Source organism: Haliotis rufescens, unplaced genomic scaffold (genome assembly GCF_023055435.1).
Source record: "Haliotis rufescens isolate VD_foot unplaced genomic scaffold, xgHalRufe1.0.p SCAF_15, whole genome shotgun sequence".
Classification (NCBI taxonomy): Eukaryota; Metazoa; Mollusca; class Gastropoda; order Lepetellida; family Haliotidae; genus Haliotis; species Haliotis rufescens.
Window position 1 is genome coordinate 28,105,804 of NW_025963835.1, and position 103,217 is coordinate 28,209,020.

The following is a 103,217-nucleotide window of genomic DNA, read 5'->3' on the forward strand; positions in this document are numbered from 1 at the left end:
CAGATAAAATTCCTCAAAAGTCTTGTCAAAATTGCTTTCAAATTTGACATTTGGATTTAATAAAGACTTGAAATAATTATGCCAAATGTCTACATTAGAGGACATTATCAGCAAACTTTTCCATACCACATCGATTTTAGCAGTGTCATGTGCTTTCTTCTTTTGTTTAATAACTGCCTGAAAATACTGTTTAATATCTCTATTTAAAAACTTATAGTTTTCACGCTTTAATTATTGGCCTTCACTTTCGAACCACATAGGACTCTTTTTTAGTTTAGAATTTCTAACACATACATCTTTCTCGTTCTTAAAATTTTACTCGTTGAGTGAAGAAATATTTGTTGAAATACGAGACCCATTTGTTAACATCACTGTAAGTTTGTTCAAAATAATGCTCACATGATACGGAGTTGTTTTCCAAGTATAAAGGCACGCTTTTAGTCGAGTGTGACCTGTGAAGATCCGGGGTAGAATAGATCTTCAGCAACCCCAGCTTGCCGTAAAAGGCGACTATGCTTGGCGTGAAACGCGACTAACGGGATTGGGTGATCAGAATTGCTGACTTGGTTTATGCATGTCCCCCACAGAAACAATTACGAGCGTTGGTCGGAATCTGTGCTGCACGTGCTGTAGTCTGCGTGTCGATTTCAGTTGGCCCTGATAACACTGTTTTGACCGGCATTTGGTCTAGGAACACTTCAGGATAAACATGAAATGACCCGATCATTATAGTGGAATACTTCTGCTGATAACATGCAATAATTTGAATTCACCAGTATTATCACAGTCCGATCTTCCGTTAGTTTCGCGTATAACAAGTTTTGAACATAAATCGTGATTGTCTGCCATCGTTATTGAAAACTGAATCTATTCATGTCCGATCAATGCAAAATGAATCCACACTGTAACAGTTTTCCTCGACTGGTACATATTTATCACTGTCATGTATGATATAACCTTATAGCGGTCCAAATCTAGAATTAAAATCACATTTCAAAATGAAGGTACAGTTATTATGTTCATAAAAATCGGATGTAACATATACACAAAACCAAGCATGGCAAACGGATATTTAAAAAAATTCGTAATGTTGAAAAAAACACAATCACAATTTTCGTGTACCCTCTCAGTTATTCCGCCGCTTTATTTTCCTCAGTAGTAAATTTATATAGACAATGGGAGTTCTGCCGCAAAGGTGAGAACACCACGTCTGGTACATGCTTTTGCCCAAATCTAAGCTTCTATCAGGTTCTTTTGGGTGTTAAGTGTAAGTGAATTATGTGACGACTATCCGATGATCTTCATGCGACTAAGCGAATTGTAATGAAAATGGGTTCTGGCTCACCACCACCTTGGATCAGTCCTAGACACTATCAATGCTTCTACAGAGGTCTTTCTTATGTGAATTATGCGATGCGATCCAATGATCGTCAAGCTAAATTATAATGAAAATAGTCTCTATTAATTTTTACTCATACGCATATCATTATTAGTATTAAAGAAACATAAATATTAATTGATAATGAAAAGTTTTTACTATAGCCCATGAGGATAATGGAAAGGTATAGGGTCAATACAAAAACTAGCGGCAGCGGCTAAGGTATCTAAAGATGTTGCCAAGGATTGGTTAAAGAAACAAGCAATATGGCAAATATACTTACCAGCCCCGCATTATATACTGAGGACAAAGTTTGATATTTTCACAACGAATGAAGTTCATCAGGCTGACCTCTTGTTTCTTCCCCATGATGAAGTAGAACGCAAAACATATAAATTGGCTTTAACCGTAAATGAAGCCAGTGATTACAAGGAAGCTGAGCCACTAACCTCGAAAGATTCAACAGAAATAGCAAATGCACCGAGCCGCATATATAAACGCGGACCATTAAAATGGCCCAAGATATTTCAAGTAGATACTCGTCGTGAGTTTATGAGATCAGTAACTAAACTATTAGCAAAGGACGATGTCGCAATCAGGCGTGGTGAAAAAGAGGCCCACCGTAGCCAAGCTATTGTTGAAAGATTAAACTGGACGTTAGCAGACGTTTGTTTGGATATCAGTTTGGATTGAAATAAAATCAGATCGTTTAAGATCAAAGGAATAGATGCCATGATTATCAGCTGTTGTATCAGCGCTGAATAATGAAGTGACAAGATTAATTGGGAAGAAACCATCCGATGCTGTTAATATGTAATCAGTGACTTCCGAATCTTCATTACCACGGAAAGGCAAAGAACAAAATCTTCCGGATAGAGTAAGCGTAAGATATTTATACAAGCCCGGTGAACTCAAAGGATGCCAATTTGTCCGATTTGGTCTCTTAAGATCTTAGTTGATTGGTTATGAAAGAAGGTGAGCATTTTCTATATGATCTTAAAGATGGACTGGGCAGAGGATTTGTACGAGAAGAGTTGCTTATAGTCCCCAGCAATACAGTATTACCTCCCTAAGTAACCATAAGCATAGGTAGTTACACCATCCTGATCAATCCATCTCTTTTTATCTAAGGGGGATAATGATGTCTTGTTGATTCTTAATCCATATAACCTGTGATTGTCACTTCTTAAAGTATTCATCTCATGTTTGAATGTTCTACCATTGAATAATGCTTCTTTATACTGTTCATGTTTGATATGCTTTTTTACCACATTCTTCTTGACGCCTTTAGTTTTTCTCATCTCCTCGTTATCAGACTTCTTTATAGAATACATCTTAGGTTTTAATCCAACATACTCAGCAATAGGAGTTCCAGCACATTCATCCTTCATCTTACCTAATATCTTTTTATTTACTGCGCTGTGCAGTGGATTAACTTTTGGGTAATCGCTCGTATCGTACATATATCTATTTTTCTGCCATATCTTTATACACATCCTCGGTTTGTATTTCCATTACGAAAGAATCAGTATCAGTATATGACACCTCGCATCTATCACCCTATTGCTTCTTAAGTTCATTGTAATAAAAGTCATGCATTAAGTGTTTTGACAAATCAAGAATACTCATACCAATGTACACTGGTCTGTTGAATTTTTATATTACTCTTCTGCATATGTAATCCCGCACAGTCATTATCAAATATCTTACTTCTATTAAAAGTTGGACTAGCTATAAGTTTCCTTTGTCTTTATTCCTCATTCGATCAGACCAAATTAACATCAACATGCTTCCTTAGATTCTCCATAGTTTACCAAATACTGTGTTATTCATGAGCTTATATAGGTTCTTTTCAAAATCGCTAAAAGCCATCTTTCTTAAATCTGTATATAGACCTCCATTCAAGGTTTTTGCTCAAACTTAAGAACTAGTTTCATGCCTTATGATATATATAACTGGAGATTTTTAAAGTGGACTACAGTCAAGTCAAATGATTATGTCAGATTAACAAATATGTCGGATAAACGAAATTTGGTAGTACCAACGTTCGTGATCGAAAATCGGACAACTACACGACAGATAACGATTCAAACACGTTGTAATAAAAAGAAAAGAGGAAAAGTCAATATTCATATTGTTATGCTACATTCTTAGCGGAATATGTTTTTCTAATCATGCAACCTCTAAAGTTTAACACAATGTATGACTGATTCAAAATACTTTTTAAAGCAAAGTCTGGAATGGAAGTAGCCAATTTGAAACTAGTGCCGCACTGCTTAAGAAAGCTGCTTTCTTAGTGGCTAATGTTGACTTCCCGTTAGTAATTCCTTGGTCTGTCAAAGTTCACGAAAGGTCGTTTTGATGTGACCTGTAATGGGATGTCCTCAGGGGTAGCGAGGACTTGTATCTGAGGTAATCGAGGCATGTGATTAATCCTGGTTTTTTTTATTTAAAGCAGTAATTGTTTATTGTTAAGCAAGTTTATCACTGCCCCCATTTAAAATATGCAGCTACTCGACGACTCGTCTCGCATCAAAACACGGGGCTGTGTACTCACGGACAGATGACCACGGAGTATGCTGATCACTGTGTCGGATATGAGACTGATTAATGAGTGATTTCGGTAATTCGTTGCAAATTAAATGTGTCAGGGCACTAAATAGCACTAATTTAATCGGTTCCCATCATTAGTGTCGGATAAAGCCGATTGTCGGATTAATGAGACTTGACTGTATATATTTTGTGTTATCCATCACATTTGGTACAAGTTTATCTACGTTAGCTAACCTAGCCATCTTAACATCCCTCGTCATACACATGGGTTTCTTATGCCATACTTTTTACCTGATTATTCTCTCTTCATTTTGTAAAGATTCTAGGAACATTTCCGCTGCATCAGGACCTCTGTTAATCGCAGGTGCATTTGGTATCCCATCATACCTTACAACTATACATCCAAACACACAAGGAGTATGTTCATTGAGTTTTGTATGTAAAACTATATTCAGTACTGTGTTCGGTATTTTCTATCCGTTTTATAAGTACTTCGAAAGTCAGCGTAAATTATGTATGGTACTAGCATTTGATTAGAAAATAATGCCCAAATTTTAATATATTTTTATCATCTTTAAGCTTATCAATCGTTATAGCAGTCTGCCCAACACCTCTGCAGTCTTCTTTATGCTGAAACCGGTTGCAAAATCTGGTTGCGCATGAATATTGATATATGCCCAAATATGGGCATTGTTGACATTTCTATGCATACGCATTTACAATCTGCGCCTGCAGTTGTGTTTGCAAACAAAACAGCACCGACGCTCAAGATCTTTTTGGAAGAAATTCTTCATCTAATGGTAATTCAAGCTCCATGTTGTTAGTACGAAGGACACCAATATGAAAATTTGAAAAGTCTCATTAGCGCTGCGTTTTGAATATCCGACGAACAATCGGTCACTCACACTGCCGGTGTCCCGTCTGTGCAATCGAATTGGTTCGGTTTCCTTGACCTATCAGCTGAATTTATATCATGTTCGTACCATTTTGGAAGAGGGAAATCAGAGTGTTCGCAAAAGACATTCATGTTAACTGTACCCCCCTATACCTATGCGTGTGACTATTTGTTTTGGTTTAATAATGTGTTTGTAAATATCTCTCGTTCTCATTAATTTCTTCAGTTCTGCCTTGAAGTTGTAAAATGAATGACGTCTCGCGATTTTTTATGAATGAAAAAGAGTAGTCCTGATGTGATAGAGGTCACGGTTATCCAATCAAAACGAATAAAACAAGGTCAACCTTGTACGACACACCTGTGATGTACGGATTTAGTGTCTTACCACCTGTATCTTCACCACGTGGGTAATAAATGGTTGCTAGTGTTCAATTTACCGCATTTTGCTATATTTTGCTAAAATATGCTTAGCAGTTGCTAAAAAATGCTAAGCAGTTGCTAAAGTTTGCTAAGCAGTTGGTGAAAGCTGCTAATATTTGCTAAGCAGTTGCTAAGGCTTGCTAAGCAGTTGCTAAAGTTTGCTAAGCAGTTGCTAAAATTTGCTAAGCAGTTGCTAATGTTTTGCTAATCATTTGCATAAGCAGCTGGTTGGTCAGTTTTCAGTATTAGTTTAGAGTGCTTAGTTTCCGCTAACAATTTTCTGACTTTATCTCGCTCGAGTTTGGTAGAAATAACATTATTTTCGCACAGGCATTCCTCAAATGAATCTCGGTCCTTGCAATGAAACAGGGCAACCCATCTTGTCTGCTCTCTGAGTTCTTTCAGGACAGTTGTATTTTTGAGTAAGTACCCAAACACTATGCTCCATACGTCCTCTGGAGAATGCTAAATATGAAAGCCTATCTTTCTTTTTGGTAAATTCTTAACTCGCACTGCAGTCGTCTATTATGAAAGGTTTGATTCTCCTTTGTATTTTTCGTGGCATACTTGTAAACAGTCTTGTAAACGTTCACCAGGATCAATTTTGTGCACCCCAGCATCCTTCATGACCCAATCTCTTAGAAGGTATGTTTTATTAACGTTTATAGTCGGGTCACAGAATAATAATATGGGTGAAAACATTGTGATAATGGCTTTGTAAAGCATCTAGAATAAAAGCTGTTTTTCCGCAACCTGTTTGCCTGCAGATGATACCACAGTGCAGTTCTTTAGGTAAAAGATTATTAACAGATCCCTTGCATGAATCTTCCATTTTGTATATTAAGTTGCGCGTCCAAAATCACGTACAAATATAAGTTTAATTTACCAGCCGTTTCAGCCTTCTTTGTCATCTGTATAGAAACGCCCTCACTAGCATTTTCTATTCTCCGCCCACTACCATGTAGTTGGTTATCATCTGTGGTTCGCATGTCAAGCAATAGCGCATACTTCAAGGTAAGGAATTCAACCAGTGATACATCCCCAAAAGTCAGATCTTTTGCCACCGTGTTAACTTCTGAGTTTTTTAATCTCATCCCACTGTTGATATGCTCGCATGCCTTGACTATATAGTTGATTATATAGAACAACATTAAAATATCATTCAATGATCTAGCTGGAATGTTTAGAATGATATTCCACATTGTATCACTTTTGACCCTTGAAATCTTTCAGTGTCAAAGAACGTGATCGTACAAAATGGATAAACTTCCTGTATACTGGTTACGAATTGGTCTGGCTAATTAAGGATCTGTTATGATATCATACTCCAGTGAGATATTGTTTCTTACCAATACCTTGATACTGTAAGTTTTCCCGTTCTTTTGCTGTTCTCCAGAGATTCATGTAACAGAAAGATACATCGCTGTCGTCAATACTCAAGACCTCATTACCGCTAATTTTAATGATGATTTTCTTTACAATTGCACGACCTATGTTCTGAACAATCTCCCTGTTAACGTCAGTCAAAGTCAAACTAACTTGAAATGATAGTCTGGCAGTTCCAAGAGCACCGTGATTTGGAAAGTGAACCAGAAGTGTTTGATTCTGATCAATGGTGCTAGGGTTATTAGTTATAGTTACAGTCTGGCGAATTGACTCCTAATGGATCCAGAAGTCTACATTGTTGGTTTAACTTGCGCCTGTATTGCGAAGTATTGTTAATATTGAAATTATGTTTCCTTATGTTTAATGCAAAAAATGGATGATATTAATCTAGATAACCTAACTGATACTACTACAGCCGAAGGGGGGCCTGATGAAACCAGCTTTATGAATCTTAATGGGGAACTTTTGCAATCAGCTGTTAAGGATTATTAGGATGTCTTAAAAGAAGACAAAAAATATGTTGCTCCTATTGACCGTGACTATTCCAAGTTTACAATAGATAGTAAAGAAATATTGCGACGGCGTAGCTCTCCAGATATTGATCTTAAAAATATTCGAACTCGGAAACCCCTAGCTTTGTCTACAATAGCTGGGTGTCGTGGCAGCATCAACATCATTCGTAATGAATTAGGTCGTAAGGAAATAGATAGACTATGACAACTCACCAGCTAAACTTTATGCAAAGACTACTAAGGTTCTTCAGACTGTGTAGACTGAACTTGGTGCAACAGTGGCAGCCATAGATAAAGATAATTTGGAAGACATACCACAACACCCAAAGGAAGCCTCAGATGGTCTCGAAGAAATCTTATCAACCTTTGAAGATTCTACATTACAGGCACCATCTTTGGAGTACAGTATTAGAGAATTACGATGTCTTGACAAGGCAAAGCAAACAATGTGGGGATCACTCAACAATAATATAACCAAGCTGGATGAACTCTACAAGCATATAACTCACACAGGCAGATGATGAATTCAGTAGACATTGCGTTGCAGAAAGATTGCGTAACTTAGAAGATGAAATATCAGCCTGCTTGAAAGCGGCTTCCACTAATAGAGAAGCACTTCATTCACAAATCGGTCGAATTCAAGAAACTATTGATCAAGTCCTCAATGATGACACTATACTGGCCGAATGAATTAAAAAATTGTTCAGAGAACAGGGGATAACCATTACCAGTATTTTAAAATTTATTGGGATTGATTATATCAACTTTGGCTCTTGCGTTAACTGGAGATGGTTGTATAGGTGGTGGCACACCTTCTAGTGATGAGGTAGGTGTAAAAGAGTGGATAAAAAAGCATTTAAAGGCATTAGGAGAAGCACTAGGAAAGCTCGCTTGGAACGTCGCATCTGCACTTCCTGGTATAATAGGGAGTATTGTGTCCTGACTCGTGAATTTATTAGCCAAGACCACCACTTGGCTTAGTCAAATTTGTGGGCAGTGAAAGTAGCAATTGCTGGGGTGTTGTATGCAGCTGCTAAAGACTATTTATCCAAATCATGAGTAAACACACTGTGACACCACCTACTATAATCGCTGAATTTTCATCAATATGTTGTTGATTTTGACACACAACATGTGGCTGTTGCACTTCTGTTTTTGGTTTAATTACAGAAGATGGCTGTGGCTTGACTATTCCTGTTTTGCCCCTTTGGTTGCATAATTACTACAGTGTTAAGATCTGAATTGAAACCAATTGTTTGGTGATCGGTAGCAACTACAATTTTATTATTATAACCTACCACTTAAACAATTTTAAGTTGCATGTTACTCAGTGACATGTACAAACCTATTCCAAAAACATAGTCTACTTTAGTTTCCACATACTGTAGTACATCTTGGTATCGCCTGATGGCCAAAGGTAGGTCGACAGGTGATGAAATAGCAACCTCTACATTCCCAGTAAACTGCTTTTGCGCATCAAAAGCTGTTTGAGCATGTTTGTGACTGAGCTCCAAGGAGAGCCCATACATAAGTTCTGATTGAATCATTAATTCTTTCAACGCCAGGGTGAGTAAAACCTTCTGATTTATTTCAAATGAATTTTTTCAAAACATTTTCAGCATTTTGTGGCTGCTCAACCTTTTGGACGGTGAAAACAACACCACCCTTAAAGTTCATACGGTCGTCTTTCCAATCTTTAATCGAGAGCAAAGTTTTGAAGATGTCGACCTCTTTTCAGGAAATCATCACTAACTTCTTAAAAACAGTTAACGCCACCGTACGGAATACCTAGACGATGGTTAACATGCAGACACCAATCTTTACTCATAGAAATAGCAAAGTCCCCACAAATACGTTCATATGCCTGACGGTAGTATGGATTATTTCATGCATTCCATGCTTGATCCTTCGGTAATAGTGCACTTATTTCTGTAATGCTGCGTCTAGTCTGAAGAAAACAGGCTTACTTAGTGTGTCGCGATGATCACTAAAAGATACTCCACAACCTGTTGTGGCACACCATATAGCAAAGTTTAGCTGGTTTTGCCAGAACTGCATTTGATTGGAGAACCAATCATGTACTGTTTTAATGTTCGTTGCTGTGAACCTGTAATTTCTATAGATAATACCTCTGTAGAAGCATTGATAGGGTCTAAGCCTGGTCCAAGGTGGTGGTGAGCCTGAACCCCCTTTCGTTACAATTTAGCTAAGTTGGATAGTCATCACATAATTCACACAAACTTAACACCCAAATGAACCTGATAAAAGCCTAGATTTGGGCAAAAGCATGCTCCAGTTGTGGTGTTCTCAACTTTGCGACAGAACCCCCATTGCCTACACTACTTCCTCTGTATGTTGTCTTGCCCCACACACACTGGAAACACCTGTAACCAAGAGGAGAACACATTATCTACCATCTGGAAAGCGTTAATAGGACCTCGATTCATCCGAAAACATGGTGTATATGTCGTTTTTGACGATCTCCCAACTGCTGTGTCCACTGTGTCTGAGGTGTTTGTATGCATCGCATTCCTCTGGAAGGGTGTCTTGATCTCAGGTCTGTTTCATATCGTTGACGTCAAAAGTCGGATTCCTGTGGCAGCCCCGAAGTTGTCCCTCAGAAATGAATCTGTTTCTCAATGCAATAGTGCGTACTTGTCGATCCTGCCCAGGAGAAGTCTTTCTGGGCCTTCCTCTATTCACCCTAACTTCAAATCAACCTGTTTGCCGATATCGTTCCATCAGTCGGGATTTCACACTTTTAGATTTACCAAAGAGTCGGGCGACTGCATTCTGTGATTGGCCAGCTTCAATCATGCATATTGCAGAAATGTCTTCATTTGCTATCATACACATATAATGCCAGTAACTACCATGTGTCACCGTGTATTGCATGCTGCACATGTTCCATGTGCAAAGTTTGAGCCAGTTTACTATACGCACTCACTAACTGTGTCTCGTGCAACAAGATGGTTATTAGTGAAATAACAGGGGTTCACTTAACTATTGTTCCTAGTTTAGTTTAGCAATGCAACAACTGTCATTGTTTTTTATATTTCCATGTAAAACACTTGTTACATCCTGCTCACGACTCATGGTCATATGGTAAGCCAGCTCTTTTCTATATGTGAGATGTTGCCAGGATTTTATCGCACCAGGATCCGCATATCATGTGTTCGAATTACAGATCTGCCTTGATTGTAATCTGTGGTTTTAACTGTACCATACCTGTGTTAGTAATTTCCAGTGACATAAATGAGATACTTTTGAAAGTGGCGGTAAGACCAACTGACACATTCTCTCACTCCCACCCACTCTACAGATGGTATTAACCATTACAAGATTTTGTTCCTCCACAGAAAACCATCATGTTACACAGTAAGCCTCGGTGATCCCACAGCTGAAACGTTTGGCGTCATCAAACTAATTGGCAACAATAAACTCCGGAAGAGGCTCTTGGGATTCTTGACTGTTATCTCTTGGGGAGCTGCAGTCATCTATGACCGCTGTGCCACACACAACACGGAAGAAAATGTACGTGGCTTCTTCCTGAATCGTCTGACGACTGGCATTGTCTATGCCGACAGAAAGGGTTACTTAAATAGGCATGCTCTGTTCCAAAATACAAGAACAAATAGCACAAATCGACAGCTATTTCGATATTGTGCTCACGATAATGTGAGACCCATGTTTCAACAGAAGGTAAGACCCGTTTTACCCGGAAATCCACAAACGTCAACACACCTGCAGTCACTTAAACAGGTATACAACAGACTCCCACCTGTATTCCTCCCTGACCACGTGTACACAGACTTAGATGACGTTCCCACTATATACCATGTGGCAGGGTTCTGGTCCATGGGGATGTTGTTCCTGCCGTCTAGCCTGGGGGTGGGGCAGGTTTTGTCACAGAGGCTGCTGTGGGAGGTTGGAGGAGCTGTAGGACTTATACCAAAATGGGACAACCACCAACACCTGTATCAGACAAGGAACACATCCCGAGTTATGAAATCACTGTTGAAAGATGTAATGGATCCATGGGACTGCGAGATGGACAGCACATTCTTCCAATGTGTGAGAGAGCTGACTTGGTACCTTCTGGACCAGAATATGATGACGTCTGATGACAAAGACCTGCTCCAAGCCTGGCTGTCGGATCTGGAAGCCACTGGGTACAGAGAACCGAAAAGGGTGAATCTTGAATTACATTGTCCGAGGACATTGACCGCTACCTCTGGGCTGATGAGACCACCTTTGCTTTCAACAAGACTGTCTGACACCTCCAACATATCTGCCACGATGACCTCTCTGTGCCCGCAACTCAAGTATTCATCATCACCAACATCAGTCATCACAGACATTGCTCTCATCATCACTTTCAACTCTGACAAATTCTATCACAATCTTCCTCTTCTAGAAGCAATTCACAGACGATACTTTGCTTACGTCATCTACTGCGGCCCAAGACAGGACCGATTCAAGGCCAAGCTCATCGAATCCATCGCCTCATCGAATATTCTCTATATAGATGGCATTAAAGAAGGTTGGTATCATATGTGGGAGTGTCTGACCTTGACCTCCAAGTTTAATCTTGACGTTAGAGGTTACCTACAGATCGCGGACGACACTCTCTTGAACTCGTGGAATATCGCGGACCTACCGCGTGACAGGATATGGATGACATCTCACGGGCATTTAGACAGACGGGATGCGGAGAAGGTACAAGGTGGATGGGTTTGGTGGAAGCATAAATTCGGTCAGAAGGCTGTTAATCGTGCTATGGACACGGTGGTCAGGATACACAACAACGAACCGGGAAATAATCACGTGAGCAAATTCGTGAAAACGTATACTATCAACTCTGGGGATATGAGTCATGTGTATCAAAGGTCATGTGACGTGATGTATATTCCGTCCAAGATGGCCGACCAGTTCCGGTATTTGGCAGCCATTTTCCGAAAGGAGAGAGTAAATGTGGAGCTGACATTTCCAACTCTAGCGCATGGTCTTGCACACAATGCTGACATCTATATGATTAAGTGGTCAATACTCTGGGGTAAACATCGACAAAAGTATATTGACTTTTATGATGAATATTTGCACTCGCTTCATCCATTTAAACTATCACAAGAAGTTTACTCGACAGAGGGCCGAAAATTTCTGTGTGGAGTCTATATGCCTTTGCAGGAGAAACACCTAGCGTTACGAAGTGACCAGACCAACAACAGGAAATAATTTGTTCTAGAATATACTGTAAAAATGTTTTCGCCTCAGCTTATACATCAACAATGTGAGGAAAAAAATGTTTTGTGAAAACAATGTACAGTTCTATTGAAACTCCTGAAATCTATGTATCCTCTCAATGTTGTCATCAAAGTTGAAATAAAAGCGACAAAATAAAAGGCAAACATGTTGGTTGCATCGTGTACAACCATTGTAGGGACGTATCTGTACCACTGTCCAGAACCTAGTAGTAGCCACATATTGACTTCCTTCTTAAGGCTTTGGTGAGCCAATTATTGACTTCCTCCTTGAGGCTTTGGTTCACCTACATGAAGATCCGGGGTAGGATGGGTCTTCAGCAACCGATGCTTGCTGTAAAAGGCGACTATGCTTGTCATAAGAGGCGACTAACGGGACCAGGTGGTCAGGCCCGCTGACTTGGTTGATGCATGTCATGGTTTCCCAATTGTGTGGATCGATGCTTGTGATGTCAATCACTGGACTCAGCCGGCCATCATATAGCTGTAATACTGCTGAGTGCTGCGTCAAACAAACAAACAAACAGTAACAAGGGTCCTAGTGAATAAAGAGGGTCATGACACAGAATAATCAGTATTGATTATCCGCCCAAAAGCATTCCATGAGGCCTAAAAGGCCAAACAGTGTTTAAAAATTGTATGAATGGATCGCTAAAAATCAGTAAAGACAATGAGGTGTTCGCCAAAAAGGTAAGCACGCCACTCACACTATTTAAAAAAGAGAGCATGTTTTCTTAATTGCCAAGCGCAACACAGCAGTACTCCTGTCATGTAAATGCTAAAGACGTGGCGCGTTGTCCGTTGGTCATTTATCTGGCCGTTCATGTTCGAACATGTTGATGAGCCAATACATCTGAAGGATGTGAAACGCCAGACACATCGTTTAATCAATCAATATGTTTACATTTAAAAAAATGTAAAATGAGTGTGCAATTGCAAGATCGTAGAAACCGAAAGACCGAGTGAGCTGACGACAACCATGACCTAATACTAAAGTTGTATAACGTATGTTGCTTTGTAAAGACAATGATAGCATCAGTACACATCAAGAATATTTGCTGCTCAACGACAACAATTCAATGAGACCAACAGTGAATGATTGATTGAGTGAGTGCGAGTGTATTTGATCGAAACCTGGCAAATCTATCAGGAACATACTGAAGTGGTGCCTTTTGATATTTTGGAATTTTTCTAATTTTATATTTTAAAATTTTTATGGAATGAAGTTGCACATAGATTCAATTTGGGATGGGGTTCGTTTCCGGGGCAGAATTCGAAAACCATTCAGTGTATTTGATCGAAACCTGGCAAATCTATCAGGCACATACTGAAGTGGTGCCTTTTGATATTTTGGCATTTTTCGAATTTTTATTTTTTTAAAAATTTTATGGAATGAAGTTGGAAATAGACTCAATTGGGGATGGGGTTCGTTTCCGGGGCAGAATTCGAAAACCATTCAGTGTATTTGATCGAAACATTGCAAATCTACCAGGCACATACTGAAGTGGTGCCTTTTGATATTTTGGGATTTTTCGAATTTTTATTTTTTTAAATTTTATGGAATGAAGTTGGACATAGACTCAATTGGGGATGGGGTTCGTTTCCGGGGCAGAAATCGAAAACCATTCAGTGTATTTGATCGAAACTTGGCAAATCTATCAGGCACATACTGAAGTGGTGCCTTTTGATATTTTGGGATTTTTCTAATTTCATATTTTAAAATTTTTATGGTATGAAGTTGGACATAGACTCAATTGGGGATGGGGTTCGTTTCCGGGGCAGAATTCGAAAACCATTTAGTGTATTTGTCGAAACCTGGCAAATCTATCAGGCACATACTGAAGTGGTGCATTTTGATATTTTGGGATTTTTCTAATTTTATGTTTTTTTTAAATTTTTATGGAATGAAGTTGGACATAGACTCAATTGGAGATGGGGTTCGTTTCCGGGGCAGAATTCGAAAACCATTCAGTGTATTTGATTGAAACTTGGCAAATCTATCAGGCACATACTGAAGTGGTGCCTTTTGATATTTTGGGATTTTTCTAATTTTATATTTTAAAATTTTTATGGTATGAAGTTGGACATAGACTCAATTGGGGATGGGGTTCGTTTCCGGGGCAGAATTCGAAAACCATTTAGTGTATTTGTCGAAACCTGGCAAATCTATCAGGCACATACTGAAGTGGTGCATTTTGATATTTTGGAATTTTTCTAATTTTATGTTTTTTTAAAATTTTTATGGAATGAAGTAGACTCAATTGGGGATGGGGTTCGTTTCCGGGGCAGAATTCGAAAACCATTCAGTGTATTTGATCGAAACATGGCAAATCTATCAGGCACATACTGAAGTGGTGCCTTTTGATATATATGTTTTTAATGTATTTTTTTATTTTTTTACAATTTTTATGGAAAGAAGTTGGACCTAGACTCCATTGGGGAACGGGTTCGTTTCCGGGCCAGAATTCGAAAACCATTCAGTGGGTAAACAATGTATGCTTCCTAAAGAACATTCAACTGTTGCCTCATTACATACAGAATTGCACATTTACTAGTGGTTACTTTACAGACAGCTGCCGGGGGGATATGTCATCTTTCTGATGACTCTTGTTTTCAGTTATATCCCAACCTGTCACCTTGAGATTGCCGTAATGTGATGCAGATTGTCGTCATTGTATCATCTTGGTGAAACACACAATGACTGGTTGGGAACATACAAACATATAAATATAATGAGGAACTTCGAGCATTCGACACAAAGAATATAGAGAGTGAGTATCGCATGCAGCGCCTGGGACAATTTGGCTCTCCAAAAGAACGAGTAGGTGGAGACCACAGTATGAGTTGATGAGTTTGGGTTTTAATGTCGTTTTGAACAGTATTCCAGCGTGTCAGCTTCATGTGAGAGATAAGCCCGAAGTTATGCAGGTCTTAGACGATTACTGCTTTGGTAAAACCCACGAACACGGCGATGATGCTGACAAACCTAAACATGTATGGTGTCGAACCGCGATTCAAACCCACGATCGTAGGTTTATAGCGTGCCAAAAGGACTCACCTCTGCGCAGCGAACTGCGGTGCCTCAGATGACTGTATGAGGAGAATGCAGATTATAGACTAAGAACAGACCTCTTGAGTAAAAAAAGAAGATATATGCCTACATTCATACCACACATACAGGACATACGTCTGGTACGTTTGTACTGGTTAACTCGTTCTGTGTAATGGACACACATCAAAGGAAAGCAACGAAGTATGATCATGGCTGACACCCATAAGATATGTGAAGAGGCCAAAACAGTTCCGTGAGGGGATTCGAACCAAGAACACTCTGATCCGAGGTCGAACGCCTTGTCAAAAGAGGCTAACTCAGTCAGCAAGCTGACAAGGTAAGGATGCAATTTGTGGGATGACATACATCTGCATAATTAATGAAATTAAGAAAACTATTTATAATTGTCATGAGGATTTCAGAGGGTGTCTTTCTTTCTTATAAGGTCAGTAGAGCTGATAATACCAGTACAGTGTACATGACGGCGATCTGTACATAATCGAGTCTGTCGATAAAAGATAACGCTTGTAAAAATTGTGTTGATACCACAAAACAACTTCGTCTTAAAATGATACGTTGGGTTCTAGTTAAGTTTCACTGTATATTTATATGCACACACAGAGTTGCGGCTAACTGAAGTACACAATAAACAAAAAGTGTTTGTTTGTTTGTTTGTTTGTTGTTTAACGCCACACAGCTTGTTTTAAAGCTCTATGATGGCGGTCTGTAAATAATCAAGTCTGGACCAGACAATCCAGTGATTGACATCATCAGCATCGATCTACGCAATTGGGATACGATGACATGCATCAACCAAGTCAGCGAGCCTGACCATCCGATCCCGTAAGTCGCCTCTTACGACAAGCAAAGTCGCCTTTTACGGCAAGCATGGGATGCTGAAGACCTATTCTAACCCGGATCTTCATGGGTCCTCAAGTGAGTGAGTTGGGTTTAACGCCGCTTGAACAATATTTCTGTAATAACACAGCATGCGTGTCTAAAGTGTGAATGTCCCAAGTGGCACATGCATCATGTTGATCGAGTAAGAATCTTTATCAGAACGAATCGGGGCTGCAAACCTACGAACAGCGGATCTTGCCACGACTAAAGGTGGCTTCTCTGCACAGCGACTTGCAAAGGACAGACCTCTGGACGGACACGAGGCAGTTCCTTGAAAGGCAATGTATTATCCTATCCTCTATATCAACAATTTATTTATTAACATCACAAATTCGATTTTTATGATATGACTAAAAGATTATTGATCAAATAATATTTAGATTAATATCCCAAATTCGATTTTTTTAGATTCGATGAATACATGTTAAGAATATAAAATAGAATGTCTAATATCTCATTTTCAGAAGTATTTTAAGATGTCACAAATTCGATTTAGTGATGTCAATAAGACAAATTAAATCTTAAAATAATGGTGAATTTAGATATTAATAGATCGAATTTCGTGATATTTTTAATTTTCAGATGCTCCTAAACTGTTCCCTAGCGCGTTGGGTGGGTAGCGAATGGGACTTCTCCAGGAAGCGCTGCCTTGTCGAATCCAACGGAAACATTTGGGAGAATATGAAGACTTCCCAACACTGCAGCCTTCTGCATTACCCAGAGTCTCATAAGGGTTGTTTTCATGGCAGCAAACCCGGGAACTCTCCTAATGTCCGTGAACAGATTTTGAGGTACAATACCTGAGGCACCGAGAACAATTGGGAATCGGACAACTTGGTACTCGTTATTCAAGTGTGACATTTCGTAAACGAGGTCTGCATATTTGCCATGTTTTTCCTGAATCTTGTCAATAACATTAGTGTCAGAGAAATCAATGACATGAATAATATTTGAGTAGTAGCTGCGGTTTCACTTCATTATTTTAATTACTAATACAAAACAAAAAGGGAATATATAGGGACTACTGCCCAGTCTTATTCGAAGCCACTACTGCCCCATCCACGTGCGTCGTCCAAGAAAACTGGTCACCTGACTCTGACAGTTATATACAGAACAATTTCCTGACGTTCCATCATACACTGCCATCAAGCAGTCGCGGGTAATCTCACAGAGCCAGACACATGCTGTTTCCGTAGTGACCGGAAATGACGTAAGAGCTGTTCCGGTAGGCGTGACGTCTTCCATTTTATTGTAAAGGTTATCCCTGGCTGCGGGCGCTGCAACAAAACAACACCATCAATAATATACACGGTACACTGGAAATCTTACTTCATCTTGAGAAACACATCCCGGAATCTCGAATGTCGGGAGAAGCGTATGTAAGAGTGAGCGGATGATGGTATTCCGGTTACATAACGATGGACGCCGGGAAAGAACATCACACGTGGTTACCCTGTCAGAATCGAACCCGGGTCTTTAGCAACAACTAGCGAACGGTCTACCTGATGTGCTACTCACATGTCTGTGAATAAGAATCTGAGTCCAATCCCGACGAAACTCCTCGCAGTGTTGAGTGAGTGAGTGAGTTTGGTTTTACGCCGCTTTTAGCAATATTCCAGCAATATCACGGCGGGGGACACCAGAAATGGGCTTCACACATTGTATCCATGTCGGGATTCGAACCCGGGTCTTCAGCGTGACGAGCGAACGCTTTAACCACTAGGCTACCCGACCGCCCCCTTCGCAGTGTTGGCAGTTGTGGACGAAAATTTATTTCTCCAAGACACTTTTCTTGATTCGCATGTCCATGACTTGCTTTTATAAGATTTTACATTTTTGATTCATGATGACATATTTTTCCATTTCTAATTATATCTATGTTTCCTGACTGTATATTAATATAATGAATATTAATTGCACGTTTGTCTTCTTAAAATATGTAGAATAAAAACATCAATAAAAATGTTTTTTGTTTTGTTTGTTGTGTCATAGCGACTGATTTACGACAACCTTTGTCTGAAGAACATTTGATTTAAAAGGCTAATTACCCTGTAGCCATGGCATGTGTATGTCTCCATAACTTAATTGTCATTATGTATTAGGCGCTAATCCCCGTTGTTAATCCTCACCACCATTTCATTGTATATTGACTGTCAGCCAACCTGGGCTACCATATCACTTCCCCTTAATTACTGTTATTTATAGTATGTCATTTATTGCCTTAACTGTTCATTCCCTGATCTGTGTCGGTTCATCACCCCCAGAAGTCCCATGTCTAGAGCAACGTCATTGTCTGTCCATTGTTGTTCATTACTATATATGTGTTACCATCACACGGTGTTACTCAAGCTTGGTATGCCGAGCGTTGGTGTAAGGACGACATCGAGCAGGATGTGCCGCTCGTAGAAAACGTCCTGAAGTTGAGCTGGAGCTCCGCTCACCTCATGTATGCCTGAGCTGGAAGGTCCGCTCATCGCTGTGTTTGTGTTGTCAGAGCAGGTATTACGCTCATTGTGTATTTGTCATTTATTGTTTACATGTTGTGCATAAAACGTTCCGGGGCAGTGATGTCGATGTTGTCCTTTATTCTCCCAAGAGCTAATTCCCCGTCAACATGCGCGTTGACAGTTAGTTTAACACCGCACTCATCAGTATTCCAGCTATATATCGGCGGTCTGTAAATAATCGGGTCTGAACAAGACAATCCAGTGATTAACATCATGAGCATCGATCTAAGCAATTGGGATACGATGACATTCATCAACCAAGTCAGCGAGTATGACCACCCGATCCCGTTAGTCGCCTCTTTCGACAACCATAGTCGTCTTTTAAGGCAAGCATGGGTTGCTGAAGACCTATTCTATGCCGGATCTTCACGGGTCATATTTATACATAATACATAATTATATATTATAAATTACCATATAAACTTACTACATATTCGAACACAATATGTTGATTTAATCTGATTCCATGACGACAGCTCAATCTTATCTAATCATATTTATTCACTGATGTAGAATCTTTGAGAAAAAGAAATGTTTGAACTAAATACTCATGCTCAGCTGAATTTGACCAGAGGTCTAACGTTACCCATAACTCACCTACTTCACATATCACACCGAAGGTTCTACTACAGCTTTTAGTGAGCCACGACCCCGGCACGGACCCGCCTCCTCGCATGGCAACACACAGCTCAGAGTTGAGGTTATTGGGTTCGTTAGCAGAACTAACAAACCAGTTCTTCCAACACAGGGGAGAATTATCTGCCCACCGGAAGTCGCCCGTTATGTAGTCGAGTCCGATCCAGTATTCGCTTTCCGGCCTGGGAATAGAAGACGGTGCTTGAAATAATGCTGCTTGTTTAGATTGAACACTCGATGGCTAATGGTTGAAGGGGAATTGGCTTTAAGAAATGTTTGATTCATAACTATGCCGAGGGCATCTAGTTTGTGGCTGTACAATCCCACTGTAAAATTATTGGCAGAGTCAGGGTGGATGCGATGACCTTTCAGTGTGTATGAATACAATTTTTTATAAGTATTATCAAAGACGCCTTTATATCGATGTATGTCTTTGGTATTATGTAACATATCTTAAAAAACGCAGATTTCGGGCGTATGATGATTACTTTTTACGTCAAAAACGTCTGGATGATGTAATAACTGATATGATGTAAAGAAGCATTCAGTTGGTAAAATTACCTATTTTCACATGTTGTATGTTCATCGCCTACTTGTCAGCTCTCTATCATTTAACAGAAAGTATGACAACATTTCTAAAAGAGAAATCGCCACATCGTATCATTGTGAAGAAAACTGCCTTCACAACAAGAGTACACATTCAATGATTTTTAATTCACGAAATCTCCAAAATCAATACTGCATTTCTGTGATAGTAGCTTCCGGTTTGGTCGCGCTGACATTGGTTTGACGCAAAACCCTAATGCTTTCATTGGCAATCGATTCATCCGATGGCGAAATAAGCTATGCACCCTGAAGAAACAATTGTTCCGTTCAAGAGTTCTTAGGTTACGCGCTGAAGCCGAAATATACCGATAATTGATCGCTCAACGATTTGGATCTAATATTTAATCGTTTTCAGTTTTGTATTACCAAAGTACATTAATAACGTCGCTGATTGTTGCACGAAGACTAAATATTCTCTTGAGGAAAGTTAGTTGTATTTAATAATAATAATTATTTTCTGATTTCTTTTTGTTGATGTTATCGTCAATAACTAACGTGATCGATGTTTATACATCAACCGCGAATCACCTGAAATGCTGTGTCTATTTAAAGTCAAGGTATGACATTAGGCTGTGAATGTCATGGAAATTCATGAAAGTCAAATTAGCCCTACTGTGTGCATTGTATGCCATCCATGAAGATCTGGGTTAAGCTACAGTCACATAGACAATGCGACCGCGATGCAACCTTTTGGCGACTGATTTCATTTGCGACCGACTGGCGATCAGGGTATGACCGCCGATCAATCAGCGATAGGTTTTGCAACTTGTCAGTGAACGATCGGCAACTGTTCACCGCAGAAACGGCGAAATGTTTGCAACTGGTTGACACCGATCGGTGACTAGTCAGCGAATTTTCGGTGACTTGTTGCAACTGAACGGGGACAGGTTGGTGTCTAGTTGTCAATCGATTACCGATCAAAATACAATGCATAGACAAAGTTGTTGTTTTTCTGAATCAAATGATTTCTTTGCAAGTTATCAAGATGTCAACATCAGAACAGTTGCAGTTGCTCCGCCTGCAAAGAATAAATAAAAATGCTGCAGTTGCTGCCATGATGATGTACAGCAGGATAAGGACAAGGCGGAGGCAGTATTGGCTGAGACCTTGGATCGCAAGAAGGCCACAGCTAGGAGACTGTGAGAATGTGATGGCAGAGTTGGAGATAGAAAGTCCAGGTGATTTCGTGGGCTACCTCAGAATGGAGCCTGTAAACATCGGACATCTCTGTCTCCTCCTCCTCATCAGGTATCCGCCTCTTCTTTTGTTGAGATGTTGTTGGCTCTGGCGCAGATGTAGCAGAAATGAGCACCACAGCAGTTGTCTCCATTGTATCTTCTACATTTCTGGTTCTTTTATTTTTCTGCCTTTACGGACTATAGTGTTGAATGGAAATATTTGATGTGAACTCTCTGAGTACTTAAGACAAAATGATACTGTAATACGCAGACAGGTCATTTTATAGACGGTGACATGTTCCAAACCCAACGGCGAATGATCGACGCACGCATGGAAACCACTTTACAACCGATCGCCAACCAGTCACCGATGAAGCGCCGGTCGATCACCGCCTCATCACTGATCAATAACCGATAGGTCGCCTCTAGGTTGCAAAGAGTCAACACCCTTGCGTAGACGAAACCGTTCGCCGCACAGTTGAAACCAATCTGCGATTAAAATAACAGCACTTGGGGACCTCCAGGGGACCTCTAGGAGACCAATGAAACCTCCGAGCGACCAAATCGTTCGCAGCCAGTCTTCTATGCATGTTCAAAAGACTGGTTGCGACCGAATGAGTTTTTTCGACCACTCTGAAACCTTGTAGCGACCTCAGTGAAACCTTTCAGAGACCCCTGAAACCTCATTGCGATTGTGAAATATTTTTGGTCGCCAAGAGGTTTCATCGCGGTCGGTCGCATTGTCTGTGTGACTGAGGCTTCATTGGTCAGATCACTCGCTGCAATCCATCTCACTGAAACCAGGCCGTGGTTGATTCGTTGGTTAAATATAACGACTACCCTGCAAACTGCCCGCATATATTAAGGGGTGATGAAGTATTGGCCACTTAAGGCACCACTTAGGAGATTTGAGGTTTTCTAACTGTAGATTATATAGAGAATCTCACCCTCGTGTCTTTTGATATCAAATATATCCACACCAGTTTATCAACGAGTGTTGATATATTTGATATCAATGGAATGATTTTATTCATCACCCAACATCATTCTTCCAACTTTTTCAGTTTGTACACAGCAATAAGCAGTGTCTTAAGTGTAAAAAGTACTGCTAACATCTTCAGTGGCAGAGCCATTAGTGATGTCATTGTATTGTGACGTCATGGTAACCAATGATGAAAAGTTCTGGGTGGGTTCGACTAGGCAGCGCTTCCTAGGTGAAGTCCAATTCTCTGTCTGGGCTGCGTATAGAGGGGACAAGGGGCCTGAGCGACTGATGAGCCTAACCTGACTGTGCTAGGATCACCCAAACCCTCTTTGCTGCATTTTATATTTTAATGTGTATATAATGATTATAAGTGCATTTATGTGGTTGTTCAAAGCCCACGTAATAATAACCCCAGTCAATGGATCAGTGTGCACCTAAGAATCATTCTCAGCTCCCTGGGGAGTATACAGCCCAAGTTGCCTGTGAGGCGCTAGAAGGTTAACAGCCCTATTGCCTATTAGTGTGTCCCCATGGTCTGCCGAGCAGTTTCCGCAGCAGTAACAAAGCGATCTTGAAGATGCTGTCGCACAATCTGACGATCCTGACGTCGGGTGGTGACCCTTGGTCTTCCACTACGTGGTCGGTCATCTGTAGTGTTGGTGGTCTGGTACCGTTGCTGGAGCCTGTTTATGGTCCTTACGTGGACAACGAATGAATATTATCCGATCTGGGTGGATTTTTTAGGGCAAGAAATGGGGGAACGCATTTGCATTTAAATTTTCACGGAACTCACGTGCTACCACGGGTTACCATGGCCGTTGCCGTGATGCGTTTGGGCGATCGGTTTTATTGTCATCTGCTTTGTTTTTTATCATCAAATTTCATTTATCCGGACAAGGTAATGTTGAATTTTAGAAGCTTTGACAAACATTACCCAGATAATTAAATGACAACCTTTTATGCAATGTTACGTGGGGTGACGTTTCTTTTTGCGGTTCAGTATATTATTAAAGGTGGGAAAACGAATGTGAATGATGTCACTACCCACTATTTGTCAATACGTAGATCCGTGTTATAAAATATTTGTTAAAATTAACCAGAATGCACGAAGTACGTATCCTCCCAACAATATACTCTTGCTACATCAAATTACCATTTTCGTTATGCGTTTCTTTTTTGAGAGAGTATATATAACATTTTGATTCATTTCGACAGCATTGGGCATAATACGTGGGTAACATCTGTTGGTATCATTTTATTTTTACATGGTTTGGGATTTGTATGTTTAAAACAGTCTGTTTCGGACAATATAACTTTTACTAGGGTATTATAAACGTCGTTTGTAGATGATTATCGTTAAAACCGGTTGTCAACATTCAACAATAGCATCCGATATGTGATGTATTAGTGAGTGAATGAATATGGTTTTACGCCGCTTTTAGCAATGTTCCAGCAATTTCACGGCGGGGGACACCAGAAATTGGCTTCACACATTGTACTCATGTGGGGAATCGTGATTCATATACACATACTCATATCATAAATACGATCGGAATCGTACAATCGACTCAGCTTTTAGCAGGGATTTGTTGTAGCTATGGAAAGGGTTTTGTCGCTTTTATTTCACATTTTATCATTTCAATTGCATTTCTTGTATTACAACAAATACACTATTTTGACTATTGACTTTGACATAGTTTTAGCAATATACATTTGTCCATATTATAACGTGCTTCAATACTGATCAAATAATTGCCAGTCACAGAAACATGTTCGAAAACTTTATAAGAATTTGAAAATCATTTAAGCAGCTTTGAAAGGACAAACTGTTATGAAACAGTGCGAGGCTTTGCTCATTTCAACACTTATGACAACACCATATGCATAGGTAAGGATAAAATATGTTCAAAAGTCTGATGTTTGAGTGAGTGAGTGAGTGAGTTTGATTTTACGCCGCTTTTAGCAATATTCCAGCAATATCACGGCGGGGGACACCAGAAATGGGCTTCACACATTGTACCCATGTCGGGAATCGAACCCGGGTCTTCGGCGTGACGAGCGAACGCTTTAACGACCAGGCTACCCGACCGCCCTCTGATGTTTGATGTTTGTGGAATGCGCGTTTCTAATATTTGTAAACAAGCAAGTCTTTGAGCCAAGCTGATTTTCATAGGAGAGTGAAACTGAACAAACACGTGGTAAAACACGCGTCGCGTTCATTTGAAGTTTCAAAAATCGTCTCTTGCCACTCATTGTAGACATACTTGGTATTTAATCATGTCAGAAGTCCCAAAAATGCGAGTGTAAGAAAGGGACCTCGTGTAAACATGAATGATAATTATTATACTACGTCTCCTTTCCCATTTGTATGATGTCAGTAAGGGTAAGACACTAAAGTTACAATATCAATCCTTCCTGACATGCTTATTTTGTAACTTAGGACATGTCTTGCAGGACAATCGGAGAAGATGTCTTACGTAATTTAATATTTCAAGCGAGTGGGTGAGCTTTTAGCAATATCACGGCGGGGGACACCAGAAATGGGCTTCACACATTGTACCCATGTCGGGAATCGAACCCGGGTCTTCCGCTAGACGAGCGAACGCTTTAAAATAACCACTAGGCTACCCGACCGCCCCTATTTCAAGCGAGACCAAAGTGTTAGAGGGGCCATTCACGTGACTAAGTGCTACATTTCTCAAACGTCAATGAATGTTTTAAGTTTGAAAATGGATGCATTGGAAATACTCATTTGTTTAAATGACAGAAGAACAATCTCACTAGTTATAATACATAAAAACATGTCGGTAGATAATCGTCAAAACTTGTCAACTGAAAAGAAATAATAAATCCCGTCAATACTCACGATGGTCCAAGGGCTCCCAAAGCGAGGCTCTGAGAATATGGTGACGTCAAAACCGGAAGTCTCATGCCCTGAGACCGACAGAAGGTGTCAGCGTCACTATACGCGAGAGTTCCGGGAAACTCTCGGATCGCCAGGCCACCTGAAAAATGATGAAGTCAGTACATAGTGATATCCTTTTCATCTTCTAGGTATCACACCAATCAACAAAATGTGGCAAAACTGTAACTATTAGCCACGGTCACACAATGGCAGCATCCATCATCCCGACTTGTCGATCTCTCAGCAATGCTCATGGCAAGAGGAGGTAACTCTTCCTGCACTTATTCTCAAAGCTAGTTTACCACACCTCGGAGGGTCTGTTCAAAATCCCATCTCCAAACTCCTTGATTAACGCAGAAAGCGGGAAAATCAGCGTACATCACAAACTAGGATAAAGGTTACGTGCGTATTTCATAAGCTGCTATTTTTAGAATTTTCTTCGAAGTTGAGTTTCAATGATGAAGTCAACAGTTATTCTTAAAACTATCAATACAGCCGAATACGCGGTTGTAAATAGGTTTATTCTCTTCTGCAATCATTTGTTATAATTTCCAGTGTGTTTTAGATTTAATTTATAAGGTACAATATATAAAAAAATAATTAAATCGGACCCCACCCTATTTCTATTAGCGGTATGCAGTTTTTACATAACTACGCAGTTACTTCCCTTCGGACATGTTTCGCAAACACGATCGAGTTTACTACAGTCTCAATTACACATTATTCCAAACATAGTGTGTGCTTAAATTACTGTTTTAATGCACATTGTGTGACTCGCGGATGCTTCCGGTAGCTAGAACACGCTTGCCCACACGCGTGAACACCCGGTTTCATCACTGATTTCATTTTATCACTATTTAGTTTATTAGTTCAATGTGACATGTAGTTTCGATTCTACACGTCCTTCCTGCATAAACCAGCTGAATTGTTCTCAAACAAAGCATATCAATCAATGCATGAATATTAACTTTAAAATCGGGCCCCTTCCACAAATCAATCTTAGCGCTAAGACATCAGCTAAGACTGATGTTCAAAGTATGGAAGGGGGAGGCCATGGGCCCAGTTTCACAAATCGGTATTAGCGTTAACCATTAGTCTGCCACATAAAATAGCCTGTGTTAAATCGTGTATTAGAGTGACGATGTGAACACTTCAAACCTTCGTCTAGAAACCACGTAACGTAATAACGGCAAAACCCACAATTTCCACATTTCACACTATTAAACTTCAATAACACCCTTAACTGACTATGTAAATATTATAAAGCATCGTGTTGATTATGAGTATCTAACAGCTCGGTAAACGTAAAAAATATGCGAATTTGTCCAATATGTCCTCGGCGACTATTTTGTTCACAATGCGCATTGGGTCCTTAGTAAACCTCCATTCAAGTCAAAACCAAAAACATCATACAAAACCTTGTTTGTTTCACGATTTCCATGGGGAAAATGACACCTCTCCCTTTAAAGTTGCCACCAAATTGTCGACAAAGACTTTGCTCAAGTTTGCGTGACCACCTTTTTTCTCATACATTAGTTAAAACTACAACGTTATTGTTGAATATCATATCGGGAAAAGAATATTAATGAATAATTTTAAAATACATAAATAAAATCATATCCCTGAAATATGTGGTCTATTTTCAACATGCTTAAATCAATTGGACGTGTAACGTTAACAATGAAGTAAGGGGTTACATTCTTTAATAAGACAAGAAAACGAAACATTTCAAAATAAAATTTCTACGCTTTGATGTGTTTTCTTTTTTCAATTAATGTTGAATTTTATCGGTGATTATTTACATTTCAAGGAACAAATCTTAGATAATCTGAAACGTATATCCCCGTATACATAGTAGTTTTTTTCGTCTCTCATCTCAATGTATTCCTCGCGGCTCATGTAAATCGGTTCACTCCATCATACTCTTACCGTACGATGGCGGACATTTCCATTTGCACGTCGACGTAATTTGCATACGGGTGAATGAAAGAGTTAGTTTCGCATCGAAATATATATATATATCCTGAATAATGTTGTTTTATTTTAGTTTGTAACTATTAAGGAGTATACAAATAAAGAACACAAAATTGTATTTGTCAAACAGAAATAATTCGAAAAGGCCTCTCGCGTTGTCGACAGCTTTGTATGTTTTCAAAATGTCTTCGACCGTGTTTTGCGGTGTTTGGGATTTTGGATTTACTATGTCTCCGGATTTCTTCGTGTTTGACAGCGAAAAATATAGTAAGTTCATGGACACCATTTTATTACCTTGTAGGTTGAATGTGCTTGTGGTATGGTGGTCGAGATGGGACATCGCTTTCTCGCCTTCAAGTACGGTCGCGAGAAAGCGTTAAAGCAATAACACAAGACGCGAAATCAATCCACGAGACGCGAAAGCGATACTACGAGACGAGAGAGCGATACCTCGAGACGAGAAACGAAACCCGAGACGAGAATGCGATACGTATATCGCTTTCTCGTTTCGTGTTATCGCTTTCTCGCGGCCGTAATTGAGGGCTTGAAGGCGATGTCCCCCTCGACCATCATAGTGATGATCTGTTATCTGTCGTAAAATTGTGGATGATAAACGCAACGATTCCCATCATTCTTACGTCGCGATCTGGTCGTGTTTTCCCTCACTCACTCACTCACTCACCGTCACTGCTTACATCATGCCACGGCGTAGCTATCAAGCGATATGAAAACGACAGGCACCAATAATTAAAACTTTGACAGAACTTAACAGCTGGCTTATAATTCAATCAGTTGGATTGATTTGTGATTTTAAATAACGATGTTGAAGATGAAATAGTGAATGTATAATTAAGAATTGACTTTCACTTTGTGTGAGTTCATTGGAGTATGAACCTTCATAGAGTGAGGGCCAAAGTGTATGAACGTTGGAGCTTGCGATGAAAAAAAGTCTGTGAAGAACTACTTCTGTAAGTCATTCACAATGACAGCGCGTCATAATGTCTGAAACACTGTGATTGGTGATAACAATAAATTATATTTTTTAATGTATAAAACATAATTAGAAAATGTTTTCCTCATAGAATACATGCTTTTTGTTGTATATAATTAATTAAGGCACTATGTATAAATATTTTTGAAATTTGCATCTAAATGTTCTTTGTGATAGATAAGTTCTATATTGCACACATGCGCAGTCCATCAATTTGAAACTGACTTCGCAGTTTTCATAATGAGAACCAAATTACTTTCAGTCTTAAGTTTTGTTTAATAAACAACTACTTCCAACACTTGAAGACAATTTTTAATCAAATCTTTGAAAGGCATTTAAGGTTTCTAATCAATTAGTCACAGTATTCGTACTTCGATTGTGTTAACAATTATGCTTATTTTGTGAAAAAGACACAATTAGTGACAGACACGAAACTGATGAGAAGAATCAGATATATTAGACAAAGATGCAAATATGTCCTTATATACATGTACACATAATTTATATGAATTACTTCAATGATTAAATAGTAAGTGGTACATCTTAATTGTAAATATAGAGTTTTGTTGTTGGTATCAGGAGCATCGATCCACGCAATTGGTCTCGATGACATGTATCAACCAAGTCAGCAAGCCTGACCACCAACACATGTATAACAACACAGACCCAAAAGGTGTGGGTTAGCTTCTTTTTTTTTAGGACCATGCGTTCAGCCTTTTTCTCTCATGGAAAGTACCGCTAAGCGACCTTCAACTTCGGTCGCCATTTTGTGTAAAGCTGCCTAAAAGATGTTGCAGCACATTTTCTGTGTTTTCGCAGAATGTGAGGTTTAAGAAGCATAACAAAGACTCTATTTTCTATTTTCTACAGATGTCAGGAAGTATGTAATGCTGCTTGGTTGTTTTATATTAAGCTTTGTGACGTGATGTGAAGAACGATGTCTAGTACAAATACAGTGAAGACAAAATACACTCATTTCACCATCGGTAAACTGGACATTTAGTAGGTTTAATAACCTTTTTACTACATAGATGCGTAGAGATTTGATCCTTTTAAAACTCTAAACCAATATATTTTTGAAGGTTTTAAATATACCTTCGCATGTGCATTTTCAATCAGTCGGTGCAATATGCTCAAACTGAAAAATATATTTCAATGGCGGCACATTTGAGCGTAAGTGTAAACAAGGGTAATTGACTAACGCTATATAATTTATATGTTTAAGTATAGTTGTAAAAATGACACAATATTGCTGGAAATGTACTTTTTGTTGCATTTTTGCATTTCATATTGGCTTTGGGAAGTAAAAATAAATTTTATTTCAATTTCTTTAACAGGATGTTTTAGAAGGACATATACGACCCTCTGGCACAGCAACTGCGTTTTGTGTAGGGACATATATGTCCCTCTGGCATCCAGGGGGTTCAGACTGTCATAAATCGGATAATGTATCGTTGCATAGGCTGTACCTTCTTTTAATTTCGTTGGTATAGTCCCAATGAATTTCCGACCATAAGAAATATGTTTTGTCCTATGTCCTGTCATTTTGTCAAGCTTAATATACATTGCGAGAGGCCGTTTCGCTGTAAGGAGCTTAGATTGCAGATCCTTGACGGCAAGGTATATTTTTGCAGCAGTACACCGCTGTAAAGGTCATTGACAGAAATAGTTCATGTACTTAACAAGCAAATTAAGGTAAATATCCCCAATGTATTTTGTATGCATAATTTAACACCGAACAGTTTATGAACAAACGCTATTACCCGTCGAACAGACCATCGTGAGTGTGTGAAGAAAGTAATCGATGTTCTCACACAACCGTGACGATTGTCCTGAATAACAGCACCACGAGGATAATAAAATCACTAACATATGCGTAAACTGCAAACAGTAATGCCTACTTTTAATGTTATTGATAATCAATATTGAATAACATATACGCAATCAATAAATAACTTGGTCTCGTATTCATTCGTCTTTTTCCCACGTTATGACTATATAAAGAATCACCTTCAGCACAACATGTCAGCTACAGATTTTTTCATTACTTTACTTCCATGAAATTAGAGGTCAATAAACATATAATACCAAAACAAAGTATACGGGAACTTTAAGCTGACATTTCAGCAAAACAGAGAAAGAGACATTTGGATGGGAACAACATTTCCTACACCTCCCCGTCCGTGATTTGCCCGTGACCAAGTCCTGATTAAACAATGATCTCGTTTGTTTGTTTGTTGTTTAACGAGTCACTCCAGCCGTTCAGACAGTTCAGCGTTACATGGATGATATTCTACGTCCGATTGTCCGACAAATTCTACAACAACTGCCACGTGGTATACTTTATCGGCATGACAACGCCAGGCCCCATACAGCTCGATCTCGTACATAACTTCGGGCAACTGTTATGCCTATATCGGATGCTGTATGAGTGTCATTTAAATTTGATTTCGGTGAGATTTAGATCTTGCAATACATTTCATTTCATGCGTATATCTTTTGTGGTTATTAAAATGGAGTTATTTATGGTAAATTATGATTTATACTATGGCAAAAATTCATTTGGCTATCAGTTTACAACAAATTTATCCTAAATACAATGTCTTTGATACCTGAAGCGCTAAGTGCTAATTTAGAAGCCCATGGACCAATTTAGGTAGAGAACATTAATAGTCCTATATACTGATAATAACTTACAACTTTCAAATGTTCATACCAATATATCCAATTTTCATGCTTCGTTACAATTCTACCATTTCGTAAAACAATAATATTGGTTTTTCTCAAGGTTTACTTCTAAACCCTACTTAATACAAAAGGAATGCAATACAATAAGCTGTTTCTGCAAGGACACCAGAGCAACGTCATCCGAGAACAGCAATAGCATAAGCACACCAACGAGACATTCTTTGCAAATATCAGTGACAAGTTTGTTTATCAAAAAATCGGGCCTTAAAATGCAACCTTGGCGAACACCTCCACCATTATTAAAACAAGGAGTTATATGACATTCAAAACAGATATACCTTTGTAATTGTGAGGTTGACTAACGTTTCCTTATTCATACACAGGCATTGCAATTTCAATATTCCATGCATCGTGTAAAGTACCTGTGTCAAGGGTTTTATTGAACGAACGCAACAATATGGTATCAAACAAATCTCCTGATAGTTTGCAAAAAAAACTGGTGGGAATTGAATAGGACATTATTTTTGTCACTGATGGAATGTCAAATATGGAATGTCCTCGAGATGTCTATCATACAACGTTTCGAGGCCTTGAATGTTGTAATCCTGATCACACATCTTTTGAGCAAGCCATATTTTCCCAAGAAACAATGCAATTTTCATGAACGCGTGTAATATGAAAACCATGTAGACGTTACGCCTATGAACACAATAAACGGAATATTATCTTTAATTACGATTATTGATGTTTTACCATGTATATATGTAGGAACCGGAATGGACGGATTGACTGCAGCTAGCATGTTTACAGGAAGTCACGAAGGAAGCAGTCATTATTTAAGAGCTAGCACATGAACGCCAAACTATTCAAACATCTGTACTTAGACCCGATTGACCTCTGGTATCAGTCTGTGATTGACCCGTCAACGTGTATTTACCATCACCTAGGCCACAAAATCACAACAGTTAGATCGAATAATAAATCCAATGTAAACAAAGGACAACAGCTCTAACACTAATCTCAAGACATATAAAACTACTCTAGGGAAGTAAACGATTTTTTGACATTACTGTAGTTTATCTATCATATCATGGGTGTTCCTTAACGTCTTTTGAGTAGTATATTATCATAACCGTTTGGCCTTTATAACCTTGCAGTCTTTATAACCTTTCAGGCTTTATAACAATTCTGCATTTATAACTATTCTGCCTTAGAACTTCTTAGACCTCAATAACCTTTCAGCATTCGTGACCATTCAGGCTTCGTAACCATTCGTCCTTATAGCTTTTCAGGCTTCGCAAACTATTTGGAAGTAAAACACTTCGGCCTTTACTATTATTAGGCATTACTAACTATTCAAGGGCGGAAGGTCGGTGTTTCGATCCACTGGCTGCGTTAAAAGATAGCACTTGTTTTTGCCAGACGCTCGACAGTAAGGCGATAAAACACAGACTCGTCGGCTCGGAGTCAGCATTGTGTGTCTGAGTCAGGTACCCATGTTAAACCGCGGCATGGTCTCTCAGCGGGGTAGCACAATAAAACCGACATAAGTCCGGTATAGCAAAGCCACACACGTGCATAAACGACGATATATAAAAGAGATAAGATCAAACGCGACATAAAACCCCATCTGACCCCACTTTAATAACAATTCAACTTATATAACCTTCCGGTCCTTTTTAACTTTCGACCTATATAATCTGGTAGTTAATATTTCAACGAGCATCATACGGCTCTTGCTAAAAAGAGTGAGTGAGTGAGTTGGGTTTAACACCGTTTATAACATTATTCCATTTATATCACGGCGTGTCAGATTAATGTGTGAGGAAAGCCCGAATTGATGCAGGTTTCAGAGGTGCACCACTTTACCAACGGTGAAACCCATTAGCACTGGTATGGTGCTGACAGACCAAGAAACATAATCGGGGCGAACCGGGATTCGAACCCACAATCATTGGTTTATGGCGTGCCCAAGGGACGCAACTCTGCACAGCGGCGCCTTTGACGACTCGGCCATCTGTGCCCCCTGCTCAAAAGATGTTTGACTCGAGTCTGCTTTTAACAGAGATTTCTAGTGAATATGGAATGGGTTTTGATATATAAATAATTTGCCCGTGTAACCTTCTTCATTTTGTTACAATTGGACATTTACATCCTTAAAACCTTTATAACCTTTCGACCTTAAGACATTTCGGCCTTAAAACTTTCGTTTGTTTCACTAAATTGTATTCAACTTATACAATCTTCCGATCTATGTTGCAGTTTTACATATATTTGATAAGCCTAATATAACCGTTCCGATTCTTTTTCTTGGGTAGTTCTCTACAACTTCATTTATACTTGCATAATATTTAAGTGTAAATGTATAATGACAATCAATACACCCAGAAAGATATACACTTACTTGTCTGCATTATTTGAAAGGCATGGTACAGTACCACCAGCAAGCCATGTGTAGCCATGTCGCGTTTTGCAATATTCTTTGTTGTGAAACAGAAGCAACTTCAGCTGGCCACAATGGAACACAGGACACTCTAGCTGACCCAGTGACCTCCTGGACGGTTTTCTAACCCGTGGTTTGCTCCTCCTGGTCTCTTGAGTGCTCCGATGGTCAGGTGTTGCTTCAATTGTACCGGGCACCTTGCAGTGGTTCCCTAATCTGTACTGGGTACCCAGCAGTGGTTCAAGTGGTCCCTGAACTGTACTGGGTACAATGAAGTGGTTAGGGTTTTGCTTCAGTCGCGTCGGATACCTTAGGTTGAATCGGATGTTTTCGTAATCTATCCTGGATACCTGCACGGTTCAAGTGTTGCTTCAGTGGTGCCGGGCACCTTGGCGTGTTTCGGGTGTTCCCTAAGCCGTGTCGGATACCTTGAAGTGGTTCGGGTGTTCCCTAAGCCGTGTCGGATACCTTGAAGTGGTTCGGGTGTTCCCTAAGCCGTGTCGGATACCTTGAAGTGGTTCGGGTGTTCCCTAAGCCGTGTCGGATACCTTGAAGTGGTTCGGCCGTTCCCTAAGCCGTGCCGGGCACCTTGGCGTGTTTCGGGTGTTTTCTAAGCCGTGTCGGATACCTTGAAGTGGTTCGGGTGTTCCCTAAGCCGTGTCGGATACCTTGATGTGGTTCGGGTGTTCCCTAAGCCGTGTCGGACACCTTGAAGTGGTTCGGGTGTTCCCTAAGCCGTGTCGGATACCTTGAAGTGGTTCGGGTGTTCCCTAAGCCGTGTCGGATACCTTGAAGTGGTTCGGGTGTTCCCTAAGCCGTGTCGGATACCTTGAAGTGGTTCGGGTGTTCCCTAAGCCGTGTCGGATACCTTGAAGTGGTTCGGGTGTTCCCTAAGCCGTGTCGGATACCTTGAAGTGGTTCGGCCGTTCCCTAAGCCGTGCCGGGCACCTTGGCGTGTTTCGGGTGTTTTCTAAGCCGTGTCGGATACCTTGAAGTGGTTCGGGTGTTCCCTAAGCCGTGTCGGATACCTTGATGTGGTTCGGGTGTTCCCTAAGCCGTGTCGGACACCTTGAAGTGGTTCGGGTGTTCCCTAAGCCGTGTCGGATACCTTGAAGTGGTTCGGGTGTTCCCTAAGCCGTGTCGGATACCTTGAAGTGGTTCGGGTGTTCCCTAAGCCGTGTCGGATACCTTGAAGTGGTTCGGGTGTTCCCTAAGCCGTGTCGGACACCTTGAAGTGGTTCGGGTGTTCCCTAAGCCGTGTCGGATACCTTGAAGTGGTTCGGGTGTTCCCTAAGCCTCGTCGGATACCTTGAAGTGGTTCGGGTGTTCCCTAAGCCGTGTCGGATACCTTGACGTGGTTCGGGTGTTCCCTAAGCCGTGTCGGATACCTTGAAGTGGTTCGGGTGTTCCCTAAGCCTTGTCGGATACCTTGAAGTGGTTCGGGTGTTCCCTAAGCCGTGTCGGATACCTTGAAGTGGTTCGGGTGTTCCCTAAGCCGTGTCGGATACCTTGAAGTGGTTCGGGTGTTCCCTAAACCGTGTCGGATACCTTGAAGTGGTTATCCCAGCTATAACTGGTACCGTTCACCGGTTAAGGTGTGCTTCAAATAAACTGGGTTCCTTGCAGTGGTTCCGTGCCACTTCAGATGTACCGGGTACCAAGCAGTGGATAAGTGTTTCCAAAGATAATTGTCTTGCAATGGACGTTGAAATTTGGTCTTGTATTATATAACTGTATAAAAGACTACAATTAGAAAACCAGACAAACTAATGTGCAATCTGAGGAGCCACTCGTAACGATCGTTTTCTGATCTGAAGGATGCTTCTATGAATCCCTTGTTTTACCAACAGTTGTGATAAGAACCGCTTCAGTTATCCACAGTTACAAAGTAAAACCGCTTTCGGTATCCGCAGTGGTACGCTGAACCGCTTCTGTATCTTTAGGGTACACAGATTCAACATGAGTAAGCGTCTGACGTGAGACGTCAAACATACACCCTGATATATAGTTGAAATCGTCTGTCATAAGCTGTGAAGGCCGAGAGTTGTCTTACCGGAACGCTGGGTTGTCCTATATCGACTTCTATTGAGTTGCTGATACATTCAAAAGCGTGAATATGTAAGATTGAGGGACCAACTATGGATTGCCGATATCTCTGATTAGACCACAACTGAAATAATATTGTTTTCAGTATTCACTACACAGATATGCTCAATATGATCCGTACTACAGTGTAGCTGGGTGTGTTGTGTTTATTTCTTCAGCATTATTTATTGATTATGATTTGAGTTTTTTGCACATATATGTTTCATATTTTTACAACTTATAAATCGATGTTCGTACGTGTAGAAGGTCACATTTGTCGATGGCTCATGCTGAGTTGGCCATATCGGGTTTCGATAATCCATAGCGGTATTTTTTTATGAATATGGAAATGTTTTTTGTCGCTTTTATTTATATGCTGTTGGAATACTGCTTTATTGTGCTGAACTAAACTGGGCGGCAAAAGAAAGTATAGGTCGAGTTCCATGATCGATAAAAAATAACAAGAAGATGTTTTGTTGTGAATTATAATATAATCTAGGGAGGGGTAACAAATGATTGATCAACCACAGTTTGAATGAAATTGTGTAATCACAGGTAATGTAAGCTCAAGGTTAACAAAGGAGGGGTAAGAAATTTCATTTTCAAAAGTTGTCTGAAATGTCACCAAAAAATTGTCAGACACCCTACAAGTTCATTGTCGACACAGTTGCCTTCAATAGCGTGTATGACGTCCAGCTGCCTCAATGCATGCTGTGATATGACGCCTCATCGATGACGTCAGTCTTCTGATGACGTGGACTGGAATCCGTTGCCACTCGTCTCTCAGGGCCTGCTGCAATTCTTGTCTGTTGACGGGGGCTGATGGCGTGCTCTAATCTGTCGGTCAAGATGGTCCCACAGAAGTTCAATAGGATTCATATCGGGTGAGTGGACAGACCAGGGCAAAACGTCAACGTTCTGCTGGTTTAGAGAGTTCCGAATCAGTCTTGCAGTATGGGGCCTGGCATTGTCGTGTTGAAACAATGTCTCCTGCTGTTGGTTTTGTAAGAACGAAAGCACAACTGGCTGCAACACTTGGTCTCTGTACTGCACAGTGTTCAGGTTTCCCTGTATAATCACCAAATCAGTCTTCCGATCTCCACAAATACCGCCCCACACCATGACACCTCCCCCGCCGAATAGACGGACCTCTCGAATACACGCCGGGGCCAAACGTTCCCCTCTGCGTCGATAAACTCGTTCTCTGCCGTCATTTCGAAACAAGTTAAACCGACTTTCATCAGTAAACAGCACTCGACGCCAGTTTCTCACTTGCCAGCGTCGTACCTGCCTCGCCCATCGTAGTCTCAGGCGTCGATGTTGAGCAGTCAGTACCATGCCTAGGAAAGGACGATACGCTCGGATTCCAGCAGCACGAAGTCGTCGTAGTACTGTACGTTGGCTAATGGGATGTCCCAACGCTGTTGCTGCCGTCGCCGTCGCTGTTACGAATCTGTTTCGCAGGTGAATGAGCCGTATCTGACCGTCTTCCAGAGGTGTTATCACTCGGGGTCGTCCGGTTCTAGGCCAGTTCTGTGTCCTCCCTGTCTGCCTGTACTGTTGAATCAGCCTGGCTACTGTCAATGGTGTACAACGAAACCTTCTGGCAATTTGGACCTGTGTTGCCCCCATTTCGGCCATACCGATGGCTCTCTCTCTCTCTGCTCCTGTGGCAGTCGTGGCATTTCTTTTGTGTGCTTTCATTACGTGTGGTTATACCCTGCAGACGAACGCATTTATACAGCTAACATGCACGTGCAGTTTATGCCATAGGCTAGAAAGCTGTTTCACTATTGTTTTGTCACCGCACGAACGCCGTCAAAGGTGGCGCGTTCTGGTGAGGTGTTTTTGGGTACCTGTTCCTGGGCAGTCATATTCCCAATACCCACTTTCCACTAGTTATCGCTGTTTTTAGGAAAAATTACAAATTGCCAACCTATACTTTCTTTTGCCGCTTAGCTTATTTGTACCCTGCTGAGTTACGAGAATCTATATACAAAAAGTTATTTGCCATAGTCCATTTCATGGCTGAGCCTATTTGACTGTGTTACATGACTTGGTTGATGCATGTCATTATATCCCAGTTGCGTAGATCGATGCTCATGATATCAATCACTGGATTGTCTGGTCCAGACTCGATTATAGCTGGAATATTGGTGAGTGCGGCGTTAAACAACAAACAAACAAACTGAAGCATACAGGTAAGACTTCCACCCCTACCCCCTTCAAAACTGTTATTTTCTAAAAAACGTAATGTAATATTACTGTTACCTTCGAGCCGATGTACAAAATACTCGTCATGCATTTGGAGATCAGAATTCGTCAAAGACCATAGCGTTCGTAATGTATGAAATAATTGATAGAAGTTTAAAAGTAAAATAAAAGCGACAAAGCCCATTTCCATACTCATAAGAAAATTAAGAATTAATGTACTACATGAGGGAGGCATAATACATTACGCAGTTCTAAAAGAAAAACATGATACACTCCAAAGATTAAATTCACTCCTCAGCTCTCGAGGGCAATTATGTCCATTTTGAATTCTTTCTTCAATCGGGGGATGGAGCAGCCTAACCTCTCCATGTCAAATGCCCGGGTTCGATTCCCCATATGGGTACAGTTTCCAGTGTTCCCTGTCGTGGAATTGTGGAATACAGTAAACTACGGTTATAACGAACACGCTTATAACGAACTAACGGATATAACGAACTTACTTTTTAGACCCGACTATATGCTGTAGTTATGCTGTATATATGCTTATAACGAACTACGGTTATAACGAACTAAAATTAGTAGTCCCTTTGAGTTCGTTATAACCGTAGTTTACTGTATTGCTGAAACCGGTGTGAAACCACCCTCTTCAAACCCCGTATGATTTTCACATCCCCGATTATGGTTTTTTCTCTTGTCATTCCCGTACTCGTGGGTTTCACCAAAGTCATAAATGTTTATTTCTGTTGTCGGACCATTTTTCAAAAGAGACTACTATCCTGTCATACTAGGCACAAGCAATAAGAATGACATTTCTGCAAATTTAAAACATTACAGTTGACTACATAAGGATATTTCAGTATTAACACCACATGAACTATTTTCTTGACACATTAATTCTTGCAAATAATAAGTGGAGTAGCTTGAAGATTCAACATGTGACACACAAAAATAATGTTTTATATGCAATATTATTGAAAATCATATAATTAAATAATAATCAATAATAAATACATTTCTATTTATAAAATATGTAAATATGAGATCCATTGCTACTGTCTAGTTTTATCAACTGCCATTCCATATCGATAAACATTGAAATTTCGGATAAATTCAAATTGCCTTACATGTATGTTCCTTCTTTCTTCTTTGTGGACCGCCTCTGTGGTCTAGTGGTAGAGCGTCCGCCCGGAGAGCGGAAGGTCCGGGGTTCGATCCCCGACCGCGTCATACCAAAATACGTTAAAAGATGGTACTTGTTGTTACCCTGTCTGGCTCGGCATTAAGGGGCTAAAACAAGGACTGGTCGGTTCGGAGTCAGTATACTGTGTCTGAGTGGGGTATTCATGTTAAACTGCGGCATGGTATCTCAGTGACCTAGCACTATAAATCGGCATCAGTCCGGACTAGTACAAGCAGCCACACAAACACACACACGTACAAGCACGTCGCTTTATAAGTGCAATATTCTTGGACGCGACATTAACCCCCATTTCACCTCACCTCACCATCTCCTTCTTTGTTGATAAACTAGTATTGCGCAAGAACGTAGTAAGACGTTATTGTTTATCTTGTGATATCTGAAAGCAATTACCGAATCCATTACACGTAGTTAATTTGTTTATATCAATACTTATTTTCATTCCAAATTACTACCTGACATGGTTATCATTCCTTTCCTATTTTGATGGGGATGTAGACTTCAAGTGAGTAAAGGAGTAAAATGAAATCTCTCCTAAGTTGATTGGTCTAAAACATCTGACTCACGCCTATGAGACGAAGCCGAAAGTGGTCACTCTGACATCTACAGTCTCAGAATCAGTATATTAGTGAGTACGGTTTTACGCCGCTTTCAGCAATATTCCAGCAATATCACGTCGGGGGACACAAGAAATGGCTTCACACATTGTACCCATGTTGGGAATAGAACCCGGGTCTTCGGCGTAACGAGCGAACACTTTAACCACAAGGCTACCCGACCGGCCAGGAATCAGTATGTCCATGGCTAGATAATTCAAGACCTTAAGGCGAATTTACAAATTGACCGAAACACATGTTCTGATAACTGATAGGGGGCACGGGTGGCCCAGTCGTCTAAGGTGCCGCGATTCGCTGTGCAGAGTTGCGTCCCTTGGGTACGCCAGGAACCTATGATTGTTGGTTCGAAGCCCGATTCGCCCCGATTATGTTTCTAGGTTTATCAGCACCATACCCGTGCTCGTGGGTTTCACCGAAGTGGTAAACGTCTGCAACCTGCTTCACATCGAGCTTTCCTCCCACATTAAAGGGGCACTGATCTAACGCAATTCCCCGGGACTGGTTGTTGCCTTTGTTATTGTTTTTTCCCAGTGAGTACCCGGATGTATAGCAGAAATCTAGACTAGTTCGCGACCTCTGCTGCGCCATTCGTAAGCGCATTAGTCACTTTTATGGGTAGTAATAAGGGCGTATGGTCACATTGATCAACAAAATGAAATACAGTTTTCGAGGTAATAAGGAAATGTAGGTATCTTTGCGGGTAGCATCGGTAATGGTGACGAAATTTTGATAAGTCACTTGGGAACCTTTGTCAGGTAATCTAAGTGGTGCTACCACTAATTGTACCTGTAATAAATTCATTAACTGAGCATCAAGTGAATGACGACAAATACACAAGTGTAGGGTTATACCAGAAAACGTGGATGACAACAAGTGAGTAGTAATCGTATTATCGACGCAATCCGAAATCCGAAAATGCTTTCACTGCATGGATACTTTTTTTAATTATTAAACTATAACCATCTGGGGTATTTCCAAATGACGACATACGATGAGCTCCGCCGTTCTTTTTGTCTGTTTGTTTAGGCTGAAGAAATTAATTAACATGCGCCTTTTGTCGAAATCTTTATAGATCACGGTTAAACTATTCAGGTCCAGCCTCCAAGTTTATTTAGCTGTCCTTGCGGACGGTAGCCCAGTCTCTGGTCACGCTCAGTTGCGTTGCGTATCATCCGGGTACTCACGGGGAAAAAACAATAACAAAGGCAACAACCAGTCCGGGGAATTGCGTTAGATCAGTGCCCCTTTAAGTTGAACTGTGAAAACAAATATCCACAACACTGTATTACAAGATGCAAGACTTCAACTCTCCAAGTTAGCCTCCAGCCTTCGGTGTCTACACTTTTTTTTAGGTACAATCGAACATGCTCTTGCTGAAGAAAACATCAAAGAGTGTCATATAACACTTGCTCGAACGTTGTTTGATCAGGTTTACATAATTCAATTCCTTAGTAAAGCTTTAAAACGTTTCACAGTAGACATTTGGGGGACATTTCCAAATCTGACGCATCAGTGACCAAAATGATGTCTGATGCAATTACCTACTTTGACTTGTGTTAAAAGTTCCCGTGTTTTTTTTCAGGTGAACAATTTATAAAGTCGGAATCGTACAATGAATTTAGCAGATATTTCTTATGATTATGGAAATTTAAGGTTTTGTGACTTTTATTGAAGCGTAGAGTTGGTATGTATGTTCCTTCTTTCTTCTTTGTGGACCGCCTCCGTGGTCTAGTGGTAGAGCGTCCGCCCGGAGAGCGGAAGGTCCGGGGTTCGATCCCCGACCGCGTCATACCAAAAGACGTTAAAGGATGGTACTTGTTGTTACCCTGTCTGGCGCTCGGCATTAAGGGGCTAAAACAAGGACTGGTCGGCTCGGAGTCAGTTTACTGTGTCTGAGTGGGGTATTCATGTTAAACTGCGGCATGGTATCTCAGTGAGCTAGCACTATAAATCGGCATCAGTCCGGACTAATACAAGCAGCCACACAAACACACACACGTACAAGCACGTCGCTATATAAGTGCAATTATCTTGGACGCGACATTAACCCCCATTTCACCTCACCTCACCACCTCCTTCTTTGTTGATAAACTAGTATTGCGCGCTCCACGACAGGCCGCAAGAACGTAGTAAGACGTTATTGTTTATCTTGTGATATCTGAAAGCAATTACCGAATCCATTACACGTAGTTAATTTGTTTGTATAAATACTTATTTTCATTCCAAATTACTACCTGACATGGTTATCATTCCTTTCCTATTTTGATGTGGATGTAGACTTCAAGTGAGTAAAGGAGTAAAATGAAATCTCTCCTAAGTTGATTGGTCTAAAACATCTGACTCACGCCTATGAGACGAAGCCGAAAGTGGTCACTCTGACATCTACAGTCTCAGAATCAGTATATTAGTGAGTACGGTTTTACGCCGCTTTCAGCAATATTCCAGCAATATCACGTCGGGGGACACAAGAAATGGCTTCACACATTGTACCCATGTTGGGAATAGAACCCGGGTCTTCGGCGTAACGAGCGAACACTTTAACCACAAGGCTACCCGACCGGCCAGGAATGAGTATGTCCATGGCTAGATAATTCAAGACCTTAAGGCGAATTTACAAATTGACCGAAACACATGTTCTGATAACTGATAGGGGGCACGGGTGGCCCAGTCGTCTAAGGTGCCGCGATTCGCTGTGCAGAGTTGCGTCCCTTGGGTACGCCAGGAACCTATGATTGTTGGTTCGAAGCCCGATTCGCCCCGATTATGTTTCTAGGTTTATCAGCACCATACCCGTGCTCGTGGGTTTCACCGAAGTGGTAAACGTCTGCAACCTGCTTCACATCGAGCTTTCCTCCCACATTAAAGGGGCACTGATCTAACGCAATTCCCCGGGACTGGTTGTTGCCTTTGTTATTGTTTTTTCCCAGTGAGTACCCGGATGTATAGCAGAAATCTAGACTAGTTCGCGACCTCTGCTGCGCCATTCGTAAGCGCATTAGTCACTTTTATGGGTAGTAATAAGGGCGTATGGTCACATTGATCAACAAAATGAAATACAGTTTTCGAGGTAATAAGGAAATGTAGGTATCTTTGCGGGTAGCATCGGTAATGGTGACGAAATTTTGATAAGTCACTTGGGAACCTTTGTCAGGTAATCTAAGTGGTGCTACCACTAATTGTACCTGTAATAAATTCATTAACTGAGCATCAAGTGAATGACGACAAATACACAAGTGTAGGGTTATACCAGAAAACGTGGATGACAACAAGTGAGTAGTAATCGTATTATCGACGCAATCCGAAATCCGAAAATGCTTTCACTGCATGGATACTTTTTTTAATTATTAAACTATAACCATCTGGGGTATTTCCAAATGACGACATACGATGAGCTCCGCCGTTCTTTTTGTCTGTTTGTTTAGGCTGAAGAAATTAATTAACATGCGCCTTTTGTCGAAATCTTTATAGATCACGGTTAAACTATTCAGGTCCAGCCTCCAAGTTTATTTAGCTGTCCTTGCAGACGGTAGCCCAGTCTCTGGTCACGCTCAGTTGCGTTGCGTATCATCCGGGTACTCACGGGGAAAAAACAATAACAAAGGCAACAACCAGTCCGGGGAATTGCGTTAGATCAGTGCCCCTTTAAGTTGAACTGTGAAAACAAATATCCACAACACTGTATTACAAGATGCAAGACTTCAACTCTCCAAGTTAGCCTCCAGCCTTCGGTGTCTACACTTTTTTTTAGGTACAATCGAACATGCTCTTGCTGAAGAAAACATCAAAGAGTGTCATATAACACTTGCTCGAACGTTGTTTGATCAGGTTTACATAATTCAATTCCTTAGTAAAGCTTTAAAACGTTTCACAGTAGACATTTGGGGGACATTTCCAAATCTGACGCATCAGTGACCAAAATGATGTCTGATGCAATTACCTACTTTGACTTGTGTTAAAAGTTCCCGTGTTTTTTTTCAGGTGAACAATTTATAAAGTCGGAATCGTACAATGAATTTAGCAGATATTTCTTATGATTATGGAAATTTAAGGTTTTGTGACTTTTATTGAAGCGTAGAGTTGGTATGTATGTTCCTTCTTTCTTCTTTGTGGACCGCCTCCGTGGTCTAGTGGTAGAGCGTCCGCCCGGAGAGCGGAAGGTCCGGGGTTCGATCCCCGACCGCGTCATACCAAAAGACGTTAAAGGATGGTACTTGTTGTTACCCTGTCTGGCGCTCGGCATTAAGGGGCTAAAACAAGGACTGGTCGGCTCGGAGTCAGTTTACTGTGTCTGAGTGGGGTATTCATGTTAAACTGCGGCATGGTATCTCAGTGAGCTAGCACTATAAATCGGCATCAGTCCGGACTAATACAAGCAGCCACACAAACACACACACGTACAAGCACGTCGCTATATAAGTGCAATTATCTTGGACGCGACATTAACCCCCATTTCACCTCACCTCACCACCTCCTTCTTTGTTGATAAACTAGTATTGCGCGCTCCACGACAGGCCGCAAGAACGTAGTAAGACGTTATTGTTTATCTTGTGATATCTGAAAGCAATTACCGAATCCATTACACGTAGTTAATTTGTTTGTATAAATACTTATTTTCATTCCAAATTACTACCTGACATGGTTATCATTCCTTTCCTATTTTGATGTGGATGTAGACTTCAAGTGAGTAAAGGAGTAAAATGAAATCTCTCCTAAGTTGATTGGTCTAAAACATCTGACTCACGCCTATGAGACGAAGCCGAAAGTGGTCACTCTGACATCTACAGTCTCAGAATCAGTATATTAGTGAGTACGGTTTTACGCCGCTTTCAGCAATATTCCAGCAATATCACGTCGGGGGACACAAGAAATGGCTTCACACATTGTACCCATGTTGGGAATAGAACCCGGGTCTTCGGCGTAACGAGCGAACACTTAAACCACAAGGCTACCCGACCGGCCAGGAATCAGTATGTCCATGGCTAGATAATACAAGACCTTAAGGCGAATTTACAAATTGACCGAAACACTTTTTCTGATAACTGATAGGGGGCACGGGTGGCCCAGTCGTCTAAGGTGCCGCGATTCGCTGTGCAGAGTTGCGTCCCTTGGGTACGCCAGGAACCTATGATTGTTGGTTCGAAGCCCGATTCGCCCCGATTATGTTTCTAGGTTTATCAGCACCATACCCGTGCTCGTGGGTTTCACCGAAGTGGTAAACGTCTGCAACCTGCTTCACATCGAGCTTTCCTCCCACATTAAAGGGGCACTGATCTAACGCAATTCCCCGGGACTGGTTGTTGCCTTTGTTATTGTTTTTTCCCAGTGAGTACCCGGATGTATAGCAGAAATCTAGACTAGTTCGCGACCTCTGCTGCGCCATTCGTAAGCGCATTAGTCACTTTTATGGGTAGTAATAAGGGCGTATGGTCACATTGATCAACAAAATGAAATACAGTTTTCGAGGTAATAAGGAAATGTAGGTATCTTTGCGGGTAGCATCGGTAATGGTGACGAAATTTTGATAAGTCACTTGGGAACCTTTGTCAGGTAATCTAAGTGGTGCTACCACTAATTGTACCTGTAATAAATTCATTAACTGAGCATCAAGTGAATGACGACAAATACACAAGTGTAGGGTTATACCAGAAAACGTGGATGACAACAAGTGAGTAGTAATCGTATTATCGACGCAATCCGAAATCCGAAAATGCTTTCACTGCATGGATACTTTTTTTAATTATTAAACTATAACCATCTGGGGTATTTCCAAATGACGACATACGATGAGCTCCGCCGTTCTTTTTGTCTGTTTGTTTAGGCTGAAGAAATTAATTAACATGCGCCTTTTGTCGAAATCTTTATAGATCACGGTTAAACTATTCAGGTCCAGCCTCCAAGTTTATTTAGCTGTCCTTGCAGACGGTAGCCCAGTCTCTGGTCACGCTCAGTTGCGTTGCGTATCATCCGGGTACTCACGGGGAAAAAACAATAACAAAGGCAACAACCAGTCCGGGGAATTGCGTTAGATCAGTGCCCCTTTAAGTTGAACTGTGAAAACAAATATCCACAACACTGTATTACAAGATGCAAGACTTCAACTCTCCAAGTTAGCCTCCAGCCTTCGGTGTCTACACTTTTTTTTAGGTACAATCGAACATGCTCTTGCTGAAGAAAACATCAAAGAGTGTCATATAACACTTGCTCGAACGTTGTTTGATCAGGTTTACATAATTCAATTCCTTAGTAAAGCTTTAAAACGTTTCACAGTAGACATTTGGGGGACATTTCCAAATCTGACGCATCAGTGACCAAAATGATGTCTGATGCAATTACCTACTTTGACTTGTGTTAAAAGTTCCCGTGTTTTTTTTCAGGTGAACAATTTATAAAGTCGGAATCGTACAATGAATTTAGCAGATATTTCTTATGATTATGGAAATTTAAGGTTTTGTGACTTTTATTGAAGCGTAGAGTTGGTATGTATGTTCCTTCTTTCTTCTTTATGGACCGCCTCCGTGGTCTAGTGGTAGAGCGTCCGCCCGGAGAGCGGAAGGTCCGGGGTTCGATCCCCGACCGCGTCATACCAAAAGACGTTAAAGGATGGTACTTGTTGTTACCCTGTCTGGCGCTCGGCATTAAGGGGCTAAAACAAGGACTGGTCGGCTCGGAGTCAGTTTACTGTGTCTGAGTGGGGTATTCATGTTAAACTGCGGCATGGTATCTCAGTGAGCTAGCACTATAAATCGGCATCAGTCCGGACTAATACAAGCAGCCACACAAACACACACACGTACAAGCACGTCGCTATATAAGTGCAATTATCTTGGACGCGACATTAACCCCCATTTCACCTCACCTCACCACCTCCTTCTTTGTTGATAAACTAGTATTGCGCGCTCCACGACAGGCCGCAAGAACGTAGTAAGACGTTATTGTTTATCTTGTGATATCTGAAAGCAATTACCGAATCCATTACACGTAGTTAATTTGTTTGTATAAATACTTATTTTCATTCCAAATTACTACCTGACATGGTTATCATTCCTTTCCTATTTTGATGTGGATGTAGACTTCAAGTGAGTAAAGGAGTAAAATGAAATCTCTCCTAAGTTGATTGGTCTAAAACATCTGACTCACGCCTATGAGACGAAGCCGAAAGTGGTCACTCTGACATCTACAGTCTCAGAATCAGTATATTAGTGAGTACGGTTTTACGCCGCTTTCAGCAATATTCCAGCAATATCACGTCGGGGGACACAAGAAATGGCTTCACACATTGTACCCATGTTGGGAATAGAACCCGGGTCTTCGGCGTAACGAGCGAACACTTTAACCACAAGGCTACCCGACCGGCCAGGAATGAGTATGTCCATGGCTAGATAATTCAAGACCTTAAGGCGAATTTACAAATTGACCGAAACACATGTTCTGATAACTGATAGGGGGCACGGGTGGCCCAGTCGTCTAAGGTGCCGCGATTCGCTGTGCAGAGTTGCGTCCCTTGGGTACGCCAGGAACCTATGATTGTTGGTTCGAAGCCCGATTCGCCCCGATTATGTTTCTAGGTTTATCAGCACCATACCCGTGCTCGTGGGTTTCACCGAAGTGGTAAACGTCTGCAACCTGCTTCACATCGAGCTTTCCTCCCACATTAAAGGGGCACTGATCTAACGCAATTCCCCGGGACTGGTTGTTGCCTTTGTTATTGTTTTTTCCCAGTGAGTACCCGGATGTATAGCAGAAATCTAGACTAGTTCGCGACCTCTGCTGCGCCATTCGTAAGCGCATTAGTCACTTTTATGGGTAGTAATAAGGGCGTATGGTCACATTGATCAACAAAATGAAATACAGTTTTCGAGGTAATAAGGAAATGTAGGTATCTTTGCGGGTAGCATCGGTAATGGTGACGAAATTTTGATAAGTCACTTGGGAACCTTTGTCAGGTAATCTAAGTGGTGCTACCACTAATTGTACCTGTAATAAATTCATTAACTGAGCATCAAGTGAATGACGACAAATACACAAGTGTAGGGTTATACCAGAAAACGTGGATGACAACAAGTGAGTAGTAATCGTATTATCGACGCAATCCGAAATCCGAAAATGCTTTCACTGCATGGATACTTTTTTTAATTATTAAACTATAACCATCTGGGGTATTTCCAAATGACGACATACGATGAGCTCCGCCGTTCTTTTTGTCTGTTTGTTTAGGCTGAAGAAATTAATTAACATGCGCCTTTTGTCGAAATCTTTATAGATCACGGTTAAACTATTCAGGTCCAGCCTCCAAGTTTATTTAGCTGTCCTTGCGGACGGTAGCCCAGTCTCTGGTCACGCTCAGTTGCGTTGCGTATCATCCGGGTACTCACGGGGAAAAAACAATAACAAAGGCAACAACCAGTCCGGGGAATTGCGTTAGATCAGTGCCCCTTTAAGTTGAACTGTGAAAACAAATATCCACAACACTGTATTACAAGATGCAAGACTTCAACTCTCCAAGTTAGCCTCCAGCCTTCGGTGTCTACACTTTTTTTTAGGTACAATCGAACATGCTCTTGCTGAAGAAAACATCAAAGAGTGTCATATAACACTTGCTCGAACGTTGTTTGATCAGGTTTACATAATTCAATTCCTTAGTAAAGCTTTAAAACGTTTCACAGTAGACATTTGGGGGACATTTCCAAATCTGACGCATCAGTGACCAAAATGATGTCTGATGCAATTACCTACTTTGACTTGTGTTAAAAGTTCCCGTGTTTTTTTTCAGGTGAACAATTTATAAAGTCGGAATCGTACAATGAATTTAGCAGATATTTCTTATGATTATGGAAATTTAAGGTTTTGTGACTTTTATTGAAGCGTAGAGTTGGTATGTATGTTCCTTCTTTCTTCTTTGTGGACCGCCTCCGTGGTCTAGTGGTAGAGCGTCCGCCCGGAGAGCGGAAGGTCCGGGGTTCGATCCCCGACCGCGTCATACCAAAAGACGTTAAAGGATGGTACTTGTTGTTACCCTGTCTGGCGCTCGGCATTAAGGGGCTAAAACAAGGACTGGTCGGCTCGGAGTCAGTTTACTGTGTCTGAGTGGGGTATTCATGTTAAACTGCGGCATGGTATCTCAGTGAGCTAGCACTATAAATCGGCATCAGTCCGGACTAATACAAGCAGCCACACAAACACACACACGTACAAGCACGTCGCTATATAAGTGCAATTATCTTGGACGCGACATTAACCCCCATTTCACCTCACCTCACCACCTCCTTCTTTGTTGATAAACTAGTATTGCGCGCTCCACGACAGGCCGCAAGAACGTAGTAAGACGTTATTGTTTATCTTGTGATATCTGAAAGCAATTACCGAATCCATTACACGTAGTTAATTTGTTTGTATAAATACTTATTTTCATTCCAAATTACTACCTGACATGGTTATCATTCCTTTCCTATTTTGATGTGGATGTAGACTTCAAGTGAGTAAAGGAGTAAAATGAAATCTCTCCTAAGTTGATTGGTCTAAAACATCTGACTCACGCCTATGAGACGAAGCCGAAAGTGGTCACTCTGACATCTACAGTCTCAGAATCAGTATATTAGTGAGTACGGTTTTACGCCGCTTTCAGCAATATTCCAGCAATATCACGTCGGGGGACACAAGAAATGGCTTCACACATTGTACCCATGTTGGGAATAGAACCCGGGTCTTCGGCGTAACGAGCGAACACTTTAACCACAAGGCTACCCGACCGGCCAGGAATCAGTATGTCCATGGCTAGATAATACAAGACCTTAAGGCGAATTTACAAATTGACCGAAACACTTTTTCTGATAACTGATAGGGGGCACGGGTGGCCCAGTCGTCTAAGGTGCCGCGATTCGCTGTGCAGAGTTGCGTCCCTTGGGTACGCCAGGAACCTATGATTGTTGGTTCGAAGCCCGATTCGCCCCGATTATGTTTCTAGGTTTATCAGCACCATACCCGTGCTCGTGGGTTTCACCGAAGTGGTAAACGTCTGCAACCTGCTTCACATCGAGCTTTCCTCCCACATTAAAGGGGCACTGATCTAACGCAATTCCCCGGGACTGGTTGTTGCCTTTGTTATTGTTTTTTCCCAGTGAGTACCCGGATGTATAGCAGAAATCTAGACTAGTTCGCGACCTCTGCTGCGCCATTCGTAAGCGCATTAGTCACTTTTATGGGTAGTAATAAGGGCGTATGGTCACATTGATCAACAAAATGAAATACAGTTTTCGAGGTAATAAGGAAATGTAGGTATCTTTGCGGGTAGCATCGGTAATGGTGACGAAATTTTGATAAGTCACTTGGGAACCTTTGTCAGGTAATCTAAGTGGTGCTACCACTAATTGTACCTGTAATAAATTCATTAACTGAGCATCAAGTGAATGACGACAAATACACAAGTGTAGGGTTATACCAGAAAACGTGGATGACAACAAGTGAGTAGTAATCGTATTATCGACGCAATCCGAAATCCGAAAATGCTTTCACTGCATGGATACTTTTTTTAATTATTAAACTATAACCATCTGGGGTATTTCCAAATGACGACATACGATGAGCTCCGCCGTTCTTTTTGTCTGTTTGTTTAGGCTGAAGAAATTAATTAACATGCGCCTTTTGTCGAAATCTTTATAGATCACGGTTAAACTATTCAGGTCCAGCCTCCAAGTTTATTTAGCTGTCCTTGCAGACGGTAGCCCAGTCTCTGGTCACGCTCAGTTGCGTTGCGTATCATCCGGGTACTCACGGGGAAAAAACAATAACAAAGGCAACAACCAGTCCGGGGAATTGCGTTAGATCAGTGCCCCTTTAAGTTGAACTGTGAAAACAAATATCCACAACACTGTATTACAAGATGCAAGACTTCAACTCTCCAAGTTAGCCTCCAGCCTTCGGTGTCTACACTTTTTTTTAGGTACAATCGAACATGCTCTTGCTGAAGAAAACATCAAAGAGTGTCATATAACACTTGCTCGAACGTTGTTTGATCAGGTTTACATAATTCAATTCCTTAGTAAAGCTTTAAAACGTTTCACAGTAGACATTTGGGGGACATTTCCAAATCTGACGCATCAGTGACCAAAATGATGTCTGATGCAATTACCTACTTTGACTTGTGTTAAAAGTTCCCGTGTTTTTTTTCAGGTGAACAATTTATAAAGTCGGAATCGTACAATGAATTTAGCAGATATTTCTTATGATTATGGAAATTTAAGGTTTTGTGACTTTTATTGAAGCGTAGAGTTGGTATGTATGTTCCTTCTTTCTTCTTTGTGGACCGCCTCCGTGGTCTAGTGGTAGAGCGTCCGCCCGGAGAGCGGAAGGTCCGGGGTTCGATCCCCGACCGCGTCATACCAAAAGACGTTAAAGGATGGTACTTGTTGTTACCCTGTCTGGCGCTCGGCATTAAGGGGCTAAAACAAGGACTGGTCGGCTCGGAGTCAGTTTACTGTGTCTGAGTGGGGTATTCATGTTAAACTGCGGCATGGTATCTCAGTGAGCTAGCACTATAAATCGGTATCAGTCCGAACTAGTACAAGCAGCCACACAAACACACACACGTACATGCACGTCGCTATATAAATGCAATTATCTTGGACGCGACATTAACCCCCATTTCACCTCACCTCACCACCTCCTTCTTTGTTGATAAACTAGTATTGCGCGCTCCACGACAGGCCGCAAGAAACGTAGTAAGACGTTATTGTTTATCTTGTGATATCTGAAAGCAATTACCGAATCCCAGGAATAAGGAGATATAAGGAGATATAACATATTAATGTTATCACTTGGCTTCGACTCAGTTGTCTATCTACGTTCAACTTGTGATACTTATCCTCAAACAGGAGCCTTTGTTAGTAACATGAAAAAGAAAATCAACGATCACGTTTCATTCACTGGACCCCTCCAATGATAGCTACATGGATGTGTGAACATGCTAAGAATCACAAAGGGATATAATATATCAATGTCTTCAATTGGCTTTGCCTCTATTGTTTATCGATGTCAACTTGTGGTTACACGCATTGCCTTAGTAAAGCTTTCAAAACGTTTTACAGGAGACATTTGGATAACATTCCCAATTTGACGTATCAGTGACCAAAATGTGTCCGATGCATTTACCTACTTTGTCTTGTGTCATAAGTTACCGTGTTTTTTTCAGGTGAATAGTATATTTTATTGTATTCTTTGTTTAACAGCGATTGGTTCTGTTGAGATTCTGTAAACGCTCATTTGCATTGTATTTGGAAAGTGACCATTCGTCATGAAGTACCATATTTAGATGCTAGTGTGGTGAAAACTTCTGGTCCGGTGCACCGTGGACGGTGATAGTATGTTATGGAAATGTCTGTAATGTTCTAGTATCGTTATACTGGTGAGTGCACTGTATGGAAATTTCCAGTAGCTTGTTAGGTTGTATATACGAGGACAAGAGCGTGTTCACGTATCTCTCACGCATTTACATCACATCGGAACCAGCTTTCATGTGATGATCGCTCATCATCCCTCATTCCCTGGCTAGCCCATCCAGGAAGTTTGACCACTGCCGCCGCTGGGTGAATATACACAATTATCACTGACCTTTGCTTTCATCATTGTAGTTTTGTATTTGATTCTGACCACTGCTGTCATATTAATTATTGCCATTGAATATTATACTACTACTACTACTACTACTACTACTAATACTACTACTACTACTATTGTTTTCTGCCATTGCAACTGGTATGCAGTAATTTGTTTTGAGTTGTAAACTTTTAGTGGATTTTGTCTGACATTTGTTGATTGTTTGCCACTTGTTGGTTTCACACTAAGTTCTGTTACCTTCAGATTTCTAGGTAAACATATTATTTCAATTTACGGAATCGCACGAAACATGAACAATTTATGAAGTTGGAATCGTAAATCACTTTAGATATTTCTTACGATAATGGAAAATTCAGGTTTTGTGACTTTTATTGAAGCGCAGAGTTGGTGCAAAAGAGTCTTACTGTACACAAAAAAGAAAATTAACTATCACGTTTCATTTACTGGACCCCTCAAAGATTCCATCACGATTATAGGTACATGCTTGTGTGAACATAAGGAGATATAATATATATTAATGTCTTCAATTGGCTTCGACTCAGTTGTCTATCGACGTTCAACTTGTGATACTGATCCTCAAACAGGAGCCTTTGTTAGCAACATGAAAAAGAAAATTAACTATCACGTTTCATTTACTGGACCCCTCAAAGATTCCATCACAATTATAGGTACATACTTGTTTGACCATGCTGAGGACCACGAAGGGGATACAATATATTAATGACTTCAATTGAATTCGACTCAGTTGTCTATCGACGTTCATCTTGTGATACATATCCTCAGCCCGGCGCCTTTGTTAGTAACATGACTAATAACTTATATATGCCACTAATCAACCCTTCAAATCATTTTTTATGTACAAAAATTCGATCATTGGTTCTAACACTAATTGAAAGAAACGAATAAACCAATTAATATTGATCCAGCACTTATTTACACGCAAATACTATGCTGGACAAAGCACGAAGAGTTTACAGTCAGATGTATGAACCTCAATTCAATACTCTCTAACTTTTTAACCCTTGTGATTAGCTGGAGACGATTATATAGCGATCGCTGAACGAGGTGGATGTCCTGACATAGGCAAAACCATACCTACATGTATATGTATATGTACATATGTACGGAGTTTAGTTTATGCTTTACGTCACATCGGCAATATTTCAGCCATATCGTGACGATCATATGTACGGAAGCGGTATGATAATTTTAATCCCAGTCAGTGGTTAGGTTGTAAACGGCATTGTAACAAACTAAGAAACCACTAATAATATCTTTTTTTATTTATTATTCATAACAAATGCTAAACAACCTCAGGATTTGTTTATTGATTAATGTATCAATTGACGAATACATACATATACATTATGAGTAAACTTAAACAGTGTTACAGGGACCAGAACGTATCTAAACGTGGAACGGAGTGGCAAGGAGAGGGCGTCTGAGTGTAGGCCTCTAAGCCCCAGAACGTATCTAAACGTGGAACGGAGTGGCAAGGAGAGGGCGTCTGAGTGTAGGCCTCTAAGCCCCAGAACGTATCTAAACGTGGAACGGAGTGGCAAGGAGAGGGCGTCTGAGTGTAGGCCTCTAAGCCCCAGAACGTATCTAAACGTGGAACGGGGTGGCAAGGAGAGGGCGTCTGAGTGTAGGCCTCTAAGCCCCAGAACGTATCTAAACGTGGAACGGAGTGGCAAGGAGAGGGCGTCTGAGTGTAGGCCTCTAAGCCCCAGAACGTATCTAAACGTCGGACAGGGTGGCAAGGAGAGGGCGTCTGAGTGTAGGCCTCTAAGCCCCCAGAACGTATCTAAACGTGGGACGGGGTGGCAAGGAGAGGGCGTCTGAGTGTAGGCCTCTAAGCCCCAGAACGTATCTAAACGTGGGACGGGGTGGCAAGGAGAGGGCGTCTGAGTGTAGGCCTCTAAGCCCCAGACCGTATCTAAACGTCGGACAGGGTGGCAAGGAGAGGGCGTCTGAGTGTAGGCCTCTAAGCCCCAGAACGTATCTAAACGTGGGGCGGGGTGGCAAGGAGAGGGCGTCTGAGTGTAGGCCTCTAAGCCCCAGAACGTATCTAAACGTGGGACGGGGTGGCAAGGAGAGGGCGTCTGAGTGTAGGCCTCTAAGCCCCAGAACGTATCTAAACGTGGAACGGGGTGGCAAGGAGAGGGCGTCTGAGTGTAGGCCTCTAAGCCCCAGAACGTATCTAAACGTGGGACGGGGTGGCAAGGAGAGGGCGTCTGAGTGTAGGCCTCTAAGCCCCAGAACGTATCTAAACGTGGGACGGGGTGGCAAGGAGAGGGCGTCTGAGTGTAGGCCTCTAAGCCCCAGAACATATCTAAACGTGGGACGGGGTGGCACGGAGAGGGCGTCTGAGTGTAGGCCTCTAAGCCCCAGAACGTATCTAAACGTGGGACGGGGTGGCAAGGAGAGGGCGTCTGAGTGTAGGCCTCTAAGCCCCAGAACGTATCTAAACGTGGGACGGGGTGGCACGGAGAGGGCGTCTGAGTGTAGGCCTCTAAGCCCCAGAACGTATCTAAACGTGGGACGGGGTGGCAAGGAGAGGGCGTCTGAGTGTAGGCCTCTAAGCCCCAGAACGTATCTAAACGTGGGACGGGGTGGCAAGGAGAGGGCGTCTGAGTGTAGGCCTCTAAGCCCCAGAACGTATCTAAACGTGGGACGGGGTGGCAAGGAGAGGGCGTCTGAGTGTAGGCCTCTAAGCCCCAGAACATATCTAAACGTGGGACGGGGTGGCAAGGAGAGGGCGTCTGAGTGTAGGCCTCTAAGCCCCAGAACGTATCTAAACGTGGGACGGGGTGGCACGGAGAGGGCGTCTGAGTGTAGGCCTCTAAGCCCCAGAACGTATCTAAACGTGGGACGGGGTGGCAAGGAGAGGGCGTCTGAGTGTAGGCCTCTAAGCCCCAGAACGTATCTAAACGTGAGGCAGGGTGGCAAGGAGAGGGGGGTCTGAGTGTAGGCCTCTAAGCCCCAGAACGTATCTAAACGTGGGACAGGGAGGCAAGAAGATGGGCGTCATACAACTCTTGCTCATGGCTACACCATTCAATCTTTCAAAAATGTTTATTGCTTGACAAATTTGACGCATCTGTGAAAACATAATGTACGATGTAACTCTTTATTGTGACTTGCATTATATGTTCCCACATCATATGTTTCGAGCGATCAGTTTACTCGCCTTACCGTGTGTTTGTGACGGGAGCGGGATACGCTCACCTTTACGCGAACACATGGTTTCCTCATCAAGGAATAGTGATTCATAAACACATGCTACGAGGCAGACGAAATCGTACAGTCGACTTTTGTTACGACATTTAAGCGTGAAAATTGTTTTGTCGCTTTTATTTATATCAAAGTCCCAAGACGTTATAACAGGCTTGGCAGAGTGGCAAGGAGGAGTGCGTGAGTGCAGGCCTCCAAGTCCTAGGACTTTATTTGACGGTTTCGGTACGAAAGAGGCGAGGCTCCCAAACGTACCACAAAGCTTTCAGGGTAATTCCAGGAACTTTGATATAGAGGTCCCCAGTGTTTAAGAGAAGTTAAAAATTTTTGAACAGGGGATACAGACGACTTATTACGTTGTCATCGGATCAAATGGTTAAGGAAGAGCATACTAAGAGTTCGTACCGGTTTACTTAACTATTTGGATGCGGAAAATGCGAGGCTCCCTAATATCACCCAAGGTTTTTGTGCTATTTCCATAGGGACTTTAATATAGAGATCCCCCGTGTTTATGGGAAGCAACAAAGTTAAAAGAGGGGTATAGAACGACTTTTGTATCGTAAATATATGATCAAATGTTTGAGGAAGAAGATAATAAGATTTCAAACTCGTTTATTCAGTTGTATATGCATATCTAAAATAAGGTATTGTTTTTCTGCTAAGGTGCTTCAGAAATTGATTACAAAAATGCAAATTAAACACTCCCTTTGGCATCCTGTGTTTGGTTGCATGTCCCGGATGAACCAAAACGGTGTTCTTGTGACGGAGATATGAACGAATAAGTGTAGCGAAAGTAGTCCCGTGAAGGTCTGTGGTCAAAATCAGCCAATCAAATGCCCAGAATAACTGAAAGCGATAGGTGCACTCTGTGCAAATATCAGAAGGTTGTGCACCGATATGTTTGCCCACTGGCTTGGCAAAATGTTTGTTGACATATGTAGTGGTCAGACATAAAGGGTTGTTTTTAACGATACCTCTTCGTTAGTTGATTTTGTGTTGTAAGGTTATTCGATCAGTAACGGATTGTACAGAAGAAGTTCGAGCTGTGCTTAGTCCTTCAATTTACCTAGGAGTAGAGCAAGATAAAACATATTCAGTCCCTAGGCCAGATTTATATTAAGAGACATATCTCATGTCCAGATTGCTTGTCACGGGTCCACGGGTATCCAGGAGTCACGTGGTGAGGGTGACAGGCCGGCCAGGAATGTGTTGAAGTTGTACTTGCCGCACGTGCTGACCCCATCACTGACCTCTACAGTCACAAAGTAGCAGTCAGGGTCGCGACGACAGCTGGCCACACAGTGCATCCGGTTGACAACCGGAAACGACGTCACAGGGTCATTCGGGGGTGCTTTACGGAATATTTCTGTGAAATACTCGCCGACCAAGTCTGTAAAATATAGTATTGATTTTAAAACTTATTTCTTTTAAATGCTTCAAGTAATGTTTCCTAAGCCGGACATCTAACTTGAATTGCTTGACTTACTTATAAGTTACATGTATATGTCACGTCATTGTGAGGCGTACTATATAAGGCTGACAATTGGTGTTTGTGAAACAGCAACAACAACCATTTGCTTGAATTTGAAATTTGAAAATAAGGGAATTGATGCCTTAAATTTAAGTTATATTCCCAGACAAAGATCAGTTTCCCATAATGTCCCACAACATTTCAAATTTCAGGAACCACCAACAATTTCATTTTCCTATACGAACACAATTTCATCCAGGTTGTTCAATTATAGGAACGTGTTGCAAAACGTTGACATGGCTGCTCATGATGTAAATTCCACTACTTGTGGCTGCCAAGACTCATCATACTGCCATCAACCTGCAGATCATATAATCGCAGTTATTTAAATATGAACCAAAATGCCGTGAGCAACCTTCTACAATTGGGATCACAACTTTAAAATCATTATGGATGCTGTCGAGGAATCTGCCAAAAAATGGCCAAAAGAGAAGAGGAACCTGTTGAATGTCTTTCAGAATGGGTTACGTCAGTACGTGATGTTGTCAACAGTAGAATCCACACACTTAAAAAGAGGAAATGAAATTGGAATAAACCCATTCTGTCAAAGCCAGCTGTCATCCAAAGTCTGGCTGTCCTACAAGAAAAGTTTTTAGTTGTTTCCACTGGCAGGGCCTCAAATAACATAACCATTATATGTAAGCAAGACAACATTAACTGTTTGATCAAAGAACGTGGTATAAATGACATATCAAATAACGCAACATTTAAGGCCAGTGTGTTAACTGAGGAACAACTCTGTCAAAACCATAAATCAGTACTGTTAGCCTTTGAATTGACTCTAAAACCTGAAGACATGTCCATTCCTTTTTTTGTACTGGATTCCAAAGCTCCATGAAAATCCGTACAAAGAGAGTACCACCAAATAACTGACGCAAAGACTAACCATAATCCTTAATACAATCAAGGAAGGACTTTCTTCATATTCACAGAAAGTATTTGAGACAAGCGGAATTAATGTCATGTGGATTCTCACAAAGTCAAAGGACTTGGATTTGCTTGACTTTTTGCCATCTCAAAAAAAAAATTCATTCTGATCACATTTGATTTTTCAACTTTGTACACCAGTATCCAAAATGACAGACTTAAGGAAAAACTCCATTCCTTGATCTATGGTTTTTTTGTAACCAAACGGAGTGAACACAGGTACAGTTACGTGTCTATCTCTAGAGGTTCAGGGACATTTGTAAAACATGAAAGCAAATGCCATATGAAGTTTACTGAGAAAACAATATGTGAAATGCTGGACTTCCTAACATTGTAAAATATGGGGGTAAGACATTTAGGCAAGAAGTAGGCATCCCCGAGGGCACCAATTGTGCTCCCCTTGCGGATCTGTGTCTTTATGGATATGAATCGGAAGTTTTGTTCTGATTGGCAAAACAAGGTAATTTGGCCAAGAATTTTAACTAGAGCTTCAGGTATATCGTTAATCTGATATCGTTCAATAACAATCAAATAGCAAATTCCCTTCCTCTGATTTATCCACCTGAACTAGAAATACAGGGGACCAGTGATACCGCCTCATCTGTTTCATAAGTAGATAAATACATAATGAGTCAGAGTGACAAAACACTCCCAACAAGACTGAATGCCAAGTTGGATGATTTCAACTTTCCAATATTTAATTTTCCCTTCATGTCGAGCAATATTCAAGCAGCTCCAGTCTTTTGTGTTTACATTTAACAACTTTTGATACTGTCGAGCATGCTCTTTCTACCAAGATTTCAAAGGGCGTCATGCGACTTTTACTTAGAAGTTGTTTGATCAAGGCCTCAGTAAAGCTTTTAATAAGTTTAATTGTAAACATGTGGAGGACATTGCCAAATTTGACGCATCAGTGACAAAAATGATGTCCGATGCAATTCCCTATTTTAACTTGTACCATATGTTCCCGGGTTTTTTAGGTGAATATTTGACTTGCCTTTGCATGTGTTTGTGACGGGTGCCACCGGTGGAGCAGGGTTCGCTCACCTTTTCGCGAACACATGGTATCGTATCTAGTGGATAGTGATTCATAAACACATGCTCATGATATAGTCGGCTTCATACAATCGACTCTGTTTTATACAGAGATTTCTATTGGATATGGAAAGGGTATTGTCGTTTTTATATTAGGCTACCCCACTGTCTAACTGAATAATGAGGAGACCGTGACGGACATACCGTTTGTTTCTTTGTTGTTTAACGCCGCACTCAGCAATATTCCAGCTGTATGTCGGCGGTCTTGAAATAATCGAGTCTGGACCAGACAAGCCAGTGATTGACATCATGAGCATCGAGCCACGCAACTGGAATACGATGACATGCATCAACCAAGTCAGCGAGCCTCACAATCTGATCCCGTAAGTTGCTCTTACGACAAGCATAGTCGCCTTTTACGACAAGAATGGGTTGCCGAAGACGTATTCTACCACGGATCTTGACGGGTCAGACAGGCATGTGGTCATAGTGCATTCTGGCCTTTGCTTACCGACGCTGCAGACGAAGTAGTATTTATCGGAACATGACCGGGTGTACCACCTATACCCGCCGTCTGTATTGGTGACAACACACTGCTCGGAGGCAAGGAGGTTAGGCTCATTTGAAACTTCCCACTGTGTCCAGGTGAATGGAGATTTGTCTGCCCATCCAAAACTGCCGGACAGATAGTCGAGTCCAATCCAGTACTCCGCCCAGGCTCTTTTATATGAAAATGCAAGTCAGATCGCATGAGCGTAACAAATTTAACACAAACCTATGTGACTTAACGGCAGTACGTATACTGACCGAACAGAAAAACACCCAAACCTATATTTGACTAAATGGCAGTTCGTAAACAGACTCAGGAAATGCACAAACCTTATTTTCATTAACATTTCGTGTACAAACGTATCAGGGAACACACAAACCTTATTTCCTTTACCACAACTCCTATACTTACTCAGCAGGAACGACAGACTTCATCGACTCCCACGACGTTGCCGATTCTAGTATTGCCAAAGTCAGTCCAAGGTCGGCACATCTCGTCACCGCAGTCGCATGATCAACCGTTTCTTTGACGCGATGGTAAAACCTTGTGGCATCTGAATAAAACAGTACTGTACAAGTGTGGATGAGGAAGGCTTCACTTTGTTAACATTACGTTGGCGGTCACAGACTATGTACGTCATGAAACTACCTTAGCAATCGCAAAATAACTACCACATCCATTTTTATCAATGTTTTACCATAGATTGGTCGTCGTTTTTCTGAGAAGCATGTTGCCTCATTTCTAATGTCCCGGGGACATGATGGGTGAGCTTATAGTCAGTGATTGATATCGGTTACGAACGCCGCATGGTATGCTGACGGAGCATCAAATCCAATAATTCCCTTCTTGCGTCGAACGGAAGAAACCGGGGACCTATTCTAAACCGGCTCCCAACAGGGTTGCACAAATCATGGGGCTGTGTTATGTTATGACGAAGTGCTTTGGAGTATGCACTTTGGAGTATGCCAGCATGTTCCTTTTGATTTATGTCAAATGAAGGGTCGTGACATCATCCAAGGACTGACTCAGATGACGTGGCATGGCGATGAGTGAGTGAGTGAGTTGGGTTTAACGCCGTTTTTAACATTATTCCAGTTATATCACGGCGTGTCAGCTTAATGTCGGAGGAAAGCCCGAAGTGATGCAGGTCTTAGACGTTCACACTTCGGTGAAACCCAGGAGCACGGGTATGGTGCTGACAAACCTAGAAACATAATCGGGGCGAACCGGGATTCGAACCCACGATCATAGGTTTCTGGCGTGCCCAAGGGACGCAACTCTGCACAGCGAATCGCGGCGCCTCAGACGACTGGGCCACCCGTGCCCCCGGCATGGCGATGATATCATGAGAGAGACACCCGTGCCCCCGGCATGGCGATGATATCATGAGATTGACACCCGTGCCAATAGGAGCATCGTATTGTCAATGTCAAATAGTGAAAATACCTGGTGTAGGCAAAAAGGTTAGCGAACCCTGTCCAACCGATGGCACCCGTCACAAACAAATACAAGGGCAACCACGAGAACCTACGATACAAGTCAAAATAAGGAAGACATAATTTTTAGAAATGCCAACCACAATGTACCAAAACACGTTTCGAAAACTTCACTAAGGCCTTAAATGTTATTACCCCGATAACTTTTGAGCAACAGCGAGTGAGTGAATATGGTTTTACGCTGCTTTTAGCAATTTTGAGCAAGAGTCTGATGACACTCTTTGACATCTTTGAAGAAAGAGCGATTGTGCCTCAAAACATCTGAAATGTAAGCACCAAAGGCTGGAGCTGCTGGAATATTGCTCGACATAAAGGGATTTGACTATTGGAAGTTGAAGTCATCCCTCTTGCAATACTGTCTTGTGAGGAGTGTTTTGTCAGTCTGAATTATTTATGAATAGGTCTACATATGAAACAATTTTCCTCAAGTTTGCTGTGTGAGATAGTCGTGTACAAAGTCGACAAACTGTTCATCAACCCAGACCCTTTGGCACCATAACTTTCAGCAATGTAAGAATCCTACAACCTATTCTGTAATCCATGGTTTGTAAACACTAAATCTGTAAGTCGTAAATGACCTTTATCACTTCAGGCTTTCCATAAAAAGTAAAAAAGAGCAGGTTTCCTTTCTTCTGGATACCCAAAGAATACTTTCAACAATCTTCGATTTTCTCGGTAATTTTCAGATATGTTTTTTGATATGTTTCACAGTTTATTAAACAAAATGCACGTCCAAAATTGTGACATTTTTTTAGAAATAGTTCCTGACGGACCGGATTCAAAGTTGGAAGGTATCCAAAAGGTTCCGGAATGCTGAAAATGACACTACTTTTTGATCTGTTGAATATAATAACTGACATTATTTACACAACACCTAACCTATACCACATCAAGTGTTACTACTTGCCACAGGACCCGTGAAGATTCGGATTAGATTAGCTTGTCGAAAGAGGCGACTAACGGGATCGGGTGGTCAGGCTAGATGACTTGGTTGATGCACGTCATCGTATCCCAATTCCGTAGATCGATGCTGATGATATCAATCGCTGGATCTCTAGTCCAAACTCGATTATTTACAGACCACCGTCATAGAGCTGGATTATTCCTGAGTGCGGCGTAAAACAACAAACAAACAAACTTACCACAGAAGCCAAAGATGATGATGATCATAGAGATCCATCTGATCTGTCCTCCAGGTACCGCTGACATCCTTCGGGGAATTTGTTGGTTCTCATAGAACAGAGACGCTGGTGAGAACGCACAACAGAGTTAGAAACGTTAATGGTTCGTAGTTCACGCGGGACAGAGACGGTAGTCGCAAATACGCAATTAAGAGTTAAAAACACGAATGGTTTTTGGTTCACACAGGACGGACTGTGGGAATGCACATAAGATAAAAGTAATTGTCTTATACGACTTAAAACCTTATAAAATAACCATGTTATTTCAAATAGGATAATTGACAGTGTTCTTGAATATTGACCTAACATCTACGATAATTGACTAAAATCAATGACTAACTCTTACTTTATCCCAGTTAAGGGACTAATGTCGATTGAAAATGTGTAAGACGTCGAGACAAATTGCCATACTGTGTTCCTAACATCTAATTAAACACACAGTAGGTCTATCTCTATTTACCATGAAACAATACTGTTTAACATCAGATGTTAGCGGAACTGATGAGTGATCTGTTGAGTTATATAATGATCAATAGTCGAATCAATAATCAATGATAAGTTATATTTATATCTATTCACGAGGAGATGTATATCCACACTACACCCACAAATAGGGATAAAGAGTGAGTGAGTATGATTTTACGCCACTTTTAGCAATATACTAGCAATATCACGGCGGGAGACACCAGAAATGGGCTTCACACATTGCACCCATGTCGGGAATCGAGCCCGGGTCTTCGGCGTTACGAGCGAACGCTTTAACCACCAGGCTACCCGATCGCCCCCAGGGATATAGAGGTAGGTTTGGGGAGGATTGTGTATTCAAAAGTTAAATTGCAAGACCTAGATATATGCAAATAGTGCTTAAAGCAATTTGGTTGTCATGTGCTTTTGTTGAAAACATGTCACTACAAGTACTGAAGTACCTTTAGACTAGAACATGTCTTATGTAAGTATACATGCTTCAAAATGTGGGATACACCATATGTTAAGTTCCCTGCATCGTCAGTACCTCATAACGTAATACAAACCCGTACTATTGACGATGAGCTCTCTCCGATGTTAAATCTACGTTTTTTGACATTGTTTATCGTTTTTTACCCAAACACAGTCAAATACATGGTCATGTGTTTTTAGATGCAGATCTGATTTTGGTTTTGGTTTTGGTTTGGTTTGTTGTTTAACGCCGCACTCAGCAATATTCCAGCTATATGACAGCGGTCTGTAAATAATCGAGTCTTGACCAGACAATCCAGTGATTAATATCATGAGCATCGATCCACGCAATTGTGATCGATGACATGCATCAACCAAGTCACCGAGCCTGACCACCCGATCCGTTAGTCGACTTTTACGACAAGCATAGTCACCTTTTACGGCAAGCATGGGTTGCTGAAGACCTATTCTACCCCGGAATCTTCACGGGTCTGCAGATCTGACACATCGTGGGTAGATGGCACGACTTTCTGAAGGAACATGCCATCGGCTAGTTGTATGCTGGTTCGCAAGCTCACAACGCCATGCTGCCAGACGTTTTAACAGTCACCGATCGATCATTGCTGGACTTAGTGCCCAGTGCAACAGGCAGTGCTTGGAAGGGAAAATCTGTGGACTCTGGAGCAACTTCTTCTGGCCTCACCCCATAACATATGCAATGGATATAAGGATAATGAGTCCATACCTTATGAGGCCGCCTCCGTGGTGTAGTGGTAGAGCGTCCGCCCGGAGAGCGGAAGGTCCGGGGTTCGATCCCTGGCCGCGTCATACCAAAAGACGTTAAAAGATGGTACTTGTTGTAACCCTGTCTGGCGCTCGGCATTAAAGGGCTAAAACAAGGACTGGTCGGCTCGGAGTCAGTATACTGTGTCTGAGTGGGGTATTCATGCTAAAACTGCGGCATGGTATCTCAGTGGGCTAGCACTATAAATCGGCATCAGTCCGGACTAGTACAAGCAGCCACACACACCCACACACGTGCATGCACGTCGCTATATAAGTGCAATAATCTTGGACGCGACGTAGGACCTAATTTCACCTCACCTCACCATACCTTATGCCACGAAGTATGGACTTGTATTTGAATACACGATAATTCAATCAAATACAGGCTGGAGTCACGGTACCGACAATTCTGTCATTCTCCGAGGATATCAGAGTAGATGCTTACTCCTTTATCATGGGAATCAATACCAGAATGCAGAGAGCATATATAATGTATAAATGTAAAAGCAACAGTAGTGATAAGATAGCAAGTGAAGCCAACAGTTGGTTAGCGCTGATTGGTGATTAGCAATGGACAAATCGAAGGAAGGAGTTAATTAGCACTGCTTGGAAATTAGCAATGGACAAATGGAAGCATGCTGTATTAATTAGCTTGATAGGGGGATAATGCTATACATAGATTGTGGCACAAGCACCGGGCAGAACGTTATGACCCCTGGTCATTGTCCAAGGCTGGCTTTTATCTCCTGATTTCAATGGCCACTTGTTTCCTTTGGTGCTAGTTAAGTGGATCGGTGGACAAGACTTTGGTGGTTTAGCACATGATGGAATGGTCTTGGTTCTTGGTGATGTGTTCGGAAATTGCAGATTTATGGTTCTAGTTTGTTGACAGAGGTCTGATGTACTTTGAGTCTGGTGTTGAGAGGTCTAAGGGTTTCTCCAATGTTTTGGTGGTCACAGTTGCATGGGATCTGGTATATATACATCCTCTGGGGTTCTGACTAGTGATAAACGATCTATTCGAGGGCCTATCCCATCAGTGGGCTAGCACATCAAAATTCGCGGATGATGGAGCCATCTGGATCCGCACTAAAAGCATGAAAATGGTCCAAAATTTACTCCAAAAATCTCTTAATAAAATACAACAATGGGCTGACAAATGGGGCTTCTCCCTTAACTCAGAAAACAACAACAGGAATAGTATTCAAACATAAAAACATGAAACCCGCCTCCCCAATCCTCCAGCTAAACAATCAAACAATCAAATTTCAAAAACAAACCAAATTCTTAGGACTTATTTTCGATGAACATCTCACCTGGTATGCTCACATCAGAAACCTAACAACTAAATGCAGTAAAGACCTAAACACCCTAAGATGCCTAACTGGCTCTAACTGGGGAGCCTCCAAAGATACCCTCCTCTCTCTCTACATATCAATAATCAGATCAAAACTAGACTACGGCTGCGCCATATACAACACCCTAAACAACTCTCTATCTAAAAAACTTGACTCAATACAATATCAGGCTCTCAAACTTATTACACGCACCCAACATGGCACCTCCTACACCTCACTTCAGGCCTTAACAGGAGAAATGCCACTAAGTCAGGGAACGCAGGGAACGGCTAAGCTTAAATTTCTGGGCCGCGTCCCAATCAAACCCTCTCATCCAAAACTTAATAAACCAAAACATCAGCCCCAAAAACCAAGCTCTAGCTCGTAAACACCCCTTACTTACCCCAATATCCCAAAGAATAACAAACTACCTAAATGAACACCAAATTAAAAATCTTAAACAAAACTGCAAACAATCAAATATCTTCACCCCTAAACTTAAAATACCCAAAATAGACACAACACTAGCTAGCCAAATAAATAAACAAACCGACCCAAACATAGCTAAAACTACCACACTAGCATACATACACGGAAATTGGCCAAATTGGTGTCACATTTACACTGACGGATCCTCAGATCCGACCTCCAAACACACAGGTTTCGGAGACCATACCACACAACCAACTAAAACCACACAATCCTTCCGACTCCCAAACAACCAATCAATATTCACGGCAGAACTAATGGGCATGGCCTCAGCCCTCCATAATCAAGAATCCAAAAACCACAAACAAATCCTAATACTTACCGACTCCCTAAGTGGACTGCAAGCCCTCCAAAACAAAAATACCAAAAACCGACCTAAATTAATAAATCAAATACTTAAAAGCTCCAACGACCTAGCTAAGGCAGGCAAACAAATAACCTTCTTGTGGATACCCGCCCACGTAGGAATATACGGTAATGAAAACGCCGATAAAGCAGCTAAACTATCCCTCAAAATCCCAGAAATAAGCTTAAACTTACCCATCTCAAAATCAGAAATTAAAAGTGTAAACAGGCAGAAAATCACAAAAAATGGCATAACCTATATCTAAACTCAAATAGCCAAATCAAAAAAGTGCTCAGCAAACCACTAACCAAACCAAAAATTCTCCATCCATCAAAAAAATCGACAGAGTAATCACTAAACTCCAAACAGGACACACCAACCTAAATAACCACCTAAAAAAATTTAAAAAACACACTACAGGTAACTGCCCACACTGCAAACAACTAGAAACCCCAGAACACGCACTCACACACTGCATTCACTACCTAACACATCGAACCGCATTACAAACCACCCTCAATCTAAACAAGGCTCTCACTCTAGAAGCAATACTAAACCCACAGAATAAACTAGAAAACGTCAAGGCCTTAGGCGTATTCTTAATCAAAACGGAACAAATAAAACGCATCTAAAAACACAATAACCTACCAAATCAAAATCACATAAACAAACAAACATCCACCATACCCAGCTCCCTTAGTTCTCCTCCCCAACCTCATCGGCATCTATTCCAAATCTCAAAATTCCCAAATTCTATATAAGCAACCCCTAAACCCCCCTCTTGGGTTGCACAAACACATTAAATGGCCTGGCCGGGCCCGTGTGCGAAATACGCATCAGTCGGAAAGCGCACGTTAAATCTCCAAAGTAAGTAAGTAAGTAAGTCAGGCTAGTGCTGCTCGAGCCTCTGACATTGGCTCATAGATGGTTCTGTGTGGCCTTACCGGTGGAAAAAGGTGACATCTATGCTCGTTGTGTTCTTGATGAGACGGTCAATTTGAAGACTGACAGGGACATGGTAGAGTATGGTGATTCCGATAGGCGATGGGCGGGTTTGAGCAGGGGCTTGGAGTTCTTGAGTGCCTTGTTGGTGGTTTTGTAGGCTAGGTTGGCAGGGTAACTATTGAGGGAAGTTAAAATTTCCTTGAGATGGTTCAGTTCACTTCTGAAGGCATCAGCCTGGCAAATGATTTGGCAGTCTACCCCTTCCCTTCCCAGACGTGACCCTCATAACTACAGAAGATGGACTAAACACACCAGTATCCCAACACTGAAAGACCAGTACATCCACTACAGTTGAGCAGCAAGTCATTAAAGACATGTAGTCGCTCGACGAGGTCAGTGCATTCCAGTGACTTTGGAATCCATACCTGAGGTACAGAATCAGAAGCTTTTCAGGTGTCTATCATGTTTATAACCTGCAATTGATCCTTGCAACCCCAACATCTCTTTCTGGCTCCTTTCTGCTCCATGTAAATAATATCATTTGAAGTGCAATATGATGACACAAGATATGTAAGACACCCTGATAAGGAAGAGAATATATGGATGTCAACTTCTTTATTATGAGGAACACAACGTTTCGGACTATATGCTTACTCCTTCATCAGGTGAATGAACAACAACAACTGGCGACAAAGGAAACTACAAGAAGCCACTGCCATCAGGAGACACCTAGACCGCCTAGTGCTTGGGACTTATTGCTTTGATCTTTATCGGGGCTAATTGCCTAGCTGGCTTCAATTTGCCCCTTGCTATGTCCATTCTTACACCTATCAGTGCCAATTACCCCTCTCTCTCCCCCCCCCCCCCCCCCCCCCCCCCTTCACCGTTTGCCAAGTGTCCATTACCAATTGCTCAACTATGATAACTCAAGTATTGGTTTTCATTGCTAATCACCTATCAGCGTCAATCATCCTTTGTTAGCTTCTACCCTTTGTTATTTTCCACCTTTTGTTATCTTATTAATGTTGTTGTTCTTACATATATATACTCTCTGCCTCATGGCATTCATTCACCTGATGAAGGAGTTAGCATATACTACGAAACGTTGTGTTCCTCATAAAAAAGAAGTTGACATCCATATATCCTCTTACTTATGTGTATCACTTCTAAATGCCTTTCAAGGACCCTGTTAATAGTTTGTATTGTGTGTTCGGACAAGTAATAGGGGGGAAGTGTTCGGGATCAGTCGAATCACCTTTCTTTGCTAGAAGTATTGTTCGACCTTTGCACAATAAAGGTGGAACATCCTCTGTATGAAAAACAGAATTTAATCAGTTAAGTAATGGTGTTTAGACACTGTTATGAGAACAGTTTCCAATAGCGTTTTCGAATACAACAGCCCCTGGCTCCGTATTAGATTTCGACTTTTTCATCACTTTTTTTCAAGCAATCAGGTGTAATGAAACACAAGAATGGTGACCTCATTTTGTCGTGTACATTATCAATTTAATCCCCTACCCATGGTCCCTCGAGGTTGCAGTTGCCGGATATAGACAATAACTGTTTCCAAAACCTTTCACTGAAATTCATGGTTGTGTTTTTTTATAATTGCCATTGGTTCCATTTAATTGCCTATACAATTGTTTTTCATTAGTTTTGTGTTATTTTGCTTTATAAAATTGTTTTTCTTGTCCCATTTTCTTTTCTTAACAAAAAAACAAAACAAGAATTTGATTCAGAATTTTCTCGTCTGTTACTTCTTATCATGTTTTTAATTCTTTTCAAATTGATTTTTGACGCTTTGACTTTGTTTGTCCTAGGGAAAATAATTTCAAGCACAATTCTATCCAAGATATATCTTTCTCTGTTAGTTAATGTCATCCAAAGTACAGTCCGCATCGAGAGTGACAGAACAATGTTATTTACATTATCATGGTGATTTGGCATCGTTTCTTAATCGGTGAATCACATATTTGAATATATAACGACATGAACAAAATATACAACGTAAGGACCCAGTAAACTTAAATGCAATCCATGGATCATTAGAAAGATCCTTGACAGAATAAAGGGAATCAGAAGAAAACTCAACATCAAGGAGGCCAACATCAGGGATTCATTCATGTGTGGATCATCAGTGACAACTGCATCAGGTAATTTAACAAGAATAATCCGAACGCAATTTCGGCTCTGCTACTGTTGGAACTGAGGGTTGATGCAAAGGTGCCTGACGATTTAGCTCACCGGGTTCATGGCGTTTATGAAACTTTAGTCACCGGAGCTGGTCGCAAATATTCTGCTCTGTCAGGTATGAATACATCGGCTTGCCTTTGTCCCATTTCTGCTTTAATGACTTGCCATTTATTAGTGTTATTTCTGGCCATCTTGTTTCTTTCGCACTTTCAAGAACTGTGGACTTAAGCTGGTGCGTCCAGGATATTCTTGGATGAGTTCTCTGCCTCCCGCTGATGCAAGTCGCATCTCCAGTTTGGTTGATGTGTATATCGAAAGGAGTCTGGCTGAGCTGTGGAGTTGATTTTCTTCTTGACGTTCTTACCGGTTGTAATACGTAATTGTTATAATAATAATAATAATTATTATTATTATTATTATTATTATTATTATAATTATTATTATTATTATTATTATAATACAACTATTACTACAAACTAATATTTCTTACAATTTAAAGTTATTCCAGTGTATCCCCTATTGTTTGAAAAGTATATATCTGAAAAATATTAAAAAAACAAATTAAAAAAACCCCGTCTTTGTCTTCTCATCCATTAACTAAACTTTGGATAGCTCTCATATCACATGTCTCCATAAAACGCAAATACACATCTATTTTAAGCTTCTTAAAGAGAACTAATTGTGTACTTATGGTGAATATATAATTTTCTTTTCACGGTAGTGAGTCACCTTGGCAGAAATAGTTCGACGCAGAGAGTTTTTTTCATTTGCCAGAGAGATCAGTTTACCACTGATGTCAGTATTCAAAGCTCAAACATCACTCTTCTAAACCGTGAGTTAGTTTGAAAAGCGGAGGTGTGCCTAAGAGGTAGGTTCAGTTGTATCAGATACCTATGTTTAATTCTGGAGTGAGTGAGTGAGTAAATTTGGTTTAATGTCTCCGAGAACGATATTCCGGTGATATCACGGCGTGTCCGTTTAATGTCACAGCCCGATGTGATGCAGGTCTCGGAGGTTTACCACTTCGGTGTAACCCACGAGCAAGGGTATGGTGCTGAAAAACCTGGAAACATAATCGGGGCGAACCGGGATTCGAACCCACTAGAGCTGGGACGGGTAACTCGGGTACTCGGGTCGGGTGGGTACTGAGTAGGACCCGGGTACCAACAGGATTACCCGGACCTGTGGTTAGTCACGCGATATATTGTTTAATGACAAAAATTCACTATATAACAAGTGTAAGTCTCTAATGTTCGCATTTCTTTATGACTATGAACACGTCCCTTCTAACTTAATTATGTTTGAACAAAGCTAAAACTTCAGTCAACTGCAGTGTATGCTTGACCACATCGTTTCATACATGTATCTAAAAACATTCTGCCAGGGCTACTGTCAAACGGACATTTTGTACCTATCTCTTGACACCAACAGCGGGTACCCGGGTAGGGTCGGGTAATAGGGGTGTGGGTCCCCGGGTAGTAAATTTGGACTCCCAGCCCTAGTACCAACAATGGTTTCCGGCGTACCCCAGGGACGTACATATGCACAGCGTATTGCAGCACCTTTGTCCACTGTGCCCCCAAACAATGTTTTTTGAGTATCAGGTGGCAGTTCGGGTACGGGCCTCCTCATACGTGTAAAACGTTCTGTTTAAGCATAGCGAATTACTGTTGTAGTGATCACTCAGAGTCAAATTATTAAAAACTTCACATTTTTAAAAGTAATCCCATATATGATATACAACGGACAAATGTATCAGAGAAGGTAATTTTTAATCATTAATGTCCAAAGAAGGATTTTAATTAACTGTGGTAACCATAATTTGTTCCAAGCACCTACGGTATTCGGTAATAACATCAACAGTTTAAATCATAAGTCCCAAGCACGAGAATCTGATGGCACACAAGGTCAGTAGCGTGTATGGCCACCATGTGCGTTGACAACTGCCACACAACGCCTCCGCATGGACCTTGAGATGCTTGTGAACACATGATTGGGAAGACGACACCATTGTTGCTGCAAAATGGTGCCAAGATCTTGCAAAATCTGGGGTTGGTTCTGGAGAGTGCGCAGACTTCTGCCAAGAGCATCCCAGACGTGTTCGATGGCATTGAGGTCGGGAGACCTTGACGGCCAGTCCATGACGTTGACTCCCGCATTCTGAAGGAAATTCCTTGTCAAAATTGCTGTGTGGGGTCTGGCATTTTCGTGTTGGAAGATCAAACCGGGTCCATGTGCTGCCATAAAAGGCAGAAGTTCTGGTGCCAGTACCTGGTCGCGGTAAGTTGCAGCGTTGAGGTTGCCACGGATGACAAGAAGCCTGGAACGTGCATTGCAACTGAAAGCACCCCACACCATGACACTTCCGCCTCGAAATCTGTCATCTTCCTGTACACAACTCTGGGCGTAACGTTCATGACGGCGCCTCCACACCCTCGCCCTACCATCAGCAAATCGAAGATTAAATCGGGATTCATCACTGAAGACGACTTGAGTCCATCGTAAGTGTCGCTGTGCTCACAATTGACGTTGGCGTCTGTGTAATTGAGTCAGAATCGGCCCGTAGTATGGCCGTCGTGCTGAAACGTGAGCAGTTCTCAGACGGTTTCGAACAGTTTGCGCACTCAGTCTACCCCTAAACAGTTCATTTCTGGTTGATGTAGCCGTCAAAAATCGGTTACGGAGGTGACGTAAGACAATCTGACGATCCTCTGCATGTGACGTCACACGTGGTCGACCTGCCCGAGGGCGTCCAGCGGTGGTACCCGTTTGCTGTAGACGCGTCTGTAAATCATAAACAGTCCGTCGACTACAACCCATCGTCCTTGCGACTTCAGATACGGACGTTCCCGTTTGCAACATGCCGATGGCACGTTCACGTTGCACATTTGAAAGGCGTGGCATGACAAATGGCCGTAAAGACTTTTGTTTTCTTGTGTTTTTTTTGTTTTTGTTAATGACTGCTTACAAGTATGGCTGAAAACAAGTACGGTATTATGGCCATGTGACCAGTTGCACGTGAAAAACCACTTTTGCCACTATAGTGCTGTGCACATGATTTTGATCGATTCACCTGCACAAAAACGGGTGTTATCTGAAGACAATTCGTGGCCATTACTGTTTAAATACACAATAAGGGCCCACAATGATAACTGCTCAAAATGTTAAAATTTTAGGAGTGTGAAGTTTTTAATTTGGTTCAGTATATGTTCGACGAAACTGTTTACTTGTTTGTCTTTTGAAACCCAGGAGCACGGGTATGGTACTGACAGATTAAAAAACGGGATTCGACCCCACAATCATAGCTTTCTGGCGTGTCCAAGGGATGCAACTCTGCAGAGGCGCCACCCGAGCCCACAGTAGTAGTAGTAGTAGTAGTAGTAGTAGTAGTAGTAGTAGTAGTAGTAGTAGTAGTTAGCAACTGTAGTAATAGGTGAGGTGGGGTGAAATTTGGTTTAAAGACGCGTTTAAGATTGCACTTATATAGCGACGTGTGTGCATGAGTGTGTGTGTGTGTGTGTGTGTGTGTGTGTGTGTGTGTGTGTGTGTGTGTGTGTGGCTGCTTGTGCTATTCCGGACTAATGCCGCATTTATAGTGCTAGCCCACTGAGATACCATGCCACAGTTTAACATGGATTACCCACTCAGACATAGTATACTCCGATCCCCTAGTTTAGCCCCTTTGTGCTGTGCGCCAGGCAGGGTAACGTCATCTTTTAACGTCTTTTGGTACCACCCAGACATAGTATACTCCGATCCGACAGTCGTTAGTTTAGCCCCTTTGTGCTGTGCGCCAGGCAGGGTAACGTCATCTTTTAACGTCTTTTGGTACCACCCAGACATAGTATACTCCGATCCGACAGTCGTTAGTTTAGCCCCTTTGTGCTGTGCGCCAGGCAGGGTAACGTCATCTTTTAACGTCTTTTGGTACCACCCAGACATAGTATACTCCGATCCGACAGTCGTTAGTTTAGCCCCTTGGTTCTGTGCGCCAGGCAGGGTAACGTCATCTTTTAACGTCTTTTGGTACCACTCAGACATAGTATACTCCGATCCGACAGTCGTTAGTTTAGCCCCTTGATGCTGTGCGCCAGGCAGGGTAACGTCATCTTTTAACGTCTTTTGGTACCACCCAGACATAGTATACTCCGATCCGACAGTCGTTAGTTTAGCCCCTTGGTGCTGTGCGCCAGGCAGGGTAACGTCATCTTTTAACGTCTTTTGGTACCACCCAGACATAGTATACTCCGATCCGACAGTCGTTAGTTTAGCCCCTTGGTGCTGTGCGCCAGGCAGGGTAACGTCATCTTTTAATGTCTTTTGGTATGACACAGCCGGGGATTGAACTCCGAACCTTCCAATCACCGGGCAGACGCTAAACCAAGGAGGTGTTCAACTATAGTAGTAGAAGTAGTAGTAGTAGTAGTAGTAGTAGTAGTAGTCGTTGTGACAGTAGCGGTAGTGGTAGTCTCATAGTAGTAGTAGTAGTAGTAGTAGTAGTAGTAGTAGTAGTCACAATTGTGGTAATGGTAGTGGTAGTTGCACGCTATTAACATCGTATAATTAATTTGCAAGTGGCATGTGATTTGCTAACCAAGCATTACTTTTGCATTCACGTTTCAGTAAACCGAAAATATATATCCTGCTGTTTCACGATTATTATTTTTGGAGCTGGATGGATTGTTTTGCATTATTGTGGTGAACGTTGTCCCTGCTTTCGAACGGTTGTCGCATTTATTTTGTGTGAATGATTCAAAAGCAGTCTTTAAAATTATTATTGTTGACGTATGTATTTATAAGAATTAACGTTAATATGTTTTGGCGACGCGGATTTACGCAAAGTGTGCACACTGTTTTATTACGTTTATACCTTAATAAACGCTAAACATATTGAAGTCAGTTCTTAAATTTAAACTTATTTCCAGGTCTGTACTCCATCAGCAATATGACAGGATTGGTCATTCTCTTAACTGGGATCTTCGCCCTCGTTGCACATGCATCTCATGTGAGGATGGCTTTTTCGCACCTTTCATTTTTGATTCCTCATGAAGCAAAGGGCGTGTTGTCGAGGTCATTCCCGGCTCAAAGCCTTATTGACTGTGGGTACAAATGTGAAGCTCTCAAATCGGAAACGCTTAAACACCGGAAACTGTGTTTCACATACAACTCCTCTCACAGTCAATGCAGTTGTTGGACTCACACTGGCAAAGAGATCCAGCGCAATGGGTCGCTGATGAGTGCCTGGTGTTCAATAGGTAAGGAGTGAGTGAGTGAGTGAGTTGGGCGTAACGACGCTTTTAACAATATTCCAGTTATATCGCGGCGTGTCAGCTTAATGTGGGAGGAAAGCCCGAAGTGATGCAGGTCTCAGACGTTCGCCACTTAGGTGAAACCCACGAGCACGGGTATGGTGCTGACAAACCTAGAAACATAATCGGGGCGAACCGGGATTCGAACCCACAATCATAGGTTTCTGGCGTGCCCAAGGGACGCAACTCTGCACAGCGAATCGCGGCGCCTTAGACGACTGGGCCACCCATGCCCCCTGTCCGTGCCCCCTGGAGTGTTGGAACAAAACAGGGTTGTATGGTAAGCCTACATTATTTAGGCTGTTTACACTTATCACAAGTAGCTCAGAAAGCCACGTGTTGTCGATTAAGGTTAAAAAGCGTTAAAAGCTCAATGAAAATATATCGGCATGAGTCCGGACTAGTACAAGCAGCCACACAAACACATGTGCATGCACGTCGCTATATAAGTGCAATAATCTTGGCCGCGACGTTAAACCAAATTTCACCTCACCTCACCTCACCTCACCTCACCTCACCATGGCTATCCAGACCGCTCGATTTTAGCATTTTTGGGATGAACTCGGCCAACGTCTACGATAGCGTCAACCACAGCCTGCAACACTTCATGAACCGACTCGAACACTGCAGGAGGAATGGAGAAGGATTCACCAGGCCAGAATTCAGAGACTAATACAGTCAATGCCTGGGCGTGGCCGTGAGGTTATGCAAGCACGTGGGGGTCATAACACATATTGAACCTTGCGTCACTAATGATCAGCTGCACGACATCCGTGTGTTAGGAAATCTAGAACATCATACAGACAAAGTGTGTTACTCCAGTTACGTGAAAGTTTTGTAGAACAGTTGTTCATTCCATTCTTTGTAATAAACACATTAAAGGTTGAATTGTCCAGATTCGCAAAAAAATTTGAAGATCGCACTCGCCAATATTCCAGCTATATGACGGCGGTCTGTAAATAATCAAGTCTAGACCAGACAATCCAGTGATCGATATCATGAGCAACGATCCACGCAATTGGGATCGATGACATGCATCAACCAAGTGAGCGAGCCTGACCACCCGATCCCGTTAGTCGCCTTTTACGACAAGCATAGTCACCTTTAACGGCAAGCATGGGTTGCTGAAGACCTATTCTACCCCGGATCTTCACGGGTCAAATTTTGGAGAGTATTTTTAAAATATTTATATATATATATATCATCTTAACTTCATACATGTATGCCTATTTTTTAAATTAGAGTTGATAGATTTAGGGGCAGATGATGATTATCATTTCGTGACTAACATATAGACTTTCTATTCCAGCTGATAGAAACTGTCTGTTCTGGGCAAGAAAAAATGAATGTTGGAGAAACTCTAAGTTCATGTTTCACAGATGTCCCCTGGCCTGTCAACTATGTGAGATTTGCTCCTGGTCTTAATTTTCTTCAGTAATAATGACATTTTATACACTGTTATGTACTCTTCAAAAAAGGAAACGCAATACGGATATTTTCGGCCACAAAAGCAAAATTAGCAAGGTTTAACGTGTTATAGTGTCAGCGACAAATTTTCCGGATCCAAATGTTCACAACAAGGACATGCAAAACATGAGAAGGAAACACGTACGATTCGGAAAACGTACCCAGTGCATAAACAAAAGGGCCATGGAGCTGCACGTACTGCACGTGCTGCAGCACTATGAACGGTATTAAAGTGCAGGGTTCTTGATTGCCTGGCATCTGCGTCAATCGAGCGGTGACAGTTCAACATCAACAAAATAACAGAAGTGCAAAGTAACAACGTCATAGGCCGCTGTAAGGTAGGGGGATCCCGATCAGCTGTAGCCAGGGTTTTCAATGTAGCGCCCAGCACCATCACACGGCTATGGGATCGGTTTCAACAGCATGGATCAGACCGTACGAACCCGTTTAAGAGCAGCAGGTCTACGAGCAAGACGTCCTGTTCGACGCGTCATTTTGAGTCGACAACATCGCCAACAACGACTGCATTGGTGTCGTCAACACAGGGTTTGACCTCAACTGAAATGGAAAGATGTCTGGTGCAGCGACGAATCAAGATTTCTCCTAAGTCGGGTCTATAGACGTCGGGGAGAACATAACGCCGGAAACTGCGTACAGGAAGTGGACAGATTTGGATGTGGTAGTGTAATGCTGTGGGCGTCCATCTCCAACACTGGTAGAACAGACTTAGTGCAAGTTCTAGGGCGGATGAGATTCTCAGGCCACATGTCCTTCCCATTATTCAACAAGCGAATGTCATTTTCCAACAAGACAACGTTCGACCTCACATGGCAAGACATGTTTGGAAGGGGTAGCGTTATGATGTGGCTAGGTATCTCACATCATGGCAGGACAGGGTTGGTCCATATCCAGGGCAATCTTACGGCTCAACGATACATCAACGAAATTCTCCCACCACACGTCATCCCAATTGCAGCCAACGGCAACGGGGTGCATTCCAGCATGAGAACGCTCGACCGCATATAGCACGGATCACAAGAGCCTGTCTACACAACAACAACGTTGATGTTCTCTTCTGGCCCTCCAGACCTCCGGAATTGAACCTGACAGAGCACCTGTGGGATGAATTGGATAGATAGCTACGGCGGCGTCAACCACAACCCCAGACGCTGCAGCAGTTGGCTGAGACGGCTACCTTTCCCCTGGATGTGATTCACATACTTGTGTCTTCCATGGGCAGATGACAGGCCGCTATCGATTCCAACGGGGGACATAAGCGTTATTGATGGTAGCTGACCTTCACCTTAGACTTTACCTATGTACCGATAACTGAGAGGACTACAATCACCAAGTGTTCTCTCCACAACATTTTGACTCAATACCTTCCTCGTATATATATACTTTCCTACCTCACACAAATCTGGCTTTGCGTTTCTTGTTTTGAAGAGTATATAAATACATGACGGCGATAATGGATAATGAATTTTATGGATAAACACTTCATTTATTATTTGAAACGACGTTTCAGAGCTACTTCGTTCCCCCTCACTCACAAGATGTACTCATGTTCTTCCAACTAAACTTCTGTTGAATATATATGTCCATTGGTGACACATCATCTTACATAATTACCTACATGCCCTTTTTTCATTGCTTACCACTTTCTCAATGAATTTGAAGCCCAGGGAATATGATTAAGATGAATACAATTTAAAAGTTGAATGTTGAAGTTGAAAGTTAAAGAGTGTGTGGACTAACTTTAATCTGATGATCATATAAACACGGCTGCATATCTGTTGTTCGAGATAGTGAGTGAGTGAATTGGGCCTAACGCCGCTTTTAACAGTATTACTGTTATATCGCGGCGTGTCAGCTTAATGCGTAGTGATGCGGGTCTCAGACGTTTACCACTTCGGTGAAACCCACGAGCACGGGTATGACAAACCTAGAAACAATCGGGGCGAACGGGGATTCGAACCCACAATCATAGGTTTCTGGCATGCCCAAGGGACGCAACTCTGTACAGAGAATCGCGGCGCCTTAGACGACTGGGCCACCCATGCCCCCTGTTCGAAATAGAAATTAACTGTATTGCAACTATGAGATGAAATATTAAAGATGTTAAGAAGAGAAAACTAAAATCTCTTGATAAAAACACCCATTATTTGTTTATTTCAGATAGAGACCTGTCCTATAACGAAACATGCGTGATGAAGATGTCATCGGCGCATCGCAGACAGCGGTTCACGGCTAAAGAACTGCGCCAATGCAAAAAGAATGTATAGATGGAGTTTGTGAGACCGGGTTGCAAAATGCAACAGTTACTGATACTCAACCTGTACCAATAGATTCATTTATGATAATTAAAGATGTTCCTGCTTGAATGAATGTTATTGATGTTATATCACATCATATTCTTACATTGTAGGAGACCCGTGAAGATTCCGGGGTCGAATAGGTCTTCAGCAACCCATACTTGCCGTAAAAGGCGACTATGCTTGTCGTAAAAGGCGACTAAAGGGATCGGGTGGTCAGGCTCGCTGACGTGGTTGATACATGTCATCGATCCCAATTGCGTGGATCGATGCTCATGCTGTCAATCACTGGATTGTCTTGTCCAGACTCGGTTATTTACAGACCGCCGTCATATAGTTCGAACATTGCTGAGTGCGTTAAACAACAAACCAACCAACCAACCAATCAACAAACCAACATTGTAGGAAGAGAAGTGATAAATCAGTTTTAATCCAGATGTGTAAGAAACTTGTTAATCTCACCATGATATACTCTGCAAAAAAAACAACACAAAAGTGATTTTAGGTGTATATTTTATATATATAAATAATCAACAGATGGTAATAGATTGCACAAGATTAGCACAAATCATTGTCATTGGCCAAGGTCCAATATGGAATACATGACCAGTAGATTTTTAAGGTGAAGGTCATCTGTTCTCAATGTCATGTATGGCTACTGTCTGGCATCGTTGTCCCATGGTAGCAATCAGACCCCGAATTGTGGCCTAGGGAATGTTCACACAATCTGCCTGCAGTGCTTGTGCCAACTGTCGGAGGTTCTGTGGATGTTGCTGGCGTGCTCGTATTCGTTGTGCCAGTGCATGTTATAAATGTTCGATTGAGTTTAAATCTGGAACCCTAGAGGTCCATGGCATGACCTAGGTGTTGTGATACCTGAAAAAGGCTGTTGTCAGTCTTGCCGTGTAAGGTCGAGCGTTGTCTTGTTGGAAAATGACATTCGATTGTTGCATAATGGGAAGGACATGTGGCCGAAGAATCTCATCCGCCCCAGAACTTGCACTAAGTCTGTTCTACCAGTCTTGGAGATGGCTGCCCACATCATTACACTACCACCTCCAAATCTGCCCACTACTTGTATGCAGTTTCGTGCATAACGTTCCCCGCGACGCCTGTAAGCACGACGTCTACCATCCGCAAGCTGAAGTATAAAACGTGACTCGTCACTAAACCAAACTTCTTCGCAATTGTGGCCATACGCTGTGACTATGACACCATTAACATTGCTGCAGACGATGTAGATCCGTCAAAATGACACCTCGAACTGGTCGTCTAGCGCGAATACCTTCAGCACGTAAAAGTTTCCCCACTGTCTGCGCTGATATTCTGCGGATTCCTGGTATTGCCGTAGTTGAAGAGGAGGCCGTGTGTGTATGATAACGGTTCCACATTTTTTTAATAGTGCTTGGTGCTACGTGGAAAAGGAGAAGGTTTTCAAAGCCCAACAGGTGATGTTGCACGTGCATGTCATTGTGGTGTGTTTCGGCGCCAGGCTCTCACGTGGTTGTGTTTTTTGTGATTTTTCCATCTTTTCACCAAATTTCCGCAGTACCTCATTCTTTCCACGCAAAGCAATCCCAATCCATGCAGTAATGCATTGGTATTAATTCAAACAATTCATATCCTAACAAGAGTGAGTGAATGATTTTGTTTAACGAAGTTTGGAACAGTAGCTCTGGTATATCACGGCATGTTAGATTAACGTGGGACGATAGTCCGAAGGGATGCAGTCCCAAGACAAACGCTACAATCAGTACACTTCGTGAGTGAGTGAGTTAGATTTAACGCCGCTATTAACAGTATTCCAGTTATATCGCGGCGTGTCAGCTTAATGTGGGAGGAAAGCCCGAAGTGATGCAGGTCTTAGACGTTTACCACTTCGGTGAAACCTACGAGCACGGGTATGGTGCTGAAAAAAAAGAAACATAATCGGGGCGAACCGGGATTCGATCCCACAATCATCGATTTCTGGCGTGCCCAAGGGACGCAACTCTGCACAGCGAATCGCGACGCCTTAGACGACTGGGCCACCCGTGCCCCCCAGGACACCTAAAATCGTGAACATAAAGGTGAAAGTGATCAAATAACAGCACGATCATTGATGTATGGAGCATTTCTTCCGGCGCACAGATACATGTGAATCCCATATTCATGTTCAGATCGGTCTCCTCCGTGGTCTAATGGAAGGACTGGAGTTTGAAAAGACGTAAAAGGATGGTACTTGTTGTTACCCTGCCTGGCGCTCGGCACTTAAGGGGCTAAAACAAGGACTGGTCGACTCGGAGTCAGTATACTGTGTCTAGGTTGGGTATTCGCGGCAATGTATCTCAGTGAACTAGCACTATAAAATCAGCATCAGCTCGGACTAGTGCTAGCACACACACACACACACACACACACACACACACACACACACACACACACTAACACTAACACTAACACTAACACACACACACATTAAACCTCATCTCATCTCACCTCATGTTCAGATCAGAGAGTTGGTTATAGTGAGTCAGTAAATAAATAGTACTTTAGCGATAGGTCAGACATTAACCACTTCCGTGAAACCCACGAGCACGGGTATAATCTGACCTGGAGGCATAATAACACGGATTCGAACATATGTTCCTAGGTAACTCTACATCAATATGTACCAAGAAACGAAAACGGTTTTCAAAGAACAGGATACATCTGGGAAACACATACTTAGCACTTTATTGTTAATGAAGGAAAATATAACTTGGTCTAAATACACGAGCGCTGCCTATAGCTTAAAATTGATGTTGGGACGTCAAAGGCTAAATCGGGACTTGTCCACAGAGAGACGAGAATAACAAAGCAGATCTTTGTGCACCTTTAAAAGTTTATTTATACTTGTAGTCCATCGTGTGCACATTACACTTATTTTAGTAATAGACAGTGAGTTGATTTTGACAACATTCCAGCCAAATCACGGCGTTTATAGCAATTACTCTGAAACACTTCTTGGCCAGAAACCTTTCAAAATGTTGAAAGGTTGAATGTTAGAAAACATGTAGCTACCTCAAAGTGTTACTCGTGAAGATCCGGGTTAGAATTGGTCTTCAGCGACCATCAGTGATGACAATTACTGGATTGGCTGGTCCAGATTATGTTCAGCAAATGGCTGGAATTTTGGCGGGCTTTCAATAACGCCGTTTTAAGACCGAGTACATAAGATAATTTTACATTTTACATGACAGTATCACAGATTACAAAGTTTTCACAAACAAATAAGGATATCAACAAACAAACACATATACTGATACATAGAAGTAGGAACAAACAAATCATTAAAAATTAAGAGTGAATGAGTGAGTATGGTTTTACGCCGCTTTCAGCAATATTCCAGCAATATCACGGCGGGGGACACCAGAAATGGCCTTCACACATTGTACCCATGTCGGGAATCGAACCCGGGTCTTCGCCGTGACGAGCGAACGCTTTAACCATTAGGCTACCCGACCGTCCCTAAAAATTAAGAGAATAGGGTATCATTTAACATTTGAAGCAATGCTTACTTTTTATGCAAATAGTGCGAGTGGCGGGTGCTACCGGTAGAGCAGGACATGCTTACCCTTTTCGCCAAAACCTGGTGTCATGACTGATTTTCAGTGATCAATTAATATAATTTTCACAACTGTTTTGCCTTTTACGCTCAGTTGAATTGTTTCGGCAAATAATCGAGACGTTGACAATATATATTAAAAAGTGTTTCGCTTACTGGTATAATATATGTTTTGGGCCTTTTAGATTTAACCTTTGGGACGAGATATCTTTGACCTGGTGGTAGAACAATGCAACAAGATTATGAAGCATGGAAAGGATTATTTAAGCTTCGTAAAACACAACTCGCTCACTCCGACGACATTTTTCTATACTAGGGTGATCTCAGAAAACAAAAAAATATATAAATTTGCCAATACCATCAATACCCCGAAGCTTGTATACTATCCACATCATAGAATGTGACTTAAAAATCATGACAAAGAGGATTCATCGTTTCGCTACCTAGTCGAACACAAAGTGGATAGTGTCACATCTTACATCCGACCACAAAAGGTACACAGGTATCCAGTCACGGGTACTCGGGTATCCAATCATAGGTACACGGGTATCCAATCACGGGTACACTGGTGTCCAATCACAGGTACACGGGTATCCAGTCACGGGTACACGGGTATCCAGTCACGGGTACACGGGTGTCCAGTCACGGGTACTCGGGCATCCAGTCACGGGTACACGGGTATCCAATCGCAGGTACACGGGTATCCAATCACAGGTACACGGATATCCAGTCACGGGTACACGGGTGTCCAGTCACGGGTACACGGGTACTCGGGCATCCAGTCACGGGTACTCGGGCATCCAGTCACGGGTACTCGGGTATCCAATCACAGGTACACGGGTATCCAATCACAGGTACACGGGTATCCAGTCACGGGTACACGGGTATCCAGTCACGGGTACACGGGTGTCCAGTCACGGGTACACGGGTGTCCAGTCACGGGTACTCGGGCATCCAGTCACGGGTACTCGGGTATCCAGTCACGGGTACTCGGGCATCCAGTCACGGGTACTCGGGTATCCAATCACAGGTACACGGGTATCCAATCACAGGTACACGGGTGTCCAGTCACGGGTACACGGGTGTCCAGTCACGGGTACTCGGGCATCCAGTCACGGGTACTCGGGTATCCAATCACAGGTACACGGGTATCCAATCACAGGTACACGGGTATCCAGTCACGGGTACACGGGTGTCCAGTCACGGGTACACAGGTGTCCAGTCACGGGTACTCGGGCATCCAGTCACGGGTACTCGGGTATCCAATCACAGGTACACGGGTATCCAAACACAGGTAAACGGGTATCCAGTCACGGGTACACGGGTATCCAGTCACGGGTACACGGGTGTCCAGTCACGGGTACACGGGTGTCCAGTCACGGGTACTCGGGCATCCAGTCACGGGTACTCGGGTATCCAATCACAGGTACACGGGTATCCAATCACAGGTACACGGGTATCCAGTCACGGGTACTCTGGCATCCATTCACGGGTACACGGGTATCCAGTCACGGGTACTCGGGCATCCAGTCACGGGTACTCGAGTATCCAATCACAGGTACACGGGTATCCAATCACAGGTACACTGGTATCCAGTCACGGGTACACGGGTATCAAGTCACGGGTACTCGGGCATCCAGTCACGGGTACACGGGTATCCAGTCACAGGTACACGGGTATCCAGTCACAGGTACTCGGGCATCCAGTCACGGGTACACGGGTATCAAGTCACGGGTACTCGGGCATCCAATCACGGGTACACGGGCATCCAGTCACGGGCACACGGGTATCCAGTCACGGGTACTCGGGTATCCAGTCACGGGTACTCGGGTATCCAGTCACAGGTACACGGGTATCCAGGAGTCACTTGACGAGGTGGTGAGACCGGCCAGGAATGTGCTGAATGGGTACATGCCGCACGTGCTGACCCCATCACTGACCCTTAAGGTCACAAAGTAGCAGTCAGGGTCGCGACGACAGCTGGCCACACAGTGCATCCGGTTGACAACCGGAAATGACGTCACAGGATCTACTGCAGGAGCTTCATGGAACCTTTCTGTAAAGTACTCGCTGTCCAAGTCTGTAAAACAGTAAATCGTAAATCAGATTTCACTTGTTTGGTTTAAGCTGATGGCTTGTGTTTCAATAAAGGTGTAATACTTTGAGAATATCCTACCAGCTTGGTGGAATTAGAGTTAGAGATTATCTGCCCCGAATGAACTAACTTTGTCCCGAATCTTGTCACAGGGACAGATAATGAGTAATTCCGAGTTGCGGGCATTTCTATATTTTAATAATATCCTATTTTCTGGGCAAATGTAGAAAAATGTGTGTTTCTCGATCACATGTGGAACCATCAACTCATTCACATTGTCACATGTCACGTTATTTTTGGGAGGGAAGTGTCCAGTGAGTTGTTCCCCATAGATGTAGCTGGGCAACGCAGATGAACGCATTCATCATTTAGAGAGATATCATGACAATATGTTTGGGGAGATACGATACAGATAATCGATGTGAAAATTGTGAGAATATTTAGTCCGCGATACAGAGGGTAGTTGTATGAAATTGTGTACACAACCTTTGAAGTATGAGAGAGTGATATACAAAAAATAAAAAAGAATTGACATGCAATGAAAGCCTAAATACCAAATCTGCCTTTGCTTCTAAAGTCAACATGGTTATTTTCTAAATATAACACCGCCGCGGGCATTTACAAACAATTGTTATTCATTATGGTGAATAAATTGTGACTGCCAATTTGATATAAGTATTGGTACAAACCATACCATCAAAGCAAAAGGGGACAGTGGTGGCCCAGTTGTCTGACGCCTCGCGATTCGCTGTGCAGAGTTGTGTCCCTTGGGCACGCCAGAAACCTATGATTGTGGGTTCAAATCCCGGTTCGCCCGATAATGTTTCTAGGTTTGTCAGCACCATACCCGTGCTCGTGGGTTTCACCGAAGTAGTAAACGTCTGAGATCCGCATCACTTCGGGCTTTCCTCCCACATTAAGCTACCACGCCGCGATATAACTGGAATACTGTTCAAAGCGGCGTTAAACCCAACTCACTCACTCACTCAAAGCAAAAGCTCTATTACTAATAGTCATACATTCCCACTGATGTGTCGTATTTTTGCATATCACAATGACTTGGGACGAGTCTACTTGCAGGTTACGGAAAGCAGCGAGAGGTAAAGAATGTACACGAAACGTCTTAATGTTATATCACACAATATCACCTCTGCTGCAGATGTAGTTGTGCGGTCTCGTGCATTCTCGGGTGTACCAGAGGTAGCCGTCGTCGTTGTTGGTGGCGACGCACTGCTGGTTCGTATCCATTTTGTTCGGCTCGCCCCTGATCCACCGTGACCAGGTCAACACAGAGTTGTCTGCCCACCAGAAGGTCCCGGATGTATATTTGAGTCCGATCCAGTACTCGACCCCGGCTCTTGCAACAAGAAGGACAGAGATGAGTTACACTGCGTAGTGACATCATTGTGTTACACTGCGCAGTGACATCATTGTGTTACACTGCGCAGTGACATCATTGTGTTACACTGCGCAGTGACATCATTGTGTTACACTGCGCAGTGACAGAGTGCTATTAGGCAGTCAAATGAAAATTGGCCAAACGTTTCACAGCGTTGTCGTACTTTTGAAATGTACAATTTCTAGTGGGCATAAATGACCTGTATCAAAATGGTCCATTGAAAAATAACTTGAAAATTTTGAAAAAACAACATCTGTAGCTCATAGTGCCGTTTTAATAAGATACAGGACCATATACTAGGGCAGCGGGTGGTTTGACTTACTCGGCCGGCACAACAGCCTTCATCGACGTCAACGACGTTTCCGAATCTACGACAGCCAAGGTCATACCAAGGTCGTTACATCTCGTCACAGCAGTCATGTGATCAACCTCTTCTTTGACTCCACGAAAAGCCCTTGTAGCATCTGGAGAGAGAAAAGAAGTGTGTATATTTGTTTGTGTGTGTGCGTGCGTGTGTGCGTGCGTGTGTGCGTGCGTGCGTGCGTGCGTGAGTGCGTGCGTGCGTGCGTGCGTGCGTGCGTGATATAACTTTACAACCGAAACAAATACAGTCATTCAAACAGTCGAAGCAAAATGTGTCATTTTACTTTTGGAACACACCGAATATAAACTTATAATTTCATTGAATAGATCGATTGTTAATAATAAGAAAGCCTTAACCTGAGGAGTGAGTGAGTGAGTTGGGATTAACGCCGCTTTTAATAGTGTTCCATTTATATCGCGGCGTGTCAGCTTAAGGTGGGAGGAAAGCCCGAAGTGATGCAGGTCTCAGACGTTTACCACTTTGGTGAAACCCACGAGCACGGGTATGGTGCTGACAAACCTAGAAACAAAATCGGGGCGAACCGGGATTCGAACCCACAATCATAGGCTTCTGGCGTGCCCAAGAGACGCAACTCTGTACAGCGAATCGCGGCGCCTCAGACGACTGGGCCACCCGTGCCGCCTAACCTGAGGAGAGTAGATGAGGCGAGGCGAAGTGAGATGAAATGGGATTTTACGTCACGCTAAGATTATTTCACTCATCGCAATGTGCATACACGTGTGTGTGTGTGTGATACATTCAGTCGCTGCGCTGAGTAACTCTGGACTCAGCCCAAGAACATCACAATGGCGCTCACGCCTTCCACTTCTCGGTTTAAAGGCTGTTTAACACACTTCCACGTTATAAGTTGTCATCAACCGATCTCCAGGGGTATATGGTGTGATGTACCCTGTGTGTGAACCTATGTACCCCAAGCCGATGGTATGTCACACCATATGCCCCGAGGTGGCGGTTGACAACGAATTTATCCTACCGACATTCATTCATAAAATATATATGTCCTCAATATTCAATATATGTCCTCAGTTTTAGCGAATTAGCAAAACTCGTTACAGACGACGCATACGAACCGAGCTACTTCCCTTTACCAGTTGTGATATGGCAATGTATTTTATTGCTTAATAATTATTGCAACTGTGTTACTCTTTTCTTCTCCATCCCACCTTCTCCATCCCACCTTCTCCATCCGAACCTCCATCCCACCTTCTCCATCCCACCTCCTCCATCCCACCTCCTCCATCCCACCTTCTCCATCCGAACCTCCATCCCACCTTCTCCATCCCACCTTCTCCATCCGAACATCCATCCCACCTTCTCCATCCCACCTCCTCCATCCCACCTTCTCCATACGAACCTCCATCCCACCTTCTCCATCACACCTTCTCCATCCGAACATCCATCCCACCTTCTCCATCCCACCTCCTCCATCCCACCTCCTCCATCCCACCTTCTCCATACGAACATCCATCCCACCTTCTCCATCCCACCTTCTCCATCCCACCTCCTCCATCCCACCTCCTCCATCCCACCTTCTCCATCACACCTCCTCCATCACACCTCCTCCATCCCACCTTCTCCATCCCACCTCCTCCATCCCACCTCCTCCATCCCACCTCCTCCATCCCAACTCCTCCATCCCACCTTCTCCATCCCACCTCCTCCATCCCACCTTCTCCATCCCACCTCCTCCATCCCACCTTCTCCATCCCACCTCCTCCATCCCACCTTCTCCATCCCACCTTCTCCGTCCCACCTCCTCCACTCCACCTCCTCCACCCAACCTCCTCCATCCCACCTCCTCCATCCCACCTTCTCCATCCCACCTCCTCCATCCCACCTTCTCCATCCCACCTCCTCCATCCCACCTTCTCCATCCCACCTCCTCCATCCCACCTCCTCCATCCCACCTCCTCCATCACACCTCCTCCATCACACCTCCTCCATCCCACCTCCTCCATCCCACCTTCTCCATCCCACCTCCTCCATCCCACCTCCTCCATCCCACCTCCTCCATCCTTCCTCCTCCATCCCTCCTCCTCCATCCCTCCTCCATCCCTCCTCCTCCATCCCACCTCCTCCATCCCACCTTCTCCATCCCTCCTTCTCCATCCCACCTCCTCCATCCCTCCTCCTCCATCCCTCCTCCTCCATCCCACCTTCTCCATCCCACCTTCTCCATCCCTCCTCCATCCAACCTCCATCCCACCTCCTCCATCCCACCTCCTCCATCCCAACTCCTCCATCACACCTCCTCCACCACACCTTCTCCATCACACCTCCTCCATCACACCTTCTCCATCCCACCTCCTCCATCCCACCTCCTCCATCACACCTCCTCCATCCCACCTTCTCCATCCCACCTCCTCCATCCCACCTCCTCCATCCCACCTCCTCCATCCCACCTCCTCCATCCCACCTTCTCCATCCCACCTCCTCCATCCCACCTCCTCCATCCCACCTCCTCCATCCCACCTTCTCCATCCCACCTCCTCCATCCCACCTCCTCCATCCCACCTCCTCCATCCCACCTCCTCCATCCCACCTCCTCCATCCCACCTCCTCCATCCCACCTCCTCCATCCCACCTTCTCCATCCCACCTCCTCCATCCCACCTCCTCCTTCCCACCTTCTCCGTCCCATCTTCTCCATCCCTCCTTCTCCGTCCCTCCTTCTCCGTCCCACCTCCTCGACCCCACCTTCTCCTCGCTACCTTCTACGCCCTATCTCTTCAAGAGCACAACACACAAGTATAATAACAGAGCAATACCATAACATGATGTGCTACTTACTGCTTGTGGTAAGAGCTACAAAAAGACCGAACCAACTGATTGTTCCATGTCGTATCAGATTCATCCTTCCAGAGAAGTGGAGGTCGTGCAGACGGATCAAGCGATGAACGGCCCCACAGACAGTAGTCAGACGATGAACGGCCCCACAGACAGTGATCAGATGATGAATGGCCCCACAGACAGTAGTCAGACGGTGAACGATCCCACTAACACTAGTCAGACGATGAACGGCCTCACAGACAGTAGTCAGACGATGAACGACCCCTACAGACACTAGTCCGTCGATGAACTATCCCACTAGCAGTAGTCAGACGATGAACGTACCCACAGACAGTAGTACGTCGATGAACGTACCCACAGACAGTAGTCCGTCGATGAACGGCCCCAGCAGACAGGAGTCAGACGATGAACGATGTAGGAATTCTCGAATTATGCTTTGCCAGAGGCGTCAGTTGATGTTGATGCGTCTGACCTGGATCATACAGACTTAGCTCACCTGGCCCCGATATCTCAAAACAAACTTAAGGAGGGGGGGGGGGGGGGGGGGGGGGGGGGGGGTGATGCTCTTGGTGAGTGGACATTTTCAGGTTGATTGACACAAGTGATATGATGAATATAACCTTTTCCGCCCGAAACATTAATCTAAATAGTCCTTGACATGAAGTCTATTTGTCTTTAACAATCGGTAAGTCTCCATCCCCGCATCTTTCTGCAATCGCCATTTTCCTAAGAATAAAATTTTTAAGAAATGGTGTTATCTCATGTGCTATTGAACTCAGTTTTGTATATTTGAGGTTTGAGAAACGTTCGAATTTTGACTAAAGCTTTGGGACATCGCGGCCAGATTTCACCCTGGTGTCTTGTTTGTGTTATTATAGGCAAGGGGGGCACGGGTGGCCCAGTCGTCTAAGGCGCCGCGATTCGCTGTGCAGAGTTGCGTCCCTTGGGCACGCCAGAAACCTATGATTGTGGGTTCGAATCCCGGTTCGCCCCGATTATGTTTCTAGGTTTGTCAGCACCATACCCGTGCTCGTGGGTTTCACCGAAGTGGTAAACGTCTGAAACCTGCATCACTTCGGGCTTTCCTCCCACATTAAGCTGACACGCCGCGATATAACTGGAATAATGTTAAAATTGCGTTAAACTCACTCACTCACTCACTCACTCACACACTATTATAGGCAAGGGTAATTACATAATTAATATGTCCAGGATTATGCTGTGACATGGTAACTGCACGTTTTTTTTCAAGGGCTCCAATTGGTGGTATATTGTAACAGCTGGGCTCCACCTACCAAGAAATGTTAAACAGAGTTATGTTATTTCTATCTACAACAAGACCTGCTGTGGGAACAGGACGGATGACCACTTGCATGCAGACTGTGAATTAATTGTTGGAAGTTACCCTGATTGCTTGTTGGATTTCATTTGCTGATACTCACAATTATCAAAAAAGTAATAGTGCTATCTTTGCAATAAGCCAATCTGATAAACTTACTATCACGATCCGTTAAATATGAAAATGACGTTACGCAGCGAGAACTACTTGTCCGATGTTTTCTGGCTCAAATAAACTATTGCCTAACGTTCCAAAAAGGGTTGGATATATGTTTTCCGATGTGTGAGGGCTTATGTTAAAAAACACAGCTGCAAATCATTTGTCACTTTATAACAAATGGGGCGGTTCACTCAAGCACTGTATTCCTACGCTTCAGATAATATTGATTCCTTTGATTGCAAGCGACGAGTCATGAGGTATTCCGTGCCAAAATTGCTCCCAGTACTCATGTTTGTCGTAAAACCTTACTATAATTGGGATCGAGTGATCAGAATTTGCTACTTTGCTTGTGGTGTGCCATTTCTAGTTTTCAAACTAAATAAGGTGAGCTACATTCGGGTTTTAGGTTTCCAAGTGTGTCTCCAATACCGACTCTGCACATGCATATTTACGCCATCTGTACACGCTCTTACTGTGTAGGAAGTTGATTGGGGATTACTATCTTGTACTGTGTGAAACAGGTTTTAGAATTGTGTCCGCAAGCGCATTGTTATCATAGAATTCCGTTTGCACTTGGTGATTAGGGACCAGGGGTGTGGCGTCAAGCTCCGTGCTGCGAGATGTTGCTGTGGTAATCGTGAAAGTGGCGCTAATGTATTATTAAAACACGTTTCAAACAACAAAGCTTTGAAAAGCGTCACTCTTACAATCATTTGTTGTATTCCAATACGGAGGATACCTGAGAGGTTAGGTTATCAATGTTGCTAAATGTACGATTGATTTTGTGACATTCGGGCGTGTTGTTTTGTAGTGTTGTCTGCTCCCTGAATACCAAGTTTGTACAGTTTGTTTGTTTGTTTGTTTGTTTATCGACACACTCAGCAATATTTCAGATGTATTGACGGGGGTCTGTAAATAATCGAATACAGACCAGATAATCCAGTCATTGACATCAGGGACATCGATCCACGCAATTGGGATACGATGACATGCATCAACCAAGTCATCGAGCCTGACCATCCGATTCCGTTACTCGTCTCTTACGACAAGCATAGTCGCCTCTTAGGACAAGCAGTGTTGCCCACTGAAGACGGTCCCGGCGATGACGTGGTGTCAGAATGGGTCCTCGGTGTGGCCTGCGACAGTGGAGGAGTCTGCTCGTCAATCGTCGACTCACGGTGTCCGCACTAATGTATCGCTGGTGTGTCCCCATGGTCTGTCGAGCAGTTTCCGCAGCAGTAACAAAGCGATCTTGAAGATGATGTCGCTCAATCTGACGATCCTGACGTCGGGTGGTGACCCTTGGTCTTCCACTACGTGGTCGGTCATCTGTAGTGTTTGTGGTCTGGTACCGTTGCTGGAGCCTGTATATGGTCCTTACGTCGACTTGAAATGCATTGGCTACTTGCCGGGCGGTTTGTCCAGCTTGCAGTCGTCCAAGGGCTTGGTGTCGCTGATTTCTTGTCAATATTGGCATGTGGTAGCAATGCAATAACGAATGAATGTTATCCGATCTGGGTGGATTTTTATAGGGCAAGAAATGAGGGAACGCATGTGCATTTCAATTTGCACGGAACTCACGTGCATCGGGATGCCATGGCCGTTGCCGTGATGCGTTTGGGCGATCGGTTTTATTGCCATCTGCTTTGTTTTTTTATCATCAAGCTTCATTTTTCCGGACAAGGTAATGGTAAGTTTTAGAAACTTTAACAAAAATTACCCAGATATGTAAATGACAACTTTTCATGCAATGTTACCTGGGGTGGCGTTTCTTTTGCGGTTCAGTATATAATGAGGATCCGCAAAGGAGATGCTTTCAAGCTCCATCGATCAAATGTCTTCTTTCTCAATAACCTGTTGACTAACATTTCCAATACCTCATATAGATGTTTTACCAATGTGTCACCGCGTCTCTGTAGATTAAAATGGCTGCAAGTCATCTGGCACTATATAACAGACTGGGCGGTTTTCTCAAATACTGTATCTATACATTGTTTCTAAAGAGACTTCGAAATTATGTCTTAAGTATCCATTATCCAAGAATGACATTACATGACAAAGTGATTATTACGCTCGTATGTCAAGCGCAGATTTACATGAACACCCAAGTCAGACACTGTACACTAACTCCGACCAGTCCATGTTTATCCCCTCAGTGCCGAGCGCCACACAGGGTAACAACAAGTGCCATCTTTTAACGTTTTTGGTATGAGTGGATCGAACCACCGATCTCCCGATCCACGGGCAGACACTCTATCCATCGCACCACACAGGAAGTTGCATTGATAATATATATTAGATAGCAGCAATGATAAAGTCTTTTGGTTCTATGTTAAATGATGCATCTATATGCCACATGGAATCGATGCATGATAATGTTGCATTAAACTGTTACATTAAACTATTGCACATTGCTTTAAAAAGTTTTATGGTAGACATGTGGTGGACAAATTTGACGCATTAGTGACAAAAATGATGTCCGATGCAATTCCCCTATTTTGACTATATGTTCCAGTGCTTTTTCAGGTGAACAATTTACTTGACTTTGCATGTGTTTGTGACGGGTGCCACCGGTGGGGCAGGATACGCTCACCTTTTCGCGAACACCTGGTATCATTTATACTATTTGATAGTGATTCATAAACACATGATCATGATATACTCAGAATCTGCTTTATGCAGAGATTTCTATTGGATATGGAAATGGTTTTGTCGCTTCTATTTGTATAAGTTTGATTGTAGGGAAGGTTGAAACATCCGGAGATATTCTCGGGCTGAAGACTGGCGTGTCTATATTTGAACATCCCGGTAATAAGCACGTGCGTTCCGGAAACTCTCCTCCACAGAGAAAAGGGGAGTGTAGTTGAGCAAGGTGCGCGCTTTGACGTTGCTCAGTTTGATGGTGGTGTTGGCGAAGCGTAGGGCGCTGGAGGAGACGCCGATGTCGATTTTGATAACGGGGGACAGGAGAAACAGAAGACACTCTGCCAAGTACAATAGCACGAACATCATCCAGAAAGGGAACCTGATGGAGGATGGCCGTATACCCTTCTCCGCCAGAAAGGGGATCACCTGGCTGTATATGTCGCTAACTGGGGTGTCGTCCGTGATGAAGTAAGCCTCACCAGCAGCAGCAGGGTTGGTACGGACAGCCTTCTCGGCGCAGATGAAGGCCCAGGCGTTGTTTCCCACGTAGGCGTGCTGATGGAGTGCCTTGCCGTTACCTGTCTGGATGAGGATGCCCGCAGTCCTCTTCACCACCTTCATGAGCTGCGTGACGTAGTGGCGGTCCAGTTCGCCGTAGAAGACGTAGGGTCGAAGGGCGGCGGTCTTGAGTACGCCACCTACATCGACGGAAAGCAACTCATAGAAACTCATCGGTGCAGTGAAACACCATAAATTTAAACAATATCGTTTCCAGTCCAAACGTCAGGTTAAAAACACATTTCTGGATTAACGAGTGAGGACGGAGTTTGGATTTACGCCGCTTATGGTATTATTCCAGCAGTATCACGGCGGGGGACACCAGAAATGGGCTTCACACATAATACCCATGTGGAAAATTGAAACTGGGTTTTCGGCGTGACGAGCGAACGCTTTAACCACAAGGCTACCCAACCTCCCCTCTGGATGAACGGACCTTACGTTTTAGTATTGCATTAGTAGACTGGTGGTGGGATCAGTGAAAAGAGCTTAATGTGTGCATTTACATTGTTCCGAAGATAGGCCTGTAAAGTGTCCCCCAAAAGAAAAGAAAATAATTTAGTTTTTGTTCTCAAATCCCTCAATGGCATCTTTATTATAACAAAACTAGGGTTATATTCCTTCGTTATATATGGGGGTGGTCGGGTAGCCTAGTGGTTAAAGCGTCGGCTCGTCACGCCGAAGATCCGGGTTCGATTCCCGACATGGGTACAATATGTGAAGCCCATTTCTGGTGTCCCCTGCCGTGGTATTGTTGGAGTATTGCTAAAAGCGGAGTAAAACCATACTCACTCACTCCTTTGTTATATCAGGTGATGCAAGGCGTGTACCTGTGTCCAACTGGCAGTCGTTTTCCTGCAGTACCATACTCTCTGCCTGGAGCTTGGTCTTGGCATAACCCTCGTGGAAATACGTCTTGGGAGGCTTCATGTTGTCCTCGGTGCCATCGACAATGTCGTCGAACCCCAGCACAACCTCAACAGTGCTGCAGTAGATGAGGCATTCCACCCCCTCCTTGATGCAGGCGTCTATCACCTGTCGAGTTCCTGTAAAACATAGAAGTGTCAAACCCCATTCTTGTACAACAAAGATATGTCACACATTGTTCCTGTACAACATATGTATGTCACACATTGTTCCTGTACAACATACATGTATATGTCAAACATAATTCATGTACAACATATATGTCACATATTATTCCGTTACAATATAGATACATATATGTCGAGCACTGTGCCTGTACAACATAAATATGTCACACATTGTTTCTGTACAACAAAGATATGTAACATATGAAATGTCGCAGTACAGGCGTCCAGAACAAATAATGAAATTGTTGTCTCTTGCTACAAGCATAACACTCTCCCTACATATGTTTATATATTTGAATGAAAACATTAATTCCGTCAGTAATCATACGGTGACACGGTCTCAGTACGCAATTGTATTGCAACCGCCATATTAAACCCACTCCCTACGTCATACATGTCTTATTGTTTTCGCAATACTCGAACATTTCTTGTCTTGTCAAAATTCTATCTCCATAATTATGACCACGTCACGGATTCTTTGTCAAGACAAGAAGTGTACGGGGTAACTCGAACAAATCGTACATTAAATACATATAAAGAGGTAGGACTCCAGATTCCTGTGGTTTCACATTGTTGCTGTACAACATATATGTCACACACTGTAATTTATGTATCCGTTTGCGAGACGTGTCTGTTGTCTCACCTTTCACGTTTATTCTTTCCATAGCCTGGTTGTCAGGGAAACTGCCCACACTGACGAGACTGGCCAGATGGAAGACTGACTTAGCTCCCCTGAACGCCCGGCGAAGTAGGTCTGTGTTAGTGACGTCACCGCACATAGAAATCACAGGTTTTGCTTCTTTATGGCCTGTCCATGATATAATAATAAAAATAATCATGTTGATATTGATAATCAAATTGATGATGATAATTTTATTATGACTGAGCGTTTTGTTGTAATTATAATAGAATTGGAATATAGTAGAAGGTTGAAACATCCGGAGATATTCTCGGGCTGAAGACTGGCGTGTCTATATTTGAACATCCCGGTAATAAGCACGTGCGTTCCGGAAACTCTCCTCCACAGAGAAAAGGGGAGTGTAGTTGAGCAAGGTGCGCGCTTTGACGTTGCTCAGTTTGATGGTGGTGTTGGCGAAGCGTAGGGCGCTGGAGGAGACGCCGATGTCGATTTTGATAACGGGGGACAGGAGAAACAGAAGACACTCTGCCAAGTACAATAGCACGAACATCATCCAGAAAGGGAACCTGATGGAGGATGGCCGTATACCCTTCTCCGCCAGAAAGGGGATCACCTGGCTGTATATGTCGCTAACTGGGGTGTCGTCCGTGATGAAGTAAGCCTCACCAGCAGCAGCAGGGTTAGTACGGACAGCCTTCTCGGCGCAGATGAAGGCCCAGGCGTTGTTTCCCACGTAGGCGTGCTGATGGAGTGCCTTGCCGTTACCTGTCTGGATGAGGATGCCCGCAGTCCTCTTCACCACCTTCATGAGCTGCGTGACGTAGTGGCGGTCCAGTTCGCCGTAGAAGACGTAGGGTCGAAGGGCGGCGGTCTTGAGTACGCCACCTACATCGACGGAAAGCAACTCATAGAAACTCATCGGTGCAGTGAAACACCATAAATTTAAACAATATCGTTTCCAGTCCAAACGTCAGGTTAAAAACACATTTCTGGATTAACGAGTGAGGACGGAGTTTGGATTTACGCCGCTTATGGTATTATTCCAGCAGTATCACGGCGGGGGACACCAGAAATGGGCTTCACACATAATACCCATGTGGAAAATTGAAACTGGGTTTTCGGCGTGACGAGCGAACGCTTTAACCACAAGGCTACCCAACCTCCCCTCTGGATGAACGGACCTTACGTTTTAGTATTGCATTAGTAGACTGGTGGTGGGATCAGTGAAAAGAGCTTAATGTGTGCATTTACATTGTTCCGAAGATAGGCCTGTAAAGTGTCCCCCAAAAGAAAAGAAAATAATTTAGTTTTTGTTCTCAAATCCCTCAATGGCATCTTTATTATAACAAAACTAGGGTTATATTCCTTCGTTATATATGGGGGCGGTCGGGTAGCCTAGTGGTTAAAGCGTCGGCTCGTCACGCCGAAGATCCGGGTTCGATTCCCGACATGGGTACAATATGTGAAGCCCATTTCTGGTGTCCCCTGCCGTGGTATTGTTGGAGTATTGCTAAAAGCGGAGTAAAACCATACTCACTCACTCCTTTGTTATATCAGGTGATGCAAGGCGTGTACCTGTGTCCAACTGGCAGTCGTTTTCCTGCAGTACCATACTCTCTGCCTGGAGCTTGGTCTTGGCATAACCCTCGTGGAAATACGTCTTGGGAGGCTTCATGTTGTCCTCGGTGCCATCGACAATGTCGTCGAACCCCAGCACAACCTCAACAGTGCTGCAGTAGATGAGGCATTCCACCCCCTCCTTGATGCAGGCGTCTATCACCTGTCGAGTTCCTGTAAAACATAGAAGTGTCAAACCCCATTCTTGTACAACAAAGATATGTCACACATTGTTCCTGTACAACATATGTATGTCACACATTGTTCCTGTACAACATACATGTATATGTCAAACATAATTCATGTACAACATATATGTCACATATTATTCCGTTACAATATAGATACATATATGTCGAGCACTGTGCCTGTACAACATAAATATGTCACACATTGTTTCTGTACAACAAAGATATGTAACATATGAAATGTCGCAGTACAGGCGTCCAGAACAAATAATGAAATTGTTGTCTCTTGCTACAAGCATAACACTCTCCATACATATGTTTATATATTTGAATGAAAACATTAATTCCGTCAGTAATCATACGGTGACACGGTCTCAGTACGCAATTGTATTGCAACCGCCATATTAAACCCACTCCCTACGTCATACATGTCTTATTGTTTTCGCAATACTCGAACATTTCTTGTCTTGTCAAAATTCTATCTCCATAATTATGACCACGTCACGGATTCTTTGTCAAGACAAGAAGTGTACGGGGTAACTCGAACAAATCGTACATTAAATACATATAAAGAGGTAGGACTCCAGATTCCTGTGGTTTCACATTGTTGCTGTACAACATATATGTCACACACTGTAATTTATGTATCCGTTTGCGAGACGTGTCTGTTGTCTCACCTTTCACGTTTATTCTTTCCATAGCCTGGTTGTCAGGGAAACTGCCCACACTGACGAGACTGGCCAGATGGAAGACTGACTTAGCTCCCCTGAACGCCCGGCGAAGTAGGTCTGTGTTAGTGACGTCACCGCACATAGAAATCACAGGTTTTGCTTCTTTATGGCCTGTCCATGATATAATAATAAAAATAATCATGTTGATATTGATAATCAAATTGATGATGATAATTGTATTATGACTGAGCGGTTTGTTGTAATTATAATTGAATTGGAATATAATATCTCGATAACCGAGGATGGCTCAGTTGGCATTAACACCTTCTAACGCTTCTTCTTCTTGCGCTTCTCCTTCATATGCTTCTAGTGCTTTCTATGCTCCTAATATTTTTTCTATTTCAAATGCTTAGTCTTATGCTTCTTTTTATGGTTCTGCTTCAAATGTTTCTCCACCCTATGATTCATCTCCTTGTGCTTCTAATCTTTCTTCTTCTTATGCTTTGTCTTCTTCAAATGCTTCTTATGATTTTCTTCTTCTTCTACTTCTTTTGCTCCTTCTGACGCTTTTCTTCTCATGTTTTTTTCTGTGTTTCGTCTTCTAATGCTTTTTTCCTTCTTCATTTCCTTCTTCTAAGGCTTCTTTTTATGCTTCTGATGCTGCTAATGCTTCAAGTGTGATGCTTAAAAAAATCCTCTTCAAATGTTTCTTCTGCTCATTCTTCATCTTCCTGTGTTTCTAATGCGTCTTCTGCATTGTCATTTTATTTTTAAGGCTTTTAAGGCCTCTAATGCTTCTTCAAATGCTTCTTTTTCTTCTTACCCCTCTCCTTCCTCTCCTTCTCCTGTTTCTTGTTTTTATACCTCTTGTTCTTTTACGCTTCTGTTTATGCTTTTAAATCTTATGCTTTTTTATGATGCTTCAATTAATGCCTATTTTACTGATTGTTAATGTTTCTTCGAATGCTTCTTCTTCTATTGCTTCGTCGTCTTCTTCTTCTGCATCTTCTTCTCCTAATGCTACAAATGATTTTAATGATGTTGACGACGATAATGATGATACATATATGCAACAGCCAAAGAAAACTAACTACGTGTCTCTGTGATAACATCGGAGTTAATTTTCAACAGCACATAAACTTATCTGATGCCAACAAAATGAACATTGAAATGTAGGATAAAACATGCTCATAAGATTCCCATAATTGAATAAGCTATTCGGCTATTCAAGGTTGTAAATGGTTACCCTAATTAAAATGAGACAATGTCCCACTTTCTCAAAGGTCACAACGTCACAACATTTAGATATGACCGGATATGCTCTGCCAACAGTAGTGCATTATCCTTCGTGAGGGCGGCATCCACGAAGTCAAAAATTATCAATTTCTTGCGTCCACAACATGTTAAATATAAGTGGTCATTACGCTGCCAGATATTCTTTGATACAAAAATTGATGGATTTGCTTTCTTATTGTACCCTTCATAACTCACCAAGTTTGTTCTCGTACGGAATGGCGTCAAGAACCCGGATCTCAGTCACGTGATCAGCGTTCGTTTGGAGAAGTTTGATGAGGTGTTGCCCCAAGCAACCAGATCCTCCCGTCACAACCACGGGGTACTCGCGCGTCATCGTGGAGAGGTCAGTGGAGATGAAGACACGAACCCTAAATCAAATAAAATACATTGTATAACAGGATTTGGGAAGGGAGAGATTGGGTCGCTTTCCATTGAATGATTTAAGGTTGTAACACATATTTGATATAGGGTATCAAGGAAGAGAATATATGAATGTCAACTTCTTTATTATGAGGAACACAACGTTTCGGAGTATATACTTCCATATATTCACTTCCTTAGGTGTATCACTTCTAAAAGGCTTTCAAAGACCTAAAAGGTATCAAATTATTATTTCATTGCTTTGATGGTTTGCTAATTATAGGCAAGCTTCATCCTGAAGAGAAAAGATGAGGTGAGGTGAAGTGAGATGAAAATGAAATGTGGTATTACGTCGCGCTAAGATTATTTCACTCACAGCAACGTGCATGCACGTGTGTGTGTGTGTGTGTGTGTGTGTGCGCGCGCGCATGTGTGTGTGTGTGTGTGTGTGTGTGTGTGTGTGTGTGTGTGTGTGTGTGTGTGTGTGTGTGTGTGTTAGTGTGTGTGTTGGTGTTAGTGTGTGTGTGTGTTAGTGTGTGTGTGTGTGTGTGTGTGTGTGTGTGTGTGTGTGTGTGTGTGTGTGTGTGTTGGTGTGTGTGTGTTGGTGTGTGTGTGTGTGCGTGCCTGCGTGCGTGCGTGGGAGGGCTGGGGTCGTAGGGTGCTGCTTGTACGGTGCGCTAGCCTACTGAGACTGACACACATTGTAACGACTTCGGGTTAGTAAAAAAAAGATGTGTAACATTATATGCATCACCCATAAAGGAACAGACCATATAATAGGTTTCTCGGTAGGATAAAAATACTTTATCCGTTGGTCTTTTTTACGGTTAAAGATGCATGATGTATAAATAAGGCCAGGTAGGTAGTTCCAGTGTTCACAAACAGACATGGCGTCGCCCTTGTCTATCAATGAATAATATTGGTACGTCAAACCTGTGTTTGATATCACTAACAAATAGTATTAAGTACTGAAAACCGGTGACGAAAACAATACATAGAGGATTCATCACGAGTGTTTTTTAATTTGGGAAATATCAACCGAGTCTTAGTTAATCGGTATTTGCCGAGCCTTTGGCGAGGCAAATACCGATTAACGGGACGAGGTTATGGATAAAGGTTATGTCACGATAAGGTTATGGGACGAGGTTATGTCATGGATAAATGCTTAAGTTAAATGATAAATATACATTGCCTTTTGATACTGTCCGACTGACTGTACAATGACCTTGTTTCTTAATATATTAATGGGCACAAGGAAAACTAGCATTGTTTAGGTACCGTTTGTGAGAGAATACGTTATCTGAAGATAGAATTTAAGTGAATGAGAGAGTATGGTTTTAAGCCTATAATCATATCATCTCCATACCACCCATCTGTCTCATTGATCTTTCGGTTAATGAGAACCTAAACGTTGTGTGTTTTCAGATCTGCGGTTGTTATTGAGTATTCGATACTGGGAAATTTTAACACTCGCCGGATGTTCCCCAAAGGTTTCTGGCGCCCAATCACATTCAACAACAGGTATCAGTCAGTCAAACTGTAGCACACACTCCCATTTATTTTACAACTAACATTATCTTCTTTGTGAACTTCGCATCAACAACCCCGTGAAAATCCGGGTTATAATTGGTCTTCGTCAACCCATGCTTGTCCTAAGAAGCGACAAACGAGATCGAGTGGTCAGATTTGCTTACTTGGGTGATGCATGTCATCGTATCCAACTTGCCAAGATCGATGCTCGTAATGTCAGTCACTGGATTGTCTGGTCCAGAACCGATTATTTACGGACCACCGCCACATCGCTGAAATATTACTAAATGCGGCGTTAAACAAGAACAAAGTCATCAAAAAGAAATCGGAAAACCCTTAAAGTCAATTGGAACCGACGGCGTTTTAGAATGCGATGTCATCACACAATGAATGATGTCACATGCTTTCCATGATAACTCAACTCGCCTGGTTAGCTGAATGTGAAAACAAACAACAATATCGAATTTGTTCCGATAAATATTGATTAAACTAAATATTTATTGAACGTGATGGCCATTTCGCCGAGCCGAATGACCCGTTTTACAAACATGGGATTCAAAAAAGTATCACACCCAGTGAAAAGTACGAAAGATTTCAGGACGATGTTTTTCAGTTACATCACAGTGTGTCAGCTTATTGTGTAGGAACCCCCAAAGAAGCGCTTTTTGGTTAAACGCACAAGCACAGGTGTCATAAAAGACCAAGGAAGGCAATCTGGATGATTTTTGGGTTGGATTAGACCAAGGGGCTACTTTATGCCGAAATTTACTTCCATACAAAGCTGAAACGTGTTGAATGACTAATATACTGTTCAAAAGGGCGTTTAACTTAACTTACTCACTACCTTATCGGTGTATGCTGGTCAACTGGATCCCTTCTGTTTCCAGATTGCGCTGCTTTGTATTCACGCTGTGACTTATCACAACCTTTCTGCTGCCGAACTACCTCTGGTCTATGCTGTGTCTACCCCAGTCAGCAACGTACCATGGTCCGTAATTCTTCTATCTCTGTCCCGTCTGCACTTTGCATCCAGACGCTCATTGGCAGCTGCAGTTGACATTGATGTCTTCACCTCTGCCCCACGCGTGCCGTATCTACCTTGGTGACGTTGAGTACAAGTGTACTTTCACACCCTCATGTATCCTCCCAATGCATGCAAGCCATGTTAATATCTACCTGACAGACACGGATGTTTCTCAGTTCTCAAGTGAACACTTTCAATTTTATGAGAATAGTGAGTGAGTTGGGTTTATCGCCGCTTTTAACAGTATTCAAGTCATATCGCGGCGTGTCAGCTAAGTGTGGGCGGAAAGCCCGAAGTGATGCAGGTCTCAGACGTTTACCACTTCGGTGAAACCCACGAGCACGGGTATGGTGCTGACAAACCTAGAAACATAATCGGGGCGAATCGGGATTCGAACCCACAAGCTTAGGTTTCTGGCGTGCCCAAGGGACGCAACTCTGCACAGCGAATCGCGGCGCCTTAGACGACTGGGCCACCCGTATAACATGCAAATAATGTCTCAAATTACCTTAAACAAACATAGGAACCAAATACAACTAAAACGAAACTAATTTTCATATTTTTTGTTTGCATTCGTGAAACACGAGAGAAATGATTATGTCGAATTTTGTATATGTTTTTGATGCTTCTCAACGATTGGTGCAATATAGACTGGAGCAGTAACCATTGTATTAGAATAACGTATATATACTGACTCACCTTTAACAAGAAAAGAGACAAACTATAACAAAACACAATTTAACAATGCTATCAACTAGTTTCCATAGGCATGTACGCATTTGGAACACACCAAGAAAGACAAAATAATATCTCGGATTTCTTTTTATTGTCTCGCTGATTCCAGTCTAGGTTTAACGCAACGGGGGATAATATTTCAGTTATTACACAGCTGGTCAGCTGTATGTATGAGTTAAGCCTAAAGTGGCGCAGATCGCATAAGTATACTTCTTTAAGATCCGGGGTAGAAGAGGTCTTCAGCAACCCATGCTTGCCATAAAAGGCGACTATGCTTGTCGTAAGGGGCGACTAACGGGATCGGATGGTCAGGCTCGCTGACTTGGTTGATGCATGTCATCGAATCCTAATTGCGTGGATCGATGCTCATGATGTTAGTCACTGGATTGTCTGGTCCAGACCGCCATCGTATAGCTGGAATATTCCTGAGTGTGGTGTTAAACCACATACAAACAAAACAAAGAAACAAATAATTGTAAAACGATCACGGGTATGGTGCTGACAAACCAAGGGTCATATTCCGTCGATCAGCAACTGGGCCAACCGTGGCCATCTAAATTCACCGATGTCTGTTTCAATATGGGGTACTGGCTTCTATTTCGGCCCGTTTTAATACGGGATACTGGCTTCTATTCCGTCATGGATTCTTATGTGTATTATGACACCATGGCAACCGTCCATTGATCCAAACTATTCACGGAGAAGTAAGAGTGGATGGCATTTATCTCTAAAACGTGACAAATCACAACACAATTCCTTTTCATTGGCAACTATTGCATATGTGTATCAACTAGAGTATTTATTACTCATCCGTTTAGTAATGATCCGGATAAAACAGTGTTTAATAACATCGTGTGCGGGCCGGACTATGTTTGCTGAATTGTTGACATTACTTCACTTGAATGTATCATGTCCCTGTGTTTTGGCTGAAGCCTTTGATCTATCGCAGGACTGTCGAACACTTACACTGGATATGGAAAGAGTATTCGGTCACCTATTTATATATTGTCGTAATGAGTGAGTGAGTATGGTGTTT

The 103,217-nt window shown here is 42.4% G+C and overlaps 7 protein-coding genes across 12 annotated transcripts; 1 reads left to right on the forward strand and 6 right to left on the reverse strand.

The window, feature by feature from the left end:
• Window positions 1-11,002: 11,002 nt before the first annotated feature.
• Window positions 11,003-12,379, forward strand: LOC125379954 (probable glycosyltransferase STELLO1). Its single transcript, XM_048395870.1, has one exon. The coding sequence runs from the start codon at window positions 11,003-11,005 to the stop codon at window positions 12,377-12,379; it is 1,377 nt and encodes a 458-aa protein (XP_048251827.1).
• Window positions 12,380-16,951: 4,572 nt separating this feature from the next.
• Window positions 16,952-35,288, reverse strand: LOC124140284 (C-type mannose receptor 2-like). Of its 3 annotated transcripts, XM_048396425.1 has the most exons (5): window positions 34,819-35,288; window positions 33,232-34,778; window positions 25,136-25,274; window positions 19,462-19,682; window positions 16,952-17,634 (listed from the first exon to the last, which is right to left on the reverse strand). In XM_048396425.1, the coding sequence occupies exons 2-5, from the start codon at window positions 33,287-33,289 to the stop codon at window positions 17,405-17,407; spliced, it is 648 nt and encodes a 215-aa protein (XP_048252382.1). In that variant the 5' UTR covers window positions 33,290-34,778; window positions 34,819-35,288; the 3' UTR covers window positions 16,952-17,404. The 3 variants fall into 3 exon arrangements, with proteins under 3 accessions (XP_048252382.1, XP_046363746.2, XP_046363745.2); XM_046507790.2 differs by having other exon boundaries at window positions 19,466-19,682; window positions 33,232-35,288; XM_046507789.2 differs by having other exon boundaries at window positions 33,232-35,288.
• Window positions 35,289-55,751: 20,463 nt separating this feature from the next.
• Window positions 55,752-62,051, reverse strand: LOC124140285. The gene is made up of 4 exons (XM_046507792.2): window positions 61,909-62,051; window positions 59,682-59,823; window positions 59,232-59,440; window positions 55,752-56,617 (listed from the first exon to the last, which is right to left on the reverse strand). The coding sequence occupies exons 1-4, from the start codon at window positions 61,973-61,975 to the stop codon at window positions 56,376-56,378; spliced, it is 660 nt and encodes a 219-aa protein (XP_046363748.2). The 5' UTR covers window positions 61,976-62,051; the 3' UTR covers window positions 55,752-56,375.
• A 19,591-nt stretch (window positions 62,052-81,642) lies between these two features.
• On the reverse strand, window positions 81,643-85,829 carry LOC124140286. Its single transcript, XM_046507793.2, has 3 exons — window positions 85,473-85,829; window positions 84,900-85,108; window positions 81,643-83,736 (listed from the first exon to the last, which is right to left on the reverse strand). The coding sequence occupies exons 1-3, from the start codon at window positions 85,763-85,765 to the stop codon at window positions 83,495-83,497; spliced, it is 744 nt and encodes a 247-aa protein (XP_046363749.2). The 5' UTR covers window positions 85,766-85,829; the 3' UTR covers window positions 81,643-83,494.
• Window positions 85,830-86,908: 1,079 nt separating this feature from the next.
• Window positions 86,909-87,451, reverse strand: LOC125379955 (bifunctional endo-1,4-beta-xylanase XylA-like). Its single transcript, XM_048395872.1, has one exon. It carries the CDS (start codon window positions 87,449-87,451, stop codon window positions 86,909-86,911), a length of 543 nt encoding a protein of 180 aa, XP_048251829.1.
• Window positions 87,452-87,464: 13 nt separating this feature from the next.
• On the reverse strand, window positions 87,465-88,184 carry LOC124140265 (protein RNA-directed DNA methylation 3-like). Its single transcript, XM_046507771.2, has one exon. It carries the CDS (start codon window positions 88,182-88,184, stop codon window positions 87,465-87,467), a length of 720 nt encoding a protein of 239 aa, XP_046363727.2.
• A 3,250-nt stretch (window positions 88,185-91,434) lies between these two features.
• Window positions 91,435-101,422, reverse strand: LOC124140222 (3 beta-hydroxysteroid dehydrogenase/Delta 5-->4-isomerase type 3-like). Of its 4 annotated transcripts, none has more exons than XM_046507665.2 (6): window positions 101,267-101,422; window positions 98,728-98,900; window positions 97,243-97,407; window positions 94,764-94,928; window positions 93,857-94,072; window positions 91,435-93,166 (listed from the first exon to the last, which is right to left on the reverse strand). In XM_046507665.2, the coding sequence occupies exons 2-6, from the start codon at window positions 98,864-98,866 to the stop codon at window positions 92,613-92,615; spliced, it is 1,239 nt and encodes a 412-aa protein (XP_046363621.2). In that variant the 5' UTR covers window positions 98,867-98,900; window positions 101,267-101,422; the 3' UTR covers window positions 91,435-92,612. The 4 variants fall into 4 exon arrangements, with proteins under 4 accessions (XP_046363621.2, XP_046363622.2, XP_046363623.2 ...); XM_046507666.2 differs by having other exon boundaries at window positions 101,264-101,409; XM_046507667.2 differs by having other exon boundaries at window positions 101,260-101,409.
• Window positions 101,423-103,217: the final 1,795 nt, after the last annotated feature.

Bases quoted from the DNA above. Each gene is read 5' to 3' on its own strand.
- LOC125379954 (XM_048395870.1), top strand. From the start codon at position 11,003: ATGGGGATGTTGTTCCTGCCGTCTAGCCTGGGGGTGGGGCAGGTTTTG.
- LOC124140284 (XM_048396425.1), bottom strand. From the start codon at position 33,289: ATGGCTACACATGGCTTGCTGGTGGTACTGTACCATGCCTTTCAAATA. The intron at 25,275-33,231 runs GTAAGTGTATAT...ATCATTTTTCAG, and splicing joins CTTTCAAATAATGCAGACAA to GTGGCCTGGCGATCCGAGAG. The intron at 17,635-19,461 runs GTGAGTTATGGG...GTTTTGTTGCAG, and splicing joins CGGTGTGATATGTGAAGTAG to CGCCCGCAGCCAGGGATAAC.
- LOC124140285 (XM_046507792.2), bottom strand. From the start codon at position 61,975: ATGTCAGCGGTACCTGGAGGACAGATCAGATGGATCTCTATGATCATC. The intron at 59,824-61,908 runs GTAAGTTTGTTT...TGTTTTATTCAG, and splicing joins CATCATCTTTGGCTTCTGTG to ATGCCACAAGGTTTTACCAT. The intron at 59,441-59,681 runs GTAAGTATAGGA...TTCATATAAAAG, and splicing joins AAGTCTGTCGTTCCTGCTGA to AGCCTGGGCGGAGTACTGGA.
- LOC124140286 (XM_046507793.2), bottom strand. From the start codon at position 85,765: ATGACTGTATTTGTTTCGGTTGTAAAGTTATATCACGCACGCACGCAC. The intron at 85,109-85,472 runs GTAAGTCAAACC...TCTTGTTGCAAG, and splicing joins AAGGCTGTTGTGCCGGCCGA to AGCCGGGGTCGAGTACTGGA. The intron at 83,737-84,899 runs GTGATATTGTGT...ACTGTTTTACAG, and splicing joins CAACTACATCTGCAGCAGAG to ACTTGGACAGCGAGTACTTT.
- LOC125379955 (XM_048395872.1), bottom strand. From the start codon at position 87,451: ATGGAGGAGGTGGGATGGAGGAGGTGGGATGGAGGAGGTGGGATGGAG.
- LOC124140265 (XM_046507771.2), bottom strand. From the start codon at position 88,184: ATGGAGAAGATGGGACGGAGAAGGTGGGAAGGAGGAGGTGGGATGGAG.
- LOC124140222 (XM_046507665.2), bottom strand. From the start codon at position 98,866: ATGACGCGCGAGTACCCCGTGGTTGTGACGGGAGGATCTGGTTGCTTG. The intron at 97,408-98,727 runs GTGAGTTATGAA...TATCATGGACAG, and splicing joins TCCGTACGAGAACAAACTTG to GCCATAAAGAAGCAAAACCT. The intron at 93,167-93,856 runs GTACACGCCTTG...CCGTCGATGTAG, and splicing joins CGACTGCCAGTTGGACACAG to GTGGCGTACTCAAGACCGCC.